General features: G+C 37.8%; 3 protein-coding genes and 1 pseudogene across 7 annotated transcripts in view; 2 read left to right on the forward strand and 2 right to left on the reverse strand.

The window, feature by feature from the left end:
• Positions 1–251: 251 nt before the first annotated feature.
• KAT6A (lysine acetyltransferase 6A) lies at positions 252–94001 on the reverse strand. 4 transcript variants are annotated; one of them, XM_081046347.1, is made up of 18 exons: positions 93902–93995; positions 91628–91715; positions 90405–91318; positions 44710–44818; positions 39272–39387; positions 38582–38663; positions 36188–36302; positions 34528–34844; positions 32014–32132; positions 22069–22184; positions 15659–15800; positions 13951–14112; positions 12401–12494; positions 10369–10600; positions 9458–9665; positions 7735–8337; positions 4671–4986; positions 252–3229 (listed from the first exon to the last, which is right to left on the reverse strand). In XM_081046347.1, exons 3-18 carry the CDS (start codon positions 91002–91004, stop codon positions 564–566), a joined length of 5997 nt encoding a protein of 1998 aa, XP_080902473.1. In that variant the 5' UTR covers positions 91005–91318; positions 91628–91715; positions 93902–93995; the 3' UTR covers positions 252–563. The 4 variants fall into 4 exon arrangements, with proteins under 4 accessions (XP_080902473.1, XP_080902471.1, XP_080902470.1 ...); XM_081046345.1 differs by having other exon boundaries at positions 36167–36302; XM_081046344.1 differs by lacking the exon at positions 91628–91715 and having other exon boundaries at positions 36167–36302; positions 93902–94001.
• On the reverse strand, positions 43544–43687 carry LOC308496726 (short transmembrane mitochondrial protein 1-like; the record flags this gene model as incomplete). The annotated part of the gene is made up of 1 exon (XM_081046348.1): positions 43544–43687. One exon carries the CDS (start codon positions 43685–43687, stop codon positions 43544–43546), a length of 144 nt encoding a protein of 47 aa, XP_080902474.1.
• Positions 94002–120081: 26080 nt separating the features above from the next.
• Positions 120082–120492, forward strand: LOC308496965 (large ribosomal subunit protein eL32-like; annotated as a pseudogene). The gene has a single exon. The product of its transcript is annotated as a large ribosomal subunit protein eL32-like (transcript).
• Positions 120493–128537: 8045 nt separating this feature from the next.
• AP3M2 (adaptor related protein complex 3 subunit mu 2) overlaps positions 128538–144179 on the forward strand; it is an 18407-nt gene continuing 2765 nt past the window's right edge. The window contains exons 1-8 of the mRNA XM_081046349.1: positions 128538–128726; positions 130225–130569; positions 133677–133848; positions 136812–136949; positions 140840–140925; positions 141186–141319; positions 142663–142870; positions 143147–143291. Coding sequence (XP_080902475.1) covers positions 130297–130569; positions 133677–133848; positions 136812–136949; positions 140840–140925; positions 141186–141319; positions 142663–142870; positions 143147–143291 — 1156 coding nt within the window. The 5' untranslated portion in view covers positions 128538–128726; positions 130225–130296. The remainder of the gene's footprint in view (positions 128727–130224; positions 130570–133676; positions 133849–136811; positions 136950–140839; positions 140926–141185; positions 141320–142662; positions 142871–143146; positions 143292–144179) is intronic.

Here is a 144179-nt window from a genome sequence, read left to right on the forward strand (position 1 = left end):
ATAATAATAAGTTTAAGGAGCTTGGGTTGTTCTCCACGTCCCCATCCGAGTCTCCCGTAAGTGCCTCCTGCTGGAATGAAGTAGGAAATGAAAGGTTGGGTTTGGAGGACAGGGCCTGGCTAACCCTCGAGATGTATATATAACATTTAAAAATGACAACATTGGGAGCTGCAAACAGTGAGGGGAAACATACATTTTAAAATAAAACAAAGATATTTCACCTTTACACAAATTCTGTCCATGTGGTGCGTAAAGAAAGTAAGGCTCTTTTTAATTATGAAAAGATTTTTTGTGCATGTTTCCCCTATCCCCAAATCCATTTTTAGATGAGTTCTATTGTAAAATGTTCAAGATTGTGAAGAAAACCAAAACCCAGAACAAAATGAACCCCCAAAAAAGAGAAGACCAGGTTTTCTAAAAAGTAAAATAAACCAAAGAAAAATTCCTCTAAATCTACAGCAATATTTTAACTGGAAAAAAGGTCCATTTTTCTCTGGTTTGTCAGTATAAAAGGTTCCTTTATTTATATATATTTAAGTTTTTTAAGTGAAAGTTCCGCTTGCTCATCTTCTCATGTAAGGTCCGTTGAGTGACTGCTTGGGCACACCAGCAGCATTCATGTAGCTATGATGGGAGGGGCCAGTGTACATCATGTTTCCATGAGGGTTTGGCTGCATAGGCTGCTGGGTATAGGCCTGGCTCCCCATCATCCCCATCTGCATCTGCATAGGATACTGTGCTGTCTGGTTCATGTAGGCAGGGTTACTATGGTAACTGCTGTTCATCATAGGCTGTGTCATTCGATAGCTGTTCATGGCATTCAAGGTGTTCATATTCATGGAATTGACATTATAGGCAGGGGTTGGCATTAAATTAACCCCCATGTTCATGCCGCGCTGAACAGCCAATGCACGAGGGCCAGCTTGCATGGCAACCGCTGGTGGGCTGCGGCCATACAGCTGCTGCTGGTGAGCAGCTGCAGAGGGCAGTGGTGCGGATTTGGAGCGGATGGAAATATGCCCCTTGACTGGCATTTGCCCTTGCAACCTCTGAGTGTGAGGAATGCCAATGTTGGTAGCAGACATGTTGCACTGCAGCAGAGGTGACGTGAGGTTCATGGTGGTGGACGCCAAGTTTGGGGGCGGTGTCATGGTGGCTTGTGCTTGAGGGGTCCCAGCTAATGGATGAGATGGAGCTAGCTGAGCCAGTCCTGTATTCGACAAAGAAACACTGGTTGCATAGGAAGTCACAGCAGGAGAATGGCTATAAGGCATGGCATGAGGGTCCATAATGGTGTTGGTCAGCTGCTGCAGCTTGGCCAGACTGAAGGTGGCTGACGGCTGGGAGTAGCTGCCGGCGCCGAAATCCCCTGGGATCCGCTCGTAGATACTGATGTTCCCAGCGCTTCCAGATTCAGGGATCTCCATGATCATGGGCGCTGGAGTGAAACTGTTATTCATACTGCACTGGGACAGGGGCGGCTGCTGCTGGGGTGGGGGTGGCGGCTGCGGCTGCTGGGACTGTGGCGGCGGCGGCGGCTGCGGCTGCGGCGGCTGCGGGGGTGCAGGCTGCGGTGGCGGCGGCTGCTGCGGGGCTGGCTGCGGCGGCGGGGGCGGCTGCTGCGCGGGCGGCGGCGGCTGCTGATTGCTGGGAGGCCTCTCCACCACGCAGCTCTGAGGGGACTTGATGCTGCAGTTGGCAGCAGGCTGGACACTGTTCTGCGCCATCATGCTGCAGCTGCTGCCCATGTTTGCCATCTGCTGAGTGACCACACAACTGTTCTGGGTGAGGCTGCTGGAGGAGGACAGCCCCCCGTAGGAGCAGCTGCTCTGGGAAGAGTTATTCCCACAAATGCTGCCGCCCATTGTGGAGTCGTAACTGCTAGGGTTCTCGTAGTTCTCTGTGGTGCTCTCTATGCTGCCCAGGTCACTGAAGCCGCTGTCCACCACCTGCTGAGAGTGGTCTGATACGGAAGGCACATCCATCATGGGGCTGGTCTCCATGTTCTGCATAGAGGGCGCCGACAGGGATCCTTGCTCGGGGCTGATCTGCGTGTAACCACTTTCCAGGGCAGGCACGTTGGGGCTGTTGACTGAACGGACTGACTGGCTGGGATGAGACTGAACAGAAGAGAGCGGGCTATTGTGTTCCGAAGGATGGCAGTCTTCAACCATGGACACGTGCGGGTCGTCGTCAGCCTGCGTGTAGCTCTGCAGTGTCTGGCAGGCGGCCAGTGTCTCCTCACAATCCTGGTAGGCGCCCTCGTGCTCGTTGCTTTCTTCTTGAGTCAAAGACTGCACGGCTTGCACGGTTTCCAGATCCAGTTCACTATGAGGAATCTCTTCTTCCCCTTTTAACTCAATTAATTCTTCTTTAGAGTTGGACTCGTCTTCATGGTCATCCTCAGACCCTGGCATATGCTCTGACACCACGGATGTTTCATGGGAAGACTGTTCCTCTTCAGAATCTGGTTCTGTTTCATCTTTGTCCTTTATGTTCTCCCTACTGTTCTGCATATTCGTATCTAAAAAAGCCTCCGGCCCCCCAGGCTCCTCCTTGACATCGTCGCCAATGGGCTGCTCCTCTAGCTCTTGCTTCTTGACAGATTCCAGGTGACCATCATCTTCATCATCTGCGTCATGGTCTTCGTGCTGGTTTGTCTCCACAGCCACTTCGTCCTCTTCCTCTTGCTCCTGTTCTTCCAGCTCATGCTGCTCTTCCTCGGATTGCCTCTGCTCTTCTGAGACCCGGGGTTTCTCCTCTTCCTCCTCCACCTCAGGTTCTTTCATTTCTGTCTCGGGACTGTTGCTGCTATCCACTGGAGAAGCTGCTCTAACCTCACTGCTCGCTGTATCTTCTTCTTCTCCTTCTTCTCCCTCTTCTGCTTCCACGTGCATCTCCTCCTCTTCCTTCCTGTCTTCGGTTAAAGGCAAGTCTTCTTTTGATTCAACAGTTTCTTCATTCTCTTGAATTTTGGGTTTACGTCCAGGTTTGGGCATGGGGACAATGGGCTCAACAATGCATTCTGGCGTAGAAATGGGTATGATTTCCTGATTCAACTTGAATCCCGGTTTGCGACCAGGTCTTTTCTTCCAGTGGATTGGTTTGCGGCTCTTGCCTTTGGGCCATCCCTTTTTCTTTTTCATAGGTGTGGATGTATCTGGCTCAAGTGGAGAATCCTTCACATCACATTTTCTCAAGAGAGATACTGGCTTTAGGATAGGAGTATCTGTACAGGAGTGATAACAAAAAATAAGAATAGGTTATAAAATCTTGTATTTTCCAGTGCCCTTTTCTGAGACTAGCGTGTACAACAGAAATGATTTCATAAATCATCACAAATTCTTATCTTCATTTTCAAGTTAAGAATCTAAAGGAGAAACTTAACTAGTGATACCTTTTAAAGTTACACGGTGAATAATGAAAGAATGCTTGTCAATATTCTGTTACCATCCACTAGTTGAAACTAGTTCAAGTTTATCATCACTACTGTATGGCTTTGGAAAGTTACTAAGGAAATGGCTGTAACAGAGAAAATCTGTCCAGCTCAACAGAAACTTAGAAGGATACTATTTCAGTCTACAATGATCCAAGTTAAAATTTTACTAACATGCCAAATTTACTAAATAAATTTTTAGTTCCCTAGTTATGTATCGTAAAACTCTGGAAAATCATTCACATAAAGCAAAAAACTCAGTCATATTATCACTATAATCACTATATTAAAAGTATTTATTATATAAAAACATGAGAATGGAGAAAATGCAAGTTATCCACGATATGAAATTGAGTCAATTTGTTTTTAAAAGGAGAATGAAAGACTCAACTAGTTAATACATAAAAGCTACAAGTTTATATGTAGACAACTAGATTGCTTCAAAATCACCCAGCAAAGTGAAAAAACTCAGTTTGACCCATGCAGATGCAGGCAGCACGACACTCTGGCAAAAACTTTAAGCTAGAATGCAAATGATGAGTGCATGACCCAGATCATATATGAGCCCCCGTTTGTTTATTTCTAAAGAGAAAATGATAACAAGGCTATTTTAAAAGTAAATCATTGAATGTTCAGCTATGCCATAAAATTTAACCTATTTTGAGTCATTTTTATTAGAAATTTACTACTAATTGAGTGAGACACATTAGAGATAGGATTTAGGAAGGATTCCTGAACAGATTTGAAGCAAGTCCAATTTACATGAACCTGATCTTATTTAAGAACCACATTCTTAGCACTTGTGCATTTACCAATATTTACTGAGTGACCGTATTAAGCACTCAGCACACTTAGCAAAACAGACTAAGTCTACAGAGTGCATATTCTAGTAAAGGGTTATTACTTAAATATCTTCCTGATGCTAAGTCTAATCCACCCATTAAAGATTCAGATAATGGATGAAAAAGGATCAGGCAAAAAAGAATAATTTCCTAACAGCAAGATATTTTCTGGAGGGGCAAAAATAGGTCCCAAGTTGAAGGGGAAGTTTGACAAATGAGAAAATGAGGGTGAATACACTTGATAACAACTTTTTAAGGATTACCAAGTCATCCTTTACTTGCCTAGTAGGTTGTGTTCATTTTTCAGCATTTTTGTTGAAGGGTTTCAGCTATCATTGCTTCCTTTTTAAAGACAATAAAACTGCAGTAAGTAAAAGTTCTGTAAAACATACCATCAGCGTCATCTGATTCTTCGTCGTCATCGTCTTCATCTTTAGACTTCCTCTTAGAAGAGGATCGACACCTGAGAACATCCTGTGAGGACAAACGATGGAAGTAACCTCTAGAGAAGAGTTCATTTTCATCCTCTTCCTCTTCTTCTTCATCAATCTCAAAGGTGGGTTCTAATCTTGGCATTGGCCTTTCAGAGTCAGAGTCTTCAAAAGGTTCATCTAATACCTCTGTAGTCTCCGATATAGTTTCTGTGACCACGCTGCTATTGTGGTGTTTGCGCTTTCGGACTCTCCTTCTTCGGTGAAGAATTGGTTTCTACATAAAAGAGAAAGTATTTTATTTACAGTAACGAACACTATCATTTTTATTAACAACATGGTGAATAGGTTTAAACCTAAGAAAATTAGCACATATCAAACGAGGATGCTGTTTGCCAAAAGACATTTTAAATATTATTTCAAAATACTATAGTAACATACTATACATAATGTATCATAGATCAAAGATGTTGGATAACTGAATACAACTTTATAAAAGAATAGGCAGTATGCCCAAAGAGCATATATTATAATTTCCTTATTAACAGTTCAGTTAAATTACACATCTTAGGGAGTTGACTATTTCAATACGGAAATGACACATAGGCTAGGCCTTTAACTTCTCTTTCCTCAAGAGAAAAAAAGGAATAAAACACTGTCTAATAACTGCCAGTAAAACTGTATACCATTTTCATGACCTATCCATAAAGTTATATTGGAATGCAGAAACAGGGAGCCGACATGTATGTACTTGATGTTAGAGAAGCATTTCAAAAGTAAAATAAATCTGTTATTGGAACTTGGCACATTAGACACAATTGTGTACTAGGGTTGATCTAATACTCTAAATTACACAACAGATAGCACAAAACAAAGATGACGTACCAGAAATGATCTAATCCGATCCCCTCATTCTATAGAGGTCAGAAAGGTTATAGGACTTGCTTAAGGTCACACATTCAGTCAGTATAGAAATGGTTGTAAAATATAGTCTCTGACTCCAAGCCAAGTGAATTTCTTCAAGAACTTACAGGTACTTTGTACATGATCTCACTGCCTATCGTAATATTCCTTTTTTACACAAGAATAGAGCATAATTTTATTTTATAACTAGGCAATCTAAGCATAGGATGGCAAAGATACAGTCTTCATTGTCTCTAATGAATAACAGAGTTAGCCAAGAGTTCAATGTTCCTCTACTTCAACTCTGCTAGTCCTTTTAGTTGAAAATACAACTTTCAAACTAGGCTAAACATGGCTCTGCTCTTTGGAGAAATTAACTGATTCTAGGATTGGGTATGAAATATGCAAGATGAACCTGGAACATCTTGTAGTACCAGAAAGTAAAGAAGTGCTCAAAACAAACAAACAAACAAAAAATCACAATAATGAGGGCATGTATGCTAAAGGGACAGGAGCAAAACTGAAAGGGCTCCTGATGGCCAAAGCTGGAAGGATTTGAACAACAAATTAAATAAAGGACTAGTATTAGATTATAACCAAAGCATAAAGTAAATATCTATGAGTCCATACCGACATAAATGCTTGAATAAATAAATAGATGGGGGAGAATGGATAAATGTCCCAAAGAGAATTCTAAATAAACATAAATATTCTGCATTTAAGGAGGAGAGTATAACTCTTCATATGTTAAGTGTGGGCTGTGGACAGTGATATCCTTCCAAAGAGTATAGTATGGAAAGGAGTAACTTTACAGTGGAATAACCTGAGAAACACAACCTCAAGCAAAGTGATGGGGGTTAATATCAATAGTGAAAAGTCATATTAATACTAAATACTCTTGTATTTGGTATATAGATATATGCTGATAGATACCCTTTACATGATGTGATGAAGATGGCACTTTACCTCTGTGGTCTTCTTCTCAAAAAACATTACCCCATCTAATATCACAAGGGACATTCTCAAAACTTTTAAAGTAATCGAAAACAAGGAGTCTAAGAAACTATTATATTACAACCAAGAGGAGTCCAAGGAGACATGACTACTAAATATAATGTGGTATGATGGATGGGATCCTGGAACAGAAAAAGGACATTAGGGAGAACTAAGGAAATCTGAATAAAATATGGACTCTAGTTAATAATGTATCAATATATTGGTTCACTATTTGTGGCAAATGTACCATACTAACCTAAGAGGTTAATAAAAAGGGAAACTGGATGTAGGGAATACAGGAACTCTCTGTACTTTCTTTGTAATAATTCTATAAATTTAAAACTGTTCTAAAATTAAGAGCTTATATTTTTTTTTTATAAATAGCCCTATCTTTTTTTTAAGGGTCTGCCAAGGAAAGGAACGATTTCATTGCTTTGGGTGAAAGTTGTCACCCCGTTACTACAAGGTGGCTCATCCAGAAAGCTAAGATACTTCAGTCTGGCTAGCTTGAAGCAATGCTGCAAGTTCATTCCATAGCCTGGGATAGTTCCGATACACAGTTTCACAGAATTCACTATCATCATCACACAGCATTTATTAACAAACTGGCTATCACTCAAACTTTGAACAATGATGAAATATAATTTAGGAAATATTTTTAAAACAAGGCTAAGTCAAACCACTGGAGGAGTGAAGAGGAGAGAGCAAGTGCAGGGCAAACAGTACCGCTCAAAATAAGATGAATGGTTTCACTCTAAGTATCACTTTCCATGGAACTGTAATACTTTCCTGTCCTTTTCTAATATGAACAATTCTCATCTGTGCACACTTTTAAAATGTTTTTAAAATCACTAAAAGTCATGATTTAAACATCAAACCAGCACACTGAAATACAGTCTGTCAGCTCTTAAATAAGCTTATGACTTCTAAGTTAATTCCCATGAACCAAAGATATCATATACACATTTCAAATGTTCACTAGGAACAGTATACTGAGGCTTAAAGTCGAAAAAATAGCATGGTAATAATTTCCATACTTACTCTTTCAGAACTCTAGGACAGAACAAAAATATACAATGACACTGCAATTGGGAGAAGAAAAGACTACATCAAAGAAATGCTTTACCTTTCGCTTCAGTGTGGGCTTTGTAAGAACTGGGGGTGAGTTGGATCGAGGACTATCTGGCTCCTCTTCCTCCTCACTGCTCTCACTGAAGCCCCTGAGGAGAGCCCTGTCACCATCACTATAGCGACGGGGCAATCTATCATTGCTGTCTGGTAACCTACACTTCAGAGCCTCGGGGCTTTTCTTTAGCTGTCCTCGCCATAGGTCAACCCCCTCACTCAGTCTTCTTTTGGGAATATCTGGCTTCCCATCCTGGCTTGGCTGCTCCTGACAGGCTGACAACTGTTCCTCACTTTCAGTGTATTGTTCTTGGGAGGTTTCTGATTTTTCCTCACATTCTCCATATTGTTCCTGAGGAGTTGATGTCTCTTCCAAGAGCAATTTAGAATCTTTATCACCAAAACGTTCCTGGGTTTTTCTGTTCTTCCTCCCCCAGCGGCCTCTCCGAGATGGCTGATTATTTGCAGGAAGACTATCACGGGGAAGAACTTGTTTGTTCAAACGTGTAGAACTGGCCGGTGCCGTAACTTCTGGTTTCTTTTCACTTTCTATTGAAGAATAAGAATTTTGTTCTTTGTTTTCCCGAGATGCAGGCTTTCCCACCTGATTTTAGAAAATAAAATCATGCTGGTTAATTTTTCAGTCTTACTTGGTTATATCACCTATTCTAACATTTTAAATACTAAGAAAACAGAGCTTTAAAAAAGAAAATTTTATTTAACAGCTAACATGACTATTTCGTATGTGTCAGACACTATTTTAAATGCTGTATAGATATTCATTTAATCTTCACGACAATTTTATAAAGTATTATAATTACATGCCCATTTTACACACGAGGTAACTGAAGCACAAAAGGTTTAAGTAACTTGCCCCGGGTCATGCAATAGCAAATGAAGAAGCTGGGATATAAATCCAGGCAGTCTGATCCAAGAGCTAGTACCCTTAGCCATTATGCAATACCATCTTCAATAAAGAAAGTGAATATTCTTGTTCTTATACATGTTAAATGAAGATAGTTTATTAAATTTCTCAGAAATAAAAATTGATAAACAGAGGAGGAAATGGGCTCTGGAGCATGTGCAAGAGAAAGGGGGTATTTGAAAATAATGAAAGAAAATTTCTATAATCATTTTGATTTATTTTTATTCTGAATATTTAATTGCATTTTGAAAATTAAACAGGGGCATGAAACTATGTTTTTCAGAGGACAGATGCTTAAATGATAAAAATACTGCTTAAAAAAAAGGTCTGTACCACATGTAGAAAAATACTGAAAACTATATAATATAGTACAGTCTCTCCTTTAATGGCTTGAACCCTTTAATGGCTAAAGACATTTGTATATCTACTGAACTATTTAGCACTCTCTTAGAAAACATACACGTTTACATTATTCCTTAATGATTTAAGAAAAAATGTATCTTCATTTCATTTTTAACAATGGTCTGATTTAGATTCAATTCAGATTCCTCAGTTACTACACAGCTTCAAGTTTAGCTGCTTACTGGTACGCTGGTAAGAAATATTTAGTCACAAGTAATACATTATAACAAATTTGAAGGTCTGCTAGTGATCCAAGGCTTAAAAATGTACAAATAAGTAAACAAAAACCCAGTGTTCTGAAATGGCTACTATTAAAATAAACTCTGAAATTTTAATGTGAATTTTCTGTATTGGTTTAAGATGTCATGATATATTTCAGAAACACTCATGTCCTTACACTTGTCTCTAAGTCCCTTTCCTGGCATTGCGGCTCTTCATTTTCTCCTTCCTCAGCCTCTTCCTCTTCCTCCTCTGAGACAACAGAATTGGAGACTATGACAGGAGTCCAGCGCAAACATTCTGGATCTACATCTACAGGTCGCAAATTCAGCTGAAGCTTTGCCATGTGATCCTGAATAAGTTTTTCCCGGCGGATAATCACAAATCTGGAACCAGAGAAAAGTTTATAGCAATCAACGATGTACAAGGAACACCTAACAATGAATATGAAGCTATAAGCCCCAGAAAACCATGGAGATGATGATAAATGCTTCAAAATTAGCAAGCCTGGGAGGATGAAATACAGAAACATACCATCACATGAAATAGCTACGAAATACGAAGTTAGATAAATACTCTACTATAGCAGCGGATGAAGTTATTTTAACCATTTATTGTCTCATACTTTCCACCTCTGGAATTTCTGCTACTTTCCTGCACTCTATCTCCGACTTTCCATACTTCTAGCTCAAAGGCCTCTTTTCTTTGTGACCTTTTCCCAACCACTCAAGATAAGGATGAGCTCTTCCTTTTGACCTATATTTCATTTTGCACCATGTATATGGAAATAAAGCATGGGTATATTTTACTTGACATTGTTTCTAAGGTTGAACAAGCTTCCAATACTAGCAAATAAGACTCAGTAGCTTCGGTTCAAAGTTAGGAGGAAGACCACAAAAAAAAGAAAAACAGTTAAAAAAATATATACGGTCAACAGTACCAAATATCATAGAAAGGAAAATGATGTCTAAGGATCACCAAGTGTTCCATTTACATTAGTTTATTTATGGTCTTCCATCAATAATTTGGTTGCCTGACCCAAAAACTTCCACCATCCTTCGAAGGTATACAAAGGGATGTGATACTCACTGGTCACTACGGAAGTCCAGCATTCTTAGGTGGTGGAGTGTGGAAGTAATGTCTTGAGGGCAGATTCCAGTCAACTTACTTAACTTTTTAATGCTGATTTGCTTGTCATTTTGGTGATAAAGGCACTCCAATATTACACTTTTCCAATAAGCCATGTAGGAAAGACGGCCTAGATCGGATAATGGTTTCTCTGGAGACCCTGCTTGGCCTTCGCGCTTTGATAACAAATAACCTAAAGAAACCCCCAAAACACAAATACGTCAGAGAGCTGAAAATAGGCTAATTCACCAAAACCATAATCCTCTCTTCCACAACCAATCTAAGTATTGTAGGCAATAATTATTTCAAAGGTAAATTTCTTCAAGAAAGAAAACAAAATTGCAAAATTAATTGAAAACAAATTTGCAGGAAGATTACATAATTTGTATACATGGAACATAAGGTTAGTATTACCTTGTCTATAGTTGATATAAATTATATTGTTAAAATATTCAAACTGTTAAAAATCAGGACTTCCTATTAAGAGGCTGCATTAAGATTAAGGCAATAATGCTTTTTATTTTTATTATACTATGGTAGAAAACCACCCTTGCATGCTTTACTTGGACCACTAGATGGCAACAGTTATACCTAAATTGAATAACACAAAAGAATGCCTTAGTGTTTATGTAATCTTATCTATTAAGATTGTGGTTGTTCTTTGAATTAAAAAAAAAAAGATTGTGGTTCTTCTGTGAGCGAATTTGGCGACAATTTCTCTCTTCAACCAAAGCTCTCCTTATATTTCCCTATCACCCTAATTCTTGGTAAGCACGTGGGTGTCACTGAGAGTGTATGATGGTATTACTTTGTCTTCTTATCTAGTGCATGACTCTCAAGAACAGGAAAAGAAAGGCATAAATTCTAAGGGAAAGTATTGAAAATGGAGATGGCAGAAGAAATGTTTTTAGTCATTAAAGAAAACAAAAGAAATCCAAGAATGATAATATGGGAAAATAAACATTAGGAAAAGTAAATGAAAAAAATATACTGTAACTATACAAACTGATCTTTGTATATCTCAAAAAAAATGACTAATCAGCATAATACAATATTTTCCTTTAACTATGTCACTTAATGGCATAACATGTCCAGTTATGAGTACTATTTCAAAACAATATATTGATATTAAAGGAAATAATCCGAGTTCTACCCTCTTCTAGTAATCCAAAAAGACTAATGTATATATTCACTGATGGAACATATTTCCAAGGTTAGAAATATTGTCTAAGGCCAAGTAGAATAATATTCACTGGTCTATGTGAGAATTAACTTGTTAATACTAGCAATATAATTACCTGATATTTAGAAGGATTGCCTGTATCAAAATCCTTGGTTTAAACCACTGTTTCTGAATATATTATTTTAAATAGTATTATTATTTTTAGCAATATCTGAGAAAATACTCCCTCAAATATCACTATTTTATAATCAATATAAAATTTATTGCAAACATACATTTACTTTCTAAGCAGGATTATCAATGTGTAAAACAAAATGCAAGTTCCACAATAACCTTTTTAGAACCATTAGCTTTCAATATTTAACTCAGATTAAATTATTTACTGTTTAGTTTACTTTTTAAGATTTTTAAAGGAGCACTGCATATTTTTAACCACTAGGTAGAGCCTACAACTAAAAAACGACGTACACATTGTGGGTAACAAAAATAGGGCAGGTGCTGTACTGATTAGTACTGTTTTAAGTAGTTATACAATGTTTTTAGTTTTACTGTGAGTTGGAATTACTACATAAAACTAAGTTCCACTGTAAACTGACAGTTGCAATTTAAAGGTATTTGCTATAGATCACATAGAAGTTGGTATTCAATATTGGCTATTTAAAAATATTTACTGTCCAACCAAAAGAAAAAAAAATCGACTTTAAAGTTTCATACAGCAGTACGACAACCAATAAATAATCTTCAAATCTTTAAAATACTATTAATATATAGTCCATAGTAAGAGATGAAAAATTATGTTATAATCCTTACTGAAATCGATGAGAAACCTGCCATAGCCCTTGCGCTGGTATTGGGGAAGAATCATTATACAGGAAACGTTGTATTTCTGTTGGCAGTGCTTTTCCTGGTGGAGAAAATAGAAGCCAAGTTTTAAAACAACAGGCTGGTAAGACTGAACAGTAATGCTAATTATTAAGAAACAAAGACTAACAGTCAAAACCACAGCCCTGGTCCTTTGGGACTGACAATGTACATCAAGAAAAAAAAAAGCCCCACTGGGAGACAGGACAATGTTAAGTCATTGTCATTACCCACAAAGCAACTATCCCAGGAGAGTAAAATTATAAAAGATGCCATCCAACACCATCTGCAACTCAAAAACAGTATGTCAATGCCTAAGATGAGCAGAGGAATCGGAGTCCCAATTTGTGAAGCTACAAATGATGAGTCAATGTAGCACTCCAGATGTGGGAAGATTCATCATCAACTATTTCAAAGTTTCTGTTATTTCCTTCTTTGGTCCTACATAGGCAGCCCCACCTCCCTATAAACTGTATCTAACTTTATAAAAACTAGTCCCAAAGTGTTGGGTACAAATACATTTTTGTAAACAACGCAATATATTTTAAATTATACTTAACTACTGAAATAGCCTAGTAACAGAATGCTTATAAAGCTAATGCTTATAAAACTTTCCACTTATCTATTTTATGCACTTAGACTTTATCATGAGCTTGCGCAAATGAAAGGACACCTTTTATGTTGTTTGATGACGAAAGACAACTTTTTTTTCTCCCCAAGAGAATGTAAGATTAAAGGAGAAAAATATCCTTTAATAAAAATGGCTTCTTATTCTAATTTTTATGCCTAAAATTCAAATTAGGAAGAGAAGATTTAAATTGAGAAAGAACTCAAGAGAGGTAACGACTGTGTTTATTTCACAAGTTCTATCTATTACCACCAGGGGAACAGAAGTCATTTAAAAACTTTTCCTCTTGAGGATAACCAGCAGTTCATGTTCCTAGGAGAGTATATATAGTCTGTTGCACGTTACTAAGCATCTTCTAGCACTTGATATGTTTCTGAATGTTCCTTCTACTTTCCTTTCTAAAAAAGCTAGATGGCAGGGCAGCCGGATGGCTCAGCTGATTAGAGTGTGAGCCCTGAACAACAGGGTTACCGGTTCGATTCCAACATGGGCCAGTGAGCTGCCAGACCCTCCACAACTAGATTGAAGATAAGGAGCCACTGCTGAGCTTCCGGTGGGGCAGCCGGATGGCTCAGTTGGTTAGAGCATGAGCTCTCAACAACAAGGTGGCAGGTTCAATTCCCACTATGGGATGGTGGGCTGCGCCCCCTGCAACTAAAGATTGAAAACGGCGACTGGACTTGGAGCTGATAGGTCCTAGAAAAACACAGTCCCCCAATATTCTCTGATTCACAAAAAAAAGAAAAAAAAGAAAAAAAGCTAGATGGCACTCAAAAGGTACTGTACCCAGTAGTGTCTCCTAGTGAGAACCAGCAAAAATTGTTTCAGATTTACATATGAATTCAAACCAACTTGTAGCTGCTATACTTACTTTAGAAAAGTAGCCAACAAGGTGGCAGCCCTTGACGTCATTCTGTGTTAGTACATAAAAAAGAAATGGCTCCACATCATAATAGAGTGTTTTGTGGTCAAGAAACAACTTTGCCAAGAGACACAGGTTCTGACAATAAATGGTACTCACATTCCCATCAACCTAGAGGAAAATAACAGAACAAAATAGTCAGTAGTTTCTCTTATTTCAGAATAAAACACATCAGTTACAAGCACCTCTGAGTGTCCACAGTCCAGTGATCAGAACACATTGGAACCTGGAAGTTATCCTTTGAAATGGCAGAATCGCAGTACCTGGTGCGATTCTGTTTTGTTTAAGAAAACAAAATATATAAAATACTGTGTTCAACAAAGCATGAAAAACTAGTCAAGGAGGTGATGGCCACTTCAAAAAATAGCACTTTTTGTTTTTATAGTAAGATTGAATGCAGGAATCTTTCAGATGGCAAGCTAATCTGATTCATTTTTGAAAGTATTTAATATAACAAAAGATCTAAATACTGCTTCTAAAATACACTTGTAAATAAAACAAGGTATAACTATAATCTAATCTGTGCCAGCAGCCAGAAGCAATGTCGTCTAACTGCCATGGTTTACCTCCGAATAAAGCTACCTGAGAGAGTATTAGCTATTGTCAGGAGCACCAGGCAGGTTCCCTAGGTAACAACCTGGCAAATGAGATGTTTCTTGGACTCGGGTTGCCCAAGGTTAGGAGCAGTAGGCTGGTTGCTCCTGACACACCTGTGTTCTTGGAGTTGCTGGAGCTCGCTCTTTTATGCCAATGGATGCCCACATTAGACCTCAAGACATTGACATTTCAAGACCGAAACATCTTCAACAATTTATGTAATTTACTACTACTTCTTTTGAAACACACACCAATACGTGCTTAAGTGAGAAGCATTTTGCTCTTGGGTATTCTGAAACAGTACTGTATCCCACATCCTTTCCTCTCCCCCCAAGGTGAAGAGCTCCTCTATTCCACAACTAAAATACTTAGGGAAGATCAAGAAAGGGAAAGACTGAGTAGATCCAGACAATGTGAAATTCTATCATCATTCTAGTAATGTAAATTCTAGTAATTAACACAACTGAACACATGGCAGGTACTTAATTAATACTTAGCAATCAAACCACAGAACTGAAGATCAAGAAATTGAAAACCACTACTAATAACATAAAAGAATCACACACATAGCATAAGTCATATCACGATGAAGTCAGGAAAATACATGAAGATTTACTACAGTTAAATATACCTCTTCAAAATATTCCTTTAAATAGAGCAATAGAAATCTTTTCATTTAAACTCCATAGTTCATAGATTCTAAGACACACTTTAATCACCTCTAAACATATGTAAAATCAGTTGGCATTTACAATCAAATGGAGTCCTTAAATCATTATTAGCAGTACTTTTTCCTTCTTAGTGGTACATAAAATAATAAGGTATAATTAATATCTTTGATTTAATGAAATACAGAATAATTTATTCTGAGATCAAGCTTATGAACTTGGTACCATTTGTATTGGCCTAATTCTGCTTCTCATATAGCAGAACTCATATAGCAGAACAGTAAAATAACATTTCCAAAAGAAAAAAAAAAAGCAAGTTGCACAATTAGATACAGTTAGGTGGCACTATATTTGAAATGTATATGACGATAACTACTAAACATCTACTTTACCTCAAAGACAGATATGTTATTCTTTCTGTAAATCTCATTGGCAGGAGGATGGAACCAACCACATTTCTTCATGTGCTGCTGTAGAATAGTTCTACTTTTCATATATTTTAGACAGAATTCACAAAGATACAATTTCGGCAGTCTGTAAAAAATAAATTAAAAAGGCAGGGCTTTATACTTTATAAGACTTTAAACATTCTCAATTCTTTTTTGACTCTCATTACTACATAGGTAAAAAGGTAGATAATGTATCACTCTCCCATTAATCAAATGAAAGAAAGAAAAAAAACTAAAGATAAAACTAATTTGGATAACAGTATCCAACTAATTAACAGCAATAGGGCAAGGGTGAGAAATCAAGATACCCAATTCCATATTCTTCCTATCAGACTTATACCTATTAGACTAATACTTTGCAGTCTTTTTTCAAGTTACCCATTTTGACATACAAAAATCTCACATTCTCTCCTCGATAACTTCCAATAAGTAGAAAATAGTCTACCCTTAGAACACATCAATAAGTGAAGAAAATTTTGTCAAGATATTCTTTCTTCCTTTGTTTGATCATGCATTCATTAATATCAGAAAATAAACACTTGCTGAATACTTACTGTGTATCAGGCCCTGTGCTAGGTATACTAAGTACAGAGTTCTGAGTGAAATGGACATATAGTAAGTATTATAAAAGCAGATTTTTGTATATCTTTTTAAGTATAAAGTTATAATATTGAATATGTTTTTTTCAAGTTAGGACTTACTACAATGTACCTCCTTCCTTCCACCCCTGAAATTCTGGCTTTTACTCTGGTTAAATATCCCATTGAATTCTGGAACTCAAAAGTCTAATATTCAACAAGTGAAATAAAAGTTCAAATTATTCTTCCAGATATTGTTATTAAGTCATATTTATTCAACAGTCTTGCTATTTTAGCAGTAGTTTAACAGTTCTTCCTTTTTATGAGGAATTAAGCAATAAAGTTAAATGATTATATCAGTTCATAAAGTAATGGAAGGCACATCACCTAAACTAAAAACCAGTGGCTTGTATTCCTATTTTAGTCTGAATCCAGAAGACTCTTCTATTATAAAATTCGTACCCGTGCACCCTCAGTACAGAGGCTTCCCTGCAACCTGAACTGTGTCCAGAACTAGTCCCTTGGTCATCTGAGATCTGATACTATATTAAAAACTGCATATGTAAAAATACTGGATGATATAATGATAAAAAAATAATCCGAATAAATTACTAGGTCTTCTCTCATATAAATAAGTACTGAAACTGAATTTTTAAAAAAACATTAATTTAGTTGCTATCGGTTTAAATAGCTTTGCTTTAAAAAGATTACCCTGGAATTAAAAAAGTAGATTAAATACAAAAATGTTTGATTTGTTAAAATGTGAAGATCATGCTATTTTTTTCAAGTTCTACTGCAGAAGCATGTTTAGAAGCATAATTATTTATCTGAAAACAGCTAACATTCAACTAAAGCTTCTTCCAAGGTGTGTTTCTGGAACACTAGTCCTGTATGCACTAAGTGTTTCATGCTAAAATAAGGGTGGGAAAGGGCATGTGATTTTTTTTCTTCCCCTTCTCCCTTAGGGATTCACAATGGGCATTAATTCTTCCTATACAATCTCACATCTTATTTTTAAACTGCTATTCAGTACACTAAAAGCTTCCAACGAACTGCTGTGGTATAATATTTCTAAATGTCTACACTATATAATACTGTTTTCCAAAATCTCTAATGTTAGCCAAACCGAAACAACTTGAAATTATACCATTAATACAATAGTTATTCCAAAATAAAATACTAAGTGAAACAAATAATGACTGACATTATAAATTAAAATCAAGAAGCAAGAGCCAAGAACATGGAAAAGAAAGGTTTCCTAGGCTACTTTGCTTATTTCTTTTGCATGTTGTCTTGAATCCCACTACCCAGAGAAGGAATGACAGGAGGAGGATAAAAAGCTTTTTCCTTCTTTACCATCAGAACTGAAAAATCTCAGAATGAAACGGCCCCGATTGTAAACTTCATCACCTAATGTGGGCACTAGATTAGATGCGTGAACTGAGTCTCAAAGGTGGTCCACAAATGCCAGGCTGTCTTTCAGAATACCTGGATTTTAAGTAATTTCTTCTTAAAAGGAAGTTAATGTAAATGTTATTAATGGCACCCTCCCCCACTATTCTATTTACCTTTATTTACATGTGCCAAATTCTCAACGAGCAATTTTACCTTGTTGCAACACGAAAATACAGAAGAATCCTTGAGTATTTTACTTTGAGAGCTAAATATTAAAACTAAATATTCCCTCCATTGTGAATCTGAGAAACCTAAACAAAATTCTGTACTTTTTGAAATATACATATATTTAAAATATTTAAATATTTAATATTTAAAATATATTTTAAAAATATATATTTGAAATATACAGACAGTGAGAGCGAGAATAGCAAGATATATAGCATTTTATTGACAAAAGAAAAAAAACTTCAGCGAATCTTATTATACGAAAAATAATAAAGTAAAAGCAAACCTCAAGACCTATTAAAACTTTATTCCAATTCATTCTTGCTGAAAACATTTAAAAAGCTTCTTTATTATAACCAAGCCCACTGGGATGACATTGCTAGTCTAAAGGGAATCATCTGATAAAAACTCCTGAAAAACCAAATTTTTTTTCTGGTAACAGTACAAATGACTGTAGTTTTCTCACTGAAAAAAAATACATTGTCTAGAAAGAACTTTAGATCACATGAAATAAAGTGAGATTACGAATACTCCTAGCCCTAATGGATCCTGCTGGGTGCTGCTTTCCGTTATCTTCCTGACAGCACCTAGGACTCGACTGTCAAATAGATGTTAAGGTCACTCTGATCTACTGCATCATGGGGTGTGGCCTCCACACATGAAGTTTATTCGAAAGTCACCCGCTATATGGACACCTCGCTTGTGAAGTCAGGACTGGGCTGCAGCTATGTGTGCTTTGGAAACTTTGCTTCCCTTACTTGTACAGCAATGCAAATATTCTTCCCAGGAATTCATTCTTTGCTTTTGAACACTGCCCAAGAGAGCAGCAGTTTGTATGGCCTTCAAAATAGGTCAACTTGTAGTAAAATTTTAATACAATAATAAAAATGACAACGAATATTACTTAAATCAAAGATAATAGTACAACCCAGGTAAGATCCATCTAGACACAGCTACTATACAGAGTAATGCAAGCACAGCAGTTAAAGGTTATGGCTATGTGGTAAGAGAAAAAAGTGGGATTAAATCATGATTCTGCCACTTGAAACCGTATGGTCTTGAGTAAGTTTGGCGGGCCCTGGTATGTTAAAGAAAGATAGTAATATCTAACTCCCAGAGGAAATGTTTAGTCCAGCACCAAGCTCAATAAATGGTAACTACAGTTGCTGTTATTTATGATTAGTACTATGAACATTTTTATTCTCCTTTCATCCATTTTGCTTCATCATTAAAAGGATTTTGTTTTTCAGTAATTGGGGCTATACATAATCTATGCACCAAATCAAGTCAGGAACAGGATCAAAAGGTTGAGGAAACTTCCTAAGCTACTCAATTATATGGGAATCTGCCTCGTTAGGATCTCAATATGATCTCATAGCAAGGAGGTTATTATGAAGATAAATTCTACACAGCTGAGCATGGTCCCAGTTAGTCTTGCCTTCAGCCCATCTCGTCATGGTTTTAATGGCAGAGTAGGGCTCTCTAAGAACCTGTCTGCCATGTGTGAGAGCATCACATGGCCCTGTTGGAGAAATTTAGGGTTAAAACTCTGGTTTATACTCTTCAATGTCTGAGATTTAATCATACTGCTCCAAATAAAGTAGTACTATTGTTTCGTTGTTCTTTTTTTTTTAAGTGAGGTATGTAAGACTACTTAATATAGTAATATAATGCACATCTAAATAGCTGATACTACGTGAGAAAATGCATAATCCCACTTCCCAAAAGATTTTTCCTCTTGTGATCTTTCCTTTCTTTGTTTGCTCCAATTGTCCTGTTTTTATAGGCTTTGGGATTTGGAATTTTTAAAAAAGTGTTTAAAATCTTTCATAATAAAAAAATAGTTGAGAAGTAATTTAACACAGAATAAAGTCATTAATAAAGGACGGATATAGATTATTTGGAAAACATAAGATCTCTGAACATTTTACTGAACACAAATTTAAAAGAACTCAGAAGTAAAACAAGCCAAAACTCGTTTAAATAGATATGTGTAGTTTTTTTAATGTAACTAAGAGAATTATGAATACATAGACAGAAAAAAAGTCGCAATTATTAAAGAACTTACTAAATTACAGCATTATTTTCTGATGAAAAATTCAGGGAAACCTCCACAATTGATAAGAAAATGTATAGAAAACATCTAAAATTGTGCTTAAAGTTGATGAGTTTTATCGCTCCCGTCCTATTGCTGCTTTCTATTATTCCTATATTTTAAAATTTTTTTGCTAGCAATGTTTATTCCTTCACTGATAACCAATTCCCTCAAACTTGATTAAGAAATAGGGTTCCAGTGACAATCATCAGAACAAAATGCAACATTTTTAATGAAGCCTTTGAGTATCTTAAAGACAAGAGCCTTATGGTTCCATTCTTATCATTCTCTTGAAAAGTAAGTGCTGAGGCTGACTCTCTATTTCCATTTCTGAGTCAACTGATTTCATCTCCTCTCCCTGTGCAGAAGAGACAGGGTGCCTGTGGTTTCAATCTATCTGTATTACAATCCTTGGAACAGTTGACACATACATTGAAAAAACTTTCTCTTCTACGTTGAGCACTTTTGTAATATGCATAGCTTGCAATGAGCTCACTAAAAAAAAAAAAAAAAGTAATATTTTAAATTTGATGAAGAAATTAACTCCTTGGCATATTTCCTCTTGGTTACATATTATCTTGGCTATCCAGAACTCCTGAAGAGTAAACTGCTTTGAATATCTGAGTTCTACAGGTAGTTGAGGAATTTCTTGACCTCTTCTAACATGTTATTTTATAAATATAAAGCATATAAATATAATCTTTTAATAAACTCAGATTGTTATTCCATGATATAAATAGAATGCTGCTTTAAAGATCTACCACAGAGTTTAGGGCTAACTGACCCTATTAATATATGGCTCTCAACTGCTGTGTTTCATGAGCTTGTGTGTTAGTTTCTTAGAGTTGTGCTTTCTCTTCTTTTTTTGTCACTGAAGTCTATGTCTGTAATAACATTCTCACTCCTATTTTTCTTCTTCTGCTAGACTTGGAAACCAGGCAAGCAAGTTATTAATTTATATGAAAAGAAAAGTAAAAAAATCCTGAGTTTTAGTTTTTTTAACAAATATACTGGCCTATTCCCAACTTCCTGGAAATAAACCATGTTAAAGCACTCAGTATACTGTAAAGCACTAAATGAATTAATGCTATAATTATTTTTGCTAGTATTTTGGACAAGCAGTACTACCAGATGAGTATGATGAACATGTGTTTAACCCCCAGTATGATGAACATGTGTCACTTATTCTTCCTTACAGTACCCGCTAAATGGCAAACTATGGCAGAAGTTTAAAGAGAGCTTTAATGTGACTACTATACTTCAGCTGATAAACCAGCGTTCATTTTTTTTTGAGCAAATCTTATTTTTCAACTCTTTTAATTTAAACTCTAATAATAACTGACATTATGAGCACTTAACCATTTCCTACGTGATTTACATGTTTTAACACATGTAATGTTTTCAACAAACCATATGAGGTCAGTACTATGACTATTATCCCCATTTTATAAGTGAAGAAACTGAGGTACAGAGTTGTTGGGTAACTTCTAAGTTACACAGCTTATAAATGTCAGGGTCGAGTCATGAAACCAATTTGGCTTCACTAAGCACACTGCCTCAATCCCAAAAGCTGATGAGTGATCAATTTTAATATCTGGAAACCCAAGTTATTTATATATATTTTTATACCATTTGTCCAATTATTCCTGGGAAAACAAACCTTTCATTAAGTTTCCTAATTAAACAAATTTAGATAAATGGCTACTCAATGAAACTTTGTATTTATTTATAGGTAAGTATAAGAATCTCTCTCTCAATTCTTAGTGTAATGCATGATGGCAAATTTGTCTTAAAGAAAAAACTATTCCCGTTTCATTCTGACCATGTGTTTGTTGGGTTTCAAATTCTAAATACCAGCTTTTGAACAGGTTACAGGAAAAAAAAAAATCTAAAGCCAACCGGGATTAAGAATGCTGCTATCATGAACATTTATTTACAAGCCACCAGTTTCCTCAAATGTAAAAAGATGAAACGGACTAAAACATCCCTAAGACCCCTTCTAGTGTTGGAGTTCTATGAATTTAAAAACAGAAGGTAGAGGGTCTCTCAAAACATACCTTGAGTATTCTTGAGGATATGGGGAAGAGTACCAGGTGTGAATTTCATACTTCCCAAACTCAATGACAGAGGGACAGCGAACTTGTGGATCAGGGGGACCAGTCACTCCAACTTTCTGTGCAGGTAAAAAATACATTACAAAAAAGTTAGCTAAATTCACAATGGAATACTATTCTGCCATAAGAAAAGATGAAATAGTGTAATTTGCGACAACATGGATGGATCTTGAGATTATAATGCTAAGCAAAGTAAGTCAGAAAAAGTAGAGAACCATGTGATATCACTGATATGAGGTATATAAAACTGAAAACAACAAAAGAACAAGACAAATGATGAAACAAAAACTCATAGACACAGACAATAGTTTAGTGGTTACCAGAGTAACCACTAAGGGGGGAGGGGAGTGGTTGATGAGGGTAAAGGGGGATCCAATATATGGTGGTGGAAAGAGAACTGACTCTGGGTGGTGAACACACAATGGGATTTATAGATGATGTAATACAGAGTTGTACACCTGAAATCTATGTAACTTTACTAACAATTGTTACCCCAATAAACTTTAATTTTAAAAAAGTTAGCTAAATTAAGTACACTTAGACAACAAAACAAACAAAACAAAACAATCTGAATCTAAATGCCATCTCAGGATTCCACAAGAGGACAAAGAAAAGCCAGAAACAAGCTAACAAGTTTTTAAATATGCTGTATTATTCCTTAAATAGAGCACCCAAATGAAGAACAAAAATGCTAATAAATCTCTTAGAACCAAATATACTTTGTGTCACTGGGTATTCCACATTTAATAATACTGCAAATATTTTCCTCAACTAAACTCATGCCCTTAATGACTTAATTACTGAAGAGAAACTGCAGGTATTGGGAATGTGAGATAAAGAATCACGTTTAACAAGTGGGAGGAGGAGTGTTGCATACTTGGCTCGACTGACAACTGCCCTACTGAGCATGCGAGCACATACAGAAAGAAAAGAAGGGTTTTCTGGTTTGGGAAAGCAGATATATAAGAACAGTATAAAAAGAATATGGCAAAACAGGCAGGTATTAAAAGTCTTCAATTCCTTCTACATTGCCCCTAAAATTCCCTTTATTAGTAGCTGTTCACAGATTTGACCAAAGAAAAAAAATACTGCCACGTACATGCTGTTATTCCTTGTTTATAATGAAAACAATCTCTATGCCCTCATCCCTGCAATAATCTGAATAACTACATTATCTAAAAAAGAGTAACTGGTAAAGCCTTTATGACTTCCACACCAGCAATTCCAATATAAGCCATTGCTAAGGACTACAAAGATCAGGTTTTAAAACCTAAATTGAAGAGCAATTTGATTTGCTCTGCACCCAACAGAGGAACATACTAATATATACATACACATAAATGTGTGCATATTATGTATATAATATATATGTATATTTATCATGGATACTCTATAAAAATTTAACTGATTTAAGAAAACGACAGAGCTAGAATTTTAGCCTAATCAAACCCAAGTAGTAGTAAGTCTTCATGAAAAGAACTACCAAAATTATCAAACTTTATGCTTTAAAAAGCACTGAAAGACTATTAAAAGTCCCTCATTAAAGCCACACACACACACACACGCACCTCTTCTACAAAACTAAAAAGATCAGAGATTTTTTATTTACTTTTTAAATAGAAACTCATTTAAGGTAGAAGCTTCTTCACCACAACTCATCTGAGCACTCTCCCTGGTCTTTCTAACCGTTTCCTTTTATAAAAAGCCAAGGGACTTATCTCAGGTTTCATACTGGAACACAGCCAGGTGAAACCTCAACCTCTTAGACACCTCGAAACAAAAGACAAACAACCATTAGTTGGATAAATTGTGTTGTGACACCAAGGACTACTGGGGCTCTCCCAAATACAAAAATCATAAGGAATTATAGAAGAGAGGCTTAAAATAATTTTTTTTTCATTTCTCAAAAGCAAAATAGAGCTTTGTAGAAGATTTTAAAAACACTGTTCTGTAGACTACATTTCAGAATCAAGTATTCTAATTCATAAGTAGCATATTTTAACCTATCTTCACAGTTCAAAATAACAAGAACAATAGTATGGAAAATATCAAAATAATATCAGAAACCAACTCTAATTTCCTGAGCCAAAGATCAAACAGGAAGCACAAAAGCTGAAAGCATGCACCTGCGGTGGCACGGTGTGTAGTCTGACAGCCCTCGCCTCAGTGGTCCATGGCTCCTCCAGGTGGATGCCCGACGTGAAGCTGGATACCCAGCTCCAGTACAGTTGTTTGCACATCACCGCAACTACGAGAGGCTGTGGCAAAGGACTCGATCTCCCCACTGCCTCACCCACCTCCCCTTTGTGCACTCTGAAACGTTCTGGCACACGCACTCACACCCACCTCTCTCCCCACCACCTCAACTCCCTTGTGAAAGCCTCCTTCCTGAGCCTGTGTGTCGCCTTTTACTAAGGTTTAGGAGTTAACAAAGGCTCTAAACAGTGAGGAAGCAAAGGCTACAGCTAAGCCACTCATTAACCCCGTCCTTGCCAAAGTCAAATTGTCAACCTGAATTCCAAAGTCGCCTTTGCTAGGCCATTTTATTTTTAAGTTTCAGCCAAAATACTCTTTCATTAAACATGCAACTTTCCAAAGCAGCAGATATTTGATATAATCAAGAGCACAAAATATTTTTTAAAACTACTAATGCAAGTTCTGCCACTTTGTACCCTCCTTCTCATTTGAATAAGCCAAAATCTTTAAAAGATCACATATAAATGGATTTTTTAATCTAAGAAAGTTGGCGGAGGGCACTAAACGCACTAGTAATTGGGCTAAACCAAAAGATAACTTTAAATATGCCTATTCTAGATAACAGAACTTTTATTACCAGGAATTTATGAGCTCAGCGTTAGTCTTCCGTTAAATGACTTATCCAATTCCAATTTCCAATTTGCAGAAGCCACTGCTGGCAGATCCCCAGGCCCAGATCTGGTACAAATGTGAAAACTACAACCGATATACATACAGCCCTGCTCCTCTCCCTTTGCCCTCCATTGGACAATTCCCTCAAACTTTCCTTATCCATTCCCTACGAGGGATGACATTTTGAGGTGGGAGTGGAGGGCAGGACTGCACCCTTATTATCAGTATGAGAATGTGAAATGTGGAGAGAAGTGGTGTCTTTCTGGGTATTTGAACCTTTCCCACAGACAGACTATTTTATTAAAAAATAATTCCATTCATTTGGGATTAAAAGTTACATGATGAAAGTGATATGTAAGAACAATTTACATGCTCCAAAATGGAGAGAGCATGAACTTAATAAAGAGACTCGGCATTGGTGGAGCACCTTATACTGTTATACTCCTTATACTCCAGCCTTATACTGTTATCTCATTTAATCCCTACTATCTGGTCCTCAAAGTAGGAAACAACAGTCCCAACTTTATACATGGGGAAGGGGGCGGGGAGACAGAAGGCTTGGAAAGGTTAGGAGGCAATACACTCCAGGAGCGGTACATTAAGAATGAAACATAAAGAGAGAAAAGAACAAAATGGGTAGAGGTGAGATAGAAAATATGGGTAGCCCTCCACTAATTAATGTTCTGAATTCCAAAGTTTGTGCTAATTTTCTTTGAACTGGAACTTGGTTTTCAAAGAAATGAACCTACAAGTCCACAGACTCTTCTCCCTAACTCTTGAATGGGACAGAATGTGTTTTAGAACCCTGGATTTTTCTGATGTTAGAAAGGCATTACACCACAAATATGTATCTTAAATCAACAACTCCTGTAGGATTTGGCGCAACATTCCATAATCAGACATCATTAATATTTCTTTAACAAACCATGAATATTCACATTAAATAAATAAAAAAATATGTACAGTCTCAAGTCAGTTCAGTTGTTTTGTCAACAACTGAATTTAGTAAAGTGAGATCTTACTGTAAAATAAGTTATAAATTTTTTTTCATTCTCCAAAGAAGATACACAAATGACCAATAAGCTCAATATCACTAATCATTAGGGAAGTGCAAATGCAGACTACTACAATGATACCACTTCACACCCATTACGATAGCTACTATCAAGAAACAAAACAAAATGAAAAAACAGAAAACAAGTGTTGGCAAAGATGTGAAAAAACTGGAACCTTTGTGCATTGCTGGAAGAAATGTAAAATGGTGCAGCCACTGTGGAAAACAGTGTAGCAGCGCCTCAAAAAATTAAACACAGAATTACCATATGAACCAGCAATTTCACTTCTGGATATATAAAAGAATTGAAAGCAGGAACCCAAACAGGTATTTGTCCAATAGCCAGAAGGTGGAAACAGCCCAAGTGTCCACTGACCGATGAATGGGTAAACAAAATGTGGTACATACATACAATAGAATATTATTTAGCCTTAAAAAGGAAGGGAATTCTGACACATGCTACAACATAGATGAACCCTGAAGACATTATGCTAAGTAAAACAAGCCAGACACAAAAGAAGAAATACTGTATGATTCCACTTACATGAGATCTACCTAGAGTAGTTAAATTCATAGAGACAGAATGCAGAATGGAGGTTGCCAGGGGCTGAGAGAGCAAGAAATGGGAGTTAATGTTTAATTGGCCATTTCTTCTCAGTTTCTCCAATCTCTAGAAGTTGAAATATCCCAGGACTCCTCAAAGCTCTTTTCTTCTTTCTAGTCTCATTCCTTTAAATACCACCAACTTGCTGACAAGTCCTAAATTTAAATTTTCAGTACAGACCTGCCTGTTTTTTGAGTTCCAGACACATATGTCCTATTATCTACTTGATATTTCCTCTCCTGAATGTCTTAAAGGAATGTCAAGTTTAACAGTCCAAAATCCAAATCCTGATCTTCTTCTCCCCAACCTGGCCTCCTCTATCCTCCTCCATCTCAGTAAACGGCGACTCCCTCCTCCACCTGTGCTCTACGTCAGTCATCCTTGACTCCTTGTTTTCATAACCATCCAATCCAACACATATCCCCATGGGTCTACCTCCAAAACATACATAAGAATTCCAATTTCACCACTACTACTACAATCTGAACCGCCGTTATCTCTTACTTGGATAACGATAACAGCCTCCTAAATTCTCCCTGCTTTTGCACTTCCTCCCCTCAATCTGTACAGAAGCCAGGGCAACCCTGTTTAAAACCTATGTTGGATTATGCCGCTTTTCTGCTCAAAATCCTCCAAGGGCTCCTATCTCACTCAGAGTAAAAGCCATAGTCCTATGAAATCTGGCCTTCCCATTACCTTTCTGCCCTCATCACTTAATTTCTATTCTTAGCTCTAACCACACTGGCCTCCTTGCATTTCCTTGACCATGTTAAGCACAAATCCCAATTCAGGGCCTTTGCATTTCTGCTCCCCTGCCTGGAATGCTATTCCTTTCACATCCACATGCTCCATTCCCTCACCTCCTCTAGGTCTCTACTAAATGTGAGACAGTGCTTAACCCAATAACTTAAAACTATACAAATCTATCCTTTCCCTCTGAATTTTCTCTCTCTCTTCCCTGCTTTCTCTGTAACACTACCACATGGCATACTTTAACCCATCTACGCCCCAAGTAAACTGTAAGCTCCGGAGAAGAAGGATTTTTTTTAAAAAATCCGTTTTGTTCACTCTTGCCTCTCTAGTGCCTGGCACATGGTAACCAGTACTCAGTAATATTTATTGTTAAATGAATATTACCTATGTTAACTTCGGCTATTACCTATATAGTTTCATTTATGACCTATGTGCTGATAACCTGGCAAAGATCCTGCCCAAAGCCCTCCTGATCTCCATATACAACAGTCTATAAAAGTTCTCCATTTCAGATTTTACACAAGTCCCCAATTTATGTAAGCATGGTCTCTTCATCCAAAAAAGCTCCTCTTCCATCATGTACTCAAAGCAGAACAACACTGGGAGATCTATCTCGTTCCACCTTCTCCTTCAACCCTAACTCCCAACCCAACACTGCATCTTTTCCTTTCTATTCTGAATCTTTCTCCAAGTCTCTGCCTACTGGCCCCGTATGCCTTCACTTAGGCCCTAGTCACGTCTCATTCCGACTTCTATAATCACTGGACTGATGGATGTCCTTGTTCAGGTATTCTTCAGTCTGTTCCTCACTGTGTCACCAGAGCAGAGTTTCTAAATGCAAATACGATCATGTCACCCTTTTTTTTAAAAAAAATCTTCAGTTGTTCTTCAACAGCTACTTAACTACTTTAAAAAGCTCCTGTAACTAAAAAATAAAGTACAGACTTTGTAACATGTACCACAGGATACTTGTGACCTGGTCCATACTTTTGTTTTCAACCTCATCTCTTCCTTGAATGCCAGGCAAATGAACTACATCCAGCTCCAAGGGTTCATTAAGCTTTCTTACACCCAAATTGTTCTATTTGAAATGCCTTGCTCTTATTCTTCAAAAGAATTCTTACACATGACCCTGCTCAAATATCGCCTCCTCCATGAAAACTTCTCTAACACCCCTAGACAGTAACTTCCTGTTCATTCTCATTGCATCTTATGCATATCTCTATGCTAGCATTATATTACACACTAGCAATTAGTAGCTAAAGATCTGGAGTGAGACCTTAATTAACTATGGGGTTCAAATACTTAATAACTATATAACTCTAGGTAAGATAATCCTTCTAAAGCGTTAATTTCTTCATCTGTAAAATGGGAGCAAGTAATAACAAGGTTGTATTAAAGCAACAAATTGATATATAATGCTGACTGTAAAAGAGTACCTATTACTAATCCTATGTCTTTAACTTTTTGTTTATAAATGTCTCCACAACTGGAGGGCAGAGACACACTTTCTATTTATCTGTGTATTTCCATCACCTGCCAATAAGATACCTAGCAGAAGCTCACATTTATCCAGTGTTCACTACATGACTGACACACTAAGTGCTTTACAAATATCAACTCATTTAAGCCTTTCAACAAACCTAAGTAACTTGGCGGACCAAGGTCACTCAGCAGAGATAGGATTTGAACAGGCTGTTCCTAGTACCTAGGATCTTAACCACTGTCTTAATAAATTCTCAATAAAATTTTGCTGAATTGTTAAATGGATAAACTCAAAATACCTCTGAGTAGTCTTTAATATTGACTTATAATTTATGGGTAAATGCTTAAGACACTAAAACAGTCCCCTACTCCTCATCGTTAATTTCACCAGTACCAAGGAGAAATCACTCCAAGAACAACAAAAAAAGCCGTCATGGGGATACCTTCAATCCTGGCACACCAAGACTAACGTCCTCTTACTAGTGTTCAAAGCCCTGCAATATCCAGCCCTATACTAAGTCAGTAAACATATTTCTTACTGTTGCCTACCAAATGGTCAACTCTGCTTTAACTCTCAAACTAAATTACAGGTTGTCCTCACTTTGCATGTTGCCATGTTAACTGAAACTTACACACACCAGAAATAAGATCAAATCGCGGATGCCACAGAAATGAATAAAAGCATTAACACAATTCTGATATATCACGTTTCTATTAACACAGTGTCATGCAAAGCAAGGGCTGTTTGTATTACAGCACCTTTATGGGCAGCTGTTGTGTTTTTCACATCTCCACAGTGTGACTTGCACAAAGTAGGCCCTCAAATATTTGTTGATCTGATGAACCAATAATCTCAATGTCTCTTGTATTTATAGTAGTTTATTCCTCAAAGCTTAAGTTAATGTTTGTTCTACCTGGTAAGCCTTCTTTCTCCCCATTCACCTAAATCCTAATTATCCTTTAAGCCTGCCCTTTCCATGATCATCTCAGATCACACCAATTCTTACTAATCTCAGTATGTTGTGAACATGTGCAACAGTCTATATCCTTTCAAACAGCAACAGAGTACATAAATTGGTATTCTATGCCTGTTTGCTGTTTAGCTTCCTATGTACTTTCCCCTACTCACATTCAGTTCATGCCCTATGATTTTGAGGCCTCCATAACATTTTTTATGGGGTAATGAAGGATGTTATTGTCATTAAGGGCATAGGATTGGAAATCACATAGGCCTGAATTCTAACTCCATCTCTGCCATTACTAATTATGTAACTTCAGGGAAGTCATGCAACTAAGTATCAGTTTCTTCATATGTAAAATGGAGATAATAATCCTTACCTCAGAGGATTAAGAGAGTTGTTGAACCTAACTTACTTCATTTCAAATAACTGTTCAGTTCTTTATGCAAAAAAGGAAATTATTTTAATACCCCAAATGCTCTAACAAGCAAATCCTTCAAAACTAAAAAACGTTAAAATAAGTATGGAAATCTAACATGCAAATTTGGTAATATTTTATATAAAAATCATTCTATATATTTCAAAAAGGCTGTTATGCTCTAGTGGAATGAGATGAATACAAACGCTTCTTTCTGGCGATGGACCTTTTAAGAAAAAACATTTCCTCCAACCTCGTAAGATCACTGTTGAAATACAATTCCAGAATAGAAGCCTATACTACTAATTTTTATGCTTCTATTTTTCTTTTCAGAGGTGGCTCTTTATTTATGGAAGTGTTCTTTATATAGCTAATGATGGAACATCATTAGCTAGGGAACATCATTAGCTATATAAGGAACGAGGCAAACTATATCCTTACTTCTCCTAAAATTAAAAAAAAAAAAAAAAAAATCTAGGGCGGCCGGATGGCTCAGTTGGTTAGAGCATGAACTCTTAACAAGGTTGCCGGTTCAAGTCCCGCATGGGATGGTGGGCTGAGCCCCCTGCAACTAGAGATTGAAAACGGCGACGGGACTTGGAGCTGAGCTGCGCCCTCCATAACTAGATTGAAGGACAACGAGTTGGAACTGATGGGCCCTGGAGAAACACACTGTTCCTCAATATTCCCCAATAAAATTTATAATAATAAAAAAATCAAAACCAACTCATGGGTGACTCTTTTGGATAAAAATCTTGCTAAACATTTCAATAATTCTTGAATTAGATAATATACCATGTGAAGTTACTCAAGATAACTACTATGCACAAATATTGGATTTGCTTTTTAGAGTATGTTTCCTACTAAATTGTAAACTCTCTGAGAATATAAACTATGTCTTATTCATATAGCCCCTACACCTAGCACAATTTCTAGAACAAAGTAGGCATTCAATAAGTGATGGGTTGCTGAATGGATGGATTCCAATATTAACACCTTTATCATTCATCTCTTAATGGTCCAACTATAAGATTGCCTAAACCCCTGTAATAAAATCTCCCTGCAAAATTTTTGAAGCAAAGGTTGAAGCAGCTTCTACTAAGCCAAATCTAGGCTCTAAAACAATGACTTTGTGGGTTATCTTTACGAATGCTTTTATTATTTAAAACATCCTCTAATCTAATCAACAGTAACTTTCCCACTGGCTTCAACGCGCTCTCTCTCTCTTACATTGAAGTCAGGGTCCCTGGAGTCATCCTTGATGACCTCTTGTTCCTTCACGTTACACATCAAATCTATCACTAAGTTCTGGTGATTCCATCTCTACAATGTAGTCTAAATCCAGCTACCTCTCTCCCTTTTCCACAGCCACCTCTCTAGTCTAAGCTGCCATCTTCTTTCATCTGGATCATTAGAAACGCCTCAAACTAGTTTCCCTGTTTCCACTCTTACCTAATTCCAATCCATTCTTCATAAAATGACTAAGAAAAAAACAATTTTTAATGCAAATCTGATCTTACTATTTCCTTGCTAAAAAAAAGAATCATTCAATGGTTATCCACTACAATTAAAATAAAGACCCAAGTCCTAACTTACAGAAGGAAAACAATTTTACAAAGAAACACGGCAGAATATTCACAAATTAGATGGATAAATTGCTGTTACTGCTTTATCCACAATATATTTAATGCTGTTTCTCATCCATGAATAAATTATTTGACTATCCAATCTGAATATCCAATTTTACCTGCAATGCTTGTTCTTGGATATCACGAAATAACTCCATATCTTTCTCAGTCATGATTTCCTGGCTCTCAAAAAGCCGTTCCTCACTTTCTTGCTTGCCATCCCAGCCATCCTGATTGTCTGCACATAAAGAAAGGGTTCACACATTATTAATACTATACTTAGTTTAATAACTAGAAAAAAATTTTCAGAAATCTTTATTTCAGTTTGAAGACAATATTATTTATACAACAAAGAAGAGGACTCCTAGAAAGATACTAATCAATAAAGAATATGTACATATTATATCTGCCTTATAATGAAAATACTGAATTGTCTTAGAGCTTCTTAAAAATACTACATAACCAAATTTAATCTTCACTAAGAGGTCATATTTTAATATACTATAATACATACAAAAGCAGACAGGAAAAAAGTCTAAGGACTATGAAATTTATTTTGAAATAGTATGAATATAAAACTTTTAGTATAAATTTAACATAACATTCAAATATTGTTTTTTCCTTCTTTGGTAGTATGGAAGTTTATGTTACAGTAAAACATAATTTTCATCACCTGAGAAAACAGGGAAAATTTGCTCCTTCTAAAATTCTCTATGATCCTGTAATCGTCATAAGGCCAATACATTCTTATTTCAGCAAAAACATAACCTTCAAAATAGCTATTGTAACTGAGGTCAAGAAGTACCAACTCCCTTCACATTGTGAGTGCCCTTTTAAAGTACAAACTCCACAAACCTGAGGATCACAGATGATAATCCTCTGGGTAATTATGAGAAATTACAACAATCAATCCACTAAATGATGCATCTTCCTCAAATGGACAAAGAAATTAGTGAAAAGAATATTGGGGGATTACGTAGATCATTATCCTTTGCATTTGAAGATGACACTGCTGTTAGACTCATTTCCTCTTTGTATGAGTGTGGCTGAAAAGACCAATTAATGAGATAGTTCTTTTCATATCAACTGCACATATAGACTGTCTGTTATTCATTTAATATAACAAAAAGGACAAGGACTTACTGTTCACAATATTTCCAAACTGAAAAAAATATATATATAATCTAAAGGTACTATGTGATTTTAATGCCCCCTAGTGCATGATATGGATGCAGGCACAGATTTAGTACAGCATTCAGCAGAACTGTTATCAGATAGTACAGATTGTTTCTTAAACTCCAAAATTCATAAAAGAAAATGACAGAGCCAATTAAAGCAAAAGCTCACACCAACACCTACAGCTCAATACTGGTTCTCCCTATACTTTACACATTTGCTCTAATAATTTCGATTTCTATAACTTTCCAGTAGATTCTTCTAATAACCCATCTCCAGTGAAATGGTTAATTCAAAAATGCTTTTCATTAGGATCTGCTTTATGAGATTCTTTCCTTTTAAGTCCAACCTAAATGGCTTGCACATTTTCTTAGATAAACATGCTCAGACTGGTGCTTACCCACAGTCTACATGGCTGATAAAAACACGAAGAGTATTTAAATGCTGAAAGAGTAATTGGTTAATTGCCACTCTGGTGAAAAGTCGATCAATATAGCATTAAAAAGGGGGACCTGGCAATGACAAGAATTTTCTCTCCTGCACTAGCCCAATCAACCATTTATATCAGAATAAGGAAGCAGTGAATACAATCACAAATGGGACATTCAGGGGAAGGAAATCAAAAGTAAGCAGTTCTCTCATAGTATATGAGACAAAAGAGTCTTAGGATCCAAAAAGCCTATTCTCAAGTCTTCTACTTTTCCCAGTGCTCTTCCTACTTTTCCCTCATAGGGTTAGGTTCTCTAAACTCAAAAGCACTCAATAGCAATAAGTCTAGTTTAAGCTTTAATTATTTGGATAGCTAATCAAAACTTTCTCCTCTGACCTGAACCAACCTGGTACAGTACTAAGTCTTCTGCACAGAAGTTTTCTACTTTGAAAACTAGGGAACTCAGCCTGATACATAAGCAAATGGCCTGGCGCTATGGTTCTCTCTTTCTCTAAGTGTAATCCATGAAAAATTATAGCTGTATTTGCCAGATTTGAAGTAGAAAACTCAATGACCTCATCATATTTGGATATATTTTTGTCTCTTCCTTACGCTTATGTCAACAGTGTTCCTTCCAATCTCCTTCCAGGAATAAAGCAAGCATCATGATGTCCATGACATGATTTATTTTGTAATTTATGAAATGTAAAGTTATCCTTGATCAAGATTATAGCCCAAATTTCTGTAGGCAGATTCTTTGTGATTCTAACAACAACCACCACCACCACAACAACAAAACACCTTTTGTCTCAGAGTTCTTACTTGTCCATTCTGCAATTTCATGTATAGCCTCTAAATTCTTGCCATAGTCATCATCTTAGTATCATTAAATATGTATCTTTAATACATTCTTATATTCCACAACCAATTTTCAATAAAGAAACATAAATCTATTCCAGATAACTAGTGTTATTCCAAATAATACACTTTTAGAATACTTTCTGCTTCTCAGTGAACAAACTTTTACCTGTGGGCCAATCTGAAGTGCTTGATTTTCTGTTGCCCTTTTTCCTGATTCTATATTGCTCAGAGTAGTCTACCACTTCCCCTCGAGGTTTCCGCCCATCAGGGGAAGGGGTGAAGAATTTGGTAAGGCCATCAATGAGCCCTTTGGTTTTCTTGTTGAACTTCAAGGGGACACTGCTATCTCTGCAGAAGTCCAAGCCATCTATTCGTTCTAAATATCCTTCTTCTGATGATGATGCTGATTGGCTGGAGATAGTGATTTTACGTTTCCGACCCCGTCCAGGGCCAGTGCGAACTTTGCTGAAGGGACTTTTTGATCTAAAGAATCAAACAGGGAAAGGTGTACTATTAAAAATAAATCTTTATAAGGTTTCTATTTAATATATAACATAATTAGTAAATAACCTACAGCTTAATAAAAAAAATCTGTATTGTTAAGAATAGTCCATAAACTACAAATATTGTATGATTAAGAAGTAATATTATTATTAAAAACATCTTATTTCCGAGAAGCCTAATATTTTCTAGTGAAAAGAATCCTAAACCAGGAGTCAGAAGGCACGTTTGAGTCATAATTCTGCCACTTACTAGCTGTACATCTTGGACAAATCACATTCTCTCTAAACATCAGTGTCTTCATCTGTAAAATGAGAGTTGGACCAGAGAACAAGTAAGATACTTCCAGGTATAAAGTCCTATGATCTCTGCACCAACTCAGACTTGTACTTTTACCTTTAAACACAAGGATGGGTTACTCTCTGAAAGTGAGGAATCAAAAGATCATTTTATAGGAATATTAAAACTTGATTTAAGATTTAAAACATGAACTATAATACTCGTTCTATATATTTCAATATCCTATTGTCCATTCGTTTAAGTTACATCACCTTTGAGAAAGTCTTAAGTGGTGGGTAAAATTTTTGAGAATAAAGAGAGTTTTACAGGCCTAAAGATATTTTACATATCATCAAAAGTGAATTACCTTAGAGATACTAAGGGAAAAAAAAGAATTAGCTACTGAATCTTGCCCCACCTCCGCCAGCCATCGCCCAGTATCCTAGTCCACAAAAGATAATTATATCCTGATTTCTGCTAACAGATGAAAAACTCACATTATTTTACATCAGGACAGAAAAATGGCACTTATGACCTCAATAGAAGAAGCTATCCAGTTATTTGCACATCTAATAGAAATAAACTACTGAGACTAATATCAGGAGAAAAAATCTGTGAAATACTACAATAACATAATGTTTTCTTTTGCATTTTTTATGTAAGGCAGTAGTTAAGAGTCAGGCATTGGTGCCAGACTACTTGGGTTTTAATCCCAGCTCAACATGCACTATATAAACTTGTGCAAGTTAATCTCTCTATGATATCGTTTCGCCTTTGAAAAATGACAGTAACAGTACCTATTTCACTGGGTTGTTGGGAGCATTAAATGATTTAACACATGTAAAGCACTTAGAGAACAGTGCCTTTGCACTTCAATGAGGATTCAATAATGTTAGCCATTATTATTACATAAAAGTACCAGTTTCAACAATTGAAATTTTCTTCATAAAGCAAACAAGTGAATCCTACACTATAGAGAAGGCCCTATCCTTTTCTCCCCTCACCTTGCCACAAGTACAACTTACACCGTGTTTTGTTTCTTTAACCTGTTTTTTGGACGTCCTATTGGATTAGCATAGCGCCGTTTTATCTGTGCCGCCTTCTTTTGTAGAAGTTTTCGTCCTTTTTTCCTAGGTCGACATATTTGACATATCCACATGCCTATAAAGAAAGAATGTTCCACGTAAAAGCACAATAGATTTAAATACACTGAAAGAGTTCATATACTCTAAGCCAGGAGTTCTTCACCTGTCAGGTCAAGGACTCTCATTTGAAAATCTGATTCAAGCCCCCAAGAAACATAAACATGAAAACATATGCACACAAAATTCTACAAACAATTGGAAGAGACTCACAAATATCCTGAAACCCACACATGGTTGAGGGCCACTGATCCTCAGTAAAAAATCCCTGCTCTATACCTAGCACTCAGATTTTGGTTTCTAATTATCACCCTAAAAAAAAAAGAAGCCAGGTTTCCATAGAGTAATGGCTGATTCCAGGACAGACGAAGGGAAAATACAAGATAACCTGGAATATCTTGTGATGCCAAAAAATAAAGAAGTGCTCAAAAGACGATAAAGGCATTCCAAAAGGACACAGTAGCCAACTTGAAGGAGTTCCCAATGGTCAAATCTAGATCAATCTGAGCAAAAAAAAAAATAATCATAGCAGTGGATCATAACCCATCAAATAAAATAAATGTGGTCAATCCATAATGATATAAATAATTAAATAAACAAACAAATGGGAGAAAAGGATAGCTCTCACTTACAGAAGAATTCCAACTAATAAACGTAGAATGATGAACACAGAAAAATCATTATGCAAATACCATGGTAAAAATTGGTGGATGTAAGTCACATATGATGCTAAAGTTAATGGGCAAAGCAGAAAAATACTAACTTTAAGATGTCTGTCAGGTCTCTCCACTGAAATCAAGTGATCAAAGTTAGCATTCCTGGTAATAAGACATACCAGTGTAATACACCCGTTTTCGTGCACTGCCAAGGGCACAACATCACTTCAATGCTACTCCTGTCACACTTCATAACCTTAATCTAATCATGATAAAGGAAGAGACAAACACAAATCGAAGGACTTTCTACAAAATAACTGACCAGTACATACTCTTCAAAAGTGTCATGGTGGAGAAAGACAAAGTCTGATGAATTAAAACCAACAGGAAGAGACTAAAGAACTATGACAACTAAATGTACTCTGAGATTCTGAAATTGGATTCTGGACCAGAAATTCAAATAAGGTGTGTAGATTAGTTAATTGTATCATATTAATATTAGTTTCTTGGTTTCAAAAATTGTACTACGATTTTGTAAGATGTTAACATAAGGGAAGCTGGGTAAAGAGTACAATGAGAACTCTATTATTTTTCACTTTTATAAAAGTCTGAAATTATTTCAAAAGAAAATGTTTCCTGCTTTAAGCTGCTAAAGAACTTCTTTTGTAGGCATTAAATACACAAGAATGAAGTTTTAAGAAAATTTTTATTATTGTGAAGGATTCTCAGAAGGCCTTTTGCCCAGATTTCAAGTAAATGGAAAAGATAGGAAAGGGGTTATTTCTTCTACCAATATATATAAATTTAAGACTTTTCAAAAGGTAACAATCAACAGAGTGGTGTAAGAGGGACTTAAGTAAGATCCTAAAGTGGAATAACCTGGCCATACCTAAGGTTGAGTCTCTTTCCATCAACAGGAAAACTTTCTCCAAGCTGACATTATCAAAAATCCTATAAGCATTTTACTTAAGAAATGTATAAATCACAAAATCAGAGTTCAGAATGGAATCTGTGATAAGACAAAGCAGGGGTACTACCTGGATTTTTTAAAGAAACTATAAGCATTTGGTAAGGTGGAAGTCCAAACTATAGGCAATTATATCCCAACTAAATACCATTCAAGGAATAGGAGTCAAAAGAATAGAACAACATTAAGCTGTACTGTTATGATTTGGGCACTTACTTGTTTGCAAATTATTTTCTAAAAAGTTTTACTTTTTTTAAGTTTTGAATAAACCAGAGACTCTAATAGCTCTAGTTCCCTCAAAAGTGATAAGCAGTGATGTAATCAACATTTCTTCCTTTAAAGAAAGAGATATTTCAAAATATTATAAAGCAAGCATTTTGTCCTCCAGCTATAGACCTGGCAAATATGTATTAATATAAAAGAACCACTTTACCCTCCATAGATACTTAAATACTGAAAATAGAGGAAAATAATAATAAATCCATAGCACATAAGAATGTTAGGATGCCTAAACAGAAAGACTGTCCCCTCTTTTCAAAGTGGCAGCTCTCTTCCTACTTATACAACCCCAAATAAAAGATGCAAATTACTCTTTTATTTTAAAAAGGAGATAAAAAGTGCTTTCAGTAACACACCCTTTCCATAGCCAGTGTGATTTCAGAAAGCATTTCTCACCTTTGGGCATCCGGGTGAGTGGTGGATCACAACACTCCATGTGAAAACCTCGGTCACAGGAATCACAAAAGAGCATGTTATCCTAAGAAAGAGAAAGGGCAGTTCCGCTTCAACTTACGAAACAGAAACATATTGGATCATGACTTCATAAAACCTAGGAAGTTTCAACGATCTCATAAAGGAGATATCTAGTTATCATAACAGGAAGTTTCCTTAATTTGTATTAATTGACTAAATGGAGCCTGAGTTAGCAAAAAGTTTTGCTTCATCCAATCTTTAATAAAGAACTAGTTTCATTACTTTCAAATTTACCCAGTAACTAGATATAAGCTAATTTTAGTCTGTTTTAATAATAAAAAAAGGATGATATACTATCAGTTAGTAAAAACATACTAACTGACCATTTCTAAATGAACACCTCCAAACTACTCAAATTTTGGAGTTTCTTTAAAATAGCTTAGTCTCTGCAAATTCGTATTAAGGTGCTGTAGAACTACCTAGAAATAATCCAAGTCTAAATGAACAACTATACTAAATTATTAATATCAAATTAGTAACTCAAAGAGGCTACTGTTCTAAATTCTGCTGGACCAAGTGACTAAAAATTGACAAACCATACGTAAAGGGAAATGCCACTTGTACATTTTACTTAAAAGTGAAATATTCACATTGGAAGGTGAAGATACTCACTGCATTTTTGCCTTGATCTCGACAGGAGCTGCAGGTTTTACACTCGATGCATTGCCACCGTAAGGCCTTCACTCTAACCGTTAGTTCGGGGGAAAACTTTAAACAGGATGGATGACCTAGTAAGAGGGGAAAATTCACAAATGAAACAATCAAGAATCATTCTGTAATTGTACTAAAGGAATAATGTAGAAAACATGTATTAAAGAAAACAAGATGCTCCTGAGCTTCCCATACACATCTCATCAAGACTTATACTTCAATTCAGTTTTATTAATGCTAAATAGAATTTAGTATATACCCCCACAAACTTGGTTGTAAAAAACTTGACAAACTCCAAACTTTTATTAAGCCTGCATTAAAGTATTATGTGTATGCACATGCTTGTGTGTATATGAATACATAATATGCTCAAGCCATTTCTGGAAGAATAGTCCAAAACAGTTTACAATTGTAACATCCTAGGATATGGAGCTATAAACCTTTGGAAGGAGAAAGATTTTACATTTCACATTATACCCTCCTGTGTTCTCAATTTCTTTAAATAGTAATATGTGTTACCTATAACTAAAAAATACATAACAAAAATCTCGTAATTTAAAGTGAGTTATTTGCTTATGGCTTAAGGCACTCAAGCTAAAACTAAAACTTAAGCAATATTTCTGTTGTGATCAGAATTAGCAGTAACAGAAAAAACTGTTTCCTTTTCCAAGAGTTAGTATCAGTTTGATTCTCAAAACTTTAGAGTAGTCAATTTGCCCTCAACTGTCTGAAAGGATTTGTTCCTTCTCCAAAATTCTGTTATGTTTATTTTTCTTTGTTGAGAAAATGAGCTGGTTAAAGTATCTTCTCTTCTTAGGAAAGCTATTCCTAAATAATTATCTCTTTTATGAGGTGGTAAGAAGTTTATCATCAAAATATCACTAACATTAAAGAAAAATGGGAGAAGAGGTATAAAAATCTCATGTAATCTCATCAACCTAGAAGAACCACTTTCATGCTCTATCTTCCCTTTTCGAAACTAGTTCTTGCATACTCTTAACTACAGTGTATATACAGTTTTCTTTCGCTTTTTTTCATAATTTTAACCAAGTAAACTTGATATTTCTATTCCTTAAAATGATTATATTCCGAGTCGATACAATATAACCTACCTGACCATTTCCTTATTGTTAAATACTTAGACTATTACCCATAATAGTTAGAATACTAAAATAAATTATTTCATGTTTATAGATTCTTTCCTTCTTTTAAATTAATTCCTTACGATAAATTCCTGAAAGTGGGGTTGGTGAGTGAAATGAAATAAACATTTTTCTAGCTTAAGAGAAAGACATACACTGTCAAAACATGTTCCAAACCCTATGATATATCCAGTGCTACAAGCAAAGTACAAATATTTTACCACAATTTCATCAGCTCTAGGTTTGGGCTCTCTTATCTTGAAGTTTTAGTATTATAACAGCTATGAAATGACACTTCACTGCTGCTTTAGTGTGCATTCCTATTATTATTTGAGGAAAACAATATATGTTCAACTATTAACTTTCTCTCATATAAACTGCCTGTTCATGGGCTCTCACCCTTGAATTTTATGCTTAGAAATGTAAACATGATCTTGAGCCTTTGCCATATTTAATGTAATTTTATTCCTCAAACAATTCTTGCATTTTGGGGGAAGAGGGGTAGTTTAGTTCTCAATTTGGAAAATAAAAAATGTCGTATGTTTGACTATGTCCATCTTTTCTTTCTTGGTTATTTTGATAGGCAGGCTCCAAGCTACCCACCAATCATTCTTGCCTCCGGGTAAGATTACCAATTCACACTCCTGTATAGTTCACTCCCACACTGAATATGGCTGATCTGTGTAACCAATAGAGTACTACTGAAATGACAGTGGGACTTCTAAGGCTAGGTTATAACAGATACTGCAGATTCTACTTGCTCTCTCTCGGATACCTGCTTGGGAGAATCCACCTGCCATGTTGTGGACACACATACAGCCCAATCAAGAGGTCCACAAGGCAAAGAACTGAGATCTCCTGTCAACTGGCAGCATTAATTTGCCAGTTAAGTGATTCATCATGGAAGCCTTCAGATGACTGAAGCACCAGATGAAATCTTGATTGCATCCTCATGAAAAATCCCAAGTGAAAACCACCCTGGTAAGCCACTCCCAAATTCCTGACCCACAGAAACATGAAATAAAAAATGTTTGTTGTTGCTTTTAGCTGCTAAGTTTTGCAATTTTTCTACAGCAATAGATAACTAATATATTTATTCTACTAGTTATGTAAAAGTTCCTTCTATTGTAAGTTTTCAAATTGCATTCTTCCCTATCTTACAGAAATTCAGACATCACCTCAAATACGCGTATAATGCTTCTTAGAAAGCAGGCCTATGACACAACCCTCCCCCTAACCCAACTTCATTCCCACCTCACCTAGAACAGGTTCATTTTTACCTGCTTTATATATTTGGGTTCCCATAAGATTTCTTAAGGGTGCTATTACTAAAATAGTTTGGCAATCAATGCATTGTATAACATGCCACTATATTTTATCTTTTATAATTTTATGGTTTATATTTAACTGTGAAATCCATCCACAGTTCATTCTGGTTTGTGATATTATGCTGGACATGGTCACCTACTACACAAGATTTCTTCCCACCTTCTTCTAATGCATTCTATACATAAAACCTGAAAAGCTAAAAACTATTTCCTAGATTCCTTTGTAGCTAGGCTCTAGATATGAGTCAAGTTCTAACACCTTGATAGGTTTGAGTGATTTTTTGTTTTTAAGATTTTATTGGTGAAGGGGAATAGGACTTTATTGGGGAACAGTGTGTACTTCCAGGACTTTTTTCCAAGTCAACTTGTTGTCCTTTCAATCTTAGTTGTGGAGGGTGCCGTTCAGCTTCAAGTTGTTGTCCTTTCAGTCTTAGTTGTGGAGGGCGCAGCTCAGCTCCAGGTCCAGTTGCTGTTGCTAGCTGCAGGGGGCGCAGCCGGCCATCCCTTGGGGGAGTCGAGGAATCGAACTGGCAACCTTGTGGTTGAGAGGACACGCTCCAACCAAGTGAGCCATCCAGGAGTACCGTGTTCAATCTTAGTTGCAGGGGGCGGACTCCACCATCCCTTCCGGGACTCAAGGAACTGCACTGGCAACCTTGTGGTTGAGAGCCCACTGGCCCACGTGGGAATCGAACCAGCAGCCTTTGGAGTCAGGAGCATGGAGCTCTAACTGCCTGAGCCACAGGGCTGGCCCTGTTTGAGTGATTTTTGAAAGGCAGAAATGAAGCAAAGACCATCTTCCTCCTTGCACTGACTGTTGGGTTTTTTTTTTGTATTCAAACATTTTTGTTTAATTTTAGAAAATGGACTACTGATTATACATTTGACAAATTACAGTGGTAATATCTAATTGCAGAAGAAAAACAAAACGCTTTCTTTGGAGAACCACTATAAAGTTATAAGGTACATTTTTTTTAACATAAAAAGGCATAAAATTTCATTTATAGACAATTTGTCATTTACCCATCATGTAATGTCAAATGTACCTGTAATCCCTTAAAACAAGTAAGATTCTTTTCAGGTAAAAGCCACATTGAATGCTATATCCTTAAGGAAACACAAGCATACTAGACTCTGAATTCTACTGAGGACAAAGGCCATTATTTTACATATTTAATTCTGCAGCTCCTGATGGGGTTCTCAGAATACAGTTTCTCAGTTAATGAGTAGCAAATTGATTTGTTGTTTAAATTGGCAACTATGGAGTTATATATGTCAGTTATACTGACAACAGTGTAAAATAAAAGGATAATTCACCAAAAACTGGCTTCTGGATTTTAATTTTAATTACCCTGAAACAACATAATTTAGTACCAAATGTTTAAACACCCATTATAATTGCTAAACTGAAATTATTTATATCTGATCAGCTATACAAAACTCATCGATTTGTCTTTTGAAAAAAGGCAGTAGAAATTCCAAAGAATAAGGGAGAGATGGCTAATTAAAGGTCATGTTTACTAATCTAGCACCATAATTCCAGTCTTAGGACCTCTCAAGCAGCTGGAAGGAGGAAGGGAGGGGGTGAGGATGTTAGAAAAGTCAGGCTAGTTCTTAACTTGTGGCCCCATTTGCGCTCTAAGGCAAGGCAGGGTCTGAGACTGGAAAGAAACACAAAAGCTTTTGGTTTGGATGGTAAAGGAGGCCCTCGAGAAGAGCAGACTCAGTATACAGATATCCTGGAGGAAGTGCTAGAGGTGGCCTCATGAACTAGGCGGTTTCTTCCTGGCATGCAAGTCCTTTTTAATGTCTTCAAGGTTTTTAACCAGGTTTGGTATGTCATAATTCTGAGCCAGATACATTCCAACCAGGCTGCCAAAAGTAAATCCAAGCAGGAACTGGAGCATGATGTCGGCAAGGGAGAGAAGCGCAGTAGATGCTCCTTGGGCCGTTCCTACCCAGCCTCTTGATTGCTTTTTAATAAGAAGAAAAGTCATGAAAATGCCAGTGTCCACTCTTCACCTTCATGGCTACCCAGAGGCTATTGTGATGACGACCAAATTCAGCATTTCAGTTTTCCAACTACAGAGCTCAGGGGATCCACAGGACCCTCCCACTGTGGACGCAGGTATATACCTGTGACTCCCTGGTGGCTCAGTTCTGCAATGTCCCAGGAATTAGTCCTTAAAGCCCTGTCTAGAGCTTGCCTCTTTAGCTCTTCCAACAATTTCACAAATACCTGAATGTAATACTAAACTCCTTTCCTCTTGAAGTATCTGGTGTATTTTCTGATTTCTGGAATATATCCTGATTGTTACTGATAGAAAACACTGAAAACTCAGCCAATGATCAAAGATAACGTAGGTTTACTAAGACCTTCCTGCAAAGCCTTGTAAGTTGTTAAAATGTAGACCAAGAATATCTCTGGAATTGATAAACTGGGAGACTCTTTGCAAATTTTTTCAGAGCTCAGAATTTCACACAGCTCACTAAACTGCAGTGTCAACACTCCATTTCCCAATGTGACACATGTAAGTTTCTACCAAGAATAGAACCATACTGGTTCTATTCATAAAGCTGGAGGCATAAATCAAGAAAGATAAGTAGTGATTATTAAAGAAACCAGCAATAACTTCAGACTGATTGCTGTGATTTGTACAGATGTTTGATAGTGAAATATAAAGATCAACAGGAAAAAAAATAAGTCTATGGAAAACTTTTTATTAAAAAAGCCTAAGACCTGGTTTGACTTAACTGAATAAAACATTTCACATATACGTTTAAATTCCTCCCTTGTCTAGAAGCTCATCTAAGTTACCTAAAACCAGAATCAAATTAAAATATGACTTTGATAAGGATACAAACTCGGTTAACCGTACTTCCTTCTGACCTGACAGCACACGTCAGAAAACACAGACGGGTCACGTACCACTGTTTCCACAGTCAGCACAGGAGATGAGTTCCTCCGGCTTCTTTTCTCGATTTTGTTCTTTTGTACCAAGACAGAAACTACAGATGGGGATGGGTTCAGCAACCGGCTGTAAAAAACAAACACAATTCACTCAGGCACTGATACTATTTTTTAATATTAATATAAAGACATTAAAATTAGTTTTAAATTCCTACAAGAGTTATATGTAACTTTAGGACAATTGCATCACTCTCCTAAATCTCCAACTAAGTAGGTGAGTTTTTACAAACTGGTCCTTGTAGTGACAACCTCGGTCTAAAAAAAAAATCACATCCCAATGAAGTTGGTCACTTTGAAACTAAATGATACAACATGGATTGAACAAAGCAAATCTTTCCCCTAAGATTGAAAACTTCACTGAATTAACTGCAAGAAATCACAGTATCAGCCCTTAACAGGCATAGCTCTATAATCCAGGCCATGAGTAATGAGGGTCTGTATTGAGGCCCTCACAAAAAGAATGGAGAAGAGAGATAAGAGATATTTGACAGACAGAACTGGTAGGATCTGGCAGCTAATTAATTTGGGGCGGGGAGCACAGTAAGGAAGATGGAAGACTTAGACACCATTAAAGAAGTGAAAAGGCAAGCCACAGAATAAAAGATATTAACAACATAGTTAACTAACTAATGGCTCATATCCAGAATAGTTAAAGAACCCTCACCTATCAGTAAGGAAAACACAGACAACTCAATAGAAAAGTAGGTAGAAGATGTCAATTGATAATTCACAACAGAAAAACATAAATAATATATAAAGGGCCAATTAACACAAGAAAAGATGCTCAACCTCATTAGCCATCAAGAAAGTAGATCTTTAAGAGTGGCTAAAATTATGAAGATCAGCAACAGAAAGTGTGGCTAAGACAGTGGAACAACAGGAACTCTCTTAAATGTCTAAAAGACATTTAAATAGAAAAAAACACTCTGAAAACTATTTGACATTATCTGCTAAAATTAAACATAGGCATACCATGTGATCCAGCACTTCCACCCCTAGCTATATATCCAAACGAAGTTCAAATACACACAAACAAAAACACAAACAAAAATGATCACAGCATTATTCATAATAAAATGTACTAAAAAATTTCCCAAATAACTAGCAATGGTTGCAGAGATAAAATGTGCTATCGCCATACAGTAGACTGCTAAAGTAATGAAAATAAACAAATTACAGGCAACAATAATGGATGTGTATCACAAACAACTGAATGAAAGAACAGCTGCAAAATAATGTATACTATATCATTTTATTTATGTAAAATTCAAAAATTTCTATATATTGTCACAAGTCAGAATAGTGGTTACGTTTAGAGAGAAAGGAAGAGGTATTGAATTGAAAAGGGACTTCTGAGATGCTGCTAATATTCTTTTTGTTGACCTGGATGGTGGTTTTATACATGTTAATTATATAATAATTAAGGTATAGACTTACAATCTGTGTACTTTTCTGTATGCATATTTTAATTTGAAAGTTAACTTTAAATTAATGAGCATCTATGGAGTAGGACTGTAGTAGTTTTGGACCATTCTGCCAAGATAATTTGGACATTGAGTTTGGAACTTAGGAAAGAGAACAGGCTATAATGGATTTTAAAGACATCAACATGCACGTAATACCTGATAGCACCCAGTGAAAAGGGGGACTGGGTAGAATATGGTAGAGAGTTAAAGGGAGGAGAGTGGAAAAATGAGATGAAGTCTGAGATAGAAGAATATCAACATTTAGAAGCACCAAAGGGGTAAAAGGAACCAGAAAAGACCATGTCTGAGCAAAAACAGAACCAAGAATTTCAAGAAGCAGAGAGCAATCAACAATCAATGTTGGAAGATAAAGTGTTGGTGGATTCCACAATTGAGAAACAGTTGGAGACCTCAGTAAAAAAGCACCATTTTCAGTGACAGAATAAGAGCTAAAGTCATAGGAACCAACAAACTGCCATGAAGGGACAGACAGCAGACAGGAGACAGACAAAAAGAAATGGAAAGAATTTTGACATGTTTGAGGTATTTAAGATAAGAAAGTAAAACCTATTTAAATACGGAAAAGAAGACATACGTGGTCAGACACTCACAAAACAAGAAATAACAGGAACATATTATGTAGTGAGGTTTAGAGCTGCACAGTTCAATATAGTAGGCACTATAATATGTGCTAATTAGATTTAAAATAAAAGTTAAATTAATTCCCCAGTCACACTAGTTACATATCAAGTGCTCAATAGTCACACGTGGCTAGTGGTTAGGATACTGGACAGCACAAATACAGAGCAATTCCATCATTACAGAAAGTTCTATTGGCTAACACTGGTTTAGGAAAAAGGTTTATTTTAAAGCATAGGTGAAGGGACTGGCCGTAGCAGTGGATGGTGCAGACGCACACTGTAGATGGGATAGTGAGTGAGAACAGGGAAAACGTGAGGGTGCTAATTTCTCTTAGCCTCCTTATTCCATGAAAAAAAAAGAAAGAAAATCACCTGCTAAAAAGTGAGGCAAGGATTGGTGAGATAGAACATGAGAAAGTGATAGCTGACTGAGAAAATTGAGAGGTGAGATTGGCTGGTTCCAAGAACAGCGTTAACAAAACACCCTCCTATCAAAACAAAGTGGATACACATTCTTCAGGCAAGACAGAATTAGAGAAGTATATATTAACATAGAGATAAATTCAAAATACAGAAGAGAAAAGTTGACTGAGCCTACAAAATGGTCTCCATCTTTTCATAAACTAGAAGGCAATGTCCCTTGCTTTAAGAGAAGTAGATAGAGATGGGTTTGGGCATTTACCAAGAGCAGAAGTATGGAAGTCTCTATGTGAAGGATAACAGGGAATCAATTAGTGATGGAAATCAGCCCTAATCACAAAGCTAAGATCAGAAAGAATCAGTTTGTAGTATTTCCAATCAAATGGTTTCCTTCACACTTCTGAAGCCTTGGACTGACAAAATCAAAGAACCTTAGACTGATAAATTAAGCCAAAGGGTAGGGTCGACTAGAATGTAAATATGAATATTTCTAAAATGGTTGGCCACAAAATTGATGCTGGGCATCATGAGCGGAAGGGAACTGACAAAGTGAAAGATAAAGAGTTAAAGTACCATAGAAATCCTGATGAACTGGAAATAAAGGTCCAGTAGGAAGTAAAAGAATTGGAAAAGCAGGATTGAAGATTGTGGTCAGCAGAGGAACTTTCGATCTAGTTTGTGGTTGCCTAAGTATAAAGTTTTAGCTAACAAAGAAAACTCCAATGGCAAGTAAGCATAAATTTTTTAATACTTAGTAAGCACTATTCTAAACACTTGAGGGTGCAGTAGTGAAAAAGACAAGGCCCCACTTTCATAGTTTACATTCTAGTTGAGCACAGAAGTAACATGGAAGACAACGTCAAGAAGCTGGGAAAGCACGATTTTAGAAGAATCATATAAATGTGTTCAAGTCGGCAAAAATGACTGTGCCCAGGATAAAGTTTTAGAGAAAATATTGATAAATGACAGCCACATCCTCACCCTCCACTGGCAGAAAAACCCAGAGATCGAGGTATTAGCAGATGCGAAGAATTTCAGGTCAGAAGAATATATTTAATTAAGGAACAACGATCATCCTAGAGGCAGTGAAAATCAAAGAATGTATCCATTAACTCTTCTTGAGTCTGTCCCCATCTTACTCTCTTTTTAAACAAGGGTAAGAATATGAAATAGCAGCTTCACCTACTAGTGGTAGGCTAGTGGTATCACTTTCACATATAAAGTACGTTGTATTACTTCAGCAATCTAGTTATAAAGGAACAAGGTTGAGTTCAGTAAAGAATGATATGGAACCTGCAATCACGGAGGAGATGAAGAAACCTACTTTATAATAAAGAACAATAAGGCAGAGCAGGAACAATATCATAATTCAAACCAAGTTACCACAATTAAACTATATTAAGTATAGCAAAGTATTTAAGGGAGCAAACATACAAGGATGAAGCAAAGAGAAAGTCTGAAAAAGAAATTATTGTTATTCTTCAGCATAGGAAATGTCTTAAAAAATTAAAACTCGGTAGTAATTTGTGTCTTCAAACACGTCTTTATCATCTAGAACTAGACAATAAAGTTCCTACTAGCAGAAAAATGTTATATAAAATCATACCTGAGAAATCTTTAGCAAAACTGTCCCTATACGTTCCTGTATGTCCCCTATAATATAACTGCTTGTCAATATTTTTTATATATGATCAAGGCTTCATTTTACTAGGTACTGACTATCCCAAAACAAAATAACTGAGGTCATTCAAACCTACTCATTAAAGAGGGGCGTGCGGGGGGCGGGGGGGTAATGATTTAGACAAACTGGCTGCCTGGTTACTGGGAGCTGTGTAGACAGTCAGTTTTAAGTCAATTATTTTGGTACTTATCAAATGGCCATAGACTTAGACCTCACCTACTCATTACACGAAACAAGTTGCTGATTATCCCCAGTAATGACAACATTACTTAAGTTTAAATAGTACTGATATTTACAGTGTGAAAATAAGACAGGCTGAAAAGCAATTTTTTAAAGTCAAATAAAGACACTGGCGCAAACAGACTCAAATTATATAGAAACAGGTAGTTTTCCATAACACATGGCAGTTCAGCCACATTTCCTTAACCTAAACACTTCACATTGAAGATGTTTATTCTTTGATATAACAGGACCAAACATAAAAATTATCAATTTTTCAGCTACCGAAACAATACTGAATCCATAGAGAAATGCTATTACTGACAATTATGATTTCTTTTTAACTACTTGATCATTTCAGGGTTTTAAAGTGCTATTTGGGACAGAGTAATAGTATTTTGAGGATTAGTCATTTTAGTCGATGAGCTACAAACAAAAAAGTGGTTTAAATAAATCGTCTAGGTGACAACATAATTATGAGGTTTTCTTCATGACGAAATAGCACTGTGTGATTTTAGAATATGGCTAACTATACTGTTAAGAGCATAAAAGAGTACAACTCGGGATCATTCTCATTCTCAAAATATTAATGAGCATGAAAATCAGTGAAAAGGGCTAAAACTACATTGGGTTCACTGTAAGATTTAAACCTGAAATGTACTAAGGTGGTTTTAGGACAGTGAAGAGATATTCATATCATTTTCCAAGTAAAACTTTACAAGCTGATTTCATTATCTTGTATCAAGAAGATTAAGTGAAAACAATTGTTAATACAATGAAAAGGGGGGTCAAACATATGGTGACGGAAGGAGAACTGACTCTGGGTGGTGAACACACAATGTGATACATAGACGATATATTACAGAATGGCACACTTGAAACCTATGTAATTTTACTAACCATTGTCACCCCAATAAATTTTAACTTAAAAAAATCTGTGTAGATAAGCAATATGCCATATAATCACTATTCCTATACCTGTCCAAGCTTAGTCCTTATCTTACTGCTCTCATAGCAATATAAAGTAAATCTGTTCCTACAGCTAATAAAACAAACAAACAAAAAGTTTGTAGCAAATCACCTTACACACCATTAAACACAGCAGCCAGAGGGAACCTGTTACAAGCTAAATCAGAGCATGTCACCGGGCTGCCCCAAACGCTCCGTCCAGTCCAATGGCTTCCCTCTCAGACTAGATGCCAAGTGACTACACGACCCTATGTGACCCGCACCCCCACATATACACACAAACCTCTCTGGCTATCTCTGCTGCTCTCTCTAACATCTACTCCCGCAGCTCCGCTTGTGTTTTCTTCACAAGTCACACGTTCCCATCACGGCCCCTTCACATTTGCTTCGTCTCCTATCTGTAACGCTCTTCCCTACATCCCTCACGTCTCTACTCAAAGGCACCTTCTCAGTCAGGCTTTCTTTGACCATTCCATCTAACATTCAAAACAACTCACCAACCACAACAATTCATATCCCCCTTCCTTGCTTTATCTTTTCCCCTAATCCTTTTCATGTGGTTAACATATTGTGTGTGTGTCTTAGTATTTGTCCCCCACTAAATGTAAACTCTATGAACGTTCTGATTTCCGAAAGTTTGTTCAGGACTGTATTCCTAGTACTAAGAATAGTGCCGTGCATACAGTATGCATTCAGTAAGTGTCGTTCAGTACATTAATTAAATTACCCTGCAGAACTAGAAATAACAGGAACAATAGTATCTTAGAAAGAACAATGAGTTGGTATGAGCCTGATAAAGCTATGAGCTACTCAATAATAATCTTCGTATATAAATGCTCTACTATTTACAAAGCAATCTCACAAGTAATTTCATGGTCTCAACAACTAAATAAGAGTTCTGCCACAGCAACCCACTTCCATTGAATTTCTCAAAAGCAGGGCGAGCTCTGGGGCAGGAGGCACTCCGATTGTATCCCGCGGCGTGTGTTGCTCTAGGTTGCCTTAAGCACCAAGTTGAGAGCTGTTATAATCACCAGATGGCAGCATTGAGGCAAATCCATAGCAGATGCTCTGATAACAAGTGAGGAGCCTTCTGAGTTGAGCTTTTGGAAATAATTTTTAAAAACAAGAACAGTAAAAATTTTGCCCAGTGATCTCTACTATGTGAGGTTTATACCATGAAAGAAAAGGATTTTTAGACACATTTAGAATATCTTAAATGTAATGACATTTTTTAGATATCCAGATAAAATAGAAGTTGGTTACCTTTTAATCCAATTACAAAAAATAGCTCACCCTTATGCCGTAACAATTTTCTTGTAAGGCAGTCTAAGAATTAAAATCTATCAATCAAACACTACTCAGTCTCAAACTAAAACCTCTTTCTGACTGCTGCGTATCTGACTCAGCCAGGTTACTCTGCATGAACTACCGTAAGTTCCCCTCAAATCTACGCACCTAACCTCACTTCCTTACTTTTTTTTTTTAAAGAGGGTGCAGCTCACAGTGGCCCACGTGGCGATCGAAGTGGCAACCTTGGTGTTATTAGTGTCAAGCTCTAACTCACTGAGCTAACCGGCTACCCCCACTTCCTCACTTTTAACTTTTCTTCAAGCTACAGCCTTGCCTACCTCTTTGGATTCTAGTGGTTCGAGGTATTTGTTATCCTTCCCTTTTTTCTCCTGCAATTATAATCAAGTAAATTTAACTGCAAATTAACTTTCTTCAATGGATATTTATTTCACACAACTTGAAACAAATAATTTTCAGCTGATATCATTTATTAGTTGGTAATACTGCTGAAGTACTATAATATACATAATAAAGCTAAAAGAATCGCTTTATTATACAGAATAAACACCCAAAGAATAAGAGGAGTTAAGTCTTAGCCTATAAAAGTGGAAAACTGAACTATTTATTCTCAGTCATGGTCCAGTGAAGGAAACCCAAACGGTGCCCAATGACTGAGCATGAGGAAAACATATTACTAGGTTTTCAAAATACTGCCCAAAGCATAGGAAGTCTGCAAATAATACTATTTGGTGAGCACTGTAATATTTAAAAAGAGAGAGAAAAGAGCAGTACTCACGTTTTCAAAGGACTTATACATGTCAGTGAATATAAAACAAAATCCATACAAAATAATTAGAAAACAAATACTATTCATATTACCTACTTACACACCAAAAAATTCAAAAGAAAGCCTTGTGAGAGTATTTGCACAATTTGGTTATTTCCAATATCATAGGGGAAACAACTGGCACATAAAGTTCACTTAGGAAACTAACATTTTGTTGGAGACAAATTGGTTGAGACAGCTGAACGAAATACATTGTTCTCTTCCAGTCAGGCAAGCCCTCCTCTCGGTTTTACCCAGTTCTTCATTCCATCACTACTAATGAATGGCCTTGGGTAAACTCATGCTCCTCTCAAATCTTGACAGTTTAAAACTCAACGTTTTTTTCTTCATCATTTCCAGAAAGATATGCCTGGATAAGCAGATACTACCCTAGACCTCTTAATCCACCTCATGTGTCTTACACATAGTATGTACTAAATAAGCATTTACTGAAATTAAAATACAACAAAATCATACTTCGCTCCAAATAGGTTTATCAGTTACTGACTCAAAGCCTCTCCAAGACTCAATCATCTTCAGGGGAGGAAATAATATCTTTAAATTCTTCAGGACTCTATGTACTATCAAGCACTCTAGGGCTTCTTACTAAACATATATTTATAATTTTTTTCCTTAAAAGTATACAGTTGCACAAGATATATAATTAAAAAAAAACTTGAATGGCCTAAAAAGAGTCAATTTTCCATTATTTATAGTCTACAATAAAGTAACCTTGTATAATTTTAATCAGCTCCAATACAATCCATTAGCCACTACAAAGCCTTAATGAGGGTACTAAATTTAATTCATTTTTATTATGAGTTCATTTAATGACTTCTACAATTAGATACAATAACAAGATTATTGGTGAAAGAAAGTTAATGGTATAATTATATCAGTAACGATCAATTTCAATTTACATTTTTTACTATGTATATAGATTACTGTAAATTTAGATGCGAAAGCAATCATGTGCCAAGATACCATAACAATGTTCTACATCCTAATCAGAGGTGACATCAAAAACGATAGTGTGCACTATTTGCTGAATTTAAATTTTACTCTAAGACACTATAAAATTACTTTCTTTCACATATTCATCACTTATTTGAAAGTTCCACTTTCTATTTGTCAGTGATATGTCATTTCCTCATTCATCCAAACATGATATTGCCAAGGTATATTACTTACTATCTCTCCTTTCCTTTGTGGTCCTTTCCTTTCTATTTCAGTTTCTTTTACATACTTACGGCTCTCCCCTAATTCAGAGTCCTATCACCATAGGTAACCTTCTATATGGACTGACTCCCTCTAGTCTTTGATGTTTTTCCTACACATTGCTATCACATTGATACTCCTAAAATACTATTTTTTATCCAGTTATTTGCCTGGCTCAAAACTTAGACAACATATACCAACTGCAATTCCCTCCACGATATACGACACTACTTTTCTCACACTATCTTCCTCTGTTCTCAACCTACTCCCTTGTCTTCAGAGAGCATAATTTATACTCTTTCTCCAGATGATTTTACCCTATTTCTCAAAGTCCTCTGTATCTTTCTAACAAATCAGCTCAGTAGAGATTAGAGACAGACTGAGTTCTGCCACTTATGGCATCCCTTTGGCCAAGATACTTAACTTCTTTGGTTTAAAATGGTACAACATACCTACCTTTGAAGTTACTGTGAAGAGTAAGTAAGATAAAGTAATAGGACTGTGACTCAAACATAAGAAGCACCTATAAATGCTGATTTCCTATATCCCTTTTCACAACAACCCTTCAAAGTTTATCTTTGTTAAGTGACTGACACTTTTCAAGTCAAAGTAAGTTTTTGTTTTGTTGTTTTAACATCCCAAAAAAGGCAAGGTGATTACATTTTCTGTGGACTAACAGATTTTCTATACATTATTTATTTACATGATCACATTAAGGTTTTTAAGTCTTTTTGAATACACATATTTACCACACTGCACATTACCCACTTTTGAAAAATTCTTTAGTGGTACTTTGAGTACAAGAGCATTAGCGAAAGAATATTTTCTATACTAAAAATACATAAAAGTGATAGTTTAGAAGGACCAAGATGTTCAACAAGACCTTCATGTTCATTACATTTTTAAGAGATTGCAATTGCGGACATTATTCTGGCCAAACTAAGGTCTAAGATAAGTAATACTTGAGCAAATTGGCAAATAGCATCATTTTCCTCAAGACCTACCAAAAATAATAAAACGCATGTCTGATAAGATGTGTATTGTTCTGTTACTATCAGAATCATGACAGTTTGGAACTGGAAGGGGTCTTTAAAAAATTATATACTCACTTTACCAAAGATAAAAATCATTGTCAAAGGCTACGTACATGACTAGTAAAGTAATTAGTTATTCAGAGTCAGGCAGACATTCTGACTCCAAGTCCAATCCTCTAAACTGCTTCAACTGAATTAAACAAACTATAGATAAAATAATTTAATCTATTATTAGATTAAAAATAATTTTAAAAGTGTTGAAAGAAAACAACACTTTAGAGATGGAAAATGTTTAGTCTCCATTACTGGTAAATAGTGATACTATCTACTAATAATATGATGTGGCAGGATTTAAACTTACATATTTAAAACTAAAACCACAGGTCCTCCTGCCTTCTTCAAAAAGTAGCAAGCTTCAGACCAATAAGAATTCAATCTTTTATCCCCTTTTCCCACTCTGGGAGAATGATCAGGAGAGAGAAAGAAAACCAAAAACAGAGAAGCCACAGCAGGATCCTACACGGACCTAAGGGGTCCATTGTTTTAGCACAGTCCATTAGCAACTTTGTAAATGAGTTAGACAACAGTGTCCTGCCTGAGAAACAGAGAGCGGGAGGGGTGGAGAACTGCAGAAGGCTAGAATGTGGAGAGGTGGCCAGGGACAAATTCCTAGAGGTAGGGTGGTCAAAGGACTTTTAAAAACTGTCCCAGTTCTAAATTGTTTCTATGCTATAATAAAAATCTTGAAATTTGCAGTCCACGTGTAAAACAGAGGCGAGCAATTTTTCAGTAATAAAAAAAAGTAAGGGGGCTTAAGTTTGGTTTTGTGCAGAGTGAAGAGAACCCATCCAAGGAGCTACAGCAAAAGTAAGATGGAGGCCTCAGAAACCTAGTGAGAAGCACCATAATAATGTAAGTCCCTGAGCATCTGCAGAAATCTTGAAAAAGAATGAAATTTCCCCCCACAAGGAATAAGGAGCTTGTCCAAAGACAAGGCTCAGCTGTCAACTGTGTCCAGGCGCAGTGGGAAATGCGTTTCTACCTACAGAACATCCTGAAGTTCTAGGACTTCCAGAAGGAAGCATACTTTTATTTTATTTTATTTTTTAAGATTTTATTGGGGAAGGGGAACAGGACTTTATTGGGAAACAATGTATACTTCCAGGACTTTTTTCCAAGTCAAGTTGTTGTCCTTTCAGTCTCAGTTGTGGAGGGCGCAGCTCAGCTCCAGTCCAGTTGCCGCTGCTAGTTACAGGGGGCACAGTCCACAATCCCTTGTGGGAGTCGAACCGGCAACCTTGTGGTTGAGAGGACGCACTCCAACCACCTGAGCCATCCAGGAGGCAGCTCAGCTCAAGGTGCCGTGTTCAATCTTAGTTGCAGGGGGCGGAGCCCACCATCCCTTGCGGGACTTGAGGAATTGAACCAGCAACCTTGTGGTTGAGAGCCCACTGGCCCATGTGGGAATCGAACCGGCAGCCTTCGGAGTTAGGAGCATGGAGCTCTAACCACCTGCGCCACCGGGCCGGCCCCAGGAAGCATACTTTTATATCTTTGTTGGCTTCATCGCTCTTAGTTTTGAAAGAAAAGCTTTATTGTTTATCCTATTTATAAAATCATGAATTCTCATTTTAAAACTTAGATAACAAAGGGGGAAAAACAGTAAATTCTCTCCCAATCGTCCTCTTCCTGCCCTGTAATACCTAACATTTCCTGAGCATGCAAATCGCTGCTATATGCTTTACAGTATTAACACTTTTAAAAAAGACCTCACAATTGCCCTAGGTATATTATCGCCATATTCAAGGTAAGAAAACAGATCCCCAGAAAGACAAATTTACACAAAGTCATAAACAGTGGCAGAACCCAGATACAAACTACAGGCAGTCTGGCTCCAGAGCTTATACTCTTCAACCTGCCAATGTGCCATACCACAATGTATATTCATGTATATTTCATGTATATTGTTCTCAGCTTTTCCTATATATACATTAAAAAAATACGTAAGTCTATACTATGACAGTGTATAATCTTTTTTGTTAAATATATTTCCACATTGATAAATCCAAATCAACATCATCTTTCCAATGAGTATATAACATTCCACTACATGTGTAAGATAATTTAACCAATCCCTGATTAATGAACATTTAATACTTCTAATTGTTTATTATATTCAACACTATAATCAAACATCCTTGTGAATACATATTTGCTCACTTTTTGGATCATTTCCTTAGGATGTATTTTGTGAACTGGAATTGCTGGGTCATAAAGTGTACACATTTCTAAGATTTTTGACACATGCTGCCAAACGCAATGTTAAAGAGGCTGCTCCTGCCAGTAATGCGTGCCAGCGATGAGGCTGTTCTCACCCCTGGTGCTGCTGGGCTCAGAATGCAATTTCATTTCTCCTCTGTCAGCTGCCTGCCCATTAGGCTCCACCAACAGGGAACATGAGAGGAAGCCTAGGAGGTAAAAGATGACGAAAGAACGGATTTGCTCCTTCTAGTCTGTTTCCTGTTGCTACCAGCGTCACCAGAGAGGGTCCTTTTCCTCAGCAACAGTGGTTTGCACTCATCGGCTCCTTCCAGCTCCCGGACGTACCAGCAGCAGCAGCAGGGCCACGTACCCTCTTGCGAGGTCTGCATCCCAACTTTGTGGGGTCCCTCCCCAAGCTTTTAAAAGCAACCAGGCAGTGGGCCCTCCTCCTAGTGTCTGAACCCCAGCTTATCGGGGCCACTCCTCCACTCTTCTAGGGTCTAATAATCCAAATGTCTTTCCTCTGTTCCCTCAGCCCTAGAGATGGTAGCTGCTTAAAGAATTTATTACCTCTGTGTCACTTCAGTGTTCCCGTTTTGCTTTTTAGTTCTCTAACCTCCACTCTATCAATTCCCTACACTGCATTCTCTCGTGGGGTCTGGTTTTCCTGAGTGTATCGTGCCTGGTATGTTACCTAATAGCTTAATGACTGGGCATATCCATCTATCCTCAGGTCAGAGTTATGGGCTGAACTGTGTCCCCTCAGAATTCAGATGCTGAAGCCCTACCCCTCAATGTGACTTATTTGGAGATAGGGCTTTTAAGGAGTAATTAGGGTTAAGTGAGGTCACGAGGATGCGGCCCTAATCACACAGATCTGGTGCGTTGTAAGAGGAGGAAGAGACGTCAGGGGTGTAGGTGTCCAAAGAAAAGATCGTGTGAGACACAGCGAGAAGGTGACCATGTGCAAAACGAGGAGAGAGGCCTCAGAGAAACAAACCTGGCAGGCACCTTGATCTTGGACTTCCAGCCTCCAGAAATGTGAGAAAGGAAACTTCATTTTTTTTTGAATCTACCCAGTCTCTGATATTCTGTTATGAGAGCCCTTCCCTGCTGCCGAAGGCAGGCAGTTACTGAACTCACCTCACACCAGTCTCATCTTCAATGTCATCTCCACATACTATTATCCATACTATCTATTATGTGTAAGGGCACTGAGTAAGACGCTAGAAAAACAAGATGTTACAAAACAGTTCCCTGCTGCTGGGTCTTACAATCTAGTGGCAAAACTAGTACATATACATTAAAAATATATTACAGTACAGGGTAGCATATGATAAGGAACAAATGCAATGAAAATACTATAGTTACAGGTGCTCAAATGAACCTATTCAAAATAATTGCTTTCCTAAACGATAGAAAGCCTAAAAGTTGATGTTTTTTTTAAGTAGAATATTTCAGTTTTATAGAAAGCTTACACTAATAGCCAAAACCCTTGTTTTTGGACATAGACTTAAGCAGTGTCTCCAATAAGAACCCCAAATATTAAGCTCTCATACTAACTTCCTTAATTCAACAGACAGTAAATAAATGAAATCACGTCTGTTCTAGAAATGTCTATGTGCAATGCTGATCAATGGTTAAAAATCAATACTTCTCTAAGCTGTCTTCAAAGTCCACTGAAAAAATATCTCTCTTCCTGAAGAACAGAAAGCTATTTTGAAAGTAATGTAATGATTTCGGGTAGCTATGAGAACCTTGTCTTCTCTACACTACTCCAATGCTGCCCAGAACCGCACATGTGCATATGCGCGCGCACTCGCATACCCTGAGTTGTATCACATCAAATTAAAATTTCTTTCAAACTTAAATTTATTTCATCTTCAATATTACCTTCATTACAGTATAAATAAAGCCTTAAGTGTTTAACAAGTTTAAAGCCTGCGGCCAGCAGCTTTTCAAAAGAAAAGATAATGTACTGAGGGTGGAGAACACAGTGACATAATGCGCAACGAGGAAAGCCCTGGCAAGTGCAAACTGCACACACACAATAAGAGATCGGGAGAGAGGCTGAAGCAGCCAGCTCGGTTTCATGCTGCAAATTTTTGGCAGACATTCAATTCCTTCTGCTGTTTTCCTAGCCAACACATTTATCTATGTAATGTCACCAGATCTAGGGAGGGAGTGAGGTTGAGAGGAGGGGGCAGAGGAGAAAAACTGTTTTACAGGCTGCCAGCCCCTCCGCACATGCTGTTACTATACAAAGGATGTCTAGAAAGCCAACTTTCTGCACTGATCCAAATGCTGCAAGCAAACTCTCTCTCTCTCTCTCTCTCTCCCTCTCTGTCTCTCTCTCTCTCTCTCTCTGTCTCTCTCTCTCTCTCTCTCTTTCTCTCTTCTCGCACACGCTAAAGAACAACTGCAGAAAAGGGAAGTGCCTTTGGAAAGAACAAAGCCTATAATTAAAGTCTTGATTCACAAGGAAAGACACTTCTGAAATCAATTTCAATTCTTGGGGGAGAGGAAGAGATGGGGGTGTATTCTAATCCTGTGGGGAAACGAGTATTCTGCAAAAAGCCTGAGCTGGTCTGATCTATGCCAACTACAAGCATATACCACCACAGAAATAAACCAATAATATTTCTGCGGAGCAAAAGTATTCTATTCAATAGCAATCACCTTATAAATACCTAATGTACACTTTGCCAATGACAATAGGGAATAAAAATGAATTTTAAGAAACAGTTCAGGTACCCTAGAAATGTAAAGTCTTGTTTGCACATAGTAAAGTTTGCTGTTCTTAGCACTCCTGTGAGTGTGTGTGTATGTGCACACGCACACATGTGTGAATACGCAATAGTAATACCGAAACCAAAACTGTAACTGGAATATAAAAGTAGAGGTTAGAATTCATAGCTCATAACAGTACTATTAGTTTCTATAAACGGACACGCCAATCCCACAACATTACACAAGTTCTACTACCAAATGCACTACAAGAAAAATACAAAGTCTGAGCATTTATTTAACCTGAGAAACCAGTATATCTAAGTCTAAAACCAAAAATGCCTTTTCAAGATAAAAATCCTGTATCTCCAAAAATAGCATACAATCTGCCCCTAAGTATGTGTCATAAAGAAACAAACAGGAAATACCGTGTGTTGAAATCAGGAGTTATAAACAACTTTGTTCTACACTGACATAGTTTACACACACAAAACATAGTCGCTTCAACCAACAGTAGTACTTAGGACTTCCTTCAGATTAAATTTAACAATCAGCTAGTTAAAGAGATAGCTTGATGGAAGGTTATCCAAGCTCTCCAGCCCTAGCTCTCCAAGTATGGGAAAGTAACTTTACCTGTCATAGTTCTTCATTTGTAAAATGAAAATATTTAATGTGAATATCTCTAAAGAGTTTCAGTTCTTAATTTCTAAAATTATAGGTATTTTAAATACAAAATAGGATTTCCCACTTTCAAGGAGCTTACAATCTACGGGCAGCCGGTTGGCTCAGTTGGTTAGAGCGCAGTGCTCATAACACCAACGTCGCCGATTTGATTCCCACATGGGCCAGTGAGCTGAGCCCACAAGTAGATTGAAAACGACGACTTGACTTGGAGCTGCTGAGTCCTGGAAAACCACACTGCTCCCCAATATTCCCCAATAAAAAATTAAAAAATAAAGGAGCTTACAATCTAGTTAAAAGATAATCATAATAACTAATCATAAATGAATTAGCCAACAATATAAGACAGTGACTGATCCAGAGAAGTTACTTAACAAGTACGTAGGCTGTAAGCAGACTGTGTTCCGTGACACGAAACTGAGGGGCCTGGTCCTGACTTTCCTGCCGAGAGACCACAGGAGAGCTGAAGCTGAGGTAACTTCAAAACAGATTTCTGCTGGGACTAACAGTTTCACTAGCATTCGAATGGTTAACTTCATAACCCCAATCAATTCAAATTCCATGTAGTTATCTAATTATCCTCATTCTTTGGATAAGGAAAAAGATATTAAGCATTAAGGCTTAAAAGATATTAAGTATTTATGACATAAAACATACATTTGCAAAATTTTTATTACTTAGCCCCAAATATCCCTCCGCCTAGTATGACTGGTTCACTTAGAGCCAGGCAGACTAAGAAAAGATTCGGCTAAGTGTGAACATCACAAGCTTGATCCATAGACAGTAAGTCACAAAGCTCCTTCATTAGGATAAACAATCTAAAGTTAACATTTTTAACTTCGAAATCCTAAAGACTAATAAGCAAAATCAAAACCCATCCTGAATGGATATTGTCTTTAATATTGTTCTTAAAAACAGTGCTGTTTAGTAGAACTTTCTGTGATGATAACAATTTTCTGTATCTGTGCTAATACAGTAACCACTAGCCACATGAGACTACTGGGTACTTGAAATGTGGCTACCATTACCTTTTTTTTTAACTTTAATTAATTTAAATTTAAATAGTACATGTGGCTAATGGCAACTGTCGGTAGTTCTAGAAAGACATTTTAAAACTGATAAAGTTTTAAAGTTCATGAATAAAGTATTATAAAAAAGTGAATATAGCAATGTCTACATAGCAATTTTTCACCTTGAAAAAGAAATTTTAATATAAACTCTACAGTGTATGACTGACCGTGTGCACAGGCGCGACGCTAGCTTTCATATACACCACGTGCCTCACGTCATCCCTCATCTTTAATTTAATGCTCTCAGGGTTGAGTTTAATTGGTTGCTGAAAATACAGCTAGTTGTGGGTTCTCTTTTTTCCTCCACAAAATAGAGATAACAGTAACTAAATCTGTCTGACTTGACTAAATGAAATAAAATGGAAACCATAAAGTACTCCGAATTAAAACATAAAAAGGCATCGTTATTATTTTTATAGGAATACAATTTTAAAATATTATTTTTAATGCTATTATCTCAGAAAACTTCACAGTAATTATGATTCTCATTGAACAACTATATATATTCTAGGTGCATATAACCTAGTAAAGGAGTGGGGGAAAAAACAACTATAAGAAAAGGCATAACAAAAGTGTCTTCATGGAAAAGATAATATATGAGGTGGTCCTAAGAGAACTAACGTGTGTGTCTTACATTCTTCACAAGTCTTCTGATGCCTTTTTCATTTTTCCACAAAATATTCGCTATTAGTATCCTTTGTCAAAAGCACAAAAATCTCATTAAAGAGAAAGTACACATTCACCTAATAACAACAACAATCCAATTCTGGAGTGATAAATTTATTTTTACAGAATCAGTCTTGCTACATACTGTCAGCTATTAAGCTCAGTTACAATGTTCCTATTAACAATTCCCAGGCTGGAATTTACAAACTAAGAATGAAATTCTATAGTATGTACTTGACTATAAAAATTCTGCCCTCTCCCTAATTTGAGTTTACCTTTGCTTTACATAAATAAGACTTAAAAACCAATCTTTTTAAAAAATAATTGTAACAGCTTCTGTTATTACCACCATCCACCTCTAGACTGCCTTCCTTCCCATTCCCTGCTGTGTACTCTGGGCTCCCTCTTCCCACCTCCCGCCACTTACAAACCAATCTTAAAACCCATCTTTCCAACCTACTTGCAAATGTGTACTACAACTACCTATAGGACAAACGAGCAAGAGAGTGTGAACTTATCTGGGAAAATCCTTCAACACCAGTGCAAAAAATACTCAAAAACCTTCTATTGACACTAGGCCAGAAGCTTGCAGGTCAAATAACACATGTATTCTTTGAGTGAACATTATAACAAAGCACAGTACTAGTTTCCTATGGGAAAATAAAAGAGAATTAGGTTCAGATTCTAGATTTCAACCTCATCTGAAAGGCAGTTACCTTTACTAATTAGGACAGACCTACAAAACTCTTGGCTCACTGTTTATGTTCAGTCCACAAAAAAAAAAAAAAAAGAAAAAAGAAAAGGGCCCAGAGCTCGGCCTGGCCTCCCCCACACACGTGGGCAAGTCTCTTCCAGTTCACAGCTCTCAGGCTCAGTGCACCCCATCCTGCAACAACTGTGACCACCTCCCCAGCCCTAGGAATCATGAGATAGCCCGGCTTACACCTGCTTTCCTGGCGCTTCCTTTCATCTCACAAATGACCTGGTTTGGGTAACAAATTATAGGATCACTAACCTTCACTAACAGCAGTCATTCCCTGCCAGGTTTATAAATGTTGTGCTCTACTACTTGTCCAAACATTCTTGACTCTAGACCCCTCTTTGTCTTGAATTTTCCACAGCTGATTAGGAGAGCAGTAAATACACTACCGGTCAAAAGCAAAGTGTTAGGAGGACAATACAAGAAGCTAAAAGAAGCCCCCAAGGGTAAGCATAACAGAACAAAGTGAAAATGAATGTTACTACTGATGCTTTAAAACATCTGGTTGGCCCATAACATGTCACTCAGTGCACCATACTAAGCAGCTGAAGAGTGCTAACCAGTCTCTACTGGCTATTGTTTTAAAGATTTTAAACTTAGTTTAGACCTTGGTCTACAGCTAACTCTTAGAGATTATTTCTATTCAAATAAAAATATTAATATAATGATTAATATCAGAATTACTATTATTTTCAAAATACTAGAAAAGTATTAAGTGTGGCATCTTAATGTGTATGCACTTGGAGCCTACTGCCCTGGTTGCTGTGTTTCTATATCCCCCGGGTTGAGCCAATGGTAAAAATTCATTCTGATTCATTCTTTCAAAAACTTGTAAATGCCTACCACATGCCCCATACGGTACTAGAACTGAAGATACAAAGATAAACAAGACAATGGCCCTAAATTTAAGCAATTTATAGTTCAGTGGTAAAAAAGGCAAAATCCAGATAAAGAGATAGATAACTGTGAATTGTAATTAGTACTGTGAAGCAAACAAGGAGCTTAGAAAGGGATGGGAATGAAGAAGGAGCTACATGCTTTAGAAAGAGAAAGGAGACAGTGACATTTAAAGCAGAGATCTAATGGAGGAGGAGGAGCTTTACCCCTAGAAGGGTAAATCACTGCATGCAGAAGAACAGCTGTGCAAAAGAAGAGAAAGAGCTTGGTGTAGTAAGAAAATAAGAGAACAGTGTGGTTACAGAATGGTAAGCAAGGATGATGGCTTGGATACGAAAACAGGGGCTACTCCTTGAAGGAAATCAAGGAGGGATCAAGGAGGACTCCTTGTTTTCCTGGCTTTGCTAAGGGATGGATTTACTGATACGAAGAAAACTATGGGAAAAGAAAGAGGGAAGAGTTTGTTTTGTTCACATTAAATTTAAGATGTTCAAGTAGGTGAAGAGTGGCTTCATCCTGAAAACCCCAGGGGTTTTCTGAATAAAGTTTGAAAAGAAGATCCCTTTTTCCTTCTAAGGTCACTAAGGTGGAAGGATCTGAGTCCTAGGACACCTGCAACCATGATTCCAACCATTTGGAGAAAACCTATCTGAGACAGGAGACAACGTTTACCAGTTGGAAAAGAGAAGCGGAGATGAAAGTAGAGAAACCAGGCACTAATCTCTCTAATCCTCGGGTCAGATGTCCCTAAAGCCAACTCCGTCATCACGACCTTCCTTGAAGTTTGATCACACGCATTAATAACGTGTTCTTTTTACTCAAGTGTTTCAGTCACTTATAACCCCAGACCTGACTAACACACCCACTACATGTTGATTTAGATTCTATTTCCTTTACTGAGTATATCTATTAGGAGCCAGAAAAGAACAAGTTTAATTTATTTAGTTTTAGAAACAAAAAGGAAACAAATTTGCAGCAAGGAAATGTGAGAAGCTTCAAGGATCACAAAAACACCAACATCTACCTAATCCCAGGGGCCCAGGACTAACTCTGGGGAGAACAGAGATAATAAAAATGAACAAACTCAAAAGAGAAAATAACCTAATTTTAAAAACGGGGAAATAAATCGACAGAACTTCACCAAAGAATATATGCGTATAAATAAGCACATGAAAAGATGCTCAACATGACTAACCATTGGGAAATACCAATTAATTGACAATGAAATTCCACTATATATCTATTAGAATAACTTTTAAAAATGACAATACCAAATGGTGGTGAGGATGCAGAATAAGCGAAACTCTTAGATACTGCTGGTAGGAATGCAAAACGGTACCGCCACTATGGAAACAGTTTGGCAGTTTCTTATAAAATTAAACATACCCTTACCATACAACCCAGCAGTCCCGCTCCTAGGCGTTTACCAAAGTGAAATACAGGCTGAATAATGGCCCCAAAGATATCAGGTTCTAATCCTTGGAACCTGTAAATGTTAACTTATTTGGAAAAGGGTCTTTGCAGATGTGAGTAAGGGTCTTGAGATTGGAGATGTAGCCTGGATTACAAGTATTCTTATAAGAGAGAGACAGCGGGAGATTTGAAAAAAACACACAGAGGAGAAGGCTCGATATGACGGCAGAGATTGGAGTGATATAGCAACAAGCCAAGGAATGCCAGAAGCCACCAGAAACTGAAAGAGGCTGTGCCCCTTGCCAACACCTTGATTTTGGGCTTGTGATACTGATTTTGGATTTCTGGCCTCGAGAAGTGTGAGAGAATACATTTCTGGGTGTTTTTTGTTGTTGTCGTTTTTATTGGGGAGCAGTGTGTTTTTCCAGGACCCCTCAGGCTCCAATCTAGTTGTGGAGGGCACAGCTCACTAGCCCATGTGGAAATCGAACCGGCGACCTTGGTGTTATGAGCACTGTGCTCTAACTAACTGACCTAACTGGCTGCCCCCCACTTCTGTTGTTTTAAGGCACCTAGTTTGGCAATCTGTTACAGCAGCCACAGAAAACTAAGACATGTATATCCACACAAAAACCTATCAATGAATATTTATAGCAGCCTTATTGTCATAATTGCCAAAAACTGAAACCAACCCAATATCCCTCAACAGAGAAATATATCAACAAATTATGGCGCATCCATACAATGGAATATTACTCAGCAATAAAAAGGAACAAAATATTGATACGCACAACAACATTAATGAATGGCAAATGCATCATGTTAAATGAAGGAAACCAGACTAAAAAGGCTATATATGATTTCATTTATATGACAGTCTGGAAAATGCAAAAATTATAGGGATAACAGCAGTTCAGCAGTCTGTCAGCTCCGGGGTGTGGGGGCGCGCGGGGGAGTGGGGTTTGACTACAAGAGTCGCATGAGGGAAGTTTTTTGGAGGGGATACTGGAATTTTGCTGTATCTTATTTGTGGTTACACAACGCTAAGCACTTGTCAAAACTCATAAAATTATACACCAAAAAGAATCCAGTACTGTATACAAATTTATAAATAAATAAATAAATGTAGTGTGACATAGGGAAGTAGCTCTGTCATTTACTATTTTTTAAATGCTCATATCCACACTTACATAATCACTCCTTTATTCAATAAACATTTAAACACCAGATATGTGATTCCTTGATCCTATCTGAATTAAAGTTGCTAGTCCTTTTGTGACTTTCATTCAAAATTGTCACTGATACTAATTTATTAATCCTATTTCATCTATATAGAGGTGGGAGAGGAGAGTTGAACAGTAAGATAGCCTTCCAAATCTCTCAATATACTTACCCCTCACAGACTAGGTAAATTTTAAAACAGCACTAATCCATGCATAAATGACCTTCTGAGCATTTTAATAATCTCCCAGCATTTTTGTCAACATGCACTAGAAATAAGACTGGCCTATAAGCCTATGCTGAATTCCCACAGGTGTTCAATTTCCTTCTCTCCCTTCCCTCAGTCTTTCTCTTTCAGCTCCCACAGACTCAGGCACTACAAATGCATGGAACAAAAAGACCAAAAATGTCTTCTGCCCAGCTTTTTTAGAAAAGTAATCTGCAATCCAACTTTGTTCATCTATTTGTAAATCACTTGTCTACAACTTGGAACAAAATGTTCCATTTAACTATGTTCTAAAAGTTGGTTAAGCCACCCAAAAATCAATGAAGTACAATGTTACTGAAATAGTTAGATCTTGAACTACTTTTCAATATACAAAGAAGATCTGAATTCAAGATATTAATGACAGAAACACATTCCCTCCCTGGCCATATCCCCTAAAAAATACATATGGGAGGGAGGGAGGAAGAGGGAGTGACTCCTAGGCACTAGAATCTATTCACTAAACCATAAAATAAATTATGATCTGTTAAGTAAGTATTTTAAACTATATGCTAGTTTGTACCTTATGTGCATTATTTCACTTAATCATTACAAAAACCCTATACTAGTATCAATTTCTCAGTTTTCTAGATAATAAAAATTAAGGCTTAGAGAATACAGTTTGCCTAAGATATCAGAGAAGAGGGAATATTATTCAATTGATGTGAAAAAAGGTACACAAAAAACAACGGACTAGAGACTCAGGATCTATACCTAATAAAGTTTGTGTGACCCCAAAAAGTTAATGTAGCTTTCTAGGTTTCAGTGTAACCTGTAAGCGAGGTGGAGTACATGTTCCAATTCTGAAGTTCTGTTATTTATGAAGATCCCCATAGAGAAGTATCTTTCTACCCTTGGAAGCAACCAAGAAGATGCCTAGAAGTCAGAGGTTGGCAAACTGTTTCTTCAGAGGGTCAGAAAGTTAGGTATTTTAGGTTTTGAAGACCACATAAGGTCTGTATCATTGAGAGCATATTTATTGTTTGTTTGTTTATAACTCTTTAAAACATAAAACTGGCTGAAGGGCCATGTAAAAATAGGTTTTAGACAGGATTTGGCCCACAGGCTGACCCCTGCTCTAAATCAATTATTTTGAGGATACTTTGAATTGGGAAAGGGCAGAGTGCTGACCATCTGAGTAGACTCCCTACGGACATTCTTATTCAGAAGTAGGACGTCCACGTCACTGACCACCTAAGTGTGTCACTGAGTACAGCCGATGTTTCTCTCTCCCATTCAATCACTTTCCAACATCACTTTTTCTGAATAGCTATCTTCCCAACTATAGATAAGTACCCATTTGGTCTGACTAGAAACAAAAGCATCTTGAAGAGCGCTGACCTTCCTCCCTTGCTTCCCAGTTTATTACCCAGTAATCTATTCTTGTTAAGAGGCAGTAAACACAGGCAGCGATGAGCACGCTGCTAGTAACACTGGTAAACAATACGTCTAGGGATTGATCATCAGCTTGCCTAGGTTGATTTATTTCATAAATACTTACTGAAAACCCACTATGTGCCAGACACTAAGGAAAAAACAGGAATCAAAAGAAAGTCCTCTTGGAGTTTACACTCTAGTAGGAGAAGACAAACAAAAATAAATAAAATATGGAGTATGTCAGATGGCAATAAGTGCCATACCCAAAAATAACACCAGAAATTGCAATAAGGAGTTTGGGGTGCGGTGGAGAACCTGCACTTTTATACAGGCCAGTGAGGGAGGAGGCGAGGTACACAAGCCACGCGAATACTTACTTGGAAGATACCAACCACCACCACCACCACCCCACTCTTGTTACACACGTCATTTTATCCACGGGCCTCTCTCAGCACGCATTCTATATTTTCCAATGTATGCATCTTGTAACACACTACCTATTTTTTATTTTTTATGTTTGCTAGTGGTTTTTTTTACTGTCTACACATATACAAAAAAGGTGTGAGCTACATATAGTGTAGAATTAGGTTTTGCTCACAGATATCGCCCAGAAGTTGAGGACAGTACCTGGTATATACCAAGTACTCAATAGATGCTGTCTGTGGGGAAAGTGTCCCAAGAAGAGGAAACAGCAAATGCAAAATGCCCCAGGCCAGGATGTACCGAGGACCAAGAACGTCAGCCTGGCTGGTGTATAGTAGGGAGGGGGAGAAGAGTAGGAAGTAAAACCGGGAAGTGTGTGCATGTGGGAAGGAAAGGACAAAAGCAAGGAGATAATTAGGAGACAATAGCAATGGCCTAATCAACAAGTTTGAACCCGATACTAGCTGTACAGTAAGCGAGAAGTGAATGGATTCTTCATTTACTCTAGAGCAGGGTTTGGCAAACTTTTACTGTAAGGGTCAAGTAGTAAATATTTCAGACTTCGTAGGCCATAAAGCCTCTGCTGCAACTACTCAACTCTGCTGTAAGCATGAAAGAAGCCAGGGAATGTAGCTGTGCTCCAATAAAACTTTATACGACATTGAAATTTGAAATACACGTGATTTTCACATGTATGCAATACTATTCTCTTGATTTTTTTCAACCAGTTTAAAAATGTAAAAAGCATTCTTAGCTCATAAGCTGTACAAAAAGAGGTGAGGGCTATATTTGGTTGGGGACTGTAAATTGCCAATCCCTGCTCTAAGGGCAGAGCCATAAGGATTTGCTACTGGACTACATGTGATATGTGAGAAAGAGGGATGTGATGCGATTATAGTCTCTTAGCTATAGTTTTTCTACCTAACTATTCCATATACAGTAGAAAGCAAAACAATTTCTGGACCACAATTCTGTAATTAGCTCTTAGAGGCTATTCACAATCACCTATGCCCACGCTACAGCTATCCAGGGCCAAATCCCATAGAAAAACCAACTGAAGGCAATATGCCAGTAGAAAAAACCACATCTTTGGCTTGATATTTACTGGCTACGATCTTTCTTAAACACACACAGTCTCAAGCTACCAGTTTTATTAAATATATAAAATTAAATCAACAAACATATCTGCAATCCATAGCGTGATCAATTTTTGTTTTGGGGTTTCTTGTGGGGGGGCGTGGGGAGTAGAAATCACAGCAATAAGTCAAGGACAGATGGGAAGACAAAAAAGAAGCAAAGAAAGAAAAAAGAAAAGGATAAAGTGGAGCAGGGAGACTAGATTAGGAAATCTATACACATAAATAAAAAAAGAAACACAGAGATGTTACTCAATTAGGATGAACAACCTCAGGTACAAGGCAGATAGAAACTGAAACAGAAGCGGGACAGTGTGTGATCCGATAATATACTTTGGTGCGTGCACACAGTGGTTAACTTTAGTTACAGGTTCAGGATTAGGTTAAATTAAATTAGGTTAGATTATAGGCTCAGAACTCTAATTAGTTGAGGAATCATTGTACACAATTCCTCCACTACTCTTAAGCCTTAAACCTCAAGAGACTATTTCATATGGTTTAACCACTGTGTGAGGGGAAACATGAAGACAATGAGGAGAATAATATAATCGAGTAGCTAGAAAATGTCAAACCAAAGTTAGAGGTGCTCCACTCATATCATCCACGTATCAGTGTCACCACCGACATATCAAAACCCACAAATAATTTGTCCAGTGAGCTCAGGGTCTTGGCTTTGTGTCCCTTTGTCTTGCAGAGACTCCTGCCTCTTAAGCTAACAGCGCTGTCCAGCAAGCAGGACTGCAATCCACAGCCGGATCCCCTCAGCCCATGAGCTGAGGGAAAGCAGAGCCAGGAAGCAAGGAGGGCAGAGGAATCAGGAGGCAACTGTAATAAACAACTTTCCAGATACATTCCAGATAGCATTTAATGGCCAATCCCAGGTGATTAACAATGTCAAGACACACAGGAGGCATTCTGCAGTTGAATACAAAGCCCTCATTGCCTTAAATTCAGATACAAATTACTGTCATCCATAAAACAGTATTTGCCCATGAGCAATAAAGATGAACACTTAATCTTCAAGGTGCTTACAAAATAAATAGATCTAGAAAGTCTTCCATACCAGTAAACAACTTCCTGTCTGATTTTATAGATACAGCTCTTCAACTCCTGGAATATACATTATACTATCCTCTCAGCAGAGAAAAAGGTAATAATAAAAAAGACTGAGCTACACATGTATATTCAAGGGTATTTTTCTTTATTTGAAAATTTTTCTTTAAAAAAGCATTTTTATTTAACCATAACTTTGTTTTAAACATCTTTTTGTCCCTTTCAATGACATGAACAATTGAGTCAAACATCAACTTATCTATTTCTACTCCCATAACCCAAACAGCCAACAAGTCTGATATTCACATAGGAATCGAGACAGCAAAGTTTGCCCAAGAATATACACAAATCCTAGAGATAGGTTTTTCCAATTGAAATAAACTGGGTTTTTTTCCCCCTTTAAATAACTCCCACAGATATTTTACTGCAAATGCAGACAAGCACAGAGGCTCTAATTACCATTAGTAACCAAAAGGTTAAGTTCTGGAAGAATATTAGAGCCCACAAAAAAGCCTAAAAGCAGTGCTTCCTAATCAGGTCTTAAGGATGGTAAGAGATGGGAGAAGGGTGGTTGTCTTCCCTTACACAAACAAATTCAGTTAGTAAAATTAAAGAGTGGGAGAGGTGAGGATTCCATAATTCCCTTAACATGTTTACATGAACTATGACTATGCACTGTTTCCTAAACTAATTGTGACACAATTCCTCTGTTCTCTGAACACATATTCAGGAACTGGTGTACCAAGCGAGCAATTTGGGAAATACAGCTCTCTCTTCTAATTATTTCTTTAAAATTAGTATTAAAAGTGAGCAATAAAAATTAACATCAAGGCTCATTATTCAAAGATTAACTAAAACTTTTCCTTGTGACAAGTATTTTAACAATTCTTTGCAAAATGGTAGATTTACATATGCATAGCCTTGAATTGAAAATACTGCATGAATATAAAAAACACTTTTAACACTTCTAACATCTCCATAAACATAAAACAACAGATTTCGAGATTAATAGTTACAAATACAAAAGTCAAAGTATAATACCCATAAAATAAGAGTCAAAGAGAAATGCGGTAATTTACTACTAATCTACTACGTTAAAAAAGAGGGATGTTGGTGAAATACAAGATACTACACAAGTAGATAGCTCTATTGTAAAGGTGGGGGGTGAGGGAAACAAATTTTTCTCCAACGGTAGCATTTAAAGGTCAAGACTTTATCTATATATATAAAATTATACATATATATATATATATATATATATATTTCTTTTTTTTTTTTTTTAAGGGCACAGTTCACAGTGGCCTATGCTGGGATTGAACTGGCAACCTTGGTGTTATCAGCACCACACTTGAACCAACTGAGCTAACCAGTCACCCTTCTATTCTTTTTAAAAAATTACTTATTTTTTATCAGTCTCGACATGGCTTCTTCTTTGTACGCTTAGTTACAGGAGTTCTGTTCAGCTAGTCTTCAGGAGGTTCTCAAGGGTGGCTGGTTCTATAATTTAGGTGTAATTTTGATGTGGTCATGGGAGGAGGCGAGCACAACATTTACCTACTCTGCCATTTTGACTGGAACTCAAGACTTGACTCTTAATTGGGGGAAGAGAACATTTACAAGACTTCACATTTTTAAAGATAGTAAATACAACAATCTAACGAGCAAATATAGTTGTTTAAAATATATTTTGTATGTTACTAAACTACCCAAATAACTCTAGATCTCGGGGGTGTGCAAAAAATATTAGCATTGCAAATACTTCATTGGATTCGCTTTCCCTTTTATTTTGTCAAACTCTTTTTTACTTACATTTTTAAAATAAACTTATTAAAAATGCTCTTGAGTCAGCCCAGTGGCTCAGGTGGTTGCATCGCCCAGTGCTCCTAATACCAAGGTCACCGGTTCGATTCCTATATGGGCCAGTGAGCTGCGCCCTCTACAGCTAAGATTGTGAACAACAGCTCTCCCTGGAGATGGGCTGCTGTGAGCAGCTGCGGGTTGGTGTAAGTGGCTGGCAACCATCGGGAGCTGCTATGGGCTACCATGTGCTGCCACGAGCAGCCGGTTGCCAGCGTGAGTGGCCAGCAACTAGCGAGAGCTGCTGTGAACTGCTGTGAACAGTCGACCAACGGCCTCAACCGGGGTAGCACAAGGCTCATAATACCAGCATGGGCCAGGGAGCTGTGTCCTACACAACTAGACTGAGAAACAACGGCTTGAACCAGAGTAGGAGGGTTAGGTGGCAGAAGGGGGGGGAGAAAATGCTCTTATATCAATCCTGTGCATACGAAAAAGACAAATGTAAACAAAATTAAGTATCCTTAAACCTTTTTGAATTCAGAGTTCATCTCTGAATTATTTTTCTATTTAGAGTTGTCAGTGCTCATTTTTTGTTTGTTTTTAGAGTATCATTTTTTTGAACCACCAGGGTGTCAGTGATGCATTAATTCTTAAAGACTTTTCTTTTAATTGGCGAAGGGGAACAGGACTTTATTGGGGAACAGTGTGTACTTCCAGGACTTTTTTCCAAGTCAAGTTGTGCCCTTGCAATCTTAGTTGTGGAGGGCGCAGCTCAGCTCCAGGTCCAGTTGCCATTGCTAGTTGCAGGGGGCGCAGCCTACCATCCCTTGCGGGAGTCGAACTGGCAACCTTATGGTTGAGAGGATGTGCTCCAACCAACTGAGCCATCCGGGAGCTCAGCGGCAGCTTAGCTCAAGGTGCCGAGTTCAATCTTAGTTGCAGGGGGCACTGCCCACCATCCCTTGTGGGACTCGAGGAGTTGAACCTTGTGGTTGAGAGCCCACTGGCCCATGTGGGAATCGAACTGGCAGCCTTTGGAGTTAGGAGCGCGGAGTTCCAACCGCCTGAGCCACTGGGCCGGCCCCCATTAATTCTTAAAGACTATTTCACTCTGGTCTGCAGAATTTTCTTCTAAGCTGTTAACCCCATTCTGCAAGTTTGGATGCTGACACTTTCTTGATATTACCAGAAGTTGCCAACAGAAAATTTTCTGTGGACAAACCAGAACTCATAATCCTTCCTCATATAATCCTAAAACATATGTGGATCCCCCCTCCAACTTTTATCAGTCTCTCCTCACTAATTTAAAACACTACTTCATTAAAAAGATTCCATAAGCATAAGTTTGGATACTTGATAGAAACTACTTATTAGTTGTGTGTGTGTGTGTGTGTGTGCGCGTGTTTGTGTAAAATAAAAACGATAATCTGCTGGTAAAATAAGGAAGTTGTCAGTCTTACTGTTGACTCACCTAAGGGCATGTTTTTCTATTTATATCTATTTGGCACACAGTAAGCACCCCATAAACTCAAAGGTAGACTGAATGAACCCTCAACATTCTCCAGTTAGCTTGATAGTGCTGAGATAGAAGTTCAGGCAATTGATTCATTTGTTCAATGAATAATTCAAACTATGAGCCAGGCCCCCTGACAGACACTGAGAAATAAAGAAATAAGAATCAGCCCTTGCCTTTATTTCCAGTAGGAGAAGCAGAGTATCACAATACAGGGAGAAAAATGTCATAGTATCAGCATGCCTAACATATCATGAGAATATGTTTGTATGTTCATAAAAAAAGAAAGACGTCACCAAGCCAGTAATGGTAGTGGGTAGGTCAAAGAGGCTTAAAAGATGAGTATTAGCTCTGTTTATTTTTGCTTGGAAGAATGTCTAAAAGAATGACATTCCAAGCAGAGATACATACATTTAAAAATTGAAACACAACAGAGTGTGGTTAACTACAAGGAACTGCAATATGTTGGAAGACAGCGTTAAAAAGTGTGTGGCAGCCAGATGGCTCAGTTGGTTGGAGCGCTAGCTCTCAACAACAAGGTTGCCGGTTCAATTCCCACATGGGATGGTGGGCTGCACCCCCTGCAACTAAGACTGAAAACGGCGACTGGACTTGGAGCTGAGCTGCGCCCTCCACAACTAGATTGAAGGACAATGACTTGGAGCTGATGGGCCCTGGAGAAACACACTGTTCCCCAACATTCCCCAATAAAAAAAAATTAAAAACAAAAAAATAGCAACACAAATACAAGAAAAAAGTGTGGCAACAGATGAGGTTGCATAAAGGCTAAGGAGACTGAACTTTATCCAGAAGGCAACAGAAATCCACTAGACTTGAGGATTCTAAACAAGGGAAGAGGGGCTGGCCCGGTGGCTCAGACAGTTAGAGCTCTGTGCTCCTAACTCCGAAGGCTGCTGGTTCGATTCCCACATGGGCCAGTGGGCTCTCAACCACAAGGTTGCTGGTTCAACTCCTCGAGTCCCGCAAGGGATGGTGGGCAGCACCCCCTGCAACTAAGACTGAACATGGCACCTTGAGCTGAGCTGCCGCTGAGCTCCCAGATGGCTCAGTTGGTTGGAGTGCGTCCTCTCAACCACAAGGTTGCCGGTTCAACTCCCGCAAGGGATGGTGGGCTGCGCCCCCTGCAACTAGCAACGGCCACTGGACCTGGAACTGAGCTGCACCCTCCACAACTAAGACTGAAAGGACAACAACTTGACTTGGAAAAAAGTCCTGGAAGTACACACTGTTCCCCAATAAAGTCCTGTTCCTCTTCCCCAATCAAATCTTTAAAAAACAATAATAATAATAATAATAAAATAAACAAGGACATGATATTTTAGAGAAAGTAATCAGACAAATGTATGGAAGTGAGCTCCAAAAGCCTCAACGGGAACCGGTTAGATAATATAAGCTCCATAAGGGCAGGGATTTTTATACATTTGGTTCACTGCTCAATCCCCAGCACTTAAAACAGTACCTACCACAAGTCAAATATCATTAAATATTTACTGAATAAAGTGAAACAAGCTAAAAGATAACTGCAGTAACCCAAGAAAGAAGAAAACTGAACTAAAGCAATGGGAGACAAATAGAGGAATGACTAAAGCTGCTGAATAGAAATTATTTTATTTTAGTTTTACTTGTAGTATTCAACATCACCTTTCCCTTCTACTAATTCAGGTAAAAGAGACTAAGGGTATTGTAAATTCGAAGCTCTGCAAAAAAAAATCCAAGTTAGTTTACTAAAGAGAAACAAAAATGCCATAGAAAATTTTTCCTGGTGGCAATATTAAAGAAATCAAAATTATTTAATTTAGTCAGGACTACAGTTCCTCTCCATCTCTGCTGAGATCAGAAAATTATTTGAGTCAACATTTACCAAGTGTTCAAAATATGCAGAGCAAGCTATTAGGTACTTAAACTGAAACAAGACAAATTTAGCTTAGAGATAAATTCCTAATCAAGAACCAGTAACATCTGGTTAATCAATGTTAGGGTCTCTTTTTCTACATATCTATAAAACCAGAATACAGAATGGAGGGAAAGTCACTTAATCTCTTCTCATATGTAAAAATAAGGGTTTAAATGGAAAGGATTCCTAAAACTTTTGGTTACTATCAATTATTTCTCACCTATTTGAGATAGCCTCTTCATTGAGAGGCTTTACGTTCATTTGAATGTTATTTTGAAAGTGCTCCTCTTTTTACTTTTTCACCTCCAAGAAAATTTGAAGATTCTTATGTGCCAGGAACATGTTTTTTAATTTTCCTCAGTACATAGTAAACTGCTCTGCAGGCAGGTGAGAAGGGAGGGAAAGGAACATCTACTATTTATCAGTGCTATACCAGATGCTATCAAATAGTGTTTCCTACCTCCCAAGTTGGGTGCAGGATCATGACCCCAAGAAGAAACACAGGGGCAAAGAGGTTACTTTGCCAAAGACCATACATCTAGTTAAGTGTTAAAAACAGGAAGCAAACTCCAAAGCCCAAATTCTATTTGCTACCCAAAATGATGATAATTGATTTGAATATCCGAGGATGTCCACCCTCTTCTGGTCCAGGAACTACATAGTTTTCAATATTGACCAGAAGAACAATTTACATAAATGCTTCACTGCACAGCTATGCTGAGTCGCCCTGACCCCTACTACCTGGGATGGCTTCTTTCCCCAAATAATAAAAGGGGAAAAAAGGCATTTGTGCTGCTCTTTAAGTGTACTAAAATTCTACAGCAGTAGCCCTTAACTTTCTTTTCCCAGTGGTTCACACGACACATGACAGCCATATGCATAATATACTCTCCGGGGGATCCCAAGATATATAAAACAATTCACGTTCCCAGTCAGCATACTTGAATGCAAATAAATCAGTGATGTTATTATAGAGATAACCACCTTAAGTTTTAAAATAAATCATTCCTTACTTTATATTATTTTCAATGTATGTACAACTGAGTAATAATTGCTGGTCTAGAGCAGAGCTGGGCAAACTATGGCCTTCAAACCAAACCCAGCCCACCACTTGTTTTATAAATAAAGTCTTATTGGAACATACACTCATTCGTTTGCATATTGCCTATGGCTGCTTTGACCAGAGATGAGTAGTTAGGTCAGAGATTATATGGCCCACAAAGCCTAAAATATTTACTATCTGGCCTTTTACAGAAAAAGTTTGCCAACATCTGTTTTAGACTCACAAGCAATTCAATCAAATCTCTATTGTATAACTATTGGGAACACAGATGTCAACACATCAGACAAAATAGTTTCAGTATCTTCACAAACTTTTTTAAAAAGCAGTTTTCGTTGCTTCTCAGAGCTCCCTGGACTCACCTATCACCACATTTCATATACTTTGTTGTCATTATTTCCTTGGCTTCCTCACTTGACTGAGAGCAGGCTACCTATCTGTTATGATCCTAACACCTAGCACAGTACCTGGGACACAGACATTCAGTGGAAATCTGCTCAATGAATGTCTGAAAATAAGCATATGACTTAAGACAATAGGTAAGAGTAAAGGAGATTCAGTCCTGTAGAAACCTGCTGTTCAAAGTATGTTGCGTGTAATACTTGGAAGCTTGTTAGAAATGGAAACTCAGGCCTCACCAAAGACCTAAAACTGCGTTTTAACAATATCCCCAGATGAAAATTTGCAAAGCAATGCTATACAACATTGTGCTTAATTGTACTAGTATATAGTTTGATTCCTAACATGGGCCAGGTCACTTTGCATAGGGAAAAAAAAACAAAACTCCAAGGCTTCATCCTTACCCTAACTTGAGTTTCAAGATACAAAATAAAGATATAGATTGACAATTTTAACAAAGGGGGTACTTTCTTTTGCTTTTTATTGGGGAGGAGACACATTGATACTAAAAAATAGGACCAAATGGGGGACTGTTTAAATATTTTGCCTACTCCAAAGGAATATGACCAGAGAACATCCATCCTAATTTAGATGGATTACTGAGAATATGAAAAACTAGATGTATGGTTCTATGTCCTGTAAAAACTGATGTGCTCATGAAAACTTCAAATAGTCTTCAGAATATGATGACAGTCTTTCGCGGGTTAAAAAATTGATTTGTTTTGTTTTGTTTTACTGGAAAAAGGAGAGGGAAGTCAGCACTACTTCCTGCTGTTTATTTTTAAAAACAAAGGCTAAACAACCATTGGAATTATGACCTGCTCAGTCTAAAACAATCTTTACAAGGTAGGTGGTTTGATGAATCTGACGATTTAGGTACAATTACTTTCCTCCTTTTACAAAAAATGGAAAGTGAAGCTCATAAAGGGTCAACTAATCAAAAACAGTGTTGTAATAATCCGGGGAGCAATTCATCAGAATTTCAGTTTATCTCAACTCTCAGTTCACAGTGGGTTTTTTTTCCTTTTGACCACTCCACTATCGTCTATATTCTAGCTCATATACTTCTGCTTTAGAATCTTGGGCAAATCACTTGACCTCTATGAGCCTTTGTTTCATCTGTAAAATATACAACCTCCTCATAGGGTTGTTGTAACCTAAACATAGTATCTAGCACATAATATTGATTCAAAATTATACAGATTTTCAAATAAAAGTACTACATGACATACACTTAAAAAGAATGACAAACAAGGACACACTAAATGATCTATTAAATAGGGTTTCCCTGCGATCAGTAGAAAAGCAACAAGCTAAGATTTTGATTTGGTGAGGGGCACAGCTCATTCTGCAGGACAGAAACCTATCAGTATAGGCCACTGCTTACAAGAAAGGCTCAGCAAAAAGGCATAGATATTTCTTAAAGCAACATAATAACAGTTTAAAAAAACTCAACAAATTTATGATTACCTCTAACAATAGTATGTTTTTAAGTAGTCAGTTTAAGACGGCGTATCTGTAGAAATACAGATTAGAGGTTGTCTCTGGATACTAGGTTGAAAGAGCAAACTCCAATGAGTGAAAGAATGGAGTTAAAAATAATGAGGGGCTTGGGCTTGGCCTGGTGGCTCAGGCGGTTAGAGCTCCATGCTCCTAACTCCGAAGGCTGCCGGTTCGATTCCCACATGGGCCAGTGTGCTCTCAACCACAAGGTTGCCAGTTCGACTCCCGCAAGAGATGGTGGGCTGCACCCCCTGCAACTAGAAACGGCAACTGGACCTGGAGCTGAGCTGCGCCCTCCATAACTAAGATTGAAACGACAACAACTTGACTTGGAAAAAAGTCCTGGAGGTACACACTGTTCCCCAATAAAGTCCTGTCCTGTTCCCCTTCCCCAATAAAATCTTAAAAAATAAATAAATAAATAATGAGGGGCAGACGGGTGGCTCAGTTGGTTAGAGAGTGAGCTCTGGACAACAAGGCTACCAGTTTGATTCCCACATGGGCCAGCGAGCTGCGCTCTCCCCAACTAGAATGAAGTCAATGAGCTGCCGCTCAGCTCCCGGGTGGCCAGATGGCTCAGTTGGTTGGAGCGCTGGTTCTGAACCACAAGGTTGCCGGTTTGACTCCTCAACTCCCACAAGGGATGGTGGCCTGCGTCCCCTGCAACTGCCAAAGGCAACTGGACCTAGAGCTGAGCTGCACCCTCCACAACTAAGACTAAAAGCTTGACTTGGAAAAGTCCCGGAAGTACACAGTTCCCCAATAAAGTCCTGTTCCCCTTCCCCAATAAAATATTTTTTAAAAAAGGAAATACATGTAAAAGCAAAACTTTTTACAGTCTGAGACACTTCAGAGACATGTTATTACCACACATATGAAGTTTTGGAGGGCAAAAACTGTTTCTCCTTTTCCTTCTCTAGCTTTCTTGACTGAAGTTAAGAGTGCTCTGCTTAGTTGAAGTTATCAGAATAAAATTGTGTATTTTTACCATTTTTTCAAAGATAGATGATAGAGCCAACCCACTTATAAAGTATTTAAAGAGAGTAAGAGGTAATTTTTTACTGAGAATTACATACAAAGTCCCATAGAGGCAAAAGCAGGTGCTCAACAGCAACAAAGCACATTTACCAGGCCCTTGATGCTCCACAAAGGAGAGTTAAGGAGGGCAACCAAAAGTCCAGGATAGCAGCAACGGGCACGAAGGGCCAATACAGAGTGGGGCTACAGAAGTGAAACAGTTGTGGTTGTCATGCCGGCCACCTGGCAGCCTTCTCAGTGACATGCTTTGTCAATGCCAAGTTTGAAGTTGTTTGTTTAAAATCTTGACCTATTCTTATGCAATCGGAGGAATGTGTTTACCTCTGCCACCAGGATGCTACTTGCACTGTAGAATAATTCTTCAGATAAAACAAACCCTTTCTTCTATGATTAAAAGACAAAAAACAAAAAAGATCAATGTATCCTGCTGACTCGCAGGTTACCCTCACACCTTAACCATAGAAAATGCTGACAAATGTTTGCTGGGGGGAGTAGTGACTTCAAAACCAAGATCTAAAAGTGAGACGTGATTTGTTTCTTTATTCATACTCAATTAAGCATTTATTATGGCCTACAGTGTTTTGCTTCCAGGCCTTTGTACGTGCTGTTCCCTTTGCAGGAACCACTCTTTCCCACCCCACCCATGTGCTTCTCCACCTCACTAACCTCTCATGTGACTTCCTCTGAGAAGACGGCCCTCTGCTCCCCCCGCCGCGCTTCCACAGCACTGTTTTATCCAGTGAGAGCACTCCTCAGTCACCGTGCGTGTTACTTACAGGGACTGGAGCGCCTCCACTTACAACACAATCAGCGTGCTGGTACCCGGACGGTGTGCCATCCATGCCTCTAGAGCACACCAGACATGGTACCAGATGGACAGGGATACAAAGACGAAAAACACGATCCTAAGTTCACTGTCTAGTAGGAGAGACAGACTAAAGCAACAATACAGTGTAAAACGGGCTATGATGGAGGTAGGTACAAGGTATCAGGGGCATGAGGAGAGCTAAGTCAGCCTGAAGGCAGGATGGGTGAAAGGAAGGCAAGGAAGAAACAGAAAGAGGACATCGCTACGCTACGTCTGCAAGGTTAGATAAGAGCTAATTGGTGAAGAAGAGGGAAAGGATGATTATTCGAATGAGAAATAGGAGCAAGAAATAGCAAGGTGGATCTGACAACTGCAAGTAGTTTGGATGTGCAGTGGTTCCATGCATCAGACTCCCACAGAGGGCTTATAAACTTACAAGTTGCTGGGCCCCACCCCCATTTTGTAATACAGTAGGCCAGGAATATAACCCAAGATTTTGCATTTCAAATAAGTTTTCAGGTGACAGTACAGCTACTTCTAGTCCCAGGACAACACTTTGAGAACCACTGGTATAATGGAACACAGAGAACATAATGAAAAAGTAGCGGGAGACAAGTGTGGAGCAACACAGGGAGTAAAGAAGCAGTTTACAAATCACATATACTACGCTATGGAAGTTGGCACTGAAGGATTTTATGAAGGGGAGTTAAGTTTAATTTTAGAAAGACTGTAGTAAGAGCTAACATTTACAGGACACTGGACTTCATGTATTCTGTGCTGTGCAGTAGTTACTAGCCATCTGTAGCTATGTCAATTAAATTATAATTAAATAAAATGAAAAATTCAGTTCTTCAGTCAACAAGCCACACTTCAAGAACTGGCTACTGTACTCAGCAGCTATAGAACATTCCACCATTGCACAAGGCGCCATTAGTCAACACTGATGTATATTAACACATTAAATCTTCACAACTTCATTATGAGATGGGCACTGTTTTATCCCCATTTTATAGAAAGAAATATGGCAGATAAAGATTTTAAAAATGACCCAAGGTGATAGAGCGAGTAACGCCAATATGAGATGCAAACCCAGATGGTCTGGCTCTTCATTCTCAGTCAGATCATCCTCGCGTAACGGACTGGAGGGCGAGGATGCTGGGGAAGGAAGACCAATGGGGAAGCTACTAGGTAATCAGGAGGGAAATGAGGGGCACCTGCACGGAGACAGCAGCAGCTGGAAGGGAGAAGAGGTACGTTGAAAGAGATGTTGAAGAAGTAGAGGAGAAAGGATTGGGGATGGATTAGAACTGAACCAAAAAAAGGTGCAAACGAGGTGTAGAAGGCGGCACCAAAGTTTCTGTGTAGTAATCAGAGCCAGTGGCAATGCCTCCCTGCACAGTAAGAAGCTGGAGGCGGGTGATAAGTTCCATCTGGTCATCATGAATTTGAACCGAGTTAGGTAAGACACTACACAGTGGGACAGGCAAGTCCAGAGTACAAAGAGAGGTTTGGGTTAAGATATGAACTTAGTAAAGGGGAGGCAAGTATAGAGTTAACTCAGGAAGATTGAAACAGTAAGAAGTGGGCAAAGATCAGAACCTTAAGGAATCCAGCATGTAAGATAAAAAAGGAAAAGATAAAAAGCCAGTAAACTGAAAATGAATTACCAGAAAGATAGAAGGGGAAGAAGACACCTAGGAAAGAATTATCCCAGAGGTCAAGTGAAGAGAGAATGGTCAACAAGTGCTAAATGCTGCTGCGAGGGCAACCAGGGACTGAAAACTGTCCACGGAGCTGTTTCAAATGGTGCTCTAGGGCCAAAGGCCAGATTGCAACACATCGAAATGAATATGGGCTTTTTTTCAAGAAGTTTCCAAATGAAAGGAAGGAAACAGACAGGGTGTAGATGGAGAGAAGACTCTGAAGCAGCGTTGTTTGTTTTTATTCTAATCTGATGGAAGAGACTTCCCACGCTAAGGGGCAAAGAGTGAAAAGACTGGGAACGTTATTATTGATGGAACAAGGCCCCTGAGACAGGAGAGAACAGGGTCCTGCACATAAATGGAGAAATTAGCTCTGCACAAGACACTTCTTTCACCGCCTCTGAAAAGGTAGCAAAGGGGGTAACATTAAGTACAGATGTATTTAGGTTAGTATGAGATGGGGGCATAATATGTTGAATGAGCTCACATGGCCAGGTAGATTCTATTTTCTCTACGAAGACATGGCAGTGGACTTCGTGTCAAGAACCAGTGTTTTAGAAAGAATAGGGCTTTAGATCTCTGTTATAAAATTAAAGAAAAACTGACTAGCAAAGGAAATAATTAAAGCAGGAAAATGGTTCAAGAAGATCTAAACTGTTTACCAAGTCAGATATTTAAAGATGTCCTGAAGAGAGAACTTGGGAAACCATTAACGCACAGCATCACACTCAACACACACATAAAATGTAATGTTCCCAAGAGTTGTTACAGGTTCCAGAAAACTCAGGAATTAAATGCTTCCTGTAGTCCAATGACTAAGAAAAAAGAAAAACTTGCACTCTACAAAGCAGAAAGACTTGAAAACCCACACTTAGCAGCTCTCTAGAAAAAAGCAGCCTACAGTACTAAACATGGTAACACCCCACATACATGGAATCCACCTCTTCTGCACTAAGGGTTAAATGGCAAAAGAATCAGCTGTCTTCTTTCATGCATACAAAGATTTTAAGTTTAGTTGCCAGATTTTCTTTCCACATCATTTTTTCCTTAACATGTTTTACCAATAATTTTAAAACTATTCAATTATTTTACTAATAACTGTCCCCAATCTTAACCTTTATTCTAATATATTTTCTAAGTTTTATGACAAAGTAAAAGTAATGCAGGTATGAACTGTTCAAGTCATAAAGAGCAAAAATGACAAACATGATCTGTTGTCTGCTGCCTTCCCTATAAGGTTTGTTTACTGGTACTAGAAATCACCCAGAACCAAGATACTATGAATACACAACGAGTGATAGACTGTATATCCTAATCATTGCCTTTAATAAGAATTACTTCATTGATTACTAGAAAGGCTTGTACCTTTCTATTTCAGTCTTAAATTTTTTAAATTCTAACCAATTATCCCAGTCACTCAGAGGTCATCTATATTATAGACTTTCTGGAAAATCACACTTACCTGTAAGTGGACACTCGTTTTTTTGTTTTTCAAAACTCAAGGAATACTTTTTCTACCAGCATTAATGTAGCTGAGCGTGTTCTTATAATATTTAGCTAAAAACATAACAAAACTTTATAATTCCTTATTTGGGCAGTAAGAAAGCAGTCTCCCCTCCCTCAAAAAACTTGTTTCAACTTTCAAGAGTCTATAGCTATCTTCAAACACCGAAACAACCAGATTTACATATTTGTGGTTTACAAAAACCACAAAAATTCTCTATAGCAGGGTTTATTATATGGTTTCCATCAAGGAAGAGAGTTACAACTATATTAGTTTATACTTATTGCTCTCTAATGCTATAAAGTAGTACTACAGCCCAAAGAAAAAAAGCATAGAACAGAGAAAGGCCTGACCACTTCTCCCACATGTGTGTGAACTTGCTGTGTGGCATTGAACAAGACAATCTCCTTGGCTTTCAGTCTCTCTATTTGTAAAATAAGATTAGAATCATTGTTATCCAAGATTACAGAATTCTACAAAATGCAGAAGATTCAATCGTTTTTTTCTAAGAATGTATCTATATTTGTAAACATAATATAATCCAACTATAAAAACAACCCTTAATCAACACTATACTTAGTTTTTCTTAGCAGCTTTTATTTTTTTTAATTGCTGGCAGTTAAAAACTATTTTGACCCAGAATGGCATTCTGCAAATCTAAATGCTACGCCACTACAATCTCTATGCTTCATTTCAACCCTTAACCAAGCAGTGCCATACTATGAACTGTTTCTTCACCTGTTCCCTAATGAAGTTGCAAAGTAATTCTTTGAACTTGAATTTACACAGTTATGTATAGCGCTGATGAAAACCACCTGTTGGAAACTATGACTTTCCTGTCAAAGGGGAAAAAAACAAAAGAAACAACCTTAGATATTCCTGGGAACCAGCTGTAGCAGAATGAGTCCTAATCCCGCTCCAGCTGGAAAAAGCAGAAGAGTGAAGTCGCTACTGGTCTAATTCATTTGCTGCAGATCCTTTGGGAACTGACTCCACCCGAGTAGCCAACTGGTAAACAACTATATCAGAACGCGGCTTTTAATAATTTCTATATGTAACATTTGGTTCTTTAAAAATTTTTAAATCAGAGCATGAGAAGTATTCATTATTGTGATTTTAATAAACATTTCTCAGCTCACTGGAAATAAATTTTTAATTCTACTTAAACAAGCAAACTTGGCACCCATACTGTCTTTTCACACAGCTAAGAACCAAGTAGGTGTAAAAAATATACTTTCTCCAATATTCTAAAGAAAAGACCGGAAAAAAAACTGTCAAGGAGATTTTTACAACTTCAAGAAGACTGGAATGATAAAAAAAAATGTGTTCAGATTCAAACAGTTCCTGTTACTATTCACTTTCATAGTATTAAAAGTAAATGTAAAGTAAAAAGTGCTGGCCATGTGACAGGATGAACTAAACAAAAAAACAGGCAGCAGAGATAAGAAGATAATGTATTTTGCATATATTCATTTTCCATATGGTGTTTTATGACAAGCAATAATGAAAATTTGGTTATAAAAGAGCTATTATATATCATGCCTATTAAAACTTAACCACGTAGAGTCCTTTGGAGACTTCAGTAAGAAAGTATACGTTAAAGCTCTAAGAACAATGCTGCCCAATACATTGTTAGCCCTTAACAAATGTTAGCTATTAATAGGTTTCTATAAGCAACTGCTTACATTCCCTTGGCCTACTGATAGAGGGAGAAGAGGTGATGATGATGGGGTCTTCTCGATCTGTATTCCTGAAGCAATTTGTAGTATCTGATGTCTTCATTAATTTCTTCTTTTTAGTTCATCAATTTATTAGAAGTTACCCCAAGAAACAGTGAAGTGCTAGTAACTGTAAGAAAAATGTCTAGATTATATGCATAGAAGTTTTGGGTATAGAAGTTTTGATTAGCAATGACTAAACCAAAGGTTGCTTCAGTAGCTCAAGTTTTCTTTCAAGGTATATCATGGGCTAAAAATTACCAAAACACACAAAGCTCATAGCCTAACTAGAAGACCAAAAAATATCTGTACAGTTGATTGTATTTAAACAAATACTGCATTACAAACATATCTGTGCCAGAGTTATTTTTAAATTTTTGTTTTTGTTTTTTATATGAACAAATCTGCCGAGACAAAGGCAATTCCTAACTACATTTATGCTTAATCTACTTCAATTTGTTACTTGCCAGTAACAAATTTTTATTTCTAGCCAGCTTCTCCTCAGGGTGTAGAACAAAAAACAGTATAAACAATGATGTAAGAAATGTATAAAAAACGTAATTATTGAGATCAATCAGTTATACACTCAGTAACATTACAAAACCTACATCACCCATGTCACTGTGTCCTTGCCATGACTTGAAAAATGAGGTCCACTACGTATGGCTAGAATAACTTCCTCTAAAGTAATCCTTCTTTACTTAAAAACTGCTATGTTGGCATCATCCTGCATTCCTTTGTTTATAATGTAAGAACTAAAATTTGTAATTTAAGTTTCCCCAAAAAGTAGTTTCCCAATAACCATACTATAAGTACACTTGCTTGTATGCTCTCTTAGAACTTTATTTCTTAATATATACTTTATTTCATTTTGTTTTTTTTAAGGAGGACGCAGCTCACAGTGGCCTATGCGGAGATCCAACTGGCAACCTTGGTGTTATTAGCACCACGCTCTCTCTAACCAACTGAGCTAACCGGCCACCCCTTAATATATTCTTTAGATTGAGAACTTCTTCCACTTATTTACTACTAATTTATTTCTTCTCAACTTTTTTGTAGCATCTTTTGCTTTCAGATGATACAGGGATTGTTGTGTGTTTTTTTGTTTTTTATGCAAACAATCACTCTGTCAAGCAGTAAACATCCGAATTTAACAGCATGGACACTTACTAGTAGTATAAAGCATCACAGCAACAGGATATTTGAAATTGAAATTAAGCTTACATATGTAAACAATTTTGTAATACCTCCATTCTAACGTATAAAATGTGAAACAATTTTACTATAAAGGCCATTTTCAAACAGCTAAATCAACACTATCATTTTTAACTCTCAATGACTTGAACATATTTCCATTCTAATCAGCATCTCTACATCAAAAAATCTAAGGTCCAGTCAAAGCCACACTTATCCCATGCCACATTTCAGAAACAAAATAATTCGGACTCTATGCTGTCTCTATGCTGTCTGCCTTAATCCCCAACAGGAACTAAATCCTACATGCACTGTTCATGGTAGGCATCTAAACATTTGCAAAATGAATAATGAATAAATGAAATAAATGAACAAATTATCTTACAGTCATATCCATATTTCAAAAAGAAATTTACAAGGAGGAAGTTGTTATTCATGCCAGTTACACACTATCACCCACAATTCAAGGGAAAACAACATTTTGTCCCAAATGAAAGCACTCTATTACAGTCAACCAATCCCAAACTTCAAATGATAAAACTTCAGTGACGACTGAAATAAAAATTAACAAACTTAGAAATTGTCTTTAAGAAAAAAATAAAACAAAATGTCTTGTAGACAAACTATTTTTTTAATATGTATAAAAACCAGACTACTCGTAATCTTTGGTTTCTGTACTTTTATCACTGGTTCAAAGTCAGTTTTAGAATTCATTCTATGATGGGAAGAGAAAAAAGGGACACAAACAGTGAAGGGGTGAGGGAGGAATATGTCCTTTCACAATTAGAGAACGTGCTATGAAGTTAACACCAAGACCTTCCCAACTGTGTATTTGAGCGCAGTGACGGGCATTATACACAACTCCCAGGAGGCAGGAGCTCCGGCTATTACACTGAACCTGGGGCCAGTCTGCCCAAATCCAAATCCCTACGTAGCCCTGTCTCCTAATATCTCTGACTTGGACAAGTTACAGAACCTCTTTTATGCCTCAATTTCTTCATCTGTAAAATAACAGTACCTACCTCCTTGAGTTGTATGAAGATTGAATGAGTTAATATATGTATAGCTTTAAAGTAGCACCTGGCACACAGTAAACACATCAAGTTAAATAAATAAACCACTATGAACTACCACAACCTAAAGCTACCTCAGAAATTTCCCTTAGAACAGGGATCAAACTTTAAACCACAGTATCCCATAGTCTCCTCCCTATCAATGTGAAAACACACTTAAATTCAGCTGTCTTCACAAAAACTCTTAAAAATATTTCTACACAGCTGATCTCATCTAAAAGAGCAAAAACCACTCAGTTGCTGAAAATCTAACATACAGGTCTACAATGCCTGCCAAAAGGTAAATATAGCAAAAAATTAAGAAAGAAAAAGTTAGAAATGATATAGAAAAAAGAGGAACTTGCTCGTCACTTCATATAGTCCCTGAATTTCATCTCTCACCCCAGTGACCATACTAATAAGACACATTTGCATTCCAGAGAACATAAAATCATTTCAGTTCCAAGCCATTTCAATTCTAAGCCAAGTACCTGGACCACAGTAGGTGCCCAATAACTATTTGAGGAATTAATTAATGCCTAAAAGTGAAACTATTTCTGGCCTACACTTTCCTTTGTCCATCACTGTCAAAAATACACTGGATAATTTCTTTTGAAAATATCTAAGTTCATAACAGCAAGTCAATCAATTCCACATAGGAATCCAATGGATAGTTTAAAAAAGCGGAGGAAAGTAGTTAAAACACAATAAAAGGAGCAGACATACACTGTGACCTGTTGAGAGGAAGAATAATTCTTCACGTTAGAGTTCACTCTATTATGATTTTGAATGTGAGCTTTTCATATCTTTGGGGAAAGTCAAGCAGGGAATTCACTATTGAAAATAAGACTCCATTTAAAAATACAAACAGATCTCATCATTCCTAATTTTGTAGATATTATCATAAAATTAGTTTTCCAATAAGATCAGTATATATATATAGGAGTCTACTCAAGAAACTCAATTTTCCCAAATGTATCCTCTACATTTAGTTACTCCAGCTAACAGCACTATATATTAAAATTATGTAACCAAAGAGAAATTTCTAACCAAAGCACACCAGCAGATCTTTGCTGGATTAAACTTTTTTTTTTAACGCAAATATCTCAGCTCAGCTGCAAAATAAGGATTGTTGGGTTAGATGGTCCTCAAGGTCTCTTTCCAAGAGTAAAGCCCTAGGGTGATAGGACTCAGATTTGTCCTACATTGCACTATATTGACTACTTTTTAGTAATATGCACAACTGTCACTTTATGTATAGTTAGTATTTTTTTTAATTAAAATATCTAACCCAAGCAAGGGAATTTATAATAAAAGCAAGCACCCAGGTGTTCTAACAAGAATTTATAATATCCAATTCACAGATATGACAGTGAATTCATTCTAAACTATAAATTATTCCCTTTCCAAGCAACTAACCTGTAGATCATTCGATTAACAGTTGTAGGAATCAATTGTATTTCATTTCACTTAAGCTATATGTGATCAAGAAACAGTTCTCACAGATTAAGAGTACTTACAGCACTGAACAACAGAATAAAGCATTTTAGTCACTTGTCCACCTTGAATTTTTAATAATGTACTCTTAAATGCTGAAATGATACAGAACCATTTTATGAATGGGATTCTCTATCAGAATCATTTTAAGAGTAACCTCAGTAAGATAACTTCTAGTTCAAAGTTCACAGAGAAAATTGAATCCTAAAATAGATCTCTAAAAACTTCATCAAAGAAAAATACTGTTAATTTTCAATTGCTATTTAAGAAAAAATTATAGGTTGGGTTATCAACTACAGTAAATTTAGAGCAAATCTCAAATATGTTTAAATACATTCAATGTTAACTTTACCATCTTCTCATCCTACCAAGGTGCACAACAACTTAAATTACTACCACTTTCCACAGAACTACAATTCAGAGCAATTGAAATAAATTTACAGCTAGGACACTAGGTCAATGTAAGAAACAGCTATTAACAAAATTCTCCTCATCCCTGAGTATCTATTTAAGGGCCAAAATTTATCGTTAAGACATACTTTCAAGTGCACAAAATAACAGCATAAAACATAGCACAGTAACGTATACCATATGTGCATCAAAATTCCCAGCTCCCCAGAACTTTACTAATATAGGGCACTGTATTCCTGACCCATGTAGTTACACCTGTCATAAACAATAACATTTAGGACTTTGTCATATAGAAAGAATAATACATGGCAGAAAGCTAGAATACAAACAATAGAAATAAGAATTGCTAAATTGGCTTAACTACTACTATGGGTCACAAGAATTGGTCTCATTCCTGTGTAATGGTAAACTGCAACAAAATGGGAAAAAGAAAGAAGAAAGGTTCTTAGAGTCACTTGCTTGTTTCAAATTCAAGTCTCCAGCATTTGGCTGTTCATCAGCTTCCCGCAGTAAGATACAAAAACTTTTACGCAACAGTTTTAAAGTTGTATGCTACTTTTTAATTCTAATCTAAACATGTTCTTTTTGGTTGATGGATAATCTACACTTTGAATCTCAAGTATTTCAAAATATCAGAACAATTAGCATCTACTGAGTTCTCACACCTAGAACTCACCAGTAAAAAACCAGAGGTGATCATCATTCCACAAGTCTCCAAACACAAAACTTGTGTTAACTTCTATATAACTTCCTAGAAACGTGACTTTGTAGCATGCTACATCATCAGCTCTATGAACACTGATGCATATACCATTCTCACCTTATCCTTTTCATGTGGAAGGAGTGACACTGGAGGTAAAGAGGAAAGAGACTCACAACTCTCTTTCCCATCCACATTGGTTGCTTTAGTGTTGAGCCGATAAAGAGGTCCATCTTTAAGGAGTCTGCCATGGCCAATGGCACGTTTAATAGCCAATCGTAACTGCTGGTGAAAGCCAGAGGCAGCACTGCCTCCAAATAATGCAGACACATCCTTCTGACCTTTCAAAAAACGTTCAATGCTTTTCAAAGTTGAGCCACCAGACTCTGCCAAGCCATCAACTGCCCGTTTGATCAGTTTATTCCAATCTACATTTTGTTTATTATCCAATTTTCCATGGTTTCGAGGTTTAGGAAGTGCTATTCGCCCAGGATTATCAGGATCTTTATAGGAATTAAGACCCTTATTTGAAACTTTTAAAATTGTTCCATCTTTAACACTCAACTCCAATTGTTCTAAAACAGTTTTACGGTCCAAGCCATGGGATGAAGACACTGCATTGCATATCCTTTCTTCTGAAGGACGCTGTTTCTGCTTCTTCACTTTTTTTATGGCCTCCAAAATCCATTCCGTATACAGCGGGTTAGCGAGTTTTACCATGGTGAAGGATTCGTATATCCATAGAGTCGTTATCCCTTATCCTGATGCTGAGTAAGTTTTACACCATGGAAAACAACATTTTCGGAGGCTGAGAACCAGTTAACCATAGCATACAAGTTTTCTGGCCTAAGTCCTTCCTCCTTTCATAAAATAGATGCCTCCCCACTTTACTTTAGAAACCACAACTACCAGTTATTTGAAATGTCTTCAAACTTCCCAATAAATTTCTCAATAGCACCACATATGGGTCTCTTCATAAAGTTGTAAAAACTCAAGAACATGTCACTCCCAGCAGAAGAACGTTTATCTTATGCCTGAAAAACAATGAAAACAAAGTCAGTTTTCTATCAAGTCCCACTTGTAAATAAGCTATAACTGAAACATCCTAGTCTTTAAAAGCAATCAAATGGCAAGTGTTTATTGAGCACCTGTAGGAATTTTAACATGTTTCTATCAACATTCCAAAACAATCATGTATGTAAACCACTGGGATAAATAAGAAAAGAAATGAAATGAATAATTAGAATACAATGAGGAAACAAAATGAGATGCACTGTGAATAACCTTAGACTACAATTAACCAGAGGGTGCTGGCTATCCTGTATGCCATAATCTCTGCTCACCAGTCTATGAACTGAAACTCTTCCTTGACATCTTTCCCCAAGAAACTATTCAGCACTTCAACAAGTATCTGGATTAGTAGAAAGAATCCTGTAATGAAAGTAAAAGTGAATCTTTCATCTTTAAAATTCCAGACATTCAGACTGGATAAAACAGTCAGTAGAATAGGCAGAAAACAATTAAGAAAATTTTAAGTATTTCATATATTAAAGAAACAACAAATACAATTTACACACACAGATCAAGTTCATATTTTAAGTGCAATATATACTTTAAACATTCCAAATGGAAACAAAAATAATATGGAAAGCAGTCAGGTGTGAAAAGTGCTTAAGGAATTTTTAAATAATTCAATTTCATTCAAATTTCAAGAATTACAGGCTGACAGCATCTCCTAAACCAAACTAAAGTACTTGGAGGGAGTAACAACTGTCAAAATGTTCATAACCAATCTACAGATAGAGAAACTAGAAATGAGAAAGGCCCAGAATCATTACGTTCAAATGCACACACTACATATCAAACGTAAGGTACAGAAAAAAATTTATTCCCTGTTTGCGGGTCTAAAAAGATCTCATAAAGATTCAAGACTGCTGTCCTGAAATGAACATTAACGAAAGAAACACAAACAAATATACTGCCTCTCCAGGATCAAAGTCAATATTCTTCTTTCAGACAAAAGAAACTGGCAGATACAAATCTTTTTAAAAATCACCAAAATAATGAATTCTCACAATCTAAACAACTCCTCTGCTTCCAAAAATAAATTTAATTTTACTTTTGTGTTTTTTAGACCTCTGTTCTTAAACTGAGGAGCATTTACATCACAGCATACACAAATGCTAAAAAAAAAAAAAAAAAAAAAAAAAGGCTCCCACAGCAATTATTCTTACAAGTAACATTAAAATCCAAAGGAAAACTAACAGGTATTAGGAAAAGGATAGTACTATTAACTCTAATAGGAAAAAAAAAGACTGAAGTAAACACTCAAATCTGAGCCAAGATTTATTTTTAATCTGACTAAAAAGAAGCCCCCTGAGAGCTATGCTTCATTTTGGTGAGAGTCTCGAGAGAACAGAAATCATACTATTATTACTCCACGAAAGTTCATTATGCAGATATTAACGCGAAACTACGTTAAGAAGCTACCACCTGAGTTTAAGAAGCTGGAAACGTCCCTGATTAAGCTCGCAGGTAAGAGAATGAATGACAGTTACTCATTGTCTCTGCGGCCGGGATTTTCGCTGGTGTCCCGGTCTTAGCAAAGGCAAGGGCCTGCAGACTTGAACTTTACAGCAGCGTCTAAAGGGAAAGCACGACCGGCTTCCGACAGTGCTTCCCCGGCCTCCATTCCCCACCCACAAACACATCTTCGCGCTCTCTTTTTAAAGAGCTTTGAGAAACTTGAAAAACTTGGAACAGCACAACCCCGAAGCTTGCCAACGGGGGGCTTCGCCGTTCCCATTAGAGGGAAACAGCACCCGAGGACTAAGTTAACAATGAAATCACGTGCAGGAGTTCAGAGCAATGTATCACCCGTCCCCAGCTGCTCCGCACCCTAAGCTCCACGGAGGCGGCTTCCACGGAGGGTCTGGGGCACGCCGGCTGCCCGGAGAGCCTGACAGGCCCGGCGGCGCCCGTCCAAACCGGCCGACGACTGACAAGCCGCCCGCCGCCTCCCCTCCCGGCGTCCGGGCTGACAGCCCGACAGACACAACACCACACGTGCTGCCTCCTCCGCACCACAACACCCGCCAGCCTGTCACCCCCATTTGCCGCCTCAGCCCCTCTCGGATCTCCGCACACCCGGCCGCAACCGAAGAGGGAGCGCCCCGGAGCGCGGGCAGGAGGGGCCGGGCGGGCCTGGGCGGCGAGCGCCGGGCGCAGGTGGGGCCGGGGAGGTGGGCGCGCCCCCGAGGGAGAGCGGGCTTGCCGGCACCGCACAGCCCGGCCCGAGGCTCCGCGGCCTGGGCTGCTCGCCGCTGGCCCACCCGCCGACTTCCCCGGCTGGGCCCGGCCCGCCGGCAGGCGGCGGGGACCTGGGGCCGGAGGCGCGCGGACCGCGGGGCGGGGGAAGCCGGGCGCCGGCCGGGCGCGAGGGGGCGGCCGTGGCGCCCCAGCCCGAGGCCTGGCGCAGAGCAGCGGGAGGCGGCGCAGGCCGCGACGGGGCCTGCAGCCTCCTGCCGACCCCGCGAGGCGGCGGAGCGGGCCCCAGAGCGACTCAGCCTCGGGTTCGACGGCTGGGGGCGGCCGAGGGTGGCCTCTCGGCTACTTACCGGGCAGGAAGAGAGCCGGGATGCCAGGACCCCGGGCCGGACCGCGGAGATGCCCCAAACTGACACGGCCGCCATCTTGGAGACAGTGAGCTCCGGCCGGGGGGAGGGGAGGCGAGGCGGCGGAACAGCCGCGGGGGGAGGGGAAGCGTCGCGAAGGAACGGCTGCCTGGAGGAGGGAGCGGCAACAGCCCGGGAGGGAGGCGAGGGGGGGAGGAGGGAGAGAGAGTGCGGGAGGGGGGCGGCTGAGGAGCGGGAAGAGCTGGGCCGAGAGCCGGGAAAGGCCGGAGGGCGGGGCGGGTAAGGAGGGAAGAGCGGGCCGGGCGGGTCACGTGGGGTCGGTACAAAAGGCCAAAGCCAAAGCGGGAGGAGGACCTGATGGGGCTGGAGGCCAAAAACTGGGGGCTCGTTCTAGCCTTTCACACGCGGTTAGGTCGGGCGATACCAGTGAGAGGAGGAGATGATGTATCCCCATTACACAGCTGGGGAAACTGAGAGCAGGCGCATGGGTGGGGTGGCTTCAGTGTGGCACGGAAATCCGGTGGCCAGACGGGCTCTGAACTCTTGATGGCGTTTGTGTTTACAGTGAGCAGATCCTCCCTCCCCACTTCTGTGCCCTCACCCCACTTCCACGGTGACTCTCCCGGAACCTGAGGTCGGGAGCTTGTGTGGTGGGGAGGGGGCGAAGGGCAGAGAGGAAGTTGCCTCCCTTCATCGTGCCCCTTCTGCTCACTTCACTCACCCCACACATCTCACTCCCACTGTAGGAAAAAGAGGAGGTGTGCTGCGAAGGGAGAAACGGGAGAAACTTAGACACTCGTGTCAAGCGCTTTGTCAAATCACCACAATGATTTCACCCTCCCCACAAATGAGACTTGTTGGACCTTACCAGCGACATTGTCAAAGAAAACAGCATGGACTAGGGTCGTAAGGTTTGCACAAGGTCACGTAGCTGTTTTGTGGCACGCCTCTGAGTTTGGAGCCTAGATGTGTCTCATTCCGACGCCTGTCTTCTCGTGCCCTATGCGGAATTGCTCTTGTCCCAATTTATGGCTGAACCACGAACTGGCACTTTTTTCATAGCATGTCTGTCCTCTACTGGTTTCTTTTGTCTTGTCTCTCGAGATTGAATCATACCCTTTTTAAATTTTATTTACTACATTCATTGGAAAGGCAGTAAATGACAAATGAAAAGACATACTAAATGGTTAATAATTTTGTGTGGAAGTATCTTCCTGCTACTAGACCTTTATCTGCTTCTTGCGTCCTGCATAGACTACCCTGTTTCCCGGAAAATAAGACCTAGCGGGACAATCAGCTCTAACGCGTCTTTTGGAGCAAACATTAATATAAGACCGGGTCTTATTTTACTATAGTAAAGTTATAGTAAAATAAGACCCGGTCTTATATAGTACAACATAATATAAGACCGGGTCTTATTTTACTATAGTAAAGTTATAGTAAAATAAGACCCGGTCTTATATAGTACAACATAATATAAGACCGGGTCTTATATTAATTTTTGCTCCAAAAGACGCGTTAGAGCTGATTGTCCCGCTAGGTCTTATTTTCCGGGAAACTCAATATTTTCTCTAACATCTCATTTTCCCCAGCGTTACCTTTCAAAGACCATCCTCCCACTCACTCCCTTAACTTCCATGCTTCCTTTTCTGAACTTTTGTAGTACTGACCATTTGCCCTATTCGTTTGACACGATGTGTGGCCTTTGTAACATTGTATGTTAATCTAGAATGCCTCTTTTCATCTCCATTACTGTGTTGCAAGTAGTACAGACTCAAAACGTTGCTAGTGAATGAACATTTTTATTTATTTATTTATTTATTTATTTATTTATTTATTGGGGTGCAATTGTTAGTGAAATTACATAGATTTCAGGTGTTATTTTATTTATTTATTTATTTATTTATTTATTTTTAATTTATTGGGGTGAACATTTTTAAACCACTGAGAAAAAGATGGAATTTCCACCTCCAGCTCAAGCCTTGTGTATTCCTCAACCTGTGCTTTCTTATCTCTTAGCTTTTCTCCGCTCTAATCCTTAGACTGTCTAGACCACTCAATAACAACATGAAAACATATTTTCAGATGATGGGCCAGCCAACTCAATATCCTAGTACTGACACTGATAACATAAGTGTGGTGTGGTGTGGTGAGATTTACTTCATCACCCTCCGTCACCTACTTCCAAGCCCCATTGCCAAATTAGGAGAGAAATTTGGCGGTACACGTTAATCTATTAGAAAGGATATTTTCCATCCTAGATGAATCAGACAGATGCATTCTCAGGTAAAATGAGAGCTATTTGTAAAATGGAAATACATCCAGGAAAGAAAAGGTGGGGGGAGATTCTTTTTAAAAGAATAAAGAAAGATTTTTATTTCCCAAAGAGAACAGATAAAGTCATGTTAATAGAAAGAAAATGAGTTCTTCGAATGAGACTAGTGTGTGGTCTTCAGAAGAAAAATAACATTTACAGAGATGAGCTGTGTTTGCCTTTGGATAATTTGGAAGAAAACTAGCCACAGCCATTCCTGTGAGAAGACCAAACTAGAGTACAGTAGCAAGGATTTAAAACAATTTGCAACAACAAAGCACAGTTTAGCTTTTCAAACAGCTTCCATAGAGAGTCTTTGCTTTACATTTGCATAACTTGAGGGCACATTCAGGAGGTCTTCTCAAAAGATCTGCAACAAAGACAGATTAAAGTCCTCATCTTTCAAATGTTAAAAATAATCCACAGCACTGCACAGACAGTTTTTCTTGCTTCAAACTTGTCTCAGAATTCAGCCCTGCAGGGTTGCCAGCTGTGTTATTTCCCTTATCCACATTTTGCACTAGGAATCCCTGCCTTTTCACTTGTAGTTGGTAGTTACGTTTTTATGCTGACTCTAGCTAAGCCTAAAATTCAAAGTTTGCTCTATCCTTGTTTCAACAGGAAACGCTTTTAGTCCATTTACATTTAATATAATTACTGCTGTATTTGGATTTCTACCTGACATCTTGCTATTTATTTTCTTTTGTTCACTTACTTTACATCCCTTATTCTCTTTCTTGCCTTCTTTTGAATTAATTAAAATATTTTAATTATACCATTAACCTCTATTAGCTTATTAGTTATACATTCTTTTAGAAATCTTAGCGATTACAGCATGCCTATTTGACTTATTACACTCTAATATAAATGATTACTTATACCACTTTCCCAATAATGCTGAGGCCTTAGAATACTGTCTCCACTACCCTTCCACTTTTGTGGTTTTTATTGTCACAGATTTTAATTGTGCATATACAGAGGGTGCCAAAAAATGTATACACATTTTAAGAAAGGAAAACTGTATTAAAATTCTAATACTCAATATATACCTATAATAAAAGATGAATACAAGTTACGTTTGACTTCTGCAATTACAAGAGGTGCTGAAAGTGGTTACCATCAGCGTCCAGACACTTCTGATGATGGCGAACTACTAGTTGAGCAATGTTGACCAAAGTGTCCCCTTGTATACATTTATTTGGCACCCCTGTATTTTAAGCCATACATCATTTTATAATTTTATAAACATTTTATGATTATTTGTTCTCTACAGTCAATATTCATTATATTCACCTACATATTTATTTACCCTTTATGTTACTCCTTGTTCCAATATACATTTTTGTGCTTCTGACTGGAATTTTTTCCTTCTTTCTCAATAATTCCTCTGTTCATACTGTAGTAGGTCTGTTGGTGACAAGTTCTCTCCATTTTTGTTTGCCTAAAAACTTCATTTTATCTTTCATATTTTTGCTGAGTATAGATAGCATTCTAGTTTGGCAAATTTTCTTTTTAGCACTTTAAAGATGTCCTTTTATTGTCTTCTGGTTTCCATCATTCCATTGTTATTCCTTTGGAAACTAATATCTTTTTTCCTCTGGCTCCTTTTAGCATTTTTTTTCTTTAGTTTTCCACAAATAATCTGTGATATGTCTAGATGTGATTTTCTTTGTATTCATCCTACTTGGGTTCATGAATGGCATGTGCCACTCATGGAGTCCTTTGAATTTGTAGCTTGGTATCTTTTATCAGTTTTCGAAAATTCTTGGTCTTATCTCTTTTTTCCTTTTAAGACTTCGGTGATACATATGTCAGAATTTTTCATTGTTTACCATCTGTATTTACTACCATCTTTTTGACGTCTTCCTTTATTGCATGAGTCTGTATATTTTCTATCCATCTACCTAAATCTTCTCTTAAATCGATTTATTGAATTCTTAATATTGGTCAATGTATTTTTAAGTTCTAGAAATTTCATATGATTTTTTAAAAATAAAATCCAATTCATTTGGAGCAATTCTCCATCTTTTTATTTTCTCCACCTTTGCCTATACTTTCTTGAACGTGTAATTCTAGCTATTTTAAATCTCTTCCTGATCATTACAATAACTAGATCTTCTGTGGATTTTTTTCTATGTATATTCTTTCCACTGACTTTTGGTCAATTTAGCAAACTGAATCTGACATTATATATGATGGCTAATATATTATGGCCAGCTGGGTTTAATCCCAGGGATGCAAGGCTGATATACCATTTGAAAAACCAGTTGATATAATTCACATTAGGAAACTGAAACAGAAAAAAATCATATGATCATTTCAGCAGATACAGAAAAAGTATTTGACAAAATCCAACAAATATTCCCGATAAAAATCTCTCAGCAAACTATGAACATTCTCATAGTGATAAAAGGGCATTTGTGAAAAATCTACAATTACCATGATACTTAATTATTAAAGACCAATACTTTCCGTTGAAGACATGATCGAGGAAAAGGTGTTGGCTGTCACCACTTCTATTCAACACTGCTCTAGATTTGAGACAGATCAATAAGTCAGGAAAATAAAAAGGCATTTCAAATTGGAAATAAATAAATAAAGCTCTTTTCTCATAGATGACATGATTTTCTATCTAGGAAATCCTACAGAATCTACAAACAGCTACTAGAATTAATGTTTATCATGGTTGCAGGATATAAGATCAATACACAAAAATCAAGTGTAAAACAATCTGACTTTAAAAATCGGTAAAGGACTTGAATTGACATTTTGCCAAAAAAGATGTATGAATTGCCAATAAGCCCATGAAAGATGCTCAACATCACTAATCGTTAGGGAAATGCAAAATCAAAATTGCAGGTACCACCTCACACCCACTAGGATGTCTACTATAAAATTAAAAAAAAACAAAAACAAAAACAGAAGATAACAAGTGTAGATGAGGATGTGAAGAAATTGGAACCCTTGTGCATTGTCGGTGGGAATGTAAATTGGTGTAACCACTGTGGAAAACAATATGGTGGTGCCTCAAAAAATTAGAAATGAAACTATATGATCCCGCAATCCTTTGGGAGCATGTATCCCAAAGAAAGCAGGTTCTTAAAGATAGTTGGCACATCCTTATTCATAGCAACAATATTCACAAGAAGCAATATTCACAAAAGCCATCGATGGATGAACGGATAAATAAAATGTGATATATATATATATATCACATATATACATATATATAACATATATACATATATGTATATATACATATATAATATTATATATATAACATATATAATGTTAATGGAATATGACTCACTCTTAAAAAGGAAGGAAATTCTGACACATGCTACAACATGGATGAACCTTGAGAACATGTGAACTAAATGAAATAAGCCAGTCACAAAAAGATTTTTAAAAAACGTATGATACCACTTATATGAGGTAACTAAAGTAGTGAATTCTTAGAGATAGAAAGTTGAATGGTGGTTGCCAAGGGCTGAGGGGGAAAGTAACTGGGGAGTTACTGTTTAATGATTTCACAGTTTCAGTCTTTCAGGATCAAAAGAGTCTGGAGGTGGATGGTGATGGTTGCCCCACAGTGTGAATGTACTTAACGCCACTAAAATACACATTTAAAAATGGCCAAGACAGTAAATTTTATATTATGTGTATTTTACCACAATTTTTTAAAAGTGTATTTCAATATACCAACAACAAACAACTGAGATGAAAATGGAAAAAGCAATGTAGTTTACAATAGCATCAAAAACATAAAATATTTAGGGGTAAATCTGACAAAAGATGTACAAGATATGTTCATTGAATGCTGCAAAATGTTGCTGAGAGAAGTTAAAGAAGACCTAAGAAAATGGGAAGATATATCTTGTTTTTGGATTGAAAAATGCAATATTGTTAAGATGTCAATTATTCCCAAATTGAGTTATAAATTCAATGCAATCGCAATCATAATCCCAGCAAGATTGTTTTGTAGAAACTGAGAAGCAGATTCTAAAATTCTTATGAAAACACAAAAGATGTAGAATCGTCATAAAAGTTTGAAAAAGAACAAAGTTGAAGGAGTTATACTGCCTGACTTTCAGACTTTCTCAGTTTCCTCATGCAGGATATATCAGTTACTGTTACTAATGCCTACCATACTATCACATAGGATTGTTGTGAAAATTTTTAAAGTTACTATAGTTATAGCACTAAAATAGTCTGAGTTATATGGTAAGCACACCATTATGTTAACGCTTATTAATATTCTTGTAGTATTTTAATTTGTATTTCCCTGATTATTATAAAGTAAATATGTCAAATATGTAAGAAATAAAAGGAGAAATTAAAAGGTGAGTGATGAGCAAGAAAACATCAGAAATGACCAGATAGATATGAAAGAGGAACAAATGGACCTTCTAGGAATAGAAAACATAAGAATCAAAAAGAAAACTAAGTGGAAGAATTGAGGATAAGTGTACTGATGTTGCAGCTTATTTTGATATGCACAACAAAGTTAGATTGACGGATGCATTGAGGGATAGAGAGATAGCTACATGTGTGATAAAAAAGTATGCTAAAATGTTAATTGTAGAATATAGGTGGTAGGTGTGTGGGATTTTAGTCTAAAATTCAATTTATCTATATCTTGAAAATTATTATAATAAAATACTGAGAAGAAACAGGAAAGTTAATCAGCATAATGGACAAAGTTTGAATACTGAAATAGAAGATAAATCTGGAGAAATTTCAAAGGACATAGCCCAGGAACAAAAGAGATAAAGACTCTGAAAGGCTAGTTAAGATATGTGTTATAAAATGAGAAATTGCCATCTGTCTTAACAGAATTCTAGAAGTAGATAACAGAAAGGGGAAGAGGCAACATTCAAAGTAAAGTGGCTGAGAATTTTTCATTGCTGACAAAAGACAGTAATCCACAGATTCAGGAATTCCAATAAATTCCAAGAAGGATAAATAAAAATAAATTTACTTCCCACTAAAGGGATTTTCAAAAGACATGCTTCATGAAGAATGAAAATGACTCTAGAAAAAAGATCTGAGGTGTGGATAACTCTAAACAAACATTGGTTATTATAAAGCAGTGATAATAATGTTTAATTTGTGGGATTAAAAAAAATAGCGAGTTAGAACAAACTGGTTGGACTACAATAACAATCTAAGCCTGAGAGGGAGTTATTGAAGTTAAAAGATTATTTGGAGTTAAAAATATCAATTATCTTTAGATTTTTTAAAGGTAGGTAATCAAGTTAAAATTCAAAGCATAACTACTGTAACAAAAAGTTTTTAATTTGTATCTTTAAAAGCATTACAGGGCAAACATTGAAAGATTTTTTAAAAGCTTGATTTATTCTTTTTGCAGATAAAGAAATCCAAATGTATCTATAATAATAAATGTAAATAGATTGAATAATACAGTTAGCAAATGTAGATTTCCAGACTGGATATATCTGCCCAGTTCCTGCTCCCTAACTCACCAGTCAGATTAGTCACCCCCACTCCTGAAACCGGAGGCCAAACGAGTCTGGGGCTCGTGCTGCCTGCACCATTCAGCCAATGGACCAACACAGGAGTTGGGTCGTAGAATAAATGTTTAGTATCAGAGCACCGGTGGTCTGAGAAGGCAGCGGGTTAACTCCTCCAAAAACTGCCTTAACATTCTCAGACAGGCTTGAGATTTTTAAGGGAAAATCTAGGTTACGTGATGGTTCCAGGGGTCTGCATGGAGCCTTCCCTGTGGCCATGTGATTCTGTGGTAGAGTCAGCAACCCAGGAATAATGATGGTATTAGCCTGGAAAGAAAGCTAGACCATGAAGATTGTGATCAATAAGCCTAAAGGTATTAATCGTAAATTTCTAAAATAGGGAACTGGGTGGGACAGGGGACATTCAGAATTCAAGCCACAGGGGGTTGATCTATTATTAAGCTATAGGTAGGTCAAGTAAAGGTGCTAAAGGCCGGGGACATGGAGAGGCCTCTAGTATGGGGGTGCCAACCAGGCCCTGCTTCAATACTGACAAATACTGGTAGTGGCCTACTCAATATCAGCTTTTCCTTCCTTAGTAACAGAATTCAATTATATTTTGGACAGCAAAGTGCCCTTAAGATGACATATTCCAGTTTCTCTTGAACCTAGGGAGACCACCAATGAAATGCAAGTAGAAGTTATTGGGTAGGACTTACAAGAAAGCTCTTCAAAAAGGAGACAGACTCTGGCATGTACCCTTTCTTGCACCTCCTTGATCTCTGGAATGCAGACATGAGGGTTGGAAGCCATTTTGGACCATGAAGCAATCTTGAGGATGGAAGCTACATGTTAAAGATAGTAGATCAAAAAGGTAGAAGGAGCTTGGGTATCTGACAATTGCAGAGCTGCCATACCAGCCCAGGGCTGCCTGCCTCGGAACTTCCTTTACATAAAAAAGAAATAAAACCTGTATCTTGTTTGATCTGCTTGTTTGGATTTTCATTGTATATGCCACCAGAACCTAATCTTAATTAATGCATGATGTCCCACCCTTAAGAATAGAAGTTCTGGAATTTACAAACCTGAAATTGAGAAACTACTCTGCAATTAATTGGCTGAGTGACCTTGGACAAGTTAGTTAAAACTCTCTAGTCTCAGTTCATCATCTGTAAAATGAGGATAATGGATGTTACCTACATTGCAGGCTTGTTGTGAGGATTAAATGACATACTGCGTGCAAAATATTTAGTACAATGTCTGGCACAGACTAACAATGGAAAATGTCAGTAGTGTAACTTAAGGCAAAGAAGAAATCAGTGGTCTCCAACCTAAACTAAGACCATGGCACATGTTGTTAATCTTTTTACATATCTTTTGTCATCCATCACTCCTTAATTTTAAATATACTCTTTCCAAACCTGTGCCTCTTCTCAAGAACCCTACCTCTCTCAGCATAGTACATTGCCTCCTACTTCACAGAGAAAATTGGGATTATTAAGAATGAAACCCCTGAATATCCCGCCCCCATACCAATTATCTTTCTGGGGAGTTTCTTGTCCCTTCAGAAGCTAATCCTTCAGAAGCTAATCCTTCCTGTGATTTGGAGACAGTTCCTCTCATCAATTCAGAGATCTGGGCTCATCATACCCCATGTCCCTCTCTTGCCTCTCAGCTTATGTAAACATGCTCAAATCTCAGCCATCTTACAAAAAGCAAGACAAAACACTACTGTTCCTTGACCCTCAGTACACCTGTAACTATTGACTCTTTCCCCTACCCCTCAGAGCTAAGCTGTTTATTAAGAGAATAGTCTACATTCATTGTATCCACTGCTAAATAGTATTGGCTGCTATTTAATAAACATTTACTATGTACCAAATTATTTATTACATTATCTCCAATCTTCAAATCAACACCACAGAGTAGAGCTATCACTCTGCTTTTTAATGAACGATGTAACTGAGGCTCAAAGAGAATTAAGTATCTTGTTCCAGCTCACACAGCTAAAATGTGACATAATCAGTGGGACCCAGGTCAGTTTGAATGCAATTCATGTTATTTGTGTTGGATCAGCAGTTCCCAAACTTGGCAGGGCATCAGAGTCATGTAGAAACCTTAAGAAAAATACAGGTTCTTGGGTCCCATCCCAGATCTACCAAATCATAATCTTTTGAAGAAGAGCCTGGGAATCTGTATGTTTCAAGCTCCCTGCGTGAATCTGATAGACAGTTTGACGTAGGTCTTCCCTGCCCTGCCTCTCATAGTTGTGTTCCTGAACTCATCCAGTTTGGCTCTGGTTTCTATCCTCAGGTCGAATTGCTCTCAGGCCTCCTTGTGGCAAGATCCACCAGACAGACACTTTCCAATCTTCATCTTGCTTAACTTCATAACATTTGACAAGCTAACCAATTTCTAAATTTTTTTTGGCTTCTGGAATACCATACTCTACTCTTGGATTTCCTTCCTTCTTTCTTTTCTTTCCTTCTCTGTCTCTATTTTGTCTGTGATCTGCCCACCTCTGGCCACCTCCTAAATGTTGACACCTCCCACCTTGGTTTCTAACCTCACCCTTTTCTCAATCTAAACACTGTATTTTGTTGATCTCATTCACTCCCATGGATCTAATTGCTGTTTATATACTAATGACTCCCAAACTGGTATTTCTAGACTTACTCTTGGCTACTGGATCTGTGAGTTCATATATGAAAAATTGCCAGCTAAATATCACTTAGGTCCCTTAAACTCAACAGGTCCATACTGAATTCATGACGTTCCTCAAAACAACCTTCTCCAGGTCTGGCTTCACAGGTGTCCTAGGCAGCCCAACTGCTGTAACAAAATACCACAGACTGGGTGGCTTAAGTGACAGAAACTTATTTTCTCACAGTTCTGGAGGCTGGAAGTCTGAGATTAGGGTACCAGCAGGGTTGGGTTTTGGTGAGAGCTCTTTTCCTGGCTGGCAGACCACTGCCTTCTTGATGTGTGTTCACATGACATTTCCTACGTGTGTGCATGTGTTCCTCTTCTGATAAGGCCACCAATCCTATCAGATTAGGACCCCACCCTTTTAACCTTATTTAATCTTATTTGTCTCCTAAAAGCCCTATCTCCAAATATAGTCACACTGGTGGTTAGCATCTCAATATATGACTGTAGGGGGATACACATTCAGTGCGTAACAGGTCGGCAACCAGTGCCGTCCCACAGGGCTCTGTGGTTGAAGTTTAATGGTCTGTATTAGCTGTTTTGCAATCCTTAATAATTTTATCTTCGACTTTGTCTTTCTTATAAGTGAAATCCTATGAGACAATGGAACATGTGTATCAGCTCTTACACCATCTTCCCTCCTACTACCTCCCTGCATCCCTGGGATAGGTTCTCAGACTATTGCTCCTGCACTCTAGCACCAAGGGCCTCCCCATCTTCTGCGACTGCTACCACTTTCTGACCCCAATGATGGTATTCTGGGTATGAGTGCAGGGAGGGTCAGGGTTGGGGACAGTCACACTGTGATATCTCTGGGCAGGGCATAGCAGTGGCTGTCCCAGTCCTGGGCTGACAGAACTCTGGCACATTTAGGGGTCAACTTGCCAGCCAAGCCTCTTGCTCACCCCTGTACAACTACCTAAGGCATCCAGACACAGAAATAACAATCTTCTTAGAGATCATCTGTCTGTTGTGGGTTGGGACTGTAGGCTCATGGGAAGGGGTGATGCCTGGCTTGAGTTCAGGGCTGTTGGTCCCTGGTTGGCAGGAGGCATAACCTGGCAGCTCTGTGCCCAATTGCGAGATGAGGACCCAGGAGTGTGTGAGGGTCTGCGCTCACCCTGCTTGTATGCCTGTACCCAAGAGAAAAATGACATTAAGTAAGAAATGGGGATCACCATGACAAGTCAAGAGAGAGACCATGAAGAAGGGGGAAAAAGGAGTTTTCCTTGAACCAGGACCTGTAATAATTTAGCTGTGACACAAAGAAAAAATAAATAAATAAATAAATAAATAAATGCTGCCAAGATACACCAATATTTGTTAATTGAAATAGAATTTTGTAGAATAACTATGATATGTTTAAGACCAATATTTATTAAAGTTAGTGACTTTCCAAACTTTCCTTCCTCCACTGCAAGGGCCCCTGAAACTATGTAGGGCAGGACAGAGTAGGGAAAGGCCAGATGGTTGCCATGAATACTTGCAGGTGTTTAAAGCATCCTTTTATGGGCCAGTTGGCAAGTGGCTCCTGGGTGTGTCAGGTTGGTGTAAAAGTATAGGATGACAACAACAACAAAATATCACCCGTAGAGTGTTCTTCCTAAAACATCACTATCTCCACATCAACTGCCTGCAGAACATCCTTTGGTAGTTGCCCAAGTTTTACAGGTGAAAGCCTGGCCCTGTGTAGGAGGATGTTCAAGCCTCTTCACTCATGCCCTTTCCTTACTGTGCCAACTTTTTACCCTGTTTCCCCAAAAATAAGACCTAGCTGGACAATTAGCTCTAATGTGTCTTTTGGAGCAAAAATTAATATAAGACCCAGTATTATATTATATTATATAAGACCTGATCTTCTATTAGAGTAAAATAAGACTGGGTCTTATATTAATTTTTGCTCCAAAAAATGCATTAGAGCTGATTGTCCAGCTAGGTCTTATTTTTGGGGAAACACGATATGTCACTGTTCCTCAACACCCAGCTTACACAGCAGTCGAGCCAATTTCCTTCCTGTCCCCTAGCCTTGCTGTTTTTGTACCCATCCAACTGAAGTTCTACCCCCATTTTTATTTTATCTAACAAACAGTTAAATAGCATTATAATGCATGAAGAAGCACTATTTAACTGCTTTACATGTATTAATTACTTCAATCTGCACAATATCCCTGTGACATAAGGACTATTATCCATTGCCAACTTATAGATGAAGTTAACCAGCTTTCCCAAGGCACAGAGCCAGAATTTGAGCCAAAACACCTGCTCTAGACCACAGTTTATGCTCTCAATCCTATACTATGCTGCCTCCCCTAAGCCTCTTATGGCTACTCCAGTCCATAGAGACTTCTTGTTTGTTTGCTTCTATTTTAAAACGGTTTGCTGGTATTTATATCCTGATAAATCATGAAAGGCCCCTTTCATCCTCTTCTTACTTTTGTCACATCTTCCCTTCCCTGTATCTCGAAATTCTTGGAGCAAACATATGACACATAATTCTACAGACAAATCAACAGACATCTCTGTGGGTAAAAGGAGACAAACAAATATGCAAGAGCTTAACCCTTCTCATGGTTTGTTATCCCACAATTACATTTTGTGCATTTTTTTCAGTGGGGGGATCATAGGGAGATCAGTTCATGCGATGGTATGTGTATCGGAGTCGATAGCAGATTAGAAACTGCTCTGGGTATATTAAGCAGAAAAGGAATTTAATCCAAGGAATTAGGTACTTACAAAATTGTTTGAAAGGCTAGAAAAGCAGGCTTTAGGTTGGACCTTTAGGAATGATTCTCAGAATGACTGCAGAAGTGACCCTTCTTCTGTTCTTCTTGGAAGCAGCCTTGAGGTGATGCCTGAAAATGGTTCCCTGCTCCTTTAATCCAGAAACCTCCCCCAAATCATGCAAATGATGAGGTTCAAATCTGTGTGTTCACTTCCAAAACACCCGTGAAACAGCGTAGGCCATAATGGATATGCATATTTGAAAAGTCCCCAAGTATCTGAACGATGTCACTTTACAGAAGCAATGTGTGCCATTACACGGTTACAATGGCGGAGCTGGTAAGTGTGCCCAGGTCAAACAGTGGCACTGAAAACAGGGTCAGTGGCCTAAAAATAGTGCTGATTTTTTGTTGCACATACTTAAAAATTCAGAGATAACGCTGAACTTAAGGATCAGATGCAGATTCTCTGTCATTGAGCTCCTCCAGATGAACAATGCCCCTAAGATGCACCGCAAGACTCAACAGAGCTGCTGCTTGGATTAACCACTGCATGAGCTCCTCCTGCCACATTGAGAGGATCCTTACTGAAAAGGAGCAGATTGTTTGCAACCAGAAGAGGAGGTTGCACAGAAGAGAAAGATACCCCAGAAGAAACTGAAGAAACAAAACCTTAGTGCATGGAATAAATCCAGAATACAAGGAAAAGGAAAAAAATGTGATCCCTGAGGGAATGGCTCCTTTGCCATGATTGAGCACTTCAGGAATCAGTATGCCATCATGCAAAATTCAGGCTCTAGGACAGACATTTTGGACAGGATAAGTCTTTGTTAAGGGGGCTTTTGCAGGGTGTTAAACAGCATCCCTGACTTCTGCTTACTTTGTGCTGATGGCACTTCCTCTGTCTTGGTAATCAAAACTGTCTGCAGACTTTGCTAAAGGCACTGAAAGGCCCCTCGTTGAGAACCACTGCTACAGAATACCATAATCTTAGCCTCAGTCAGGAGTTCAGGTAGCTATTATCACATTATTTCCAGGCACAAGCCGCCTTAGCTGTGACAAGTGGATCAACAATACCAGGGGACAGTCGGCTTCCAAGCCACGCCCACCCGCAGCAACACCGTCCATACCAGCAAACAGGAAAACCTATACCTCTCCTCCTACTTACCTTACTTTCAAATTCAGTTTTTGCACAAAGGTTTCTGATTGGTGGAACCTAAATCATACCAGACCCCAAGCTTCAAGGGAGTCTGGGAAATTCATTTTTATTTTTTAGCCTTCTTGTTTTTGCAATACAAGAAGGCACCCTAGAAGGAGGTTGAAATAAACATCGAGAGATTCAATCTACCGTATCTGCCGCAGCATGTAAACTTTTTGTTCTTGGCAAATGAACCAGGCAAGATGAGAATGTTAATCTATTTGAGCGGAAGTGCATTATCATTGTTTTAAGAGGGGGAAAAAAATGGGGCCAGAAAACTCTACCAGTGTCCATTATCAGGAAGAAATGGTATGTGGTATTTTCTCAAGCATTGTCTTAATCAGTCATCTGAACCTTACCCATACTACTCTGCAATTTCATATTACATTTGTAAATGTCTTGTCTCCCTGTGAAGCGGCTAGTTCTTTAAGTTTAGGAAAGTGTACTCCCAAAATGCTTGAACATAGCTATAGATATATTGTGGATGTTCGGTAAAAATTATTAAGCATTTTTAAAAGTATGTTTAATCATAGTCAGGAAGAGTCACGAGTATTTCTAACCATTATTCTTTAGCCAGGATCAAAGAGGCACTTTCCTATTTCTTAGGATATTTTCATAATCTCATAACTTTGAAACATTATGGGACCATTAACATACCAGCTGTTGGCATTGGATCTGAACTGAGAACTCTATTGAGGGTCAAGAGTTTTAAGAATTAAAATTTTTTTCATCTTAAATATGTGCTGCTTTACTCTATTTCCACCCACCATGGAATAACAGGGATCAGATCTATCCTTCTACCTGAAACAGCGGCAGCAACAAAAACAGACAAAATATATGAGACACTGGTTTTCGAGACACTTGCGTTATGCAATAGACAGCGATCTCCGTGAGAGAGGAAACAGATGGGGTGAATGTTGCAGTTGCCTCGGATCACTGCCTTGAGAGCATTCCCAGGCCATGGCACAGGGAGGAGGCACTGAGAAACAGCCCAGTAGAATTGCTGGGTCGAGAAGATGGTGCTGTGAGTTGGGGAAGAACAAGCCAACTAGAGTTCTTAGGATAGAATTCCAAAGAGGAGAGAGCTACACAGAGAGACAATGCCAGAGATCTGCCTTGGGTCCTCCCTGAGTCTTCAGCTGAGCACTAAGTTACACGTATGTGTGAGGAAACTGAGGCCAGGGAAAGACCACCCAAATGAATGAAAGTTAACAGTGTCCGGTGCTTACACAAGACCAGGACTGGTGTCTGTTTCCATCAGCTAGAGTGGAACCCTCTGTATCACAGGCACTGGGTCGAGTTTGGCCTCAGCAGTGGAGAATAATTAACTCTGCACTGAGCGCCACTCCAGACCCTCCTAACAAATCATAAAAGTAAGACGCAAACAGATCAAACTATATCCAACACACTTAACTGCATCAGGGAACAAAGCTCAAAAATATTTATAGGAATACAACACTATTCAGCACCTAATAAGGTAAAATTCACAATGTCTGACCTTCAATAAAAGAAAAAAAAATCACCCAACATGCAAAGAAGAAAGAAAATATGACCCACAACAGGAGATAAAGAAATCAGTCATAACTGCGTAGAACTGACATCGATGCCAGAAGCAGCAGACAAGGACATCCAAACAGTTACAACTGTATTCCAGATGTTCAAAAAGTTAAGAAGAGACATTTATTAGACTGCTTTCCTTCTTTCCTTTCTGAAGAATTCAGTCCAAAAACCATTAGTAGAGCCAAGCAAAGCAGGTACCTGTGCAGAGAGGGTTGGAGCTGGAGCCTGCGTGGGCTCAGCTCTGGCAGGGTGAGAAGGATATTTGCATGGTGGGGTATTAGTAGCAGGAGATTGATTGATCACACGTGGTGGGGGAAGGGGGTGATTCAGAAAGTAAATATACTGAGGAAAATTGGAATCAGCTTTCTCATTATCAGAACAGGAAGTTACAAAACGGGAAGGGAGAAAATTGGATGATTTAAAGGTATTGTGAGAACTCATGGTTTTCAATATATAGATGGATAATAAAATGAACGTAGATGTGAATGCATGTATATGTACATATGTGTATACATACATATGTTCATATTTACATTCCCTAGCTCTGTCCACCGGGAGTCTGGGAGTACCCTCACCCCCACATCATGGAAATAGTCCTGATCAGAAATCATAGAAGAAATATGTCCATAAAGGAGAAACCTCATGTCCAGTTATAGCTTGTTAATGTGAACAACTTTTCTTCAAAGAATGTCTTTAAGCTTTGTAAGTCATAATGACAAATCAAGCATAACAATAAACACTGCATTTCTACATTCAAAAATTTATTTTATAGACATTAACTTCTTTATCACTTATGAAAATAAGAAAAATAAAGTGTGGACTTTGGGTTAGTCCTGGGATCCAATTTTAGCTATAGCATTTACTAATTTTGTGATCCTGGTGAATCATTTGATCCCTCTGAGCCTCAGTTTTCTCAAATGTAAAATAAATATACTTACCGTTTAGTGTTTTGCATTATTAATTAGATTGCATATTCCCACAATGCCTGGCACAAAATAAACGCTCAGTAAATGATAGCTATTAGCACATTTGTATGTGGTGTAAATTGGGCAGGTTTTTATTATTTTCGTTTAACAGAGAAAGACAGCAGAGCAGAAAGTATCAATTAATTCAGACAACAAATGACTTTTTTTTTTTAAGGAGTGTGCAGCCCACAGTGGCCCATGCGGAGATGGAACCGGCAACCTTGGTGTTATCAGCACCACGCTCTAACCAACTGAGCTAACCAGGCACCCCCACGAATGACTTTTAAGTAGGAACTGGATATGTTCACAGGGATGAAGATATTCTAGAGAGCAGGGAGATAAGAGTGAATCTCCAAGGTGGATAACAGCAGGCGATATATAGGCAGCATCATTACTTGGATCTGGCAGCAGCAAAGGTGCAAGGAGGTTCGTGGGAAGTAAAGATGTCTAATTTGCTCCAGACAGTGCAGAGTTTCGATACACAGGTAAACTAAGCCAAATAACTCTGGTCATGATTCTTTAGCATAGAATCTTATATTTATGATTTATATCCCATTAGACCATGCCATGTCTAGATATCTCTTAATCAAGAGCAATCTCTTATTTAGAGGAGTTACTCATTAGGTTATGCCATGTCCAAGCCAAGAGGTCTCTGGCTGCCCTAGGTTTTGTAAGTGAATACTATTTTTTATTGTTGCTGGATGAGAAGTATTTAAGAGTTAGACCAAGGACATTTATGTTCTTTCTGTCCCGGATCCTTTAGATATAAGCCTTCCTTCCTTCCTTCTTTCTTTCTTTCTTTCTTTTTTTTTTTAAATCTGTGTACATTCTTTTTCTTACTGTGGGTTGGTTTCTATTCTTTGACCTGGGTACTCAGTGAGTCCTTTCAGTTTATATATTCAGGTCCTTCAGTACTGGGAAATTTACTAGATTAAAAAAAAGATCCTTCTCTCCATTTTCTCTATCCTCTATAACATTCCTGTTGTAAGATATTAGGCTTCCTGCATATTTTTCTTGTATTTTCTCTTCTGTTTTCTATACTTTTGTCTGTTTTTTTTACACTTTCTGGAAGATTTCTAGACTTACTCTCCCAAATGTTTTATTGAATTTTTAAGTAAGATAGCCATATTTTAAATGTCTAAGAGTTCTTTCTTAGTCTTTGTTCTCTATTGCTCCTTTCTCATATTGTTCTCTTTCCATGGATCTCTTTTATCTCTCTGAAGATGTGGATAACAGTTTTTATTTTCCTCTTCTTCTAATAGAAGATGTTTAATTATCTTCCCAATGTCTTCTATGATAATGGATCATTCAGATTTTCCACTTTTTCTTGGGTCATTTTTTGTCATTTACATTCTACCTGGCAAGTATACATTTCGTCTAGATATTCAGATCTTCTGCCGCATAATTTATAACACCATAAAGAAAACTTTAAAAAATATATTCTATATTAATGGTTATAGCTTTCTTATTCTTTTCCATTTTTACTTTCTCTTTTTTCTTGATTACTTTTCAACTTCATTAATTTCAATTCTTACTATTTTCATTTTTCTCTTTGTAGATTTAAAAAGATTTTTTTTCTAATTTAGTAAGGTAAGTACTTAACTCCTTATATACTTAATCACAGCACTTCTTGAACAGTGGGGTATTGGTGTTAGGGTGCTATATTAGTATACTAATATGAATAAATATTAGTAAGCTAAAAAATTTTTTTAAGTCTAATTGACTAAATGCACAATGTTCATTAGTCACTTTATATTCTTTTCTATTTATTTGTATGTATGCTGAAAGGGCTAAGAGATGGACTGAGTAGAAGTCAGTGGGTAGTTTGGCAGCTGTGGAAGAAATGCCCATGGATGGATGTTTAGTAAGGAGATGAGAGAAAAGGAAAGAGAAGACTTTGACATTTACATAGGATTGAGGCCCTTTAGGAACATCTGGTAAATGAACACCTAGAAGAGGGCAATCTGGGAGTTAGAAACAAGTAATGGCATTTAAAATTGAAAATGGAGGGAAAAAAACATTCCACTCACACACAACTAGTGTTATTATCATTCTCTGATAATTTAAGACTAATTCTGGGAATTGTTTTATTACAAAATACTTTCCCCAAAGTGTTTTCAAGCTTAGGAACACACCACTGAAATTATTTTAGCTTCTAAATCCTATCCTGTGTTTTTGTTATTCATAATACTTTATGATCTTAATTGAGGCTTTTTTGGGGTTTTGTTTTGTTTTTACCGGGGGTGGGGGAGTCTATGTTTTGAAATGAGAAGTTCTAATATTTCCTCCAATATCAGTCTTGTTTTGTTCCTCAGAAACGTGGGGAAAATGGAGCTTTCAGATAAGAATCTAATTTTCCCCCAACATCTGATCAGAAAAAAAATTCAAGCACAAAGAAAATTTGAAAGAAATGTACAGTGAACAACCATATGCCCACCCCCTAGATTATACAGTCAGAATTTAATTTTGATTAGCTAGAACTAGCATTTGCCTAAACCTCTGAGTGATGTGGAACAGAGTGATAGTTCTACCATAATTACACAGGAAGTATTCCGTTCCTACTGGTAAGTCCAGTGCTTCATTAGACTTCTGTACAGCAGCCAATTTCAGGAGTGCTTTAAACAAGCCAACACAGGTCAGCTGTTAGCTGGGTGGAGGAGCTTCTAGAGAATTCTTCCCAGCTTAAAGAAACAAAACTTCAAAGTCATCTGGCTTGCTGCCTAGAGACACCTACAACTTTTGGCCCTTATAAGCAGGTGCTGTCCGTAGGCATAACTTAGGTCTTTCTGGTTGTGCAATAAGAGAACAATTGCTTTGGGCTGGAAGGTGACCAGCACAGAGAGGAGGGTGTCACTGGATTCATACCACCCCAACACTGATTTTCCTAAAAGTTCTACTCTAAGGTTAGTGGAAATTGTCCCCACAAATGGCACAGTACTCTTTCCCCATGTGCTCTCTTCTACGAATTTGTACAAACTTCTCCATATTTTTCAGAGCCACTAAAGGCTTTGAAGAGAAAAAGGAATATAGTAATTCTTTGAAATCCAAGGAAAGCAGTGGCAATCATCTCTCTAAGCTGGTTCCAACTATCTATCATATATGATATCACAAGCTATATATTTCAACTCATAATAACTATTTCATTTTGGCAAAGCATCATATATCCTTGGCTTCTTTCTTTTCCTGGAAGGTCTTTGGTTAAGAACAGACTCCAAAACAAAGGAATATGTACTCATCAGTGAGCTAGCATCTTATGGAAAGAAAAACAAGCACTGGGATTGAATGAAACCTGCAACTTTTCATTCTTATTCTGTAAGAACTGATATAATTTTCTCAGTGCTAAAGCCCTGAATGAATAATTTTGAACAGGAGTGGAATACTTGAATGGATATAAAAATAACACTTTTAGAATGGGGATAGTATTTTAAATTAGTAAAGTTCTTTCCTCTTTTACCTTTCTGAGTGCATGACCTTAACTCTAGATCTAAACATTTTCTGGAGAGGGCCAAATAGTAAACATTTTTGTCTTTGTGAACCATGCAATCTATCTTACAGGTACTAGACTCTGTCATAGTAGTGCAAAAGCAACCATAGGCAATACATAAATGAAGGAGCATGTCTGTATTCCAATTTTATTTATGGACACCTGAATAAAGACTACCATACATTAGTTATACACAAGACAAAGACCTCTTATTTACTCTGCACAACAAAGCTATAGCATGAGTTAAAAATTTACAGACTCACTACACTATATAGAAGCAATGTTTCCTCAAATAGAGCCTAATTCTTAATATTTAGGTACCTTTTACTCCATCTGCGAAACCACAGAATTAGAGAGTAATATTGAGCCTGTATTTTTACCATAATTTAAAAAGTAAGATGTAGAAGTTAAGAACACAGCTTTTAGAGTCAGTCAGATATGAATTCAAATCCAGACTCTGCAGCTTTCTTAGCTGTGTGATATTAGTTAAATAGAAGAACATTTCTGCATGTTTCTTCATTTGTAAAATATGCAAACTTTGTATGGAAGATTAAAAGAAACAACGCATATCAAACTCAACACATTTTTCATTATCATGCATAATAATTGCTCAATAGATGTTAACTCTATCATTATTCAGTAAGTCATTGCTAAATAACAATTTTTATTTTTATCTGTGTGGAAAGATTATCCATGATGTTGGGGTTCAATAGTCTATTTCATTGATTATATACCATTTTGTAATTAGGAAAATCACTCTAATATAATATCACATTTAAAAAAATTTGGAAGCCCTGTGATTAATTTGATATAATAATAAATGGATTATACAGTTGGCTCCTGGCAGGGGTGTATTTTCATGTTTCACTTGCCACTGTGACTACCTTTACATATCTGTGACTAAATGTTATTCGCTTGTACATGTGTACTTTTGCAATTAATATTTATTAAAGCATTAAAAAAAGTTCAGATGCCTTTTTTTCAGATGCAAATCTCATTAGATAGTGTTCAAGCAAATGCAATTTTAAAGTTCTTTTTAAAAGTTATTTGCTTTTTTAAAGGTAATACATGGTTCATAGGACAAAATTCAAAAGGTACAAAAGATTATGTGATGAAAAAGAAGTTTTCTTCGTCACCCCACTACATCAGCTATCCCACAGTTGCCCTCCGAAGAAGCAATTCCTTCAGGAGATGCAAACACTCTCACACACACACACACACACACACACACACACATTACATGCTGTTCTGCACCTTGCTTTATCACTTAGAATATAACGGAAAATTTCCATATCTCTCCATAACCGTATAGAGCTGCTGTGTATTTTTTAATGGCAGCTTAATAGTTCATCACAGGGATATGCCCCACATTATTTAACCAGCTCCCAGGGACAGACTTTTTGGTTGTTTCCAATTGTTTGTTCTTACAAGAAAAATTGCAATGGTGCCTTGTAACTTTTTATCTTCTTTATATCGTGATTTTTTTTCCTTTTTCTTCCAGCATGACTGCAAAGTGATTATGTGGGGCTTTCCCCAGTTCCCTGGCCCCAGACCTTAGCAAGTATGTGTGGAGTTACTGGTTCTTCCTCCAGCATTGTTGTTTGAAGTCTCCAGTTCATCTACTTACTCGGGTCCTGGTGGGAGCCGGGTATGTTATTAACCGTATGTCAGGGTGTGTGTGTCTACACAAGGGTGAGCACACATGTCCTACGCTGATTTCTGGGGCATGCATGCGTGGGAGGGAGCAATTCTGAGTGCAAGTGGCTGCTTGTTCCTCTCGCGGAGTGTGTCGAGCTGAGGTGGCGTCGCGATCTGTGGTACGTGGTTTTGGCGTGAAGCTCCTGATGACACCCGCCCAGCTCTGGTCGACAGACCTCCCCCAACCAAGGGAGGTATTTAAAGGTGTCTCTTAGAAACAGGCACTACCCGGGCAGCCTGACTCCAGAACAATGGGTCCTTTCAGCCACCCCTTTTAGATGTATGGTTCATCACCATGACAACCACCCCATTATTGAAAGTCAGAGCGGGTCCCGCCTGAGACACTCTCCTCCTGGGTTCCCCTCCCCCTCGGGCCCGCCGTATGGTGTGTGTGGCACCGGCAGCTGTTGTCAAAAGAAGGCACCTCTTTGTCTCCAGGGGATGAAAGACATTTGGTTTTCATCGCTACCCTTTCTCTCCGCCCAACATTTTCTCTGCGCCCTGCGCCCTGTCCCCAGAAGGTGCCCCTCGATGCTGAGAGCCCAGCCGGAGTACCCACCCGTAGCTTTGGTGTGAATTTCCTCTCGGATTCACTCATCCCAGAGCATTTCTGCTTTTGCCTGCAACTCTTTGAGTCACTAGCAGTCTCACTCTCAAGTGTAGTGTCCAAACTGAGGGAATTCACTTTAGAAATCCCGGGTTTCTTTTTTCAACTCTGCTCTCGGAGTTCTAGTAGAAGCCACTTCCCCCCTCAGACCCAACAGCACCACCTTCTGTAGCTAAGGCTCATTACCGAGTCTGTCCCCGTTGTTGGAGCAAAAAGCTCTTTACCACGCTAGTTTAAAAGTCGGGCCTGTTCCTTAGAATCAAGGACGAAGGTGGTTAACTATCTTAGGGATCGAGTCCCATTCAAACAGACACCTTCTGGCTGAAGAAAAGGCGACACAATTATATAAACAACATGAATTTAAATGTATTATTAAAATATTTATTTCAACGTTGTGTACTACTTTGAATGAATATCTAAATATGGTTTACTTAGTCTGTGGAGGAACTTTATAAAAATTAAATTTAAAAATGAGAAAACATCTGGGATTTGGGGTTCAAAGAGTATTGCCCCTGAGCCTATTCTCGGCACTAGGGATCCGAAGATTGGAACAGATGGTGTTTTCCAGACCTATTTGGAAGTAAAAATGATTACTGTGGTGAAAGAAAAAGCAGGATCAGAAGGAGAAGGGATGCTGTGGAGAAAAAAATGCAGAAGCTTGTAATTGCCAGTGGGGACAGAAAGAGAGAGAGACAGCAAAACTAGGTATATTGAGCTATTATGGACACAGAGACACATTTTAAGATTCTGGGTGGGTGGGAAAAATAATCACAGTATTCATAAAACATTATCTAATACTAAAAAAGGTAGATGCTAGAGGTAGAAATTTGAGGATAACTTCCAGATCTCATTGAGACTTTAAAAAAATATATATTGAAGTTTAAAAAGGACTTTTAAAAACCTTTGAGAATGCTGAAAGAGTGACAAGTAGAAGGGAAAGGAAGTTCAGCAGGTGACTGACAAGAGGTACATTTTTCTGGTCTTTGCTTCCATTTACTAATAATTACTTTTGGTAAACAGGAAGCAGCTAAGTCTGACACACGGGGAAACAAGTATTTGCAAAATGAAGGTGTTTTTTTTTAAATCTGAGAATAATTTTAATCTAAATAACTATCTAGAAATAATATAAGCATGTTACTCTGAAAACTTTTCTTTACAGTCCAACCTCCTTTCTTCCCCAGCGTTATCAAATATATTTTGGAGGAAATTCTGTCATTTTTTCTGTGAGGTTTGATGAATATTTCCCCGGTGCTTTTAAACGAGAGGCACATTAGAGCGTCACAGTTTGAAACTCTATTTAACTTAATGGTTTTTAAAAGGTGTTTAAGATTGTTAATAACAAGTAAAAGCAATTTTCCCTGACAGTAATACTCGGTTATATCTGTAGTCTGATTTTTACCAATAAATACCCAAAATTTTATTTTATTAATGTTATTGATAAAACTAGGTAGAAGTGTGCTCCATGGTGCTCAGGGGCCACCCTGGGGACTAAGAGTAGGCCAGGGAGGCAGAACTCTAGAATTCTGATCCCCGTGTCAATCAGAGCAGCTCTTCTTGATCTATTTTCTACGTAAGGTTTCATTTGTCTAAAAGATTTCCCTGCTAAAAAAAGAAAAGTAAATGAAGACCACTGTTACAGAAACTTAGAGTTGGAAAAGATCTTGGAGATAATTTACTGCAATCCTCTCATTTTACAGATAAGGACATTGAGATCCAAGGAACTTATCACGCCATCAGACAGATCATACCCTGTGCCCACTTGCCATCCTTACAGCCCTTTTAGACCAGAGCTGACCACATTACTCCCTCCCTGGCCATCACTTGCTGGACCTTCTTGTTACGATGAACATGTTTTTGTCTTGTCTTATTATTTTAACATATCTTGTTGACATTAAATAAAAGCTATCTCGTGGAGTTTCGCTGTTTTCTAGTCTGTCTTCCCTAAGTCCTTCAGTTACAGACTTTATGTAAAATATCCAATCTATTCATTGATTATTGCTGCTCTATTCATTGCCACTGTCTGTGGATAGCCTATGAGTTGCCTATCCAATATCCATTCTCCTGCCCCCCTTATTAACAGAGCCCTGTTTTGGGAGCTAGTGATGTGCCTGGTTAAAAACATTCCCAGGACCTCTTTTAGCTCAATTCTGAGTAGTAAAGCACAAGCTGGACTTCAGGAAAAGTTCAATAAAGGGAGCTTACTTGCTGGCTCATGTCCGTTCTGCTTATTGCTTTCCGTCTGGAATACAGCCTGATGAGTGGAGCCACAGCAACAAGAAAGTGAGCATGAGGATCGAAACTCTACTCTATAAACGGTGGAATGGTAAACTAAAAGAAGCCTAAATCCTTGTTGTGAAGTTGCCATTCCAGCCCTGGATTTCCTACCTCTTGACTTCTTATAATGTAAGAGAAAAATAAACCTATATCTTGTTTCAGCCAATATTATTTGTGTTTCTGTTGCATGCAGTGAAACGTAATCCCCACTGGCTCCTATTTAGGATAGGAACAAAGTAGGCTAGGAATTCAGTTTTATTGAATGATCTGTTTTTGAACACTTACTAGTTGCTCATATTGTACTTACATATACCATCACAGGGCTTATAGCATAATAATAATTCATTTACTCAGTGATGTAATGAGACATCTCCTCCCTTTACGCCCTACCCCTGGTTATGTGTAGACATATGTGTATGTCTCTTGTCCAGATACTAGGCCCATGTATTGCAAGACCTGAAATTTCAAGTGCTGCCTTGACATCTTTGAGCATCATAGGACCCAAGGGCCTAACTATGAATTTCCCTACTCTCACCAGATATATCCCAAACAGCAGTAAAATCTCCCTGTCTGGCTAGTTCCTTTATCAGCTGGACTAGTGTTCCATGCAGTGCTTAAACGAATGGATTCCACCTTCCTGTTAGCGCTCAAAATTATTTAAACAAGATAATTACATAGTCTTGCAGGAATCAAGGATCATCCCATCCTTTTGTCACTGCAAAGCTTAACTTTCACAGCCCCTGCTGGTTTCCTCTGTTCTAGGGTACAACCCTCATGAGGCCCTACATGGTGTGCAATGTCCTCCTCCCTGGTCTGTGAATATATGTCACTAATAAACTGCTGTCAATTTCACCTGTTCAGTGTTGGGTGTCATATATTTGGCTATCTTAGGAAATGGCCGTCTTATTTAGGTGGGGTTTGTTCCTTCACCAATAGAGTGCATAGGAAGTGATAAGAACAGCACATTTATTTAACAAACCTTCATTGTGGCCTCTTGGGTGCCAAGTACTGTGTTAGGCAATGGCTATAAGGGTTAGCAAGACAGACAGAATTAAGACACACATGCTCTAGTGGAGAAGACTGACAGAGAAATAAGACAACAGAGAAGTGCTTCCTCTGCGCCGCCTACGGAGGTGACACTGGTCTCCTACTCGGTATCATGGTTGCCCTCAGACCACTGTGAAGACCAAAACTGTCAAAAAGAGGACCAAGAAGATTATACAGCATCAGTCAGACCAGTATGTCAAAATCAAGCGTAACTGGCAGAAACCCCAAGCACCGACAACAGGGTGCGCAGGAGATTCAAGGCCAGATCATGATGCCCATCACTGGTTATGGGAATAACAAGAAAACAAAGCACATGCTGCCCAGTGGCTTTTGGAAGTTCCTGGTCCACAGCGTCAAAGAGCTTGAAGTGCTGATGATGTGCAACAAATCTTACTGTGCTGAGATTGCTCACAATGTCTCCTCAAAGAACCGCAAAGCCATTGTGGAAAGAGCAATGGCTATAAGGCTGGCCATCAGAGTCACCAATCCCAGTGTCAGGCTGTGCAGTGAAGATAATGAATAGACAGCTTCTGTGCGAATTGTGTTTTAATAAAACCATAAAATTCTTCCAAAAAAAAAAAGACAGGAAAGTAAATATAGTAATTACAAGCTGTGATGGGTGTTATAAAGGTTAGAAAATAGCCTGGGTGGCAGAGGAAAAGGAAGATGGTGGGCGGGGGGGATACATTTAGATAAGGTGGTAATGGAAGACTCCCTGAGAAGATCACACAAGTAAAACTTGAAAGAAGAAAGAGCTAGCTAAGACCAAGGGAAGAGCCTTTTAAGCAGAGAAAACCACATATTCTATGGTCCAGAAGCAGAGGAGAGGGGCGGTACGGCAAAAGATTCAACTGGAGAGATGGGAGGGAATCGGTAAAAGAGGTATGCCTTAGTCTGTTGTTGCTATAACAAAGGTACCATCGATTGGGCGGCTTAAACAACACATATTTATTTCTCACAGTTCTGGAGCCTGGGAAATCCAAGATCAAGGTGCCGGTAGAGTCAGTGTCTGGTAAGGATCTACTTCCTCATTCATAGACAGCCATCTTCTTGCTCTGTCGTCACATGGTGGGACACGCAAAGATGTTCTTTGGGCTCTGTTTTATAAGAGGAGCATTCACAAGGGTTAATCCCATTCATAGGGCCTCCACTTTCACGACCTAATCTAATCACCTTCCAAAGGGCCCACCTCCAAATACCATCACATTGGGCCTTAGAATTTAACATTAATTTTGAGGGGACACAAACATTCAGTCTATAGCAAGGTACTAAAGGCATTTGGATGTAATGCCATGGGAAGGCACTGAAGGGTTCTAAGCTGCAGATGACTGGTCAGAATTTTAAAAGCTCACTTTTGCTGCCATATAGAAATTGGATTGAAGGGGGTGAGGGTGGAACTGGGAGAATCTGTAAATTTCTTTGGGCGGTATGGACATTTCAACAATATTAATTCTTCTAATCCATAAGCACAAAATATCTCTTCATTTATTTGTGTCTTCTTTATTTTCTTTCCTTAATGTCCTGTGGTTTTCAATGTATCGGTCTTTCACCTCCTTGGTTAAATTTATTCCTAGGCTTCTAATTTTTTTTTGATGTATTGTGAATGGAATTTTTTTTTCTTAATTTTTCTTTCTGATAGCTGGTTATTAGTGTTTAGGTATGCAATCGATTTTTGTGTATTGATTTTGTATCCTGCAACATTACTAAATTCATTTATTAGTTCAATGACATTTTCGATGAGGTCTTTAGGGTTTTCTACATATAATCTTATGTCAGCTGCAAAAAGGGACACTTTTTCTTCTTCCTTTCCAATTTGGATGCCTTTTATTTCTTTTTCTTGCCTAATTGTTCTGGCTAGGACTTCCAATGCTATGTTGAACAAAAGTGGCAAGAGTGGGCATCCTTATCTAGTTCCTAATCTTTGAAAAACTTTCAGCTTTTAGCTATTTAGTATGATGTTAGCTGTGGGCTTGTCATATATGGCCTTTATTAGGTTGAGGTACATTTCTCTGTACCTGCTTCGTTGAGAGTTTTTATCATAAACGGATGTTAAATTTTGTCAAATGCTTTTTCCTGTTATAGGCCTTGGCAATAATTTCTAAATCTGACACAAAAAGTAAAAACAACAAAAGCAAAAATAGATAAGTGGGACTACATCAAACTAAAAAGCTTCTGCACAACAAAGAATATCATCAACAAAATGAAAAGGCAACCTAACTGAATGGAAAAAAATATTTACAAATCAAAAATCTGATAAAGGGTTAATATTCGAAATATATAAAGAACTCATACAACTCAATAGCAAAAACCTAAACAATTTGACTTTAAAAGGGGAAGAAGATCTGAATAGACACTTCTCCAATAACACATGCAGATGGCCAACAGATATATGAAAAGATGCTCAACATCATTAATCAACAAGGAAATGTAAATCAAAACCACAATGAGATATTACCTCACACTTGTTAGAATAGCTATTATCAAAAAGACAAGAAATAGCAAGTGTTGGTGAGAATGTGGAGAAAAGGGAACCCTTGTGCACTATTGCTGGGAATGCAAATTGGTGCAGCCACTATGGAAAACAGTATGGAGATTCCTCAAAAAATTAAAAACAGAGCTACCATCTGATCCAACAATTCCATTTCTGGGTATTTATTCAAAGAAAATGAAGACACTAACTTGAAAACATATACGCATCCCCAAGTTCATTGCAGCACTATTTACAATAGCTAAGATATGGGCAAAAACTAAGTGTCCATCCATCAATGGGTGAATGGATAAAGAAATTTTGACATACATGTATATATGTCAAAATAAATATTATATATTACTATATATATATGTGTATATATATATACATATATATATATATATATATATATATATATATATATATATATAATGGAATATAATGGAATATTCAGCCATAAAAAAATCTTGCCATTTGTGACAATATGGATGAAACTTGAGGGCATTATGCTAATGAAATAAGTCAAACAGAGATGAATACCATATGGTTTCTCTTATATGTAGAATTAAAAAAACACACAAACCCACCTCATAAGTGTAGGTTATAGGCTGGTGGTTGCCAGAAGAGAGGGATGGGAGGGTGTGTGGAGAAATGGGTGAAGGAAGTGAAGATAAATAAATAAAGTACAGGAATGAATTATGGTCATATTTGCCCTAACTGCTCATCTTAGGATTATAAATATACTTTTTTCCTTTAAGCACATATTCTAAATCCAAGATAATTGGTCACTATTATCTTTTCTTTCTCCACATGCCTGTTTACAATGAGGTCTTCAAAGGGGAATAACCATAGGCATAAATGTTTCTTTTCATTGTTTGCACAGTATAGATGTTCAATAAATATTTCTTGCTTACATAAAATAAGGATAACTTCTTAAAATAAAAAGGAAGGCAATCATATAAGTTCACATATTGCATGATTCCATTTATATGTAATGTCCAATATAAGCAAAGCTGTAGAGACAGAAAGTAGATTAGTTGTTGCCAAGCGCAGGGAGTTTGGGGGAAAATGGAAAGTGACTGCTTATGAGTACAGGACTTCTTGGGGTTATGAAAATGTTTTAAAATTAGATTATGGCAATGGCTGCACAATTCTGTAAAAATACTAAAACCATTTTAAAAGGGTGAGTGGAATATATGTTGTATCTCAATAAAACTGGTTTTAAAAAGAATAAAAAACAAAAACGAGATCTCACTTTTGCTGCTGCATAGAAAATAGATCGAAGGGGGATGAGAGTGGAACTGGGAGGGTTCTCGTCTTTCAGGCAAAGGGCAATGGTTGTCTGGACTAGGGTGGTGACAGTGAAGTTGGAGAGAGGATGGTTTCTTGATATACCTTAGAGATAGAATCAACAGGGTTTGCTTCTGATTAGAAGAGGGGATGAGTGTACTGGAGGCCTTAAGGATAATTTGTGGGTATTGGTTTGAGTAGTTGAATGAATAATGATATCATTTACTAAGATGGAGGAAACAAGGTAGAGTAGGGCTGGAGGAAGGAACAGATTTGAGAAGGAAACTCAGAGTTCCTTTTTGCCCTATTAGGATGTCTGCGAGGCACCTAAGTGGAGATATCAAGTGGGTAATTGGATATGAGGGTCAGAAGGTGTGTGAAGAGGTTGAGGTTGGACATATAAAATCAAGAGTTGTCATCGTTAAAAGAGTTCTTACACACATGAGGTCATGAAGGCAAAGAATGTAGACAGAGAATGGAGGAGTGTCTAGTACGAAGCCATAGAATAACGCCATGCTCCTGAGGTGTCAGTGGGGCTTCACAGTTGGATGTTCCTGGGGTTCATTGTCTAGGGAAAGGGCCATTTGGTGTAGCAATTACTTTCCTCAGGAGACTAGAATCAGTCGGCCAGCCTGAGTCTACCAAGAGAAGAGTGCTGCTGTCTTCTTGTCAGGCAGGGTTTGGATTTCAGGAACTTGAGATGGTTTTGCTCAGGCTCCTGAGTAAGAGGATTTACAGAGAACCTCTGCCACCTGGAAGCAGGTATGTGTCCCAAGATACTCTGACTACATCACATCTTATGAGCTACATTATTACTTGCATGTTACTCTTTCTGTTCATCACGCTTTTATTATCTCCAAGATTTCAGACAGTTTTTGTATAAATGTTCACGCATGTCTTTGCTCTGCTATGGGAAATTTAACAAAAACTAGTGTGTCGACACTGGTGTTGAAGAGTTAAAGGGATATCGAGCCTCCCAAGTCCAGCATGGTGGACGCAGCAGCCAGTAGTGGGAAATCCCTAAGGGGACGATGGGTCTCTTTATCGAGAGTAGGGATGTCAAGTTCAGGTTCTCCTCTCCACAAGAACAGGTTCCTTTCTTGGACAGCCTTAAAGGAGCTGATTTTGATTTTTTAAGGGGAGCTGGTCTTTAGATTTTCCCTCCATATTTAATTATAAGCTCCTTGAAGACATGCTTTAATTTTTTTTTATCTTCTTAGTGTCCAGGAGGTAGTAGGCCCTCCCCCAAATGTTAGTTTAATAGATGGATGAATGTATATAAGGCACTGAGACATATACACTACGGTTTCCAAAAGTTTACAATCCAGTTATGGTGATCAGATTGCATACAGGAATGCAAGGCAGGTGTCAAAAGCACTGTAGGTTACACGAAAGAGCCGTGAAAGGTTATTTAATCACAGAGGAGGGAGAAATTACTTCCAATATGTGGGTATCGTGCTTGGGACAGACTTTGTGGAGGAGAAAACATATGGCTAAGCCTTAGGGGCTGGAGAGAATTCCCACAAATAGGATGAGTAAGAGATGAATGCATGCCAAGGAGAAGGATCAGTGAGAACAAAGACATGGAAGGTAGGCATTCCATTTCTTCATCTGGGACCAGTGATGAGGTTGGATGCAAAAGTAGCACGCATGGACAGAGGAGGAAGTGTCAAAGCCAGGAAGTGTGTTGGGCTCCCATTGCAGAGCCCCTTTAAAATGTCTTTTTCAGTTAGCAAGGCCACTGTTGTCTCACATGCCCACCCCCCAAAAAATTATTAATTAATTATCATTCCCAACGAAGCTTGATAGCTGGGATGGCGTTTCATGATAAAAAAATTTCTCGGCAGCCAGGGCTGTTCAACATGGGGATGGTGTCAGTGGCAGCTTTAGAAAATATTTTCCTAGAGAGTTTTACACATACAACTAAAATAGACTTACCATTTGTCGATGATTTGTTGTGGTTTCTCTTAAAACCACGAGAATTTACTATACAAGCTCCCCAATTCTATGTTGCTTGATTCAACTCAACAAATATTCGAGTGTTGACTGCCACATAACCCTGGGCATTGCTATGACTGAACTCATGCCATCTCTCCCTGTCTTCATTGCTCCTCTCTGCCAGTGACCTCCCTCTCAACAAATGACACTTCCATCCACATAGTTACCCATATCAGAAACCAAGGAATAATCTTTGATTCCTCATTCTTCCTCACCACTCACTTTCAATGAATCCCCAATCCCTATCATTCTACCTCCAAAACACCTCTGGAACTTGTTCACTTCTCTCCTCCAATGCCCCATCTTGGTTGCAGCCACTAGTGTCTCTCAGGTGGATTCCTGCAATAGTTTCAATGATCTCCCTGCTGCCAAGCTTGACCTTCTCCAATCCATCCCATATGCATGGTCTTCACTGCCCCATTTAACATTTCTTCAATGGGCCCCCAGGCTTATAAGAGAGGCAGGAGGTGTGCACTCTGAGACAGATTGCTTTGATCTTCCTGTGTGCTTGAATTACAGCTCAGCTACTTACCTGCTTACTTGACCTTTGGCAAGTTACTTAAGGGCTCACTGCAGTTTTCTCATCTATAAAAAGGGGATCATAACAGTAATTCCTTTTAGGGGTGTTGGGAAGATTAAATGAATTTGGATCTTCCTCTCCTCTATGAACTCTGAAATTTGGAGTGCCCTGGACTCCCTTAGTCACTTCAACTCTTTTAGTCATGCTCACTGCCTTAGTCATCTCGGTTGGTCTCACAGATTTAAATATCCATATACTGATAACTCCCCAATTTATATCTCCAGCTCTGACCTCTCTCCTGAACCCTAAACTCATATATATCCAGCTGCCTTCTCAATATCTCCACTTGGATGACTAATAGAGCTATAGATATATCAAACTTATCACGTCCAAAACTGAACTCCCGATTGTTTTCTTCAAACCTGATTCATATATAGTCCTTTTTAATATCAGTTGATGGTACTGTCCTTCCAGAGATTCAGGCTTAGTCATCCTTCATTTTTCTCTCGTTACTCCCCATATCCCATCTATAGGAAATCCAGCTAGTTTCTCCTTCAGGCTGTCTACAGAACCTGACTGCTCCTCACACCTCCATGGTCACACCCTCGCCCGATTAGGTTACTCTCACCTCAATTACTGCAGCAGCCTTCCTACTGGTCTCCTTCCACCCTGGCCCATTTACAGTCTCTTCTTAACCTAGCAGATTGATAAATGTAATCCGGTTCCCCTCCCTCGACCCTGCAAACTTATCTCCTACTTTACCTCTTATTTATTCTACTCAAGCCACACTATCATCCTTACTGTTCCTGGGACTCCTCAAGCACGCTGTGATCCTAAGGCCTTTTGCACTGCCTATTCCCTTTACTGGAATGATCTTCCCCCAGGTATCCGGGTAGCTAACTCCCAAGTCTTTGCTCAAATGGATCTCCCTTTTGTTTTGTTTCCATTGCACTTATCACCTTCTAACATAATATATACTTTGTTTATTGATTATTATCTGTCTGTCCTCATTAGAATGTAAGTTCTACTAGAGCAAGGATTTTTGTCTTATATTCACCGGTGTTATGTATCCAAGCTTTGGAACAGTGCCTGGTACATAGAACCTTCTAAATATTAATGGAATGAATGGACAGTGCATGGTACATAGTGCTTTATAACTATTAACAATTATTACAAAGCTCCCCACCACCTGGCTCCAACTTGTCTTTCTCATCTTATTTTAGGGGAAAGAAAAAGAAAGTCTGCACTCTTTCTCCCATTCTAACTCAGCCATCGTTCACTCTCTCATCTTTCGAGCTTTTCACACGTGCTCTTCTCTCTGTCCTTCCACCCCAATGGGAATCCTTGACTCTAGGGTAGCCCCCTCCACCAGGAACCACCCCCCACACCCCCAACCACCCAACATGTGCTCCTTGCTCATTACACTGTTTTGCAATTACTTGCTTCTCATTTCTCTTCCCAGCTAGGCTCTGTGACAACAGAGACTATGCCTGCGATATTAGTTATTGCAGCATCTCCAGCACAGGGATTGATACATGGAAGGCTCTTAGTAAATGTTAATTCAATGAATGAATGAGAAATGCCCACAGCAGTTACTGCATTTCTGCACCTTACACACACATTGCTTAGTAACCATGTTTAATTGTACTTGTGCTGCTTCTTAGGTAGTAACAATTGCTAACCCTTTTCTAACTCAATCCTCAGGAACCCTATGAAGTTAGTACTATTAGTGTCCTGATTTGATAAGTGAGCAACTTGAAGTTTAGAGAAGTTAATGTACTTTCTCAGTCTGGCACCAGATCCCTTAAGCTTACAGATGCCACATCATTCAGCCATTTTGATTTTGGGTTTTCTCTTTTTACTTAGCTCAGAATTAGCCAACTATCTGCCCTTACCCAGTATGGCAGACAACAATCCATACCACCGTCAACACACATTTATCACGGTCCTGTGTCAGGAGGAGCTGCCACTCATGCCCCTTTTACCAATGCACATAAATGAAAAGGCATCATGTCCCTTTTTAAATGCACTTATCTAATGGAGAATAATTACTGCTCATGATTTATTATCCATGATATAATAACGATAAATCGTGCCCTTTTAGCATCCCCCACCAGGAGCATTCCGCGGTTACGCAGGTGGCAGCCAGCTCGGCCCTTTGTGACTGGGTAATTATAAGCCCGGCGCTAGTTGACTGTTCACGACAGCCAATCAAGGCTTGGTGCCACAGAGCTGAACCAATCCGAGATTACCGAAACGTCAACAAGGGCCAATTGGGGGCTTGAGCTCCAGAACAGGGTTAGCGGTGGACAGCGATCAATCAGAGGGGAAGATCGGATCACCGACGCCCAATCCGAGGCTTTCAGACCTTGGTCTCTGGCACGAGGCCCACGGACCGGCCAATCGGCGGGCATACGGCGGCGGGGGGCGGGGCCTGTTCGCTCAGCGGAACGGGGAGAGCGGCGAAGAGCAAGGCCGGGTGAGGAGGGCTGATGACCCGGGTCCGGGGTGGGGGCGGCACGGGCGGGCAGCCCACCGGGGTTGGGGCTAGGGCGCGCGAGGGTTGGGCGGGGGCACGCGCGGTAGGGGCAGGGTCACGGGATGCTGCCGGACGGACACTCCGCGCTGCGGGGTGCGGTAGGGAGAGGTAAGGGATTGAGTACCGGTGTGCGGAGGTGGCCCGCTCCCACAACCTAATGGCTGAGGGAGGAAGGAACACTGTTGTCATGGCAACACATGTGTGCATACTGGCGACTCTTTTCACCTTCCGAACGTGCACACACCTTAAATCCGCCCCCTCGTCCACCCCAGCCCCAAAGGGCCTCCATCCCTGGTTCGCAGGCGGCTGGGCTGGGACCAGCGCAAAAATAACCCACTTTGGCAGCCACCTCACCTCCTCCACATCCTAGCTACTCGCAGCTTCTCCTTCCTCCCGCAGTCTTGTCCCCCCGCAGAGGGATTAAGCGAGCGCTGGGGCACTTGGTACATCAGGTCTTCGCGGTTGACCTGCTGGGTCAGTTCGCGGCCAGTTCGGGGAATGGTTCCAGTTGGGGTCTAGCGTGGTTGCCTCATCCTGGGGACTGGCATCGTAGAGATGCTGTCCCTGAGGCACCAGGGGTATCTCCCAGAGGGATTTTTTTTTAAGGCATCCAACGCAGAGCCTTGTGTATAACAAATACTTAGAGAATGGGGTCTGCCTGAATGAATAGAGACCACAATGACAGCTTTCCATTTCATGGACAAGTGCTGTCCAATAGAAATATAATGTAAGCTACATACTATGTAATTTTACATTTTCTAGTAACCACTTTAAAAATAAAAAAAATAACAGGTTAAATTGATTGTAATACATTTTGTTTAACCCAATATATCCAACTATCAATATTAAATTGACATTAATTTAATCAGTATTAAATGATTGGTAAGATATCTTCAATTCTCATTTTCATACAAAGCCTTCAAAATCTGGTGTTTGTCTTACATTTACAGAACATATCATTTCAGACCAGCCACATTTCAGTTGCTCAATGACCGTATTTGGCTAATGGCTGCCTACCATAAGAGACTGAACAAGCATAAATATTTCTTATGTGTGTGTGAGTTGTGGTCAAATACATGAAACTCATTAATGTTCTTTGAAGCCATCTTATACGCAATGAGGTGACAGAAAAACATGAGGCATGGTCTTTTTTCTCGAGGAGCTTCCAGTCCAGTTAAGAAAATACACATTCCAAAATTAAGTTGAACTTTAAATGGACATGATTCAGGTACTAGTAAGAAGAACTGGGCAGTATATGCTTGATTGACAAGATGGCTAATAATTATCCTCAGGAATTCTAGGGAGGGATACTTCAGGCTCATGCAGTAGAGGAAGACTTGAGTCTAATTTTGAAAGATGGGTAAGACTTGGATTGCTGGAAAAGATGGGGAAGGTGTTTTGGTTGAATGAAACTGATCATAGCTTCTTTTGTTTTTAGGGTTGAAAGTTTGCAGAGTCTTGAGGCTTTCAGACTGAGAAAGACTTTCTTCTCTCACTGACAATCTCCACCATGATTCATAGCCTTTTCTTGATCAACTCGTCCGGAGATATTTTCCTGGAGAAACATTGGAAAAGTGTGGTCAGTCGTTCTGTTTGTGATTACTTTTTTGAGGCACAAGAGAGAGCTACTGAGGCAGAAAATGTACCGCCAGTTATCCCTACCCCTCACCACTATCTCTTAAGTGTTTACCGGCACAAGATCTTTTTTGTGGCTGTGATCCAGACGGAGGTCCCTCCTCTATTTGTCATTGAATTTCTTCACCGAGTAGTGGACACATTTCAGGTATGTGAATGTGAAGACGTTCAGACATGTAAATTATAAAGTATCTGTCTAGCTGTGTTTCCATTGTATTCAGCCTCAATTAAGGAACTTTTTAAAAAATCAAAACTCTGACATTGCTCACTTCCTCTCCCATTTGATAAGATTCTTGCTTCGATTTATGGAATTGACTGCATCTAAAATTGAATACTTTGAACCTGTTGCATGAGAGAGGAACCCTACTGAGTAGATTGTGTACAGTCATTTCAGTTCTTGCGATTGGAATCGTCCTACTTTTTATTCACAAATCAGAAGAGTTTATTGTTTTTTTTTAAATAATGATCTTGATACTGACCATTGTTAACTATGTTTCTTTGAGTTGTATCAAAAAGTGATGAGTGTGTATAGATATGTATTTTTTTTTTTTAAGTAGAAAAGCTAAGTAATGCTTGTGTTCACTCTCCCTGGCAGGGGAAATTTGTGCATCCCCACTTCATCTTTGGTCTGGGGTACTTACCCACAGCACAGGTGTACTAGTGCTGAGCAAACTTAAGATTGGAAAATCTTCTGTACCCGTTAAGAATTTAAGTAACACATTTTACAAGATACAGCTTTCATTTTAAGTTTTTGTTTCAGGAATAGATTTGAAGATCCTGAGGAGTAGGTACAGGAGAGGTTAGTTATACTAGGATGTCAGTGCCATTTATTGTACAGGATCTTAGGCTGCCCAGGCTCTGAATTCAGATAGTGGAATCCTCTCCTAAAAAAATTGCTCAACTTCTAACTGTTGTGGTCATTTGCATAATTCAAATGATAAATGAGAAGCAAGGGCCCTTTGGTTCCACTTCTTGTCATGTGAGGTCTGGAATTAGTCATATGAATACAGAAATTGTGGGATTGGAGAAGAAGACGATAAAAATTTAAAAACAAGTCAAAGAGTCCTTTCATTTGCACTCATATTTACATCACATGTCTAGAACAGCTTTTGTTCCAAGAGATTTATATTTTATAATTTTCCCACAAATATTTCCTGCTAGTACTATTCCAGTATTCCGGTTCTCATGTGGTATACTATGTCCTTCCCACAGCGAAAACCGGAGAATTGTAAGCCCAGATTGTGGAGGGACTGTAAGTAGAAAAACCTAGTTGTTACGATCTTAAACCACTCTAACTGGGCCTTGTTATGATTTCCACATGATACTTGACCTCTTCCTAAGATTAATAATCCCATTGGTGAAACTCAACATCAGCTTCATATTGCCATACCAATATTATGTAATTAATTCTCAGTTTGGTGCAAAAGTAATTGCGGTTTTTGCAATTATTTTTAACTTTTTAAACTGCAATTACTTTTGCACCAATCTAATACAAGACGGGAAGTAAGAGAAGTTGTTTAATCTAGTTGAAACCACAGAGGAATTCGGGAAAACAGTAAAGTGGCTAGTTTGGAAGTTTGGGACTTCAGAGCTTGTCATTTTTGAATGGATACATTCTGATTTTGATGTCTTATTTGATGTGTGTTCTCTCTGGCTGTATTATTTTTCTAGGACTAGAATATAATGGAAGCGTTTCAGCTATACAATTGCAAGCACTTTTGCTATAGCAGTTTGTCATACTTAAAAAGTCTCCTTTTCAACTGCTCAATTCATGTTCTGCCTGATTTATAAAATCTAGTGAGGTATTTTATTTATTTTTCAAAATAAAATCTTGGGAAGGAAACGTGTAACTTTTTTCCCCTTAATTCCTCATTTTTTAAGGAAGAAATCTTTTGTTTTAGAAACACTCTTGGATATTGGAATGGCTCTTGGATAAAAAATGCTCTTGGATATTGGAATGGCTCTGATAATTGACATTATCTGACATAATATAGATCACATCTGGAGTCCGCAGTCAATTTTGGGTGTCATAATTTGAGGAGAATATTGGAAAACTAGAGCGTATTCAAAGAAATAGCAAGATGGTAAAATGATCTAGAAACCATACTATAGCATCAACAATGGAAGGATCAAGCAGAGAATTTAGCCATGAGAAAAAAAATTGAAGCGGAAGCCTGTAGATGTCTTCAAATAACTGTGTTCAAATAACTTTAATTCATTGTTATATAAACTTGTCCTGTAAGGCAGATTTAGGAAGCAAATTTTAGTTTAGGAAAAGAAAGAACTTTCTAATAATCAGAGCTATGCATGAATAGAATGGGCTTTCTCAAAAAGGGTGAATTTCCATTCAGTGGATGAATTCAAAGAGGGTTATATGATCATCTCAGAGATGCAGTAGAAGACATGACTGACATTGCTAGAAGAGCCCACCAAATGACTACAAGCACTTCTTTGTAAATCATTTCATCATGTGTCACATTTTACATATAGTGCTTTAAAGTTTACAAAGCACTTTTGCATATATTATCATTTAATCAACCGTACTCTGTTCTTACAACATCCTTGTGCATCCAATGGTATTATCCTGATTATGCTATTAAAGAAATCAAGACCCAAATTAGTTTGCATGACTTAATCTGATTGGAATCCAGTGCTTTTTCCACAACCCAGATAACTTAGTATCTAAGTTTAGCTTTTGTTAATAAAGGTACAAAGCGTTCTTAGAATCCTAGCATCGTAGAGTAGGGATGATCCAAAGAGATTATCTGGTGTGCTAGCTCATCCTCCTCGTTTTATTTTATTTCCTTCTCAGTTCTTATTAGCTGCATGAATGTTAAGGCATCGCACAACAGTAAGGGTTAAAAGATTTTTAGGTCCAATATATATCACATTATTATCATTTTGCATGGTTCTTTCAAATTCTTGTTCATAGCACATATAATAGTCTAGATTCAGTTTTGTATTCAACATATTTTATCTAGTTGAAGAAACTAACCTAAAGAGGTTAAATGACTTACTCTAGTTTATAAAAGAAGTTAGTAATGACGCTAGTACTATAAGCCAGTCCAGTGTTCTTTCTACCAAATCAACTGCCTAAGAGAACTGGGGTTATGCTTCATTCCCTCATTGTAGAAGACTATCCCAGAAACATTGAGTAAAACACATATGGGCAGGACTAGATCCTTATTCTCTAGGAACATTCTTTCACTTAATATAGTCTCTGAGTGATAAATGTATATCTTGTATTTTCATCAGGATTATTTTGGAGTCTGTTCAGAGCCAGTGATCAAAGACAATGTGGTTGTGGTTTATGAGGTATTAGAAGAGATGCTTGACAATGGGTTTCCATTAGCTACCGAGTCAAACATCCTCAAAGAACTGATAAAGCCTCCCACTATCCTTCGAACAGTTGTCAACACGATAACAGGTATGGAAAAGGGGGAAACCCACAGAAAGCTGCTGCCATCCGGGGTGTGGCTTACTTCGGTATTGTGCATTGTTTTAAGTGGTTATCTTTGGGGATCTCAAATGTCTAGATGCCTTAATTTTGTTCTTTATGGTCTTTGAGTATGACCTGAAATAGATTTTTGTTATGTAGAAAATATCCTGACTTGAATGTCAGAATGAAGTGTTCTGCTTTAAAAATAATTTTTTTCCAATTATAGAAAAAACATGATTATTGTAGAAACATTAGAAATACAGAATAACACAAAGAACATAAAAATAACTCTTAATCTCCCCACACTTATAATAAACTGGTGTATATTTTTTTTGTCTTTTCTAGCCTGATGGATGATGGATGGATGGATAGAATATTTTTAAACAACTCGTATATTTTTAAAATTTTACCAATATTTTGTGAACATTATCCCATAATGATAGCTATTCTACATAATTTTTAGTGACTTTACAATTTTATGTCATATAGAATAGACCCTAAGTTATTTACTTAGTCCCTATTTGTGATATTTCTGATTTTTCCTTTTTTTAAATAACAAGCAATTAGCATTCTTATACTTAAATCCTTGTGTACACCTAGGATGGTCTCAGTACTAAAAATAGAAGTGCTGGCTAAAAGAGTGTGCACATTTTAAGGAGTTTAATTCATTGTACCAAATTGCCCTCCAGAAAAGTTACACTAATTTATATTTTAAGTAGCAATTTCTGTGTACTCTAGTCAACTTTTGTATTATTATTATTGTTATTATTCTCATTATTATTTTATTATTAATTTTTTAAAAACTTTGGCCATGTAAGTTTAGTGATATCTTATTTACATACTCATTTTTTATTACTAAGAAGGTTAAAACCTGTTCAAATGTTTATTGATTATTTTTCCTCTATTGTGAATTACATTTTTGTGTCCCTTGCCCATTTTTTTTGTTTTTTGGTTTTTTTTTGGTTGAAATGTTTTTCTTTTTTTATTCTAATTTAAAAGAATTCCTTCCATTTAAGGATATTAAACTATCATATATTGGAAATATACCTGATAGTTTGTAAGAGTTCTTTATATATTTTGAAAACTCTGTTACAGATATTTTCTCACAATCTGCCCCTTGTCATTTGACATTATTCACATGTTGTTTAGCAACATTAAAAAAATTCTTGATTTAGTAAAATTATTCTGCTTCATTAAGGTTTTACATTTTGGGTCTCACTAAATATATAAATAGGCTGTTAATGGAATTTGACAAACTGATTGAAAAGTATGTTTTAAAAAGTATAAATATGCAAGAACAGCCAGGATAATTTTGAAAAAGAATTACAAAGGGATTGGAAAGATTTGCCCTGTCAAATATCAAAATATATTAAGTTCATATGGTACACAAGACAGAAACTCATAGAATAGATAATACTAGTAGTATGAAGTTTCGGTAATTTAAAAAATATAGTAGTGGCCCAGTAATAGACAAATAGATGATTGGGATAAAATAGAAAGTCCAGCAACAGACCCTAGCTTTGATAGGAATTTGGTATAGATAGATGTGGTCATATATTAAATCAGTGGGCCAGGGGACCAATTGTGAAATACATTGTATTGGGACAGTCAGCTTTGATACAGAAAAAAAATGAAGTCCCCTTACTCATTCTATACACAAAATAAGTTCCAGCTAGATCAAAGAGTTAAACCAAACAAACTTTATAATTCTTAAAAGAAAACATAGGAGAATGTCTTTTGGATCTTCTTTTATAAAAAGCACATTTTCTTTTAGTTCTTTTATGGTTTTATTTTTGGATTTCTTTAATCCATTTGAAAATTATCTTGGTATACAATATAAGGTAAAGTTCTATGTTTATTTCTCCAAATTATCAGTTTTCCTAGCAACATTTATTGTATAATTTATCCTTTCCCCCATTTTCAAATGATATTTTTATCTTGTACTAAGTCATTATGGATTCTTGGTCTTTTTTTTTTAGGCTTCCCTGCCCTATTATCAGACTGATTTAATTATTATAGTTTGATGACATGTTTTAATTCATAGTGCATCTTTTTAAGAAAACAAATTTGTTTGGGTTTTCAATATTCTGGGCTCGTTTTAAACCTTAAAAGCTTTGTTGGTGCCTGAATCATTTATAAATAATATGAAGTCATTTTCCTGAATCTCACTTAAATCTAGAAAATGGTATCTGAGAACCACTTTTGAAAAGCTGAAATGTTTGTAAACAGTTAAATAGATGTGTGTTTGTTGTTTCTTTCTTTAGATTAAAAATATCCAGGTTAAAGAAGGAGGAAATAGATTTTGAATTAGTTATACTATTTCATAATTTTAGTATAGAATCTTTAAATGTAAAAATGTATATATTTTTGATGCCTGTGTTGGGGAAAACAAGTTAAGGAGTGGATTTACAGTTCTTATAGACAGGGAAAGATCTAATTTTTATTCTTTTCTTAAGTTTCAGTATTGGTATGAGAGAAATTATGTTGATGTATACATTTTAATACCTAGCATAAATGTACCTAAGAGCCTAGGTACAAAAACAGATTCAAACTAGAATCTGTTTTTACCCATGAAAATTTTATATCAATATATAGATTACCATCCCTACTGAAAGCCAATACATTATTTAAGCTGCAAGCTATTGTGGAATTTGAGAGACCAAGTTCAAGTTACTTTCAAAACCAAAATATGATATCTGTTACTCAGGTAACTTTTTTAACCTTCATTCCGCTTGAGAAGACAGACCAGATGGCGACAAGTTTTAAAAATAGACTGGGTTACCCATGTAGAAGTTGGAAAAATTCTCATCATATTTTACAATTTTCTTCAGTTGTGTGCATGAATCGTGGGAGCGTAGAAACTTTTAGGGATGTGTTCTATGATTATTAGGTAATTGGTTACATCCAATTATCAAATTGGAATGAAATTACAGTAATATTCATTGTCTCAGGAAGCACCAATGTGGGTGATCAGCTTCCCACTGGGCAGCTGTCGGTGGTGCCTTGGCGACGGACGGGTGTGAAATATACTAACAATGAAGCCTATTTTGATGTGATTGAAGAGATTGATGCCATCATTGATAAATCAGGTAGGTGCTTTTATTCTATTCTCAGAACTATAAAAATTGAAAGGGGGCTCTTTCACATAATGCTTGCTATCATCAGAATTATGCCCCGTTCAAAATCTTTCATTTAACTTAGTGGTTACTTTGTGTCAGGCACTGTGCTAAATACTGGGAACGGACTTCAATATTATGATGCAGATGACATGATCATCTATCTAGAAACCCCTCAAGACTCAACCAACAACTGTTAGAACTAATAAATTCAGTAAAGTTGCAGGATAAACAATCAACATCTAAAACTAGTGGCATTTTCTATGTACAAATTATTCTAAAAGAAAATTCAGAAAACAGTCCTATTTAAAATAGCAAAAAAAGAGAAATAAAATACTTAACAAAAAACTTAACCGAAGAGGTGAAAGATTTGTACCCTGAAAATTATAAAACATTAATGAAGAAAATTAAAGACACAGATAGATGGAAAGCAGTTGTATTCACAGATTGGAAGAATGAATATTATTATAATGTCCATAATACCCAAAGTGATCTACAGATTCAATGCTATTCCCATCAAAATCCCAATGGCATTCTTTACAGACATAGAAAAAACAATCCTAAAATTCATATGGAACCAAGAAAGACCCCAAGTAGCCAAAGCAGTCTTGAGCAAGAACAAAGCTGGAGACTTCACACTTCCTGATGTCAAAATATATTACAAAACTATGTTAATCAAAGCAGTATGAAACTGACATAAAGCGATCCATGAAACAGAATATAGAGCTCAGAAATAAAACCATGCATTTACAATAAACTGATCTTCAACAAAAGTGCCAAGAGTATACAATGGGGGAAGGATAGTCTCTTCATTAAATGGTGTTGGGAAAACTGAATGTCCACCTACAGAAGAATAAAATTGAACCCTTATTGTACACCATATATAAAAATCAATTCAAAATGGTTTCAAGACTTAAACATAAGACATGAAACTATAAAACTATCGGAAGAAACGATAGGGAAAAAGCTGCCTGACACTGATCTGGGCAATGATTTTTTTTAGATATAACACCAAAAGCAATGGCAACAAAAGCAAAAATAAACAAGTTGGACTGCATTAAACTAAAAAGCTCTTGCACAGCGAAGGAAACAGCAGAGTGAAAAGGCAACCTATACATGGGAGAAAATACTTGTAAACCATCTATCTGATAAGGGACTAATATCCAAAATATATAAGGAATTCATACGACTCAATAGCAAAACAAAACAAAAAACATAATGTGATTTAAAAGTGGGCATAGGACCTGAATAGACATTTTTCAAAAGAAGACATACAGTTGGGCAGCAGGTAAATGAAGAGGTGTTCAACATCATTAATCATCAGGGAAATGCAAATCAAAAACTACAATGAGATGTCGCCTCATATTAATTAGAATGGGATGTAGGGTACAGCATAAAGAATATAGTCAATAATATTGTAATAACTGTGTATAGTGTCAGATGGGTGCTAGATTTATTGGGGTGATAGATGGGAGGGGGTTGGGGGCAGGGTGAAAAAGACGAAGGGATTAAGAAGAACAAATTGGTAGTTAGAAAATAGTCATGGGATGTAAAGTAAAGCATAGGGAACATAGTCAACTACATGGTAATAACTGTATAGTGCCAGGTGGGTACTAGACTAGTCAGGGGGTCATTTCTTAAATTATGTAAATGTCTAACCACTACGCTGTACACCTGAAATTAATATAATGACTTAATTACTGGGTTTGCTTTCCTGTTTGAGAGTTTCTATATCTCATCTTCAAATATGTATTATATTTGGTGTCTTTCATTTGCAGTGAAGGGGTTAATTGCTTTTTCCCTTGCTTCTATCCAGGGGTCCTCAGCTGTTTCTTTTCTCTACATGATTCTCACTTATGATACCCTCACATTAATGATATCTCCCGTTACATCACAATCATTATTATTACATTATTATCAGCAAAGTTTCTCAACAAATGAATTATACAAATGTCTAACCACCGTGCTGTAAAGCTGAAACTAATATAAAATAATATTGGATGTCTACTGTAATTGAAAAATAATTTTATATCATTTTGCTAACCATTGTCACCCCAACAAATTAAATTTTAAAAAAGATAATAAAAAAGAAAGATTCTCAACATTATTTAACAAAGGGAGGAAACAATGCGAAAGGGAATAAGAGGTCCAAATTTCCAGGTGTAAAACAAACAAATATTCCAGGATGTAATGTACAGCAGAGGGAATATAGTCAATATTGTGACAGCATGGTACGGTGTCAGATGGTTGCTGGACTTACAGTGATCACTTCTTTAGATATAGACATGTTGAGTAACTATGGTGGACACCTGAAACTAATATAATGTTGTATGTTAACTATATTTTAATGAAAATCTTTTTAAAAAGACAAAATATAAGTGTTGGCAATGATGTGGAGAAAAGGGAACCCTTGTACACTGTTGGTGGGAATGTACATTGGTACAGCCATTATGGAAAATGGTATAGTAATGCAAAAATGAACTACTGATACACCCAGCAACATGAATGAATCTCACAGTGTCAAGCAAAAAACTCAGAGGCATAAGGTTATATACAGTTGTATACATTTATATGAAGTTTAAGAACAGGTGCGACTTAATCTATGGTAATCGAGTTTTAAGAACTCGAATTAACTAGGTTGGGCAAGAAGAACATGTTGTTAGCACGCTACAAAGGTTCCACATCTTGGTGTGGGTGGTATTTCATAGGTGTGTACATATTTAAAAATTCATTGCGCTGTACACTTAAGATTTTTACATTTTACTATAAGTTTTACCTCAATAAAAAAGTTAAAAAACAAATCAATAACTTCATATAGATCATGAAATCTTATATGCTATTTTAAGGAGAACTATTTAGAGCAATTGAAATGGTTTAAGTTGGGGAGTAACTTGAACAGATTTGTAGTTTAGAACTGTCAGTCTAGCTGCAGTGTGAAGAATGGCTTGAAGTGGGGTAAGACTGAAGGCAGGAAAAGCAGGAGGCTGTTGAGTAAGTCACAAAATACAGATATCAACAATGGTAGTGAGGATGGAGAGGAATGAATAGATTTAAGAGACAAGTCATAAAAGAGAGGAATTGATCATTGATTGGATATGGGCACTGAAGAAGTAGAAAGGGTCAAGGATTTTCTTTCTACCTTCAGCAACAGGATTAAAGTGCCTCCATGACATCCAAGTGGAGTTGTCCAATTGGCTGAACTGGAATAAAAGATTAGGAAATAATTGGCCATCAATGAAAACTGAAGGTTGGGAAGTAGATAAAGTAACCCCAGGGGAGGGTTGAGTGAAAGAAAAGAGAAGTTCAGAACTATGAAAAAGCATAGACATTTAAAGAATGTGAGAAGAAACAGAAAGAGGAAGAGGAGCTAGAAAAGTAGAAACCTTGGAGAGGGGAGGATTTTGAAAAGGAAGAGAGATCCTGTAGGATAAAGACCAAAAGTGTCCATTCGATTTAGCAGCAAAGCTCATTGGTGACATCAGGGAGAGCCGTTTCTGGTATGAAATTTTTTGAACCATTGGTTAAGATAATGATGTTCTCTGTTTGATTCTGGTACTACATTGAAAACTTCTTTAGGCTAATAACAATCTTATTAATCTTTTATCCCCATTACTTCATATTAGTGTCTCATACTTGACATGCAGTTGATAAATGTTTGGAAGGATGGACATATGGATTAGGTAGATGAATTGGATGGAGGGACAGAAAGAAAGAAGAAAGAGAATGAGGGAGGGAGGAAAGAAGGGAGGGAGGAAGGAAATAAGTTGGGAAGGGAAAGAGAAAATAAAGGAGGGAGGGAATAAGTTAGGAAAGACAGGGAAGAGTTGAGTAACCTCTTACCTCCTGTCTTGTTCCTGTCTCAGGTTCCACAATTACTGCGGAGATCCAGGGGGTGATTGATGCCTGTGTCAAGCTGACAGGAATGCCAGACCTTACACTTTCCTTCATGGTAAAAGCCTGGACCAGAGATTTAGTTCTTGGGATGGGAAGTTAAATGCTTTTGGAAACACAGAGTGAGTGGTAAGAATGAAATGGAGCAAGAAGAAATAATTAAGGACAGCCACAAAACTTATGTCAGCCTTGAATTTTCTATAAGTAACTACAGAACGTGTGTGTGTGTTTTTAATAAGAACAGCATCTAAATTACTCCTGAAAGAAATATGGATGTTTAATTCCTATTTCTTGCTTTTCCTTGCCTGGGAACTGTAGAACCCCAGGTTACTGGATGATGTGAGCTTCCATCCTTGTGTTCGCTTCAAGCGCTGGGAATCCGAACGTATCCTCTCCTTCATCCCTCCCGATGGAAACTTTCGCCTGCTCTCTTACCATGTCAGTGCACAGAAGTAAGCAGCCCTTATAATTAAGAATGGAATCTGTGTATATGGGTATGTGTGGAAACATTATCTGTAATGATTAAGAACTCTGGCTCTGGAGTTACCTGGGTTCAAATTCCAGCTTCTATACTTCCTAATAGGGTAACCTCAGGTGAGTCGCTTAATCTTTCTGTGTCTTTTTTCTTATCTGTAAGTTGAAAATAATAAAAGTCCCTTGTTCTGAGGATTAAGTAAGAGAATCTAAATAGTGCTTACCACAAAATAAGTACTCCTCGAGATTTCTGCTATTATTTGTGTTGTTTCGATTATATATCTAAACAAGAACATTTTTTTCTTAAATTGGAATCTGAATACACCTGTATTCAATCCCCCTCTGACCCAAAAGAAGCATTAAATAATGCAGCAGAAACTACAAAATGCACTGATTTTTGGTCTTAAACAGTCTCTGTAATATGGAGTCGAAGGGTTTTGGGAAGCCCTTACTAGAAGGTCTGCGGACTGAAGAGAGCCACGAGACCTCAGAGACACCAATACCTTCCTGTGTGATTTGGAATAAACAATTTAGGAAAATATCTGAGTGCTGGAGAGCAAAGGCTCTGGAATCAGACTGCCTAGATTTAAACCCCACCTTCAGTACTTATGATATGTGACCTTGGGTAAGTTACTTAACCTCAGTTAAGTATAAGGATATCAGTATTCATCTATAAAATCAGGGTAGTACCAGCACTTACTTCATTCTTATGGGGAAGAGTAAATGAGATAATAGAAAGCATTTAGCATTCTTGGCACTCGGGAAGTGTTCAATGGGTGTTAAGAACTGTTACTACTTTAGTATTATTCTGTGGCTTCCCTATTTCCTCTTTTGTCAAATCATGACAATCTACCCTCCTTCATAGGATTCTGTAAGGATCAGATGAGATCAAGTAAAAACTCTCTTAAGAGGTTATCAAATGTCCATGATGTACAAATATTCCTCTCCCAAGTACAAATAATTATTGATCACATGTCACAAAGTAAAACATAGAAATACAGTGGCTCCTAATTTCTGTTTATAATGCCTTTCTCATAGTAGGCTTAGTATATTCTTTGACTTTGTTGATATCCAGTCATTAGAAGAGTTAGTTTACTTACTAAGGCAGCATCTTAGTTTTACCAAAAAAAAAAAAAAAAAAAAAAAAAAAAATTAAAAAAAATATAATCACAGATTACTAGAGGTTCTTTTTCTGTGCTTAATTTTTAAGATAAAGAGTAAGGGAGTGGGTAAGGGCGGGAAAGACGCCAACAGGGCAAAAAAGGAGGAAAGTTTGCCATTTTTCCAAGACATTAATAAAATGGGCTTTTGTCTTTTCCAGTCTGGTGGCAATTCCAGTGTATGTCAAACATAACATCAGTTTCCGGGACAGTAGTTCACTTGGACGCTTTGAAATAACGGTAGGACCTAAACAGACTATGGGGAAGACCATCGAGGGAGTGATTGTCACCAGCCAGATGCCCAAAGGGGTCCTGAATATGAGCCTCACTCCCTCTCAGGGGACACACACATTTGACCCAGTTACCAAGGTAGGAGAATAAGCCGGAGGTTTTGAATTGCTGATGTTAAATAGAAATAACTCTGCAGGAGCTCTCCACATAGACCTTATACCTTGTGGAAAGGGGAGATTAAACAAAGGGACGTTGTTTTCTCCTTGAGATAATTTGTGGTCATAAATAGTGTTCTCTGTTGAAAAACACCCTAGAAGCCGCTTCTAATATTGTGAACAGATACCCTGACGTTAGAGCTCCACTGCCTCCCAGGAAGGGTTCCACTGAAACTTCTGCTTGTTTTTTAATTTGAAGATGCTGTCTTGGGATGTAGGAAAAATAAATCCCCAAAAGCTACCAAGTTTGAAGGGGACCATGAGTCTTCAGGCTGGAGCTTCCAAACCAGATGAGAACCCCACAATTAACCTGCAGTTCAAGATCCAGCAGCTGGCCATTTCTGGTAAGTGCCCCACAGCTTAGGTGGCTTGAAGAGAACAGAAATGGCTTTCTCCAATAAGGCACAGACATCAAAAAGCCTTCTGGTGGCTCCCTATTCACAAAGTTTGTTTTCATTCCCTGATGTGTAATCTTTAGTAAAACCTGTTCTAGCAAATTTCTGGGGAAAATTTGTAATCCTTGCTTTGAAGTTGGCTTAAGTGACTTGAATAAAAGTGTCTAAGACAGATGAGAAAGAAACAAGATTGGTAAGCGTAGGTGTTCCCAGGCAGTTGTAGAATCCTAGGGTTGTCAATTTGAAGTTCTCAGGGTTTTCAGTATGGGAATGCTTCTGCACTTTCAGCTGGTAGCTGAAAACAATAATTTCCTCTCCTTTCTCTCAATTTCAGAGGACTTTCCCATTTGCTTTTATTATCATTTAGAATCCTTGGGCCTATCCAAGTCAGTCCACTATAGTCTACACCTACCTTAGGATAATAGTAAGCATAATAGTTACCGCTTACTGGGCATTTATTAAGTGCCACGCACTGTTTTAAGCTCTTTTCCTCTATTATTTAATCCTTAGAACAATGCTGTAAGATAGATTGGAGATGACTTTAGCTTTATATGAAGTTCCTGTTTTTCTTTACCAACAGACCTTGTCTAATTTAAGTGATTAGAATTCACTTAAATTATAACCTCTTTCATCTTAAAACACTTAACAAACTTTAAAGCTCTATATAATGTAAAATATTTTTTGCTTAGTACAGTGAGACTACTAGGAAGCATTTGTTTATTCATTATTTTTCATTAGTCATTCATTTAGTTATAATTTCATTATTAATTCATTGATTTTTGTTATTAATTCATGTACTCCGTCCAGTAACTTGAGAAAAGCATGCAGTGGTCTTAT

Source organism: Rhinolophus hipposideros (genome assembly GCF_964194185.1).
Source record: "Rhinolophus hipposideros genome assembly, chromosome: 4".
In the NCBI taxonomy this organism is placed as follows: Eukaryota; Metazoa; Chordata; class Mammalia; order Chiroptera; family Rhinolophidae; genus Rhinolophus; species Rhinolophus hipposideros.

What these genes read in the sequence shown, in the direction of transcription:
- KAT6A (XM_081046344.1), bottom strand. Translation starts at nt 91,004, where the DNA reads ATGGTAAAACTCGCTAACCCGCTGTATACGGAATGGATTTTGGAGGCC. An exon ending in TTAAAGAAACAAAACACGGT is followed by an intron (nt 34,845 to 36,166) that starts GTAAGTTGTACT and finishes TTGATTCTTTAG; the next exon opens with ATCAAAAAGTCCCTTCAGCA. An exon ending in AGAATCAGATGACGCTGATG is followed by an intron (nt 3,230 to 4,670) that starts GTATGTTTTACA and finishes ACTCCTGTACAG; the next exon opens with ATACTCCTATCCTAAAGCCA.